A 144,179-nucleotide genomic window follows, 5' to 3' on the forward strand; every position below is an offset into this window, starting at 1 on the left:
AAATCAACCACAACACATTTTTTCTTACATGAAGGTACACATCCATAAAGTATTTATTTTGCTATTTTGTCCTACTACTACAGAAGCCCAAAATCTGGCATTTAGGACAAAGTTGCAAATAATCTTTGTTATTTTAATTTGTGGAGGAAATTTAAAGGCCAAATATATTTGCATGTGAGATCTGAAAATGAAGGTTTCTAAAATCTTGAGAAGAGTTTTCTGCTGACCTTAATGAAAGTGGTTTGCACTGATTTTACGACAAATAAATACACTGAAAAGCTTCACAGGAGCATCTTCTTTAATTCTTACGAAAGTTCACTACAGAAGACAGATAGTTAATATTGCTTCAAAAGATGACAAATATCTGAACCTGGAAAAAAAAATGCAGCCCAAGGAAGCAGAGTCATTTATGGTAGATCGCACACTAAGTTAATGCCAGAACCAATAAGACATTTCAGTCCAGCTGACTTTTCTCAGTTATAAGAACATTCTGGGCCTAGTAGAGATTTCCACTCTTCTTTGGAATCTCAAGGAGAGTTGCTCAATTTGTTCTTGATAATCATAGTGGATGATGAATTATTATTCTGACACAGCAGATATTCATGCATATGTGTTAAATGAAAGGACAAAAGAGACCACATAAACTACTCAGTAAAATTCACTTTTGAGACTAAAACTATGCAATCAAACGTTCCTAAACTTATCTGAGTTCATGCCTGGTTTTCAAATTTTAGATGAATAATGACTTTCCAATTGATAATTTTCTTTCTTTTTGTTGCTCTTGTTTTAGACTATTTGCTTTATCAGGGTAAGGCAGGGCAAGAGCAAGGACAATTTGGTTTGGGTTTAATGCCAGACTAATCTCATTGAACTTAGGATACTTTTACTCAGATTTATTTGGGATCAAAAGGAGTTGCTCTCTAAAGAGATATATGGATAGTGGCTATACAGCAAAACTGATTAGTATTCTGACATTCTCCATCATACTCATGACTCAAATGTTATGCATCTGATGTATACTGATATGTATACTGATACAAAGTCAGTATTTTAAAGCTTGAAGTCGAAAGCACATCTCTGTTACATGTGTAATTAAAGTTTCTGTTTAGCATTCACAAGCCCCAAATCCATCCTCTTCTCCTTTTGGAAAGCAATTTCAAATAGATTTCATATGGAGGAATAAACAAATCCAAAGTATACAAACCACATACATCTGATCAGAATCAGTGAAACAAACATTTGAGTATTGCAGAAAAGATCTATCAAATGGATTGTTTTCTGCCTATCAAATCCAAAACTGCTAATGTGAAGGCAATGACATATATCAATTATCATAATTTTGTGAGGAAGGCTTAAATGGCCTACTGCCATTTAAGCAGTAAGTGAAGACTTCTAAGATCTAAAGTCACAAATGTAAGTGTTGATTTTGATTATCTCTGTAGCGTGATTTTGATGATTTTTTTTAAGGTGGGAGCAAAATTTAATCATTGAGTTCACAACTAAAAAGGCAGCAAAAATTCCTGTCAAATCTTTTAATATTAAGTTGAACTTCTATTCATCCATAAAGTCCTAACAAAATTAACCTTCTCATCACTAAGGACATAAGAAATAACAAATTCTGCTTAATGTTAAGCTTATGAAAAATATGTGACTTATTTTACATAATGTTAACTTAAAAGCAGCAATTGTTTCCTTGAATTATGCAATACATTGAGAAGCCCAGTGGAATCAAGAGTTTTTCTAAGGAAAATTATGAATTGATACTTAAACTATTTGGGATTTTTAGCATAATTAAAAGTGACAGACCATGCACAGTATTTGACTTATTGGATAGATACTAAATTAGCGATTTTACACAAATTCTGGATAGCCAAAGCATTAGTAATATTCTAGAGTTCTTCTATTTTTCTATCAATTCTCCCTAGAAACATTTGACTAGGTTTTAAAATAATGCCTCTCTTAGTCGAAAAATGCAAATACCAGACACCAGAGTGCTCTTTGCATTAGTTTCACTCTTTATCTTAGAGAGTAGCAACATGTGGTGGAGACTATCATAAATGCTATGCTACACTGAGATTGCTTTTCTTCAGCTGCTTAAGAAAATAACTTTTATTCTGCTAGGGTCTTCCTTGACTGTGCATGAAGTGAATAAAGTTACAAAAACATGTTTATGCTGTAGTCTGAATATGAGTTGATACATGATCCTGCTAGGATTCGGAGAAGTCAAGTCAGGTTTAAAACAGGAAATAGACACCAAAATCCCAAACCGTTAGCACTCTGACTGGTTCTGCCTGTACTATTTGGCATGCGTATGATTTTGAGGGAAGGGATGGTCTTATTTACTGCTGCTATCCCAGTTCTCATCACAGAGCTCTGAACAAGGTAAATGCTCAGTGAAATTTGATCATTGAATATATACATAGACACACAGACTGAACTGGGGTCAAACTGTTGATATACTTTTTTCATGCAACAATAAATAGAAGAATTTTCTAAGTATTCTAAAACATGATCTTTGAAGTTTGCATTATACTCTTTTTTTTTTTTTTTTTAAGGTGATTGGTAATTTATCTAATCAGCATTCTGGGGACATTATAGTTGTTTCCATTTTTTTTTTAAACATTTTTTGGGCATTACAGTCATTCTCAATTTTTTGCAGATCATAAAAGAGGAAAAACTGGCATATAGAGGACAATTTTTTAAAAGTTTTAACTATGTGCCACTAAATAACCTTACAGAAAAAGTTCAACTCCTAACACCATTAGAAGCTATTTTTTTTCTTTTTTAATATATCTTCAGAAAAAATTTCTAACACAAAGATGGGAACACATGAGCACAATAGTTTTTATCATCTTCATTGGAGGAAGGACCTTTTGAAGGTTTCCTCATAATCCCCTAAACTAGAAGAGGTAGACTCTAAATAAACAGTGTAATATCATATTCATCTCTTTATCCACTTAACTCAAACCACATTCCACATACCTAGAATTGTATTTGCAAATTCTTTCTACAAACGAAGAAAATCAAATTAATCATTGCTCCAAGGTTGGGGGAGGTACACAGGAGAATCTGGAGCAGATCAATACCACCAATCTGGACTCTGTGTAAGCGCACTGTAAATTGTAAGGGTCATTCGAATGTACACTATTATTTCTTTAAGTCTGTAATTTTCCATTTAAAATATCACCTACTTCCTAAATGAACTGCCAGGGAACTTAAACAATATTAATGATTACATTTTGGTTTGCCAGAACACTAGTGTTTGACCCACCCACTACAGATTAAAATCAAGAGTAAAAACAAAACAAAAACAATAGAAACAACTCCATTCAGATGAAGGAGGAGCTAAGTAATTGATTTGCCTCTTCCTTAAAATACTGAAATGACTGTGGATGACTTAAAGTTTTCCAAGAAAGATCTTTCAGATGCCAAAGAGAAATTCTCACTTTGGAAGAGGAAAGAAATTATTTTAAGCATCATCTGGTTGACTGGTTTACAGTCTGAATTTGTGAACTATTGGAGGGCATTAGAAAAGTAATAGGTAGAACGTAAGGGTCTTAAACTATTTTCAACATTACAAAAAGCTTTAAAAATTATACAATCACCCATGAGAAATCTGTGCTGATTTCTTACTTTTGCTTAGGATTAGATGAATTCAGTGATTAGCACTAGTTGTATTAAATCAGACCCAGAGGTACATATCAGGTTCTGAATGTCTGCAGAGTTGGCTTCCTTTATAATTAAAGGGAGGAAACTGGATAATGCCATGTGGTTTGACCTCCTCTGCCATGATCTTGCGGGTGTAGTCTTGTCTGAAAGAATTGTCTTACTACCTTAGGATAACCAAATGTTGTATCATCAAGCCTAAGGAATACATGCAAGCCAGGTTTCAGTAAATTTTAAGTACCTAACATGTGTCCTCTTTATAAGAACCAAATCTTATTTTCTGAGGCAGATAAATTATGGTATGCGTCACATGCCCTTTTTGTGATCTTAGAGTAGAAAGCAATTTTGCACATTCAATACTGGAAATTGAGTGCTTTCAAATAGGTGTCAGTTATGGTCTGTGGAACCATAAAATAAGCATTAAAGTAGCTCACCAAATATCCTGGCATAAAAAATGCATTTTGATTTGCATTTAGATTTAACTAAAACCATAGGGACTCAACACTTGTAGTGTACTACATCATTATTCTTTGTTTAACTTTCTGTTACAAGAAGAGACAGGTACATGGAGTCATAGAAGCCCATTCCAAAATTAGATCTTACCAAATATTAACTAAAAACTTTCCTGATGACTTTCCGAAAAACAACTAATACCTAGTCAATGGCACTAAATATAACCACTTCTGAGTGACAAAAACACTGGGAAATCCATAGCTTTACTTGTATTTTAGTTTTAACTGACTCAAAGAAACCGAAGAGACTTTTATAAACAGACTATACTGACCAATAATTTCCGCGTGAAATTTCCCCATGACATTTTCTTCCATCTCTACCATTGTTTCAGAGCTGTGTTTTTTCAACGGAACAAGAATATTTTCATTCTTTTTTAGCGCTTGCACACTGTGCTATTTTCAGATTCCTCCCCTTGTTACTCAGTCAAGCTAGCCCCTATTTTAAAATAAGTATCAGCCCTACTGGTACATAATGATGGATATTTCTCTTGAATTTATTTTATTTCTCTTATTTCTCCCAATAAGAATGAGATATTTGAGAAAATGGGATTTGAAAAAATAAAACTATCCAAAATGACCATCTCAGGAGAGGATTCTTTGGTCAGTTGGTCCACTGCCATTCACTCCATTCCGTTCCCATATAGGTAGCAGCTTCACTAGATTGGGCCTGAAATAACCCGAGGATGTAGCTGTTTCCCTTTGTCACCACTGCAGCTGGGTTTGCTTGGAAGTTAAGGAATCAGCAAAGTAGAATAGAATAAATCTCAAATCTTCTTTGTAAGAGAATAGCAATAAAGATGATCAGTTTTTGTCACCAAAACTTAGTAATACTATCTAATGCTTTATGAGGGTTTCCTACGTGCCAGATTCTAAGTGTTTTACATATATAATTTGATATCATTTACCGGGGGCCCCTCCATGATCTTCTGAAGGGAGCACTATTACTACTCACAGTTTCCAAGAGAAGGTAACCAACTTGCCTAAGGTCAAAAAGCCAGTGAGAAGTGCAGCCAGAGATTGAATCCATGCAGTCTTAAACAACAGCTGAGGGGGACATCCCAGGATCTGATGCTTTGAGAGCTCTTTCCCCAGATGATTATAATATGAAGCCAAGGTCAAGAAGCACTGACTGGTCCAGATTCCATATCAAGGTACTTCAGCTCAAAGGCTTTCAGCATCAGGCAGGTAATACAATGTCTGAAGCAAGCAGATATAGATCCCATACTCTAATTTCTATAATAAAGGTACTAAATCTTATACCTGCAAAGGAATCACCTGTGGAGACTGTTAAAAATGCAAATTATTAAGCCTCAGCCTCATAAAATCTTCATTTGATCTATATCAAAATTATCTTGGTTTTATTTTTAAGCACAAATTTCTGAGTGCCTGGTAACCACTGCTCTAAACTCACCTTACGTGCTAATACATTCTAGTAGTCTCAGATTTTGAGTTGGGCTCTCAAATATGAGATGATCACTTTATTCGTTCTAGAAATATTTCTTGAGCATCTGTTATAAAAAAGGAACTTCTAGGCACTGGGTAAACATCAGGGAACAAATCTAACACCTTCCCCAAGGAGCTCATATGCTGCTAGGGAAGGGAAACAGAGTACAAGTGAACAAATGTATGTTATGCAAGTACAATGGAGAAAAGTCAGTTGGAGGGGGGCATGATGGAATCGAATGGTCTTTTACATGGTCAGGGGTAGACTTTCTGAATTAGGTCACATTGGTACAAAGGATGTGAGAGAGTGAATCATGGAACCTGGAATAGCTCAACAATGTCCAGACTAAAGTGACAACAGAAAGTACAAAGCCTGTGAAGGGGAAGTTTACTGGTACGTTGAAAAAACAAGGAGACCAGTGTTTGGACAGAGTGAGAGGAGAAAGGTCATAATGTCAGGGAGGTAGAAAGGAAATGGATCACATGGTGGTGAAGGCCACGGTAATCTCAACTCTGTGTGACATTAGAAAACACTGGAAAATGACATTATCTGCCTTACATTTTAATGGGTCAGCCTAGCTACATATAGAGGATAGATATAGTTTGTGGGGAAGCTGTAGGAGCAGGAAGACCAACTGGGAAACTAAGGCTGTAGTCCAGGCAAGGGAAGATGGAAGCATGGCCAGCATGGTAGTAGAGGAAGTGGTAAGTAGTCAAAATCTGGACATATTTTAAAGAGTGCATCCTGATGATTTTTCAAATGGACTGGATGTGGGCCATGAATGAAAGAGAGGGATCAAGGATGACTAGATCTAACGTTTGGGAATTTAGAGCTTAGGAAATTTGGCATAGGTAAAATACCCTCCCAGCAAATTCCCAGTTAGTTGGACACCGGTGTGAAGCTTGTTTTACTTAGGACTTAAGCAACACTTCCCATGAAGCACTGAGGGTGAAATATGGGAGTACACATCTTCCAAACGACTGTGATTCATTAAAACCCGTATTCTTCCGGACATTAAACACTAAAAACAAGACAATTCTTTCATTACCTGTAACAACAATAGGAAAAGGTAAGAAAAGCTAATTTTCTCAATGATATTTATATCAGAAGAGAACTGATTTAATACCAGAAAAATATAAGTCTGTCCTGTAGTAATTAATGCTTCTAATAATTCTTGAGCATGTGGAGATACTGGAAACATTTTACATTCATCATTAGTAATAAAAACAAAACAAGAAAGTGCCTCAAAGAAGAGCCAAAAAGTGGACAGCCAGTGGAAAATTCCCTTGCTCTATTTCTTCCACCTGCAGAGTTTACATCCTACCATTTTGGAACAAATTTCTGCATTTTAAAATAACCATCACTACAAAAAGACATTGTTGTTTAGTGTGCCTAGTATAAAAATCCACCTTGTTACTCTTAATATTCAGATAAATAAAAGGCTTGTATCTCCTAATAACTTTGTGAATAAGAGCCATGAAATCGGTCACATTTTCATGTATGAGTTTTGTTCAAAACCCATAGCTTAGGTTTTATAACTATCCCATATGTTAGGGATAATGAATTAATAGCTACTCCTCTCTTTAGCTCTTGTCCTCTTGCCCTATTTCTAAAGATTGTGTCTCATGTCTGTCTTTTATTGTAAACCACATGAAATCCTTTATGGAGACAGACACCATATGAATAATAAATGAATATAAATGTATCAGCTGACTTTTAAATACATACCTATTTTGTACTCTATATTCTGCTTAACCTCCATTCAAGCTTTGATCATTGTGCAGAAATACTTGCCAATGATTCCAAAATTTAAGTAATAAGTTTATTGCTCCTGAACTTCATCTAATGGGAATGAACACATAGGATTCTTAACCAACCAAATAAAAGCCACCACCATGCCTATCCACTGCAAGCTATGTTTTCACGTGACTCACAAATGAATACTTTTGATTTTCAAATGTGTTGTCTTTTCTATTTACTGTTATGGAAGCCTGCAACAGAAAGTCATTTAAAGAGGTAGCTAAACTTGATACAAGTTTTACATTCTAAAAGGACTTTGCCCTCTAATGGAGGACAAAAAATCTGCTGAGGAAGAGAGTCATATGTAAAAACAAATTGGCTTTTATCTGGGAGTTCCTATGTCTTTTTTTTTTTTTAAGTAGGCCTCCTTCCCAGCCCAGAGCCCAATGTGGGACCCGAACCCATGACCCTGAAATCAAGACCTGAGCTGAGATCAAGAGTTGGAAGCCTTACTGAGTGAGCACCCTCAGGCGCCCCTGGGAGTTCATATTTCAAAGAAGGGAACAATCATTCTGAAGGTATAGGAAAAAAAAAAAAAAAAAAAAAGGATATACCATAGATTTAAGGTTGTATATAAAAGGGTACTTGTTTAGAAACTGTTAACAATATTTGATGGAATATATTAACAGATAATAAGGTATTTAACAAATACACGCTCCAAATCTTCAGAATGTTGTGAACAGATGAAATAAAAGAAACTTTTCACTCAAGCTTAAAATGTCTTTCTTTGGTAGTTGTGGACTAGGTTGTTAGGAAAATTCTAACGTAGTACCCTGCAAAGTGAATTCAAAGTAGAGAATAAAAGCAGCACGTGTGCTCACACACACATACGCACACACTGTACCAATGTGCCTTTATGGCCTAGATTTCAAGGGGAAAAAATAGACATTAAGATGTTGCTACAATCCAAAAATAGCAGAGGAGTCTCTGAACTATCCACGTTTCATCGGTTGGAGCATCTGAAGGAGAGCTCCCATATACATTAATGCATTATCCTTATCACTGTAATTGATACCTAACACTTCTCAACCCATCAAAAGCAGTCCTAAATGGAAGGACATTTATCTCCATGTAAGATGACCATCACTTCGAAACCTTACATGATCTCAAATTTCGTAACAGCTTAAATCACTTTCTGCAGAGAAAAATAATACATGGTGCTACTAATTCACTTCCTGGCTGCCAAGGCAAGATACGATCTCACATACCTGAACACACTGGTGACTTCCTGTTTAGTGAGTTCTGATACTATTTCCAAGTATCAGAGGGAAGAGAAGGAATATCACTAGGCCCAGATTTTACTAGCTGACTAGTTCTTTTTCCTGGAGTGGGTAGAAGGCTTTTTGACACCATCCAGAGATCCTGAAGGGCAAGCACAGGAAGAGAGATCTTTATTTCCTCTAAAATGATGCTTTACAACTTTAGGGTGACTCATCATAGCCATCATAGCACCTTTCTCATAATGAAAAGCATTACAGGAGGCATTCTCCTTTCTTACATTAACATAGATGTGTATATATACACATACATAAACAAACATATATATTATGTATACATAAACATATATGTATGTGTGTTTGTGTGTGTGTATATATATATATACATATATATATATATATATGTATGTATATATATTACAATGAGTCTTTTAAAGCATATTTCAAGACAATTCTGTCATGGCAGAGTCCTAATCTGTACTAGAAGTTGGGTAGGACTTCAAAATTCTGATCACCTAAGAACCGCCAGTGGATACAGTGAAACCAGGTCCCAGGGGCTTCAGATTTATTTAAAAGGAAAATAACACCAAAAAAACCCAAAAAACAAAAACACAGACTAAAATAATAACAAAATATTATTATGAATAAGTATAAGGCAACAAAGTCAACAAAATAGGTAACAATAAAAATATAAAATTCCAAAACTGTCACAATAATAGAAACACATAAACAGACCCAAAACCACGACAAAAATAGGTCAAATAATCAGAGAATTCCCACTAAAAAGTTACTTATCCTGAATAATTAAAAACAAGTTTCTCCTATGTGTACTGACATAAAAAAACTCTATAAAAGTGACAAAAACAAGTTGCAGAAATATATTTGTAACATGATGTTATTTTTAAAACGTATATATACACATATTTACACATTCTTAGGGAAAACAGTCTTGAAAAGCATATACCACATAGTTAAAAGTAGTTTGCTTTGGGGTACTAGTTAAGAGTCAGCATTAGTCCAACTTCATATACTTTGTTGCTTCAATATTTACAAATGCACACTGTTTTCATTTTACAAAATTCTGGATAAAAACAAAACTTGATGAAACACATGGCCAAAATTTAAAATAGTGAAAACAATAAGAATCTAGCTATTTCACCAGATCCCAAGGAAAGCTTCCAGAAAGTGTAGAAGAGAATTGGCTGGAAGGAGAGTCACAAGTCGTGACAAACTCATGCTTTAACTTTGGAAACCAAACAGCACAGGGATGGTCCATCCCTGTGACCTACAAAAAGTGGCAGCACGGGACACAGATGGACTCAAAACCTGGGCAGCCGGTGCCCTAGTGCGTGGAGACGGCTTTCTCAGGGAGACAGAGGGGTCTTCAGCTCCTATTTCAACACCAGTCTTTCTATATTCATTCAGAAACAACTCCCGAAGTGCAACATGACCAGGGGTTTAAAAAAAAAAAAAAAAAAAAAAAGAGGGGGAATGATGCATTGCATCTCGGCCTGTCGAGTTCCCCCAAAGAAAGCAGTAAAACGGAGGGTAGGGACAGAGCAAAGGGCGTGTGAACAGTGCACTTCTCATTACTGTATAATCGACTGCCTCAGACTGTCTAGGCTACGCCTTCTCTTCCTCCCACGAAACAGTGCAGGGGTTATAAGAGACAGTCTGGTAGTATCTAATGGATGCTGCAGGGACTGGAAATTGAGCAAAGAGGCTGTACACAAACTATTTTCTTAAATTTATGTAATTTTGAGTCTGACCAGAAAGGTACCAGGATTCACATGGACAATAAAGACGACATGGCTCAAATCAGGGCACAATGAACTACTGTCTACTTGTTGCTCCAGAAATAGAATTCTCCTAGCATTCTGGATTCCTGATTCAGGTATGGCGCATACATCACAGCTGGACAAACACTAGATGTTGACAGAACTCTTCTTGTTTGTTCAAAGCTAAAAAGTTAAAAAAGAAAACAAATGATGACAACGTGGGGGGCTATTTAAAAAAAGAAAAGAGAGAAGTGACCTATCACTGTAAAGACTCATATGAGGCATCTGACTTTGATAACTTGGAGCCAGCACTGTGACCTGCCCTACCTTCTGACCTCTCCTCTTCTGGGCACTTCCTGTAGAGAAAATGGCTCTCTCACCTTTGTATCCTCAGTATACCATTGGTACTGAAATCTATTCATCTATACGGTTCTCAAAACTTTTCCCTGAAGATGTTTTTGAACCAAGTGATTACATCCCCCCAAAAAGCAGCATCAGCTTCTTTCACCATCTCCAAAAAGCTGATAATTCAGTGATGAGAGATGGGTAGTTAGGTTGGGGGATGGGCTAATTTACTCAGGAACTAGAACTTGGAGTTATTGGGGCACTTGGGTGGCTCAGTCGATTAAGCATCCAACTCTTGATTTCAGCTCAGGTCATGACCTCACAGCCTGTAAGTTCAAGCTCCACGTTGGGCTCTGGGCTGGGCATGAGGCACTGTCAGTGTGGAGCCTGTTTGGGATTCTCTGACTCCCTCTCTCTCTGCCCCTCCCCTGCTTGCTCTCTGCCCCTCCCCTGCTCTCTCTCTCTCTCTCTCATAATAAATAAACATTAAAAAAAATAATTTAGAGTTATTATAAACACAGGAAATCAGGTATTTGACCCTTTTTGCCAATAAAATGTTAAAAGCTTTTTGATAGGGTAAGAAAATGTAACACTGACTCCCCTCATAATCTGCTTCCAATGTCATTTCAAATATTTAAGAGAGGACGCAGTTGTAGAAAACCCATGCTAGCTTTTGCCCCAGCATCCTACAGTGGTTAGCAGAGCAGCCTCTGAACACAGATTACCTGAAGGTGAGTACTGACTAGCATATTGCGTGAACTTAGTGAAGTCAGCTTATCAATCAAGTTTTATCAGGAAATCAGTTTTATTAGGAAAATGGGTTTTTATGAAACTCAAATATATGTTGAATGCTTTGTACAGTACCTAGTGTATAGACGGTCCTAAATATCTATTATAGTGACATTCCTGCTTTCTTTGCCTCCAATCATGTCTCAACTCAACACAGGGCAAACAAAGAAAACAGCTGAAATATGTGCGTTAATTTATTCTTCACTGATACTGAACTAGGCAGATCTGTATGTCTTAGTCTTTACCAAATAATATACATAAATCTATACATACATACAAATATATGGAAGTATTTGTATAAAACTGAATATTCATGATTTTAAACTTCACAAACACTGTCAGGTAAAAAGTGGACTATGATACTGAGTTAATATCTCATTTTGTGTTCAACCTGAAATATAAGTACACATTACATAAGACTATTAAAAAATGGTAATATAAGTCACTAACATTATAAATCTGACTGCTTTATTAGATCGAGGTGGAATGCAATAACTTCATGTAGAGAAACGAGCAATCAAAAGAACATAATTCAGGTCTTAAGAAATGGATTTATCCTAAATTGGTCAATAGTACCGAGAAAGCAATTCTGCCACGTACACTTAAAGTAAATCATTCCTTTAAGTATGCTGTAGCTCACTCCGAAGAGCACTTCTCAACAAGAGTGCTTGTTTAAGCAGATCCCTTTGTACAAAACAAAACAAAACAAAACAAACAAAACAAAACAAAACAAAACAAAACGACTCAGCTGCTACACCCCTCACACTCAGTAAAAGCTGAGTAATTTAATATAAGGACATTTTCTAACCCCATACCTGTGCTAAAATCATTAACACTGCTGATACAAAAATCAGGGCAGGAAAGAAGGCAGGCCTAGGATGATGGCTGGCAGAGAAATCAGTGGCTGACATATGGAAAAACAAACTTAGAGCAGGATAACAAAACAGCTTCTCTGAAAGGGCTGCAAGGGGTAAATGAAAACACAGTCCTTACTTCTTCCACTTCTTCCTTTATATCCCTAGCAGCCATCATACTGGAAATTTTGAGCAACGGGACCATTTTTAACTTACCCACAAGTAGGCATTTGGTAACACAATGTCTATTTGCCAAAAGAATTTTAAATTGTGGTTAAAGTGGAAAACAAACTATACAGCTAAATCTTTATAATAATCTCACAGAAAATGATGTTTTCTAAAATTATAGTATTTTACATGTGCTAAGCTAAATGACAATATTAGATTAGATCTTCCGCAACTGTGGTGTCAAAAATCTGATAGCAAATCTGCTGCTCTGTTCCGCTTGTGACATTATACGACTTGATGAGGCACTCCAACCATGGGTATGCATCTACAGATGAGAAAAAATGTTATTTATGCATTAAAACTAAACAAATATCTCTAAAATAGGTAGCTGAGCATAATGATTAGCCAGAAAAATTAACATATTTAATTTAGCTGGAGAAGTAAATAAAATACACTTACCAAATATATTATTATCTACCCTTCCAAATACACACTGGGTTCATGTTATTATTGTGTAACAATCCTAACTAATCTTTTCCCCCACAGGACACAATAATCAAATGTGGAGTTTCCCAAACGTCTGATCGCAAAGGTAGCAGCCATCTCATTCCCATTCTTTATTTCTTTTTTTTTTTTTTAATTTTTTTTTTTCAACGTTTATTTATTTTTGGGACAGAGAGAGACAGAGCATGAACGGGGGAGGGGCAGACAGAGAGGGAGACACAGAATCGGAAGCAGGCTCCAGGCTCTGAGCCATCAGCCCAGAGCCTGATGCGGAGCTCGAACTCACGGACCGCGAGATCGTGACCTGGCTGAAGTCGGACGCTTAACCGACTGCGCCACCCAGGCGCCCCTATTTCTTTATTCTTTATTTCTGCTGATTGCTTACTGACCTCCCCAGGTGTTTTTTTTTTTTGTTTTCTTGGTTGACTGCAAAGAAAGTGAACCCCAAGTTCACATCAGCTCAGGCCCTTAACACCTGTCTAGCTGAAACTCCCCATCAAGTTCCAAGCACTTAGTCCAGACAATGCAGATGCTATTCCCAAGCTCTGATTATGACCACCATAAATCTATTTAAAACTTCTAGAAAAGTTTCTTAGCGCTTCTTCAAGTTCAACTTTGAAAGATACTTAATATAGTCAATCTTGGCAAGAGTCGAGCAAGATAGGCACTCTCCTCTACTGCTGGAAGAACTATAAATAGGTAAAAATATTCTTGAAAAGCAATCTGGCAGCATGTATCAAAAGCCTACCAAACCCATCCTTTTTGATATGGCAGTTTTATTTCCAGAAATCTGTCCAAAAGAATTGAAACTAAACATTAAAACTGACACCAAATAAAAAGTGTGTAAATTAAACCTTGTTAGGATGTATAAAAGCTATCTTTCTGGAACTGTTATAAAATGCAAAGACTGACCAGGGGAAAATAGAGTCTGATTAAAAATAACCTGTAAGGGGCACCTGGGTGGCTCACTGGGTTAAGTGTTCGACTTTTCGTTTTTGGCTCAGGTCATGATCTTGCGGTTTGTGAGTTGGAGCCCCGCATCGGGCTCTGTGCCAACAGTGCAGACCCTGCTTGGGATTCTCTATCCCTCTCTCTCTGCCTCTTCCCTGCTTATGCTCTTTCTTTCTCTCAAAATAAACTTAAAAAAAATAATAATAATAACCTCTAAAAGGTAAACTGACAGCAGCTAAATCTGCAGCTGGTAAAATTTGTTACTGATGAAAAATTAATAGTGTCAAACTAACTAACTATGAGAGGGATTTGCAAACTTCAATGTAAACAGAAATAATGACCACAAAAGGAAAACTCAGTGGCAGTAGATGGAATCAATACAATTTGATCTGAAGATCTGGTTGATTAATCAAATGTTATCCAGAGAACAACTAAAGTTGATAAAAATAATTAGTAAAATAAAAACGCATAAAATCTGAAACTAGTTAATATTAATAGAACATTTCTGAATGAGGGGCACCTGGGTGACTCAGTAAGTTGAGGTCTGACTCTTGATTTCGGCTCAGGTCATGATCTCATGGTTCATGGGATCGAGCCCCATGTCAGCCTCTGCACTGACAGCTTGGAGCCCGCTTGGGATTCTTTCTCTCCTCTCTCTGCCTCTCCTCCACTCATGTTCTCTCTCTCCCTCAGTAAATAAACATTTGAAAAAGAGAGAGAGAGAAAGAAAATTCATGAATGAATTACACTGGCTGTATGTAGTCTGTTACAGAAAAATGTTTCTTCTCAAAATTTCATCTTTGTTGGTATAATTTCAATGAAAATGCTTGTATACATAAACATCGTATCAAATGTGCTTGTGATCAAGCAAAACTGCCTCCTTTTGTTATATTTCAAAAATATTTTCTAAATCTTTTCATTTCAGGAATTATGATTCTTACCTATCTTCTCCCTGCCAATGTCTTCATGAAAAGACAAATCAGACAATAATTTACTTAGTACTTTGTAACAGTATTCAGATTTTAAAGTTTTTCAAACCTCTATGTCTACAGATTGAATATGTGCTAGGTAGGTATTATTTCAAGAAAAAGAATGAATGAGATTGTTAAAATATTCGTGCCTACCAATTTTTGTTCCTGAAGGACAAAACATGCCCATGATCATTTCCATACTTTGCTGCAGGTCATCATTGATGAGGATTTCTGATGCTGGGATCTGGAAGAATTTGTCCTTAAAAAAAAAATTATAGGAGAAAATAGGAAACTATATTAATCTTTTTTAAAAGCCATAATTAATATAAAAGCATTTCAATATCATCTAATTAAAATAATCTAGACTATTTCACTCTGTGAAGATTGTAGACTTCATAAACTAGAGTTCTAGTCTAAACTCTAAAATCTGGTTTACTACTTTAATCTAAAAACAGTATTGATAATATATATATATATATATATATATATATATATATATACATGTACATACATATATACACACACATATATACATACACATATATAAATATATATGTGTATGTATATATGTATATGTGTATATATATAAATGAAAGTAAGAATAGTAATTAGAAAAGAGTGAGGCTTATCATTCTTTGTGTACAGGAAAAAAATCTAGTGTTAAATTTAAAAGAGTATAACGTATAGTGTATATTTAATTTTCCTCTCCTCGATCAGATTATAAGTTATACTTTCTTAAAAGAAGAAAGGGATCTTGTTTGCTTTTGTTCGCTGCTAAATCCCCATCACATACAACAGTATCTGGCACATAGCAGGTGCTCATTAAATATTTATTCAATAAATGGACCAATGAACTGTTTTGGCAAGAGAAAACATTCTCTCAAACCTACCCCAGATTGTTTCCCAACGTGTGTAGTAAACCAATTTGACCTTACTGCGAAAAGAAATCTGGTCTTTGCCCTTGGCTCCTGGAAATCACCTCTAAGCCCTTGGAATATCAGGCCTGTTAGGAATGTCTTTGTCCTACTAGCTAAGTCTATCAGCGTGATTTAGGGCACACAGTTTGGGGCATGTGGTATTAGCTCGATCTCTGGAAGGACTGAAACCAGATGAGCCTATGGGCTGTCTACATGTCTCTACATGATGGAGCCCCAATAAAAACTCTAGCCACCAAGACTTGGTGAGGCTTCCCTGGCTGGCAGTACCGCTTGTGTCCTGTTTCACATCACTGCTAGGCTGGTAACGCTGGCTGCTACTCCACAGCAAAGGGCAACTGGAAGCCCCATGTCTGGAACTTCTTGGACTCTGCCCTACGTACCTCTTCTCTTGGATGATTTTAATTTGTATTCTTTAGGTGTAACAAACAATAATAGCAGAATAACTTTCAGTAAGTTCCATGAGTCTTTCTAGGGGATTATCAAAACTAAGGTGGTCCTGAGAACTCCCAAACTTAGAACTGTTGTTAGAAATGAGAGAGGTTTGTGGATAGCTCTCTAGCTTCGTATGCTATAACCATCTCTCCTCCAAAGTAATTTCATTCCCTCTACTACGGAAATGTGGAGACTCCAAAAACCTGGTAAAATGCTGCTTAGACAATGTCCAGAAGGTGCAGCCATACCTCTGCCTTTGGCTCCTGGAGTAAAACTTCTGAAGACTCTCTCCTCAAATTCCTATTCTTTGATTTTTCATTATTTGGATATTAAATTTACAGAGTCAGATTGGAACAGGATAAATATACAGACAATTCAAGATTTGTGTGCTTGCATTTTCTTTGTTCTTCTAAGTTGCCTTAAATCCTCTCAGTAATAAAGTTGGTATGAATAAACATGTTAAAATCAAAAACATATTGTTAGTTAGAAATATCTACGCTCCCTCTGTTACTTACAGAATCCATGAGATAAGCTTCCAGTACCCCAGTTCCATCATCAAGAATAAATGTCATTACAAACACATGTTGAAGGGGTACAATACCCAGCACTAGTGAAGGAAGAAAAGATCAAACCATATGAATCTTCTATTCTTTATGATCAAAGTAAGATAAAAATTGTTTTATGATGTTAATTTTGTTTACTAAAATAATTTGAGATAAAAAAATATACGCCTTTTGTTCTCTAGTAACAATATATTAAGCTCATTTAGCAGGTTCACTTTGGAATATTAAACCATACCTATGTAGTGACAAAGACTCATGAGCAATTCTACCTTTCTGATTAAATATTAATATAAGGTATCTTTATAATGAGTTGATAACTTGATAGAAAACACAAAAACGAATTCATGAACTACAGTTCATCACGTTAGCCACATGAAAGACAAAATTAAAATACCAGAATGTTCTAAAAAGAATAGCATGTGGCTCAATATTTATGATTTTGTAAAATGTTTCTCCCCTTTATATTATAAACACAAGGATCACGTATGTTAAGAGATCTCATCTGGTTGAATGGCCAAAAATGTCAGAATACGGGATTTAATAATTTGGTAAGATGAGGAAAAAGAAATTGAAGAGATACTAAATTATACAAAAATCCATGGGTTAAAATGTTACTTTGTGTTTGGAAATGGGAGACATTTATATGTTTAAAAAATGAAATACGGTCTTTCGTTTGTGGAATCCATATTTAAAAGGATTAACTAAGGGGCAAATAGAAGAGTAAATCAGCATACAGAGAAATGAATTAGAGCACACAGACATGACAAAAAGTGGTTAATACAGATGAACTGATTTTTAGGATTCTAAAGGTCTCAATAGGTTAAAACTGAGCTAAAACCAAGAAGGGCGAATGTAGAACCTACTCTGAGGGACCACACAAACGAAGAATTGCATTTTAGAATGGGATGAGGAGACCAAACGGGATAGCAAGGGGCTCACATGGCTGGTCCACAAACACAACAGGAAACAGAAGTACCACAGAGCTGGATTACAAAAGAAAGAAAACAAAACCAAGTATACAAATAACTATATATACAATAAAATTTTCAGGCTAGTAGAAGCAAAGTGTCCAATTTTAGAGAAATAAAGGTTTTCTTTATATTCTGAACTGGCCAATATTTGTAGCCCTATTTGCAGCTTTTAAGGGCAAACTTTGAGAAGAGCATTGGTAAAGTGAAATGTTTACTAAGGAAGAGAAACAGAATAGTAAGGAATGTGGTGAATACCAAATGAAGTGAGGGTGCCTACTTGGAGAAATAAAGACTCAATGAAGGCATGACAGATATCTTCAAATGCATGAAGCTGTTGATCTTCTACAAGACCTATACTCTAACTCTAGTAGATAGAACGTGGGCCATGTTAAAATTTAAGTAGGTAGATTTTGCTTCACTGCTAAGAACTACTTAAAAATTAAGGGGATATGTTGCTTTGCAATGTAATGAGTCCCCTATCACTGAAAGAGTTTTAAGCCAAGGCTGGATGATCACAGTTAAGAACAGGTTATAAAAAGCTTCTTGTCGTTCCAACTAAAGATGTGTATTGGGTGGAGAGTGTAACAGCTGTGTCTAAAATTGTTTTGAATCCTAAGATACTATGAACTGGAGGAATTTTTCAGAATCTGTATTTGTGATTAATGATTAACACTAAAACAAATTACTGAACATTAAAATGTGAGCAATGATTAAAGATACTGGCAGATGCCTGAAAGCAAGTTTTCAAATACGTTTAAACTATGTTATGCTCTTATTATAATCACCGTGAACAGTTTTGCTTAAGTAAAGTTAAACGTTAGCTCAGTCTTTGTCTGGTTTTACTATATCCACAAACACTGAAATATAATCAGTGAGATCACCTTACACAAAGACAGTTGCAGTTGTAGAACACAGAAATTTAGCTAACCTTCCGCCACAGAAGAAGGAATCCAAGGTGTTTTATCAACGAGAGAATTTAGATTTTGTATTGGTCTCAAAGTAGAACACTGTTTACATCTGAAATTAATGACAGAAAAAAAACCATACAGATTTAAAACTAATTTATTATTATAACTCATTTAATTATAACTTACCTTTGCTGTTCAAAATGCACAGTTTAAAAAGTTAATTATTAAATAGTGTTGCACCTTCCACATTATAACACACATATTACAAACAGAATTATAAAAAAACAAGATTTTTACATTTGAAACAATCACAAAGATAGTATGGTTCAGAATAAACAACGCTAAGTTGAGAATAAGAGAAAGGGTCCAGATCTAGATTGTTAATTAATTTGGCTGATTTCTTAATTTGGTAAAATGAAAAAAATTAAAGAGATTATCTCTAAGGACTCTTTCATTTTATGGCTCTTTGATAACAGCTAAGGTATTAAATAAATATAACCAATACCAGAAAATTATTCTCATTCAAGAAGTCAGTAGTAGCCAGACTTTGGATAATATATTCAGTAAGCATGTATTTAGAGGTTCATAGTTTATAATGCCAATACTATACTTATCCTTCATAATATAAGTCAATCTGAAACTACACAATATACTAAGAATGCACATGATTTAGTATAGGTATTCTGCTTTGTTTATATACAAACATACTTTAAATATAAGTAATTATTTTTTATTATATATTATCATAAGATTAGGAGATGCTACTAAGAAAATATACTTGAGTAAAAATATAAAAAGAAATCAATGTTCAAAAGATTTACGTAGACTCCTTTTCATTTGTAATCTGCGGAAAAGTAGAGGGTACCTATATTAAATATTTTCCCCTTCTAGCCTTCAAATACATAGAAATTTATTCTTTAAGAGAAAAAAGCATGGAGAAAAGACAGTCTCTTTAAAAACAGTGTTGGGAAAACTGGATAGCAACATGCAGAAGAATGAAACTGGACCACTTTGTTACACTATACCCAAAAATAAATTAAAAAATGGATGAAAGACCTAAATGTGAGACAGGAAACCATCAAAATCCTAGAGAAGAACACAGGCAGCAACCTCTTTGGCCTTGGCTGTAGCAACTTCTTACTAGACACATCATCAGAGGCAAGGAAAACAAAAGCAAAAATGAACTACTGGGACTTCATCAAGATAAAAAGCTTCTACACAGTACAGGAAACAATCAACAAAACTAAAAGGTAGCCTATGGAATAGGAGAAGATATTTGAGTCTTCTGATATTGAATATCAGAAGACATATCTGATAAAGGGTTAGTGTCCAAAATCTATAAAGAACTTAACAAATTCAACACCCTAAAAAACAAATAATCCACTGAAGAAATGGGCAGAAGACATGAATAGACACTTTTCCAAAGAAGGCATCCAGTTGGCTAACAGGATCCATGGAAAGATGCTCAAAATCACTCATCATCAGGGAAATACAAATCAAAACCATGATGAGATACCATTTCACACCTGTCAGAATGGCTAAAATTAACAACACAGGAAACATCAGGTGTTGGCGAGGATGCAGAGAAGGGAAACCCTCTTGTACTGTTGGAGGGAATGGAAACTGGTGGAGCCACTCTGGAAAATAGTATGGAGGTTCCTCAAAAAGTTAAAAATACAAGTACCCAAGACCAGCAATGAAACTAGTAGGTATTTACCCAAAGGATACAAAAATACCAATTTGAAGGGGCACATGTACCCCAATGTTTATAGCAGCATTATCAACAGTGAAACCACGAAAAGAGCCCAAACATCCATTAACTGATGAATGGATAAAGAAGATGTGGTATATATTACACAGTGAAATATTACACTCAGCCATAAAAAAGAATGAAATCTTTCCATCTGCAATGACATGGATGGAGCTACAGAAGTAATGCTAAGTGAATAAGTCAGAGAAAAGACAAATACCATATGATCTCACTGACGTGTGGAATTTAGGAAACAAAACAGATGAACATATGGGATGGGAAAAAAAAAGAGAGGGAAGCAAACCATAAAAGACTCTTAATGACAGAGAACAATCTGAGGGTTGATGAGGGGACGTGGATGGGCAATGGGCTAAATGGGTGAAGGGTATTAAGCAAGGTACTTACTATGATGAGCGCTGGATGCTATATGCAAATGATGAACCACTAAATTCTACTCCTGAAACCCATATTATACTACATGTTAATTAACTATAATTTAAATAAAATTATGGGGAAAAAAAGGCAATAGAATAAAGAAATATTACTTCCTTAAAGACTAAGATATTAACTTTAGACATCGATAAAACAAGTATGTAAACTAAAAATTAAGTATATAAATTAAAATTTAAGGGTAACAAGTAAAAATTAAGTAGAGATTTATTATTTCCAAAGCAATAAAAGACAAAAGAGGGGAAAATTAAGAACATTTTTATAAATGAATCCAATAGAAGATTAGAGGAAAAAAATAAGCTAAATAATAACCAAAAAAGGGGAGGGAGATGAAAGAAGTAATAATGGAAGTGGAAAACAAAATAAGATGTAGAAATAAAACCTAAATATATCAGTAATGAACATATTTTAAACTTATCTACTAAAAAACAACTAAAATCTAGTCCTATTTATTTATGAGACTTCCTAAAATAGAACACAAAGAAACATGAAAGCAAACCAGCAAAAGAACCTCAAAATGTAGAAAGCAAACACTGACCGAATTAAAGATCACAAACCTACAACCACAAAGGACATTAAGCACAGTCTCTAAGAAGTGATTAAACAAAGTTACAAAGGAAAAAGAAGTTTTGAATATGATTAACAAGCTTGTCTAATGGACACAAGTAACCACTTTTAAAGACTAAACACAACTATTAAAGAATACACGTTCTTTTTAAAATATAGGCAATATATACAAAATCTGAACAAACATATTCTAGGATACAGCAAAGGTAAATGAATCTCAAAGATCATTATGAAGTGTATCAAGCGATTTGGTTAAAAAGTAATCTAACTAAAATACAAACAAATGTAGCACCTAAATTGTGTGCGTGAAATTTTTAAAACACACAGCTAAGTAATTCATGGGCCTAAGAAGATGTCACAATGAGAAATTAGAAAACATTTAGAAGTGACAAAAGAAAACCAAAAAACAAAAAACTACTACATATCAAATCCTGGGTTAAAGCTATGGCTATTTTCTCAGGGGAAAAATTATGGACTTAAATATAAATATTAAAAAATATACTAAAATTAATGAATTAAGTGAGGTATGCATTCAATTAAAAACATTTGAAAAAGAAAAACCAAGGGAACCTAGGGGCACCTGGGTGGCTCAGTCCACTGAGCGTCCGACTCTTGATTTTAGCTCAGGTAAAGATCTCATGGTTTGTGGGTTTGAGCCCTCTGTCAGGCTCTGCGCTGACAATGGGGAGACTGCTTGAGATTCCTTCTCTCCCTCTAACTCTGCCCCTCCCCTGCTCATGCATACTTGCTCTCTCTCTCTCTCAAAATAAATAAATAAACTTAAAACAAAAAAACAAAAAAAATGAAGAAATCTAGAAAAAGTAAATGCAGAAACTAAAGATAAGAACAATAAAACAACAGAGAGTATCAACAAAGCAAAAGCTAGTTATTTTGGCAAAAAAAAGTTAAGGAAAAAAGGTGCAAATAATATTAAGTGGATTCAGGAATAAAGTAGAAATTTAAAAATCATCAAAAGTACTATGAACAATTTTATGTCAATAAATGTAAATTTACATAAGAAATGAAACTCTAAAAAATTCATTAATAAAATAGATTCAAGAAATAAAAAAAAAACATAAAAGATGTATAACTGTTAAATAAACTAAAGCATTAGTTTAAAATTCTGTTTACAAAGAATCAGGTCCAGAAATCTGAGCAAAATAACTAAAACCTAAAGTAAAACCTTTAAGGTTTTATAAGCATTTTAATAATTTGACTGTATTAATATTTTACAAATTCGTAAAACAAAAGAAACCATAAAGTTAAAAAGGTACAAGAGAGAGACTGTAAATTTCTTGAAATGCATGTCTACTTCTAGCTCCCAATATATCCCGATATCTTCCAGTTCCTCAGTGGCAACTAATCTGTAACTTCGTGGCACAGAAATTTTGGAATTCAATCACTTAACTTTTACTAGGATACAGCTCTAAACCTTTCTCTGTATTAGTATCTAAATCTTTGTGAAAGAAAGCAAATGAATATTAACCTCTGGGCCAGCCTTATACTTAGCACATTGTTGGTATTTGATATATATGCTATCAGAAGAATAAAATATATACCAGAAAAATCTAGAATCTTGTACATATAAATTGGTATTCTAAGTATCCACTGAATATATAGCAACTAGTAGGATAAAATAATAATTACTCCTAAGCAGTTATTAATTCTCAAAATTCCCAGATCTGAAAGCATACCCATAGTGATGTACTTTTCCTTGTATAAGGAATGGTACTGAAAGATCAAGGACTTCCAGGTCTTCATAGCCAGATCTCACAGGAATTACACTATGAAACTTATTTGCGAGTTTGTAGATTTCACCGAGTGTTCCTCCTATGAACACAGAATAAATAAATCCTTCAAGTAGTACAAATATAATGAAGGCAAAATTGAGTGAGTATTTAAAGGAACACATGAGGTATAGTAAAAGACTAAAAGGACTGAAAGAAAAATACAATGAAGAATTTAGAGGATTAATACATTTATTATAAAAAATAATAATTTGTAAACTTAGTATCCTGCACTGATTAAAGAAACCACTACACAGAAATGCTGAGACTTGAGCAAAATAGAAGACTTGTGAAACTTTAACCATCTTCCTAAATTTATACAAACTGCTCTTTTATGCTATAACACTTTGGTTTAAGTATTCAAAAGAAAATAAAATTGAGAGCCAAAATATAAGAGGATTCTCATTATTAAATTTGCTATATACTAATAATGTCTAGGTAAATTAAGTCTTGAGTTTGAAATAAGTCTTTTAGACTTCCAGGTCAACATTAAATTTATATATAGCTGCGAAAAGTTTGTGTAATTACAATTCATGTATAGTGTTTGTTCACTTTTCCTAAAAAATCATTACATTTCTAATTGTATGACACAGTGGCCATGAAAGCCATCACTAGCTGAGAAGAAAGAGTAAGCCCAGGGGTGCAATACTACTAGAAGGCAGGATTATCTAGAATAACTCAAACCTACTGGTTCCTTTCCTGGTGTATTTTTCACCTACACTGAGCATTCCTCCTTCCTAGGGAAAGAGAATATGATTTATAAGAATACTTTTGTGTATTTCCTAATACTTGTAACATTAAATTCAATTGTGGAGGGAAAGCACTCCCAGCACAGCAGAATAAGGACGTCCAAAAATACACTGCTCCATACAAGGAAAAAGAACACTGGCAAAAACTGTCAAATTTGACTTTTTTTTGGAACTCTAGAAATTAACCAAAGCCTTGCAACAATCCAAGGAGTGTTTATTCAGAAAAAGCAGATAAATCTTGGTAAGAACAAGTTTTGTGGTGTTCTAAGCTGCCCAGCTCCCCATTCCTCTTTCCACAGCTTTGCGAAGCTGGAAGCCACAGTTCTGCCGTGTCGCACTGCAGTTAGGTCCTTGCCCCTGGATAGGGTTATAATACTCAGAAATATGATAAAATAAAAATAGCTTGCATTTTGATGAAACCCTTTTATATTTTAAAGTGCTTTCAGATATATTTTCACATTTGGGTTTCGTCAAAAAGCTCTGTAAGTCAGTGTTATTACTCTGGATATATTTATTTGTTCAATAAATATTTACTGAGAGCCAGCTGCATGCCTAGTGTCCTACCCTAGGAGCTAAAGATACAAAGATTAAAATGAACATGGATCCTAGTTACAGTCTAGTAAGCAAACAAGTCTATAAACAGATATAATACAAATACAATACAGGAAGAAAAGTGATCTACTGAAAGTTCATACACTATGCAATAAAAACCACTCAAATCTGCCTTGAGAATCAAGAGTGCTTGGTAGGTGTAGGTGTTCATTAAATATTTCACATGAATTGTTGAGTAAAGGGAATTATTAAGTTACTTATGAACATTAGAGCAGAAATTCTCAGGAGAATAGCAACGGAATGGCAAAGAGGTACAGAGAAATACCCTGGGTTTAGGAATTGCCTCCGGTTCAATATGGCTGGAGGGTGTAATGGAAATTGAGGAATGGCAGGAGGTGAGACTGAAAGTTTGTGGGATGAGTGACAGGATCAGGAGCTAAAGGTACTTCTTCATTCAAGCTTCTTTTGGACCCTCAAGGTCAACTTGGCTTTAACACAGAATTCTCTGGGAGGCAGTTCACAGGAGAACACTAAGGTGTACTGGATATCCTCCTAGTTGGCCCTACAAGGACAATACTTATAGAAACTGATAGTTTCAAAGCTTTGTTTTATTTTTAGGGCATACGAATAGTCTTACTCCATTTTTGTGTGTGTGCATGTGTCTGTGTGCTTTGTTTTTATATCTACTTACTGGTAGAGATTCCAGTATTGCTAATGGACTAAGATGATACCACATTTCACTCATCAAAGTGGACACATTTTTTAAAGTGCTAGTATATGATGATGAAGATGGGGGAACAGATAATCTCATATGCTACTAAAGCATATGAATACTACGACAGCTTTACTGGAAAGTAACTGGGCAACATTTACTTAATTCTTTGTGCCCCCTCCCACCCCCCAATTACATTTCATTCAGGGAGAAGAAACTTCATCACAGAGTTAATATGTCAAAAAACCAGAAACAATTCAGTTCCACTTACTACCTGTAGTGGGGAAGATCCACAACTTCTCTATGATTCAGTTTTCTCATGTATAAAAAAGAGCTTACAATAGGACCAAATGAATAGGAATATTATCATGGTTAATTAATACATAGAAATTAAAATCATTTCTGGTATGCTGTAAGTGTATTAAGAGATGTTCATGAAAGGATACCAATGGTCATATTCATATGTATTTACATATATGTATTTTCTAAAACAGGTACATATTACTTTTATAAATAGAAAAATGTCACTAACAAAAATGATCATAATCCACTATAATAAAGATTAATTCATTTATAAAATTAAAGATTTCTCTGCAAATTAAAGATGATGTTTTCCTTCTATTATAGAATATTACTGAGGAAGAAAAGTCTCAAGGAAAATTATGAGACTTTAAATTTGGCATGGGGAAAAATAAGTTTATATGTGTGTGTGTGTGTGTGTGTGTGTGTGTGTGTGTGTGTATTAGATAAATATTAAAATTAGTGAAAAGTGGAAAGGAAATGCAAAAATATGTATGACTCAGTTTCTTCCTTTTAAAACCTGTCAAGTTATCTTTACTTGTTTCCAGGGTCCCTTCCTTGACCTAAATATCAATAGCTGACTCTCATTTTTTTTTTATTTTTTTTATTTTTTATGGAACAACAGTGACATCCAGAGGCCAAGGTAACAACAACTGTACATAACAAGCAGCCTCCTGATGAAACACTGCTCGACAATGAGATTGCATCTGATTAAGATTCTATCCGAATTCAACAAGATAGACAAATGCAAACACTTGAATTCAATATATAATTTCCAAATGTAATTCAGATTAGTTTATATGTGTGTATATATATAGATTTAAATCTATTTGTTATATATAATATATTCTATTTTATGTAATTTAAGTTAATAATATTTTGACTTTGTATGTCCTAGGTTGCCCCTAAAATATATTTAACAATCATTAATCAGAGAAAAACACAAGCAAAAGCTATATTCTAATAAAACAGTAACTTAAATACCTTACCTTCTATCAAAATCAGGCAGTCACTTGAAAGTGGGAGAATACCATTATTTTTCACAAAATGAACAGCTACTTTTCGTTCTCCTTGATCTTTAGTGGTCCACATTTTAGAATCATATAATGATGTATTTTGTAGTTTAGTATCTGGGATTTTAGTTGCACCCTCTTGTAAAATTATATCCAAATCACCCTCATGTGGAACTTCTTGCCTAAAATCATTGACAATGAAATAATACAAAACAATTGGTATAAGCTTGGAAATTCAAATTTAACAATTATCCAATTAAGACAAATTTGTTTACATGCTGATGCACCAGCTACTTATTTTAAAATGTGGAAATAATTCACTTTGCAGATTAAATGACTCTTATTCACAGAAAAATATTTGATGATGCTTCACAACTAAGTAGATCCATATCATAACTATATTAACTGCTAGCAATTTCCTTATCTGGTTTTGTGATACCAAGGATCCTATAACTATTTCTAACACCAATTCATTCTCCTCTGTAAGGAATGTTAAACTTCTCCAGGGGAGAAAAAGATACAGCTTCCTGTTAAATATCCACTTACCACCTAAGTAATCTCTTTCATAGGGCACCCACTTTACAAACCAATACTCCTTTCAATTCCTTTTAACCTAGACTAATAATTTTAAAAAGTCACGTGGTAAAGTATGTATACAATGGAAATGGCATGATCTGGAACCAAAATGTCTATGTCCTTGCCTTGGTTCTGTCTCCAACCAGCTGTGTAACTTCAGGTAACACCACTTCACCTTTTTGACGCGATTCTCTTATTTGTCTAAAAAAATGCTCATAGACGGAAGTTTTGTTTGGCAAAGCTATATGACTTTACAGAATTTAACAAACTGTAATTTAATAATTCTTCAACAATTATATAAAATCTGTATTTATATTTTAATTCCGACCATCATTTTAAGCTCAATGGGTAGAAGATGGTCCCCATTTTATTTAAAGTTTGATGATCAAAACTGTCTACAAATAGTATTATACTTAGATTGTGGAGGGCAAAATATACATATATTAATGTACATACACAAATTATATTTATATACACAAATATAATGGACTATGTAATTATATAATTTTATAATATATATACACACATGCACACACACAAATATAAAGGAAATGTACTATATTTACACATTATATATTTAAAGGGAAGACAGTCAAATTGCATAAAAAAGAAAAAAGAGATTAAAAATAAATTCAGAATGTCTTGAGTTAGTAAGTACATAATCATTCTAATATAAATTTTATATAAATATATAAATGTATGGATTCATGCATGTATTGAAGCTACTAAACTGAATTTAGATCTGAAAACAGCACCCACTTTTATTACTACTAAGAAACATCAGAAGGATTTACTAAGAATTTAGTATTTTCTCTTAAAAATGTTACCACTGTTTCAAAATATAATATACAAAGTCACAATTTACACATTGCCAGGACTTAAACTGATTGGTATATATGAAAATGTATATTCACAAAATTATGAAATAAAAACTTCCGTTTTATTACAGAAAATACTTACAGTGCATGACATTTAGGACAATGAAGTTTAACAGACTGAAGGAGACTTCTGGGCTTATATGACCTTAATTTTGCTCGAATACGATACTGTTGAGGAGCTTTTTGTTTCAAAATAGCACATAGTGGGGTTTTCTCCAAATAGTGATGATCTGTAAGTACTAAAAATAATTTTTAGATTAAGTCAGAATAACCTACAAGAATAATAAGAGTATTTATAATACGAATTCCCCTGAACCAGATACAATAAAACTGAATTATTTAAGTTCTATTGCCAACCTTGTTAATATTTTGCCACATTTGTCATCATCTCCATCTGGTAGCTCCCTCTCCATATATATCTCCTTACATATTCATATGTATACATGAATCACTTATGAATAATTTCCAGATATCATGCTCTTTTATCCCTAAATACTTCAGTGTGTATTTCAGAAGATTCTGAAGATTGGCATATTACAGTGCAATTTTCAACTTCAGAATATGTAACACTATCACTGAATCAACAGACATTATTCAAATTTTTCCAACTGTCCCTATAATGTTCTTCCTTAGATCTTTATTTTTGGGTCCAGAATCCAGTCCTGAACCATGCATTGCATTTATTTTTCCTGTCTCTTTGGACTCCTTTAATGTAGAACGGTCCCTCAGCTTTTCTTGGTCTTTTATGACACTGATATATTTGAGCAGAGGCCACTGACTTGGGTGTGTCTGGTTCTGCTCATGGTCAGATACAGATTATGCCCTTTTGGCAGTCTAGTATACTGCAAGTGATACAGGCGTCCCTCTCTGCATCGGAACAAGAGGCATACAAGTCACCAGCGTTTTCATTCCTGGGGATGTTAACGTGGCTCACTTGGTTATAGTGGTGTTCAACAGGTTTCTTCTCCACTATAAATTTATTATTTCCCCCTTTATAACTAATAAGAAAGTACTTGGGGAAATAGAAGTATCTCACTCCTCAGTAAACATTTAGGATCCTGCTAGTTTAGGACCCACTGGTGATTTACAACTAAGTCAGTTATTACTATGATGGTTGCAAAATGATTTTTTTTCCTAACTTCATCATTCCTTTTACATTTGTTAGCTGTCATTCTATCATAACTAGGAGCTCTCCACTCAATCACACATACTTATTCATTCATTCATTTGTTCTTTTATTTACTATCCACACGGACTAATGGATCCCTACTACTGTTCGGTTTTACTCCATCACTAGTATTTTTTATTTTGATGCTCAAATTGTATCAGATTTGACATGCTCCATAATTAACTGAGAACTTCTTTACCTTCTGGCACAACAAGATGTTCTGGATTCATCTTGTAATTCTCCTGTCCCAATCCTGGAGCCTGCTATCTCTCCAAGCAGCCCTGATTCTTTTTAAGGGGGAATACTATTTATAAACCAAGATCTGTGCATGAGGTGCATCCATTGCTATTGGGTTGCCATTATTTTGAAGCCCTTTAACTGAACAGAGATAGGATATACATGCAAATGTGTTCATACTTATACTTCCACACATGCACCTGCACATGTATAAATGTATACATATATACATATATGTATATATTTGCGCACACACACACACACACACACACACACACACAGGGAGACATCTACATCTATTTCTACATTTATTTATAAAATCATGAGTCCATACTGACCCTTCTTATTCCAGTACAACAAGTTTCTTTCTTCTGGCTTTCCCTCATTTCACAGTTACATGTTCTTTCTCCAATGAGAAACTCATATTATTATAATAGTATATTATAGAGCTTCATTTAATAGACTCGTGCTTAAAAATTTTTTTTCTTAATTTTTTTCATCTTAGCTGAACTAACAAAAAGAGGGCATCTGACAGATTTACTATCATTGCTAACATTAAAGTTTTGGGGTATACTGCCTTTATGGGCACATCGCTAAATTCATAGTGTGAATAGATAAAAATTATGTCATATATTTTATCACATTCTCAAAATGAAATAAGCCCCACTGCACTGTTAAATAGTAGAATATGTTTTACAAACCTCATACCTGTAGGACTTAAAATATATGTTCAATGTAAAAACATGTATCTTTCTGAGTTCCATTTTATGCCAGTTAGGATGAGGCACGGAAATGAAAGATAAATATGTGTATATTTTTGCCCTCATGGATATCTGCTCTCAATAATATATAGGAACAAATTAGTTGATAAATGTAAGGACAGACTTTATTATGCACACTATTACACCCTTATTTCAAAAATGAAACATAGTCTTACTTGTAGCTGATAGTTGCTGACATCTTTCTACCTCATATAGTGATACTGATCCAGAGCCTACAGGAAAGAAAAAGGAAGAATTATACAGTTTTAAGATCCATGAAAAATTCCATATGGAACTGAAAACTATATTAACATTGTTGATAAGAACTGAAGAAAATCTAAACAATAGTAAAACATGCCATGTTCATGGACTAGAAGGCTCAAAACTGTTTGTTAAGGCATCAATTCTCCCCAAACTGATCTGCAGAGTCAATATAATCCCAATCAAAATCGCAGAGGCTTTATTACAGTAAAAGATAAGAGACTCTATCACTTAAGTGGAAATGCAAAGAATCCAGAATATAAAATATAATTCTGAAAAAGAATAAAACTGGCAGACTTATGCTACCTGACTTAAAGACTTATTATAAAGCTACAGTAATCAAGGCAATATGATATTGGCATAAAAACTGACAAGCATATCAAGAGAATTACATAGAAAGCCTAGAAATAAACCTGCACTTACATGGTCACTTTGATTTCTGATAAAGCAGGAAACAACCCAAAGGGAAAGCACAACCCTGGTGCTACAAAAACTGGAAATTAGTTTTAGGAGAAAAAAGTTTACTTCATACCATACTATGAAGTATTTCTGACTGGAAAACCCAGAAATAAATCCACATTTACACTCACTTGATTTTTGACAAAGACACCCAAGCCATCTCATAGAAAAAAACAAAAAACAAAACAAAACAAAAAAACAAAAAACTAATGGTGCAAAGACTGGAAATTCACATTAAAAACAATGTCTACCTCATAGGGTACTACTGGGTATTACAAGGGAATTAGCGATACAGGCAATACAGATGAATTTCAAAAACAGTACATAAGAGAGAATATATTATTCCATTTATTTGAAGTTATAGACAATCTATGGTGGAAAAAAAAAATCAGAACTTCTGGGGTTGGACTGAATGGGAAGGAACATGAGGGAACTTCCTGCAACAAGGGTGATATTTTACATTTTTAAAGGGATTTAAGTTACACAGGTTTATGTATTAGCCAGAACTTGTGGAATGGTACACTTCAGTTGTCCACTGCGTTTAACTTTACATCAAAAATCAAAAAGGTTCATCAACAAATACTGAATTCTAGTTAATGATGTTATTCTGAAGTTTTGAGGAGGTGTATTTATTTCTGCAACTTACTTTGACATGGATCAAATTATAAGATGGGTTGATTAGGAGAGAGTGAGAGAGAAATATATGACAGAACAAAGAGAATCCAGAGAGCAGGTATATGAGTGTTCACTGTACAACTGTTTCAATTTTTCTGCATGTTTGAAAATTTTTATTATTTTGGAAAAACATTGTGAAAGAAATAAATGGAGAAGTGGATAAGACAATAAAGTTATTAAATTTAATAAGATGATGGCTTGATGAACACCATAAAATAGGATTTTACTTTAACAAGAAAGCAAAGGAGGGGCGCCTGGGTGGCTCAATCAGTTAAGTGTCTGACTTTGGCTCAGGTCATGATCTCACGGTTCAAGGGTTCAAGCCCCACATCAGGCTCTGTGCTGACAGCTCAGAGCCTGGAGCCTGCTTTCAATTCTGTGTCTCCATCTCTCTCTGTCCCTCCCCTGCTTGACTCTGTCTCTCTCTTAAAAATAAATAAACATAAAAAAAGAATTAAAAAAACAAGAAAGCAAAGGAAGTGAACATAGCAGCAAGTTTTAATAGTGCTTTCTAAAATGAATTTGAGACTAAAAAAGTATCCATATTTTGGAATTACTTTGGCTTACATTCTATTGCATATCATAGTATGTTTGGGCGGCACCTGGGTGGCTCAGTGGTTAAGCATCTGACTCTTGGTCATGATCTCACAGTTCATGAGATCGAGCCTGATATTGAGTTCTGTACTGACAGTGTGGAGCCTCCTTAGGATACTCTCTCTCTCCCTCTCCCTCTGTCCCTCCCCCCACACTCTCTCTCAAAATAAATAAACTTAAAAACAATTTTATAGTATGTTTTTATAATTTTTTTTATGTGGCATCATATACAAACATGCATTAATAGTCCTTCTTCCTCAACATCACTAATAAATGGCATAAGAATTCATGACAAGAGAACCTGACTGGACATCATAAGCTGGCTAAGTAGAATTTCAATGAATCTGATCACCTAGTTTTAGCCATTCTGCATGAAGTGAAAACAATTGTAAAAACCTTAAAAGCAGTCGAATAAGAAGAAAATCAGAGAAACTATGTGTAAAATATATATATGGTCTCCCTCAAACTGATTAAAATAATTTTAAAAACCCAATGGAAAATCAGGTAAAAGGTAAGAGCAGACAATTCAAAGAAGAGGAAGTAAAAAGGGCTGATAAAATATATAATATTTTCTATTTCCCAAGTACTCAAGGAAACTAAGTAAGATATCACCTTATATTTGCTACACTGCTATTTGCATATGAATTCTATGGCATTTTGTCATATAATCTGACAGCATCTATTAAAATAAAAGATGTGCTTATCCTTTGATCTGTCAACTCCTCTTTTAGGAGTTTATTTTAGAGAAAGAAAGCAGGAATTTATAATTGTTCAAGGATAGCTATTAAAGCATTATTTGTAAGAGCAAAAAACTGGAAACCTGAAGGTGTATCAAATGGAAAATAGCTACATTTATAATGTTAGACTCACATTACAAAACATTATGCAACTATTAAAACGAGTTTAAGATTTGGGGTGCCTGGGTGGCTCAGTTGGTTGAGCGGCTGACTTTGGCTCAAGTCGCGATCTCGCGGTCCGTGAGTTCGAGCCCCACGTCGGGCTCTGTGCTGACAGCTCGGAGCCTGGAGCCTGTTTCGGACTCTGTGTCTCCCTCTCTCTGACCCTCCCCCGTTCATGCTCTGTCTCTCTCTGTCTCAAAAATAAGTAAATGTTAAAAAAAAAAATTTAAAAAAATAAAATAAAATAAAATAAAATAAAATAAAATAAAATAAAATAAAATAAAATAAAATAAAATAAAATAAAGAGTTTAAGATGGATTAGCCCAGGAAGAGATCTATGATACACTGACAAAGCAACTATGTAGTATGTCCCATTTTTTAAAATATTTTAAACAGAGGGGAAAGTCATATCTGTTAATGTACAGGCATATATATTTCTATAAACATGAAAGTGTTGAAGAAACAACACTAACTGTTAACATTACGTCAGTAGTGGGCATAAAGGCATGAGGAAGCTGTGTCACTTGGTATCATGACATGTATTATTAACTTTATAGTTTAAAAATAATTTAAAAATCTCTGAAAAAGGAGAAAAGAAATTTCAAAAAGTGTAATTACAAATTATGCTGTCTCCAAATGACTGTCAGTTGAAGTAAATTGCCCTCCTAATTGTAGTTTAATCACAGATCTGGCTAGGTGCTAGGAAATGTGGAGAGTTTTAAGGCAGAGAGAATAAAGAAATAAATTTAAAATATGTCCAAAAAATCAGGGGCACGTGGGTGGCTCAGTCAGTTGAATGTCAATTCTTGATTTCGGGTCAGGTCATGATCCCAGAGTTGTGGTATCGAGCCCTGCATCAACCTCTGTGCTGAGCATGAAGCCTGATGAAGATTCATTCTCATTCTTTCTCTCTCTCTCTCTCTCTCTCTCTCTCTCTCTCTCTCTCCCTACCTTCCCCTGCTCGCACTCTCTCTCTCTCTCAACTTAAAAAAAAAGTTACAAAAAAATCAAATAATCTGCAGTTGAATCTGACTTTGCCTTTAGTTAATAGCTAAGTAACCCTGGGTGACTTACACGACCCCTGTCACTCAAAGCCTGTTTCCTTTCTGTAAAAGGGACAAAACAATTTCAACCTCAAAGGAATACTGTTAGGATTAATGCATGTAGGCACTTAGTAAGTTCCTACACCAAGCAATACATGTTAATTTTAATGCTTGTTATTACTAGTATAGAAAAAAAAATACTCATAAAATAGATTGTAAATATATGTGTGTGTGTGTGTATATATACACATATATATCATGTAATTATATTTATATATAACTTACGTGTGTGTATATATATATATATATGTGTGTGTGTGTGTGTGTGTATATGTATATATAAATGGCATAGATTCTAGGTCCCAGAATGTACCCTTGTACATTAAGACAGTAAGGCAAAATAGTAAAGGACAAAAATCTTGCAGATTTTTAAAATTTAGGTTTGAACAGTATACAATAATATAATATATAATACAGAACTATGTGTGTGTTTAAGATCTTGTATCTAGGTACTTGATTAACTTGATAAAGACTGGGATCTATATGCATCTCTGAAATATGTATGATCAAAAAATAATTGAGCTCTTTGAAATAAAGCAGCAAAAACAATCACTGTTCATATTAGAAACTGACAAGCAAAATGGTTGCCTAGGAAATACAAAATTTTAATGAATATATATACATACACATATAAATATATACATATAAATACTACATATATCACAAATCAAGTAATCCTTACCATCCCAATTTGAAAATGCAATTACACAATAAGGGAAGAATAATGTTTACTTTGCATAGGACACAGGTAAAGATTTAGCCTATTCCTTTACAATGAATATGGATTTAACAAAAAAGAGAAAGAGGCAGAGATGGGAAGATATTAAAAAAAAGAGAATATTGATTGATAAAGCCATTTTACTTAAGCACAGACTAAACTGTTAACATTAAAAACTGTCCTTACTTGAAAGAGACCGAAAGCTGTCCTCATGTTCTGACTGACATATACCATCAAAACACTGACCGGCTGTCAAATCTGCAGATTCCAAAACCCTATAATGGAAAGAATATAATTTCAAATCAAATTGCATAAAACAAAGTCAATATGATCAGTTCCATTCTATCCTTAGAATATAAGAAATCACTGAAATTGTATAAAAATTACGTATGTGTGTAGTACAGCTTCTTCAGTAGAAAGTCTACAGCTTTCTTCAGAGCATCTGGGAGTTCTAAGATCCCCCAATTTAAAAAAACTGATTCTACAAAGATGAGTGAAACAGTAGGATGATGAAATACAGCAAACAAAAGTAAACCAGGGATTTATTGGATGGCATTCTGTCAGAACAATCTTACTCCGGATTCAAAAAGTAAAATACTATGCTCTATATATGGAAATATGAGAAATAAAGAAGTACAACTGATAGAAGATTATTAAAATAGCTAATTTAATTGGCTTTAAAAGTCATACTATTTCAATATATTAAAACATAAAAATATTATTTCATTTGAACTTACTGAACAGGTCATTTTCTAGAGCTCTTTGAAGACATGCAGAAGATTTATTTTTTATTCCTCTAGAATCCTGGTCAAAAAGTTTCTGTACACAGTGAGCACCAGAAACACTTGACAAAGAAGGGAACTGCATATGTAGCAGGACCTAAGGCATTATTCACTTTCTGGGCACATTTCAAAGTTTTTAAAATATACTCTAAAACATTTCTGTTACCTATTTGATCAGTCCTAGGCACTTTAGAAAGATAATTATTTTTTCATGGCAGGACTAAGTACGTTTGGAATTCTAGATATGTATCAAGTTTTCCAAACTTGAGCTCAGCTCCAGTTTCAACTGTTTGTTGGTGTTACGTGGGGAATGTGACCCATGGTGGAAGAAGAGAATAAGCACACAGAGTAGACATAAGTGCACAAAAACTGTTCGAAACCTGACATTACACCCCTAGCTCTGCTACTGTTTAGCTATTTGAACCTGCAATCACTTGAGTTTGGTTTCATTTGGTTCACCTATTTAGACAAATGGATAATGGCACAGTAGCCTATGAGGATTGATTACAAAGAACTTATCAAATCCACCCACCCCAGCACAGAACAATAGTATCTTGGAAATCAGCTTAATTAATACCTTATTTACAACTTCTAAATAGGTGTATAATTTGCTTACTTTTTCAGTTGATCCACATCAGAGTTACTTTCTGGCAAGACTCTGATTCCCCGGCCATAACTGGTACCCCCATGGAGATGAAACTCTAGAGCTAACAATGTTGCTTGGTTCTCCAAATTCACGGATTGAAGTTTGGTATGGAGGCTATAAATTCTAAGAAAGCTTCCAACCTAAAAATAGATTATTTAGGATTTAAAAAATGAGAAAAATCAAACAATTTCCGATACATAAAATACTTAACAACAAATATGGGGCACAGACCAACAGTCAAAAGGATACTGGTATGCGATACTGATGTGTACTGAATATCAGTCTCAAGGACACTGTATCAAAACCAAAATGTGTTTTTATGTGTGCACGCACATGTGTATATACATATACGTGTTCGTGTATCTTTAGGCACGTTTATATGTATACACATACATATATGTAGACCCATGTATTTATGTAGATGTGTATATGTAGTATGTAAGTATATGTACATATGCATATTATGTATCTATCTATCTGTATGTTTTTTCCAATGAAAGACATTTCAGAGATACTGAAGTGTGAAATAAAACTGAATCTTAGCAGTGATAAAATACACTAGTTAAGAAACCTATAACCTAAATCAAACCCAAGCCCTCTATTTGATTTGGAAGACTGTTTAAGGTTTCTTAACTTGCTTTAGCTACTTGAAGGTAAGATTTCATTAAATACGGTTGCTAAAATACTCTCATTATGAGAATACTAGAAAATATTTTTTAATGCACTATAATAGCAAAAATATTCCCCTATTCCACAAGTTCTATGGAAATAGCAAAAATATCCCCCTATTCCACAAGTTTTATGGAAAGAAAACTTTTGTAATAAGAACTCTTGTCACCATAATGTGAAATACATTCTGTGAGTTCAAATACAAAACTAAACCAATTATAATTTTTAACTAAATATTCTACAATTTTAGATGTTTTATTTAGTCTTAAAAATGTCTTTGACTATAGAGTATTTCTTTAAGGGAGAAGACTTAAAATGACAGATGCAGAATGTTTATAAAAGAAATTGACAACTACTCAAAGGAAGAAGCTATATAACCTTTTTCCAACCCAGTCATGTTTTTGTGAGAAGGAGATAGGACATTTAGGTCTTTTTTTCTCTGACTTCTTCCACTGACATACATCTACAACATGGCAGAGGAGCAGGGTAAAAAGAGTCAGAGAAAGAAAACTCCAAACGAAAAGAAGACAAAACTAGTTTTCCTCATGGTCTCTAAAGTGAGATACTAGAAGAAAAAAAAAAAAAAAAGTCCATTTCTGTTTACTTTTATCTCACTTTTTCTGTATGTTTATTATTCTGTGATTCCTTTTCAAAGTAGGTAATACACTAGTACACATATAAAAAAAGCACTTAGGGAAGGCCTAAAACATGAAGGGACCTGGCTGGCCCAGTCAGTAGAGCACGTAACTCTTAATCTTGGAGTCCTGAGTTCTAGCCCCATGCTGGGGGAAGAGGTCACGTAAGGAAAAAACAAAACAAACAAACAAACAAACAAAAAAACAAATTAAAAACCACCTCCCTCTAAATAAAATGCTCCATGTAAATTTAAAAAAAATGCTTTTAAAGGCCTAAACATGGAGAAAGATATCATATTCATAAATAACAAGCTTTAACACTATAAAGATAGTAATTTCCCCCCCAAATTAATTTTTAAAATCAGTATAATTTCAATCAAAATCTCCAGTGTCTTACATGAAATTTGAAAAGCTGATCTGAAAATGCATACAGACGTGAACAGCAAATCAAGTTTGAAGACTAAACTGTGGGAGTGGGGGGTGGGGGCGGGGAAGGTTTGCTTGATCTGTAGAATCATTTAAAAATAAAGCTGTAATAATTAAGACTCTCTGGTATTAACGCAGATACTTGTATGAACACGGATATATCTTAAAAATATAAAAGAAAAAAGTAAATTACAGAATAATATATATACCTTATGCATTTTTCAGAAAAAAGTACATTATTAAAATAAAAGCATAATAAACCTGGGTGTATATGCCTACATGTTAGGATAAATAGAAAGATACTAAGGAGCAAAACATGAGAATGAGCAGAGGTACAAAGAAGACTCAACATGTAGAGATTTATGTCCTAAAAATTAAAAGCACCTGAAATTAGTGTGGCAAAACATTTAAAAATATTAAGTTTGAATGGTAGGCACATGGGTATTTATTACACTATCTTTTCCACTACTATATTTCATAATAAAACAATATTTAAAGACCACGAAAGAATTTATTTATATAAATAGGCTATCAAGATGACAAATTGTTATTTCCACAAATTCCTTCTGGAGGCAGCATTGTATTTTTTTTAAGCTGGCTAAATATACCATGAAATGTGCCAGATGCTCTACTATAATAGACACACATTGCTTAGTCTTGTCAGTAATGTGATAAGATTCTAAAATTACAAGTGAGGGAGTCATAACCAAAAATTATAAAAATATACTTTCACAAATTGTGATAAATATCCCTTTCAATGAATATCAAAAAGGAAGTAAAGCAGGGGTGCCTGGGTGGCTCAGTCAGTTAAGCCTACAACTCCTGCTTTCAGCTCAGGTCATGATCTCATTCATGGTTGGTCGTGAGATCAAACCCTGTGTTGGGCTCCATGCTGAGCAAGGGGTTTGCTGAAGACTTTCTCCTATCCCTCTGTCCCTCCCGCTAGCAAAATAAAAAAGCAAAGCAAATGTAGCTATTAAGAAATCACTATCCCTTTAGAAATAATTTAAATCTTCCCTATAAACTATGGAGAAGTTCCCTTTAATAGTTTTAATTACCTGTATATGTCTGAAAATAACCAAACTATATAGCTCTTGGGTCACTGAAGGCCAAAACATAATTATGACTATATATTTTTTATAATTATGTTTAAATTGTGTCAGGATAAGACTGGGGATTAGAAATACACTGCTTTAATTTCTAGACAAAAAGTTTGTGATGTGTGTGTGCTTGTGCACATGTGTGTGTGCCCACATATAGGTGGGTTTGTGAATGTGTGAATGTGTAACACTCAAAAAGCAAAATTTAGGAAGAATGTTAAGGGCGATTTCAACTGTAAAATTTACTGCATATAAAAGCCAATTATATTATACTTAGGTTGCCTTCACTGTCTTCTCTTTATTAAAAATATATTTTTTTCCTGTTCCTATGCAACAAAAATACATGTGTTCCATGTATTTCAGTATAAAAATGCAATTTCAAGCAGCTGTCTTCAAGCATTGATAAGAATTCATTTGTATTAATGTCATCTGACTGGGAATTTCTTAAGTTAATATGAAATGGTATAGAGGTTTCCTTAGTATAAATAAAATGTGATGTCAATATACATTAACTAAAAGCTTACAGTTGCCTCACTTATACAGAGAAAATCCCTTCCATTTTTCTATTACAGTGCAGATAAATAATGTAATATTATATCTTTAGAAAAAGATTAAGTGCCCTATATTTTCTTAGCAATGTGCGCTCAGAGCACCCTCTAGTGGGTAAGATAAGGTAAACAAAAAGGGACCTGAAAAAAATTCACAGCTCTCATTGATTTGTTCATTCACTAGCAGATACTATTTACTTCATCTTTACTGTAAGAAAAGCACTGTGCTAGGTGTTATTCAAGTCTTGGACAGGTGAGAGGGAATAGGAAAACTTATAAATGTGGCATAGGGAAAGAGAGGAAATTAAATTGTGAAAGCGGAATCTAAAAAAAAATGCAAATCTTTTTCATTCAAAAAAGAACTCTATCTGTATTTTAAAAAGACTTTGAGGGGCGCCTGGGTGGCTCAGTCGGTTGGGCGTCCGACTTCGGCTCAGGTCATGATCTCAAGGTTCGTGGGTTTGAGCCCCACATCGGGCTCTGTGCTAACAGCTCAGAGCCTGGAGTCTGTTTCAGATTCTGTGTCTCCCTCTCTCTCTCTGACCCTCCCCTGTTCATGCTCTGTCTCTCTCTGTCTCAAAAATCAATAAATGCTAAAAAAATAAATAAATAAATAAATAAAAATAAGACTTTGAATTGACTCTATCATTATGTGTACTTTTGAAATAATCAGTGTAGACAAAATCAGGGAGAAGCATCAAAAATGTATTTTCAACAGTCAATTTTCTCTGATCTGTTAGGTATGAAAACGTGTACACACACACACACACACACACACACACACACACACACACACACATATATAAAGGACAAGCAAGTTCAGTTATCACCCCTCCTGGACCCAGACTTTAGCCTCATTTATCGATGAGCTGGGGGGGCTTATTTGTAACGCAGTGTTAGAGGAACTATTTCCTTCTCCAAGAACATTTATTTACAAAGGGAGACTGGGCATAAAATTCAGACTGAAAACAGCTGCAATTCACTTTTACTGTTTTCTTCCTCTAAGTAGGCCATATAACTTTCTATAAGCAGGCTGTATAACTCCCTAAAGGTAGGATCGAAGCTATTTGCAATAAAGAAAATCATTTCTTTATACTGCTTAAAAGGACTGGCTCTGGAAACCAAACACTATAGATTCACATACAAGTAGCCGTGAAATCTTGGGCTTAATAGCTGACTCCTCAGTTTTCTCATATGTAAAATGGGAATGGTGACAATACTGACTACACAGGATAGTGCTAAATACATCTGAAGTGTTTAACAAATGTTGCTATTATCACTGTTGTTATAATGATGCCATATGTTGCTAGAAAAGATACTTCCAAATAAAAGACACAATATAATGAAGAAAAATATTCCCTAAAATATTAATAATCAAGAAGTGCCACATATCAACAGTGAGCTTTTACCTAAAAAAACCAGTAACTCAAAAGCAGTGAGCAAATTCTAATAAACTGTACAGTATAAACACACACAATTTATGACATATATTAAAGGTGGATCAACAATTTCTTAAACTAATGAGTAGAAAGTTGTAGGCTAAATTTTCTAAACCCAATTTATAAAGCTTAAATGTTTAAGTTTACAAACATTTTATACAACCATATACCAGAACATTTTTCCTTACTACTTTTATGAAAGTTGTGTACAGTCTTAAAATATCCAGGAAATGTTCTTTAATTTTTAAAAGTTATTCAAGCCATTATAATTTAATGAAATCTTCTAATATTTTCCTTTTTCTAATAATTTATTTTAAATACATTTTACAAATAAAAATTAAAGAAAAATAAATTTGGAGTTAATTTCTAGACCTCAAATATCATCTATAAATGTGATTTACCCCCACATTTATAAAAACACAAAATAGAAAACAATTGCTACTCAACATCACCTTCAGAAATTTTGCCACTTGAACATGATTATCATAGACTAAAATGTCTATTGTTAGATTCTGTAGCTGATGGATGTGACTTAAATCTCCTTCAAGTGCAAGGTCTTGTATCAAGACTCTCCAAGATGGGAATGGGGTCCTGGTGCCATCCCATACCTGCCATAACAGGGTAAAGCAAACTTTAATGATCTTTCTGAGCAACAGTGGAGACTTTAAAAAGAACATTATTTTCCGGTAATATAACTTACAAGTATTAAATGTATTCCCCCAAATATCTGCTAAACTTTAATAATGGTGTATATTCTGGTTGTAAAAGGACTACATAGATATAGGTCATGTAGAAACTATAAAGAAAAAAATTCACACCACCTGGAAAAAAAGTGCTAACACATTGTTGAATTTCTTTATCTTTTTTTCTTCTGTGTATTTATGTGTCTTTTTCTGTTTTTAACTGGCATTATATTCTGCTTTGCATTTCTTAGCTTACTGTTGAGCAATTTATCAGCTAATATAAATATTTTTCTAAAATATGATCATCAATTGCTTCTTTCATTTTATGCTGTGGATATACAAACATTTATTAAACTGATCCCTGTACTGGTGATTTGCTATTTTAAATAATTTAAAATACACCTTTATGACTACATCTGCTCATTTTCTTAAGTATAAATCCCTAACTTTTAGGAATGTATTCTAACCTTTGCTTATTTTTTCACTTTGTTTTCATTTGGAAGAGGCTTTTAAAAGTACAGATAGGAACGTTCTGTTCAAGTTAGAGGTTATGAACACAAATGAATGAAAATCGCGGGTGCTGAAAAGGAAAGGACATCTTGGATTGCTACGTATGCTACATTAAGATGAGGATGGGAACATGGGCACAGGAGGAGCATGTGCTACCCTATCCTTAGGGTGTGAGCTAGGCTGTGTTGTGCTAGGCTTTGAAGAGATGGCTGTGCTTTGTTATAAAAGGGTATGACAAAAGACATCTGGCACAAGATAAGAATGCCTCTGCATGTGAGAAATTTGGCTGGACAAGAGAAACAGGCTCTCTGAACAGAATACACTCATTTCAGCTGTCTGCCAGTGTGAGCTTACAGAGGAAGTACTGAATAACGTTGGTGACTATTCCAAGTTTCAAATAAACAATCACTGAGTTTGGGTCACTCATCGTTCCCTAAATTATTCAAAGAGCCAAGATACACACTCTGGGAGCAGGTACAGTGTATGTCACGAACTTTTTTCTCCACTTGGAATGTGTTCTTTCATACTGTTTTTGTGCATACTGTTTTTGTGACTTTAAAATAACTTTACAGATGAATCTCCCAGCCTTTTGGGGGAGGGGCTGAGAGAGTAGAGTGTAGCTACATTGTTTTTATGCTTCAGTTCTAATCACCTAGAAGTCTTTTTTTTTTTTTTAATGTTTTCTGGAACTTTTGTAATTTTGTATCAAAACTTAATCTGTTAGGAATCTGCATCTTATGTACAGATCTGATTCTTTTCTAAATAGATAAGAATCACCATTTAGCAATCTGTCTTCATCAATTTGAAATGTTATGTTATTACCATGTATGTCTTGTATGTACAGTGTAAGAGGTTCCTAATCTTTTGATTAATCACACTATAATTTCAATTACTATAATTTCATAATATGCTTTAATATCAGGTATCTGAGTTTTTTTAATCAAGCTTTTCTTGTTTTATTCTTGACCATTTAATGTTTCTAATGAATTTTAGAATTACAGTCAATTTAGAAAATTTGGTTTTAATTAAAATGGCATTTTATTCTTTAAGAAAGAATAAAAAAATATTTGAATATGCTCAATGAAGTTTTGTAGTTTTCTTCACAGAATATCAGGGATTTCTTTCATGAATTGGCTTGTTTCACAGTTGATGTGACTTTGAAAGAACTTTTGTTCACGTATATGTTCTATTTATTACTGATAGGTACCAAAGCTACATTTTACTAATATTTAAACCAGTTATCTCACTGAATAATTTTATTAATCCAAATAGCCTTTCAGTTCATTGTTTGGGTTTTACATCTTGTGACTAATGACCTTCTCTTTTTCTTTCTTTTAAAAGAGTTCTAGCTCTGGGGCGCCTGGGTGGCTCAGTTGGTTGTGCGTCCGACTTCAGCTCAGGTCATGATCTCGCGGTCTGTGAGTTCGAGCCCCACGTCAGGCTCTGTGCTGACAGCTCAGAGCCTGGAGCCTGTTTCAGATTCTGTGTCTCCCTCTCTCTCTGCCCCTCCCCCACTCATGCTCTGTCTCTCTCTGTCAAAAATAAACATAAAAAAATTTTTTAAAGAGTTATAGCTCTTTTTTTCTTAGTGAATTTCTTAAGATTTCCTGAAAAACATTAGGTAACAGAAAATAGTGGGTATTTTTGTCTTGTTCCTGACATTACTGACTCCAAAATTTGAACACTAAATATTTTGTTTGATTACAAGAGAAATTTTTTATCAAGTTAAGGAGGCATACTTCTAATTCTAAACATTTGACATAATTTGCTAAACATTTTCACAAATGTATTGAACATTCACCAAGAGGAATGTAATTTTCCTAAAGTTATCCTAAAATTAATTCCTTAAATTTCTGATTTCTAAAATAAACCATGGATTGCAGTGTATTACTGTTTTAATACATTATTGGTGTAACATGTCTACTGGTATGATTAAAATGAACTAGTATCATAGTTACTAATAAAGGAATCAATATTGGTATCATATCCATGTTCAGACTGGATATGAGACCAGATGCCCAAACACTGGAAATAATTATGTTGTTGCATTCCATGCTTTCCACAACTCAGTTGGAATAATGTCTGGCTCCTTTTGTGCTTAAAACATAATTTAAAAAGTTATTTCTGCTGTGTGATAGGAAAATCAATCTCAGAAAAACAAATCACTCAAAATTCAATTTTCCAGAGGTAATGAGTAAAATATCGCTATATATTCTTCCTAATATATTTTTACTATGCATATAATACATTTTAGTATATAAAACTGCATTAATCTCTAAACAGAATATTATAAATATCTATCTTAGTAACTATACATCTACAATGTCATTTTATTGTAACAGAGTATTCCATAATACGGAAACACTTCACACAATTAATTCTCTATTGTTAGTATGACTTTTCTAATTTTTGTTACTGCAATATAAGAATATTCTCTTAAATTCATTTTTCCACAGTTATGAAGTAAATTTAGAAAATTTACAAAAATAAATTTACAAAAATAAAATTGTTGAGTCAAAGAATATACACAGACTTCTGAGACTTAAAGTGTCTTCAAGAAAGCCTTACATTCACTTCCGAATGCTGTGTTTTAAAATAACATCTACATAAAAGCTGTTTTCACTTATCTGAAAAGGCTATCTATAAAAATGGAATGCAGGCATATGTTTTGTTGCTTTAGAATGAACGTACATTCTGCCATGTCAGCTAAAAGGTGGCAGATTTTATCTCAGAATTTAAGAATTTTCTACACAGCAGTGAAAAGATGGAGTATATTCTGCACAGCATATTATATGCCACTGGAAGTATTCGGTGCCTGTCAAATGTTCAACTGTTAAGGATGTCACTTTGGGCATCCAAAGTGTGATCAGTATGACTGGCTGACCTATGATTTCTTCTAACTTTAGATGATTTTACTTTGCTTTAACTTCAGATGTCATACTTGACTTACCTACCTTTTTTACAGCATGTAATTACTTTTCTCAAAGTATTTCACATGTATATATGTATGCTATTTTCAACTTTAAAAACTTCATATTTCATTCAATAACTTTTATCTTCACCAACTCCTTAATAAGGGCAAGGTATAAATGATAATAATGCTAAACCCAATACTTGTCCAAGTGCCACGGTACAGTTTCTTGTCCTGTTGTTTCAAAGAGTCAGAAGCTAAAGAAATAACCATAGGTGTGGAGCTGAAGCAGTGTTTATTTAAATGCATTCTAACTAGGGTGGGTAGGTGAGGTTAATATTGGACAACTGTCTTTTTCAGAAGCTATTCATGAGTAAATTGGGGTAGGTGTAAAGAAAGATTAGATAGGTCTTACTTTACTTTTTAAAATCCTTCTGATTTAAAAACAAAACATAACAAGAACAAAAATAAACACTTCAAAACCATCTGTGATCTACCCATGAGGCAGGCAGTGAAATGACATGGGAAGAGAAGCCAACATCAATGAGCCAAGAAAATAAATGAGAAGCAAGGCTATCTTGACAGGGAAGCAGAAATATACATACGTAAAACTGTAACTGAAATATAACAGTAGAAAACAACTCCATATTTTATTAATATTAAAATAAGAAATATATAAATAAACCATAAACTATATTTAAACTATTGACAATACTATTTTTCTCTGGATGCATAAAAAAAGAGAAGTTCAAGAGTAGAGCTGCATGAATATCTATGCTCATCAAAAATGGTAAGTTAGATTTAAAGTTCTTAATATAATACAATAGTGGGCATACTTATTCCTTCAGAATGCTGAGCTGTAAGCTCTTTAAAGATATGTAGGTGGTGCTAACTTATAATTTCAAGTATTAAAATACCTACCTTTAGAAGAAATGATGCTCCATCCACTTCGGCTTTGCCCAAGAGCTGACAAGTCAGGTCAAAATACTGCAGGGGCTGAACATCACACAATTTTACTAATGTTGAAGAAGGTGAAATATGAGTAGATGCCCAAACACGTAAAGCTTCTACCATTCTGTGGTCCTCCGCGGTGAAGTTAAAATACTTGCTTGAAGTACGAGGTATGATAGGAGCTCCCAAAGTTCCCTCAAATGTCAAAGAGGCAAAGCCAGAGCTGGTGATACCTTGAGTCTCCTTTTTATATACTTGGATCTAAGAAAGTCAGGCAAAGTAGAAAACAGAATAGCTTACTGATGCAGAGCCCGAAAAGTAAGATACTTGAGGGATTATAAAATCTTGCCAGCACAGTTAATAAAGAATATAAGCAATTAATATATTTCATTTAATTAGCATATGAAATTATAAAATCAACCAGGCTATATCAAGATCCACTGTGTAACATTTATTTCTATTTTTATTTTATTTTTATTTTATTTTATTATTATTTTTTTTAATTTTTTTTTTCAACGTTTATTTATTTTTGGGACAGAGAGAGACAGAGCATGAATGGGGGAGGGGCAGAGAGAGAGGGAGACACAGAATCGGAAACAGGCTCCAGGCTCTGAGCCATCAGCCCAGAGCCCGACGCGGGGCTCGAACTCACGGACCGCGAGATCGTGACCTGGTTGAAGTCGGACGCTTAACCGACTGCGCCACCCAGGCGCCCCTAAAGGTGGTCAACTCCTTGATCCTATCAAGCTTGCACTTTCACAATTGTTACTTTTCTTATTAAGGTATAATTTACAAAAGGAAAAGGATAGTGACAATTACTTATGAATGTTACGAGGAAAACTAGAACACTTAAAATACAGGACTTCAAAGTGAACAAAACGCAAGAGGCTAAGGTTTCATCAGTCTGACTGAGAGGCAAGACAGTGACAAAGACTTTGGCTTTCAGGTTCTTAGGCTCTGCTATTACATGCATATATGCATTTATGATGCTTACATCTTCTTCATAAAGCAATCGTTTTGTCTTTATGAAATGCCCCCCCCCCTTTTAATCTGTAATATTCTGTCTGATATTAATATAGTGATTTCATTTCCCTTATGCTTATTGTTTGCTTGGTATATCTTTTCTACAGTTTTGCAACTTGCCTGTGTCTTCATTTTGCGTAGGGAGTGGTGTTTGTTCTTGCTTTTTTATTTGGTCTATTTTTTTTTTCCTTGCAAAAGGAATGTTTAGTCCATTTACATAAAATTACTGATACGGTTATATTTAAGTCTACTGTCTTGTTTTCCTTTTGTATCCCCCCCCCCTTTTTGCTCTTTAAAAATTTTGTTCTTCTACTGTTCTTTTCCCATCTTATTTTGACCTTATTAGTGTTCTGTTTACTTCCTCTGAGTTATGAATGAATCTTTACCGCAAAGTCTATTTGGAATCAGTATTGTTCTACTACATAATGACTAGTTTCCAGGTCACATTTCCACTTGCCCATATCCTGTTTTACACTTTCTACTGAAAGTATTATTGAAAGTATTATCTGAAGATAATAACTTTTCAGTGGTATAATTCCTTTCAACTATCCTTTGTGCTATCATTCGTATTTTTCTACTATTTTATAAACTCCATCTTCCAATATTATTATTTTTTTCATAGCCATTTATCTTTTAGTGAAATTTTGGGAAGAAATACAAAACATTATCTTTCTCCATTTTCTTTTTTTAGTTTTGGTCATTTCCTAACCATCAAAAGTTTCTGGCTGGTAGCATGCTTTTCTGTCCTGAATACCATCCTTTAGCGTTTACTTGCGCTGAAGATACACTGGCTGGGGATTCTCACATTTTTGAAAAATATTTTCTTTGGATACAAACTTCCAGGTGAATACATTTTCTATCACCACTTTTATCATTGCTTTGTTCTTCAGGCGCCATCATTTCAGATAAGAAATCAAAGATGGCTGGTATTGTTTCTTATGTGGAATGTGTTATTTCTCTGCCAGCTCATTTCAAGATTTTTTAAATCTTTTTCAATGATTTCACAGTGACTTGTTTAGATATGCTTTTTCTCTGAGGTGCCAGCATGGAGTGCACCAAGTTTCTAACATCTGTAAATCAATGTTTTCCATCAAATTTGGAAAAATTCTAGTCCTTTCTATTTATTTCTATAAATATATTTTTTCCCTTTCACACTGTTTTCTTGTGCATCTCAAATGACAGGTTTCACCATTTGATATTGTTCCACAATCTTTAAGTAAACATGATATATCTAATCTATTTAGCTTATCTAGTAAATTTTCATTAATAAAAATATTAATATATATACTCACTAAAAGATATTAGACTGTTTATGGCAGCATAATATCCTCAAACTGAAAACTACTTAAACGTTCCACAAAATATATACATTCTGATGCATTCACACGACGGAATACCACTTACCGATGAAAGTGAACAAAGTAAAATTATATGCAGTAACATGGTTGAATCACACGGGCATAAGCCAGACATTAAAAACAAAACAAAACCTAAAGTCTATTCTCTTTATATAAAGAGCAAACAGAGATGAAACTAATGTATGTTGTTTGAGGTTATGAGAGTATTTATTCCTGGATGGGGTATGAAGGAAGTTTCCGAGTGCTAGTTACAGACTATACTTATATTGTGAACTGAGAGATGTACAGTCTACTTCAGTTAAACAACAGCAAGAATAACAACTAAAAACATTAGGAGGGAAGAGTGCACTCTCAGAATACAAATACTATAGGAAACAACAGTATGTGAGAAATGGTAACACTACGATGATAATATTTCTATTTCTCTTTTAACATTACAAAAATATTCTCTACTACTCTTCTATTCTCAGGAAAGGGCCTTAAGAGATCAAGATAGCTAATTCTTACCGAAACTAAGAATAGAACACACCCAGAATATTGTGCTCGCTTCATCTCACTGACCATGAGGGACACAGAATAACTGAAGCATGAGAAGAAAAAAGACAACCAAGATAATGAAAGAGTTGCATGGAAATCTTCATGTAACAAGAGGAAAAGATGAAAGGACAAAACTACTTAAAACCTACGGACTGAAAATATTACAGTACTGAATTTTTTAAAAAATCAGATAGTATTTAATAGCTGTACTTTCATAATAAAGGTGGGCTTTTTTTTACCTTTACTTGTTTAACTGCTTAGCATAATTTTGTTAAGAACTGAAATATGTTCATGTTTTAATACATTTTTCATAAAGATCAACTTACTTTGATTTTATACTCACATCTCAATGCTTTCACTGTACTTGAATTAACACAATCTCCCAATCTTTGTGTAAGTTTTTAATAAAAAAGTAAAACAAAACAAAACCCCAGCGGCCTAGGGCTTTTTTTTTTTTTTAAACCCAACTCTACCTGGAAAACCTTTAAACCATCAATCTATCTTTAGAAGTGAGAAGAGGAAATGCAACTAGTCTTAATCATGGCAACTAACACATTTCTGTGGAAGGAAGGCACACAGTTTGTCCAAATGAGATTTCTTAATATTCATTATTTGAAGTCTAGTATTATTTACATTTCTTCTTACCTCTTGAAATGGCTGATGCCATGTTCCACCACAGCAACCACATAATTAGTGCTAACTAGAACTAATGAAAAATACAGAGCCCTCTTCAAATACATATGAGTTTGGACAGTATGAATTTTACCTTCAGCCTGTGAAAGCGAACAATATCTCCATTTTTATAAATTATTGGTAGGGCTTCGTAACTTCCACTGAAGAGCAGGCAAGTTAACTTTACATTTGTCTGATCCACAATTGTTACAACTGAGCAATAATCTGGAAAACATAAAAATATGTTACCTTTTGGTATTTCAAAGAATTTGACAAAATAAGAATATGGGTGAATTCAAAACACCAAACAAATTTTTATCCCTCCTTTTAATTAAGCCTTCTGAGAACAGGATCAAAACATAGGGACATTTTCTTGGCTCTCAAAATGCACTGCCAAATTATTTGGCAACAGTATTCCACAAAAATTTTAGAAAATTTAGTAAAACAAAAATAAAAATCCTAATTAATATAAATTATCTGGAGGGGTATGACTTTTATATTATTTCAAATTTAGAAATCATGAAACATTCAAATAACATAATTTATAAAATAATAAAAGTTAGGGTGAAAACAAAAGACTAGAAGGTATTTGAAGTAAATGTGATGGAAAGTCAATATTCTGCATGAAAATCCTATGAAAGCTGATTATAAAATCCAGAATTTCACAGTGACTATGTAATTCAAGCGAACAAACAATTCCTAGAAAATTATAGTAACAAAAACAAACTCAAAAGAAAAAAATGAGGATTTGCCAGTTCCTTACAGAAGATTACACGTTAGAACAAGAAACTGGCAAAAAAAAAACCAAAAAAAACAAAAAAAAAAAACAAAAAAAACCCACTAATAATACTTGGGTTGCTATGAAAATGAAAACTTCAAATACTGGTGATAGTAAAAACTGTAATAGATGCTACTCTGAGATATGCATGTTTCAGAAAGTTGCACACTGAGGAAATGTGTTGACTTTAGCCCTTCCCAGTACCCTAGTAATTACAGTACTGGGATAGAAAAGAATAAACCCAGAACGTGAAGGAAGAGAAGAGAGGAGTGACAGAGCAGGGGAGAAGGCAGCAACATGTTACAGGAAGATGGGAAAACAAATGGTTAGGGATAAAATAAACAGGGAGGCTGAAATCCAAAAGATAGTATAAAGTGGCTGGAATAAAGATAGAAGTCACTGGGATTAAGGGTGGAAGTGAAAAGTAGAGCCAAATCAAGGTTAATTAAAAGTTTACATACAGAACTGTTTCAGTAACCACTTGTCCTGACCTCTATTGCCCAGGAAAATGATTTCAGGTAGGGCGGCACTGTATTTAAACCTAGCACTTCCAGGAACACAGGCTGCTTTCCAAGGACATTTTTCACTGATTAACCAGAGGGTGCTAAGTCTTCCAACCTGGGTGTTATCACCCAGAATAAATCCTTCCATGTTATCACTTTAGGGGGCCTACAGCCTGATGGGCAGCCCTCTTTTCACCCACCCTAGAATGACACTGTCATTCAACATGCCCTATGCAAGTACTATTTGTCTCTATCAGATTTCCCATTCAAGGAGGAGATCAATTGGAAAAGCAATCTTGAAAAAGAACAATCTAAGACTGCATCACAATCTCAGATTTCAAGATAGACTACAAAGCTGTAGTAATCAAAACTGTATGGAAAAAACAAAGTACTTATACACAAAGCAAACAAGATGAATGTTTATAACCTAAAACAAGCCATACCTACATTTTAAAATGTAAAGCCAGGAAACAATTATGGTAAAATAAGTATCTGGCAAAAATAAAAAGGAAGGAAGGAAGGAAGGAAGGAAGGAAGGAAGGAAGGAAGGAAAAAAGGAAGGTAGGAAGGTAGGCAGGAAGGAGGGAAGGACAGACTAATGGGCCAAGGGAGGCAGAGGGAGAGAAAGAAGGGAGGGGCAGGGAATAGAAATGGGAGGGGAAAGGGAGGAGAGGGGGAAGAGAGAGTTAAGGAAGGAGGGAGAAAAAGAAACCTGATTCTGTGAAGAGGAGGAAATAATTCAGAGAACATTAAAAAAAAAAAAAAAAAAAAAACTTAAAAATAAAATCAGGAGTGCTGGCTGGTTGTTAAGCATCCCACTCTCGATTTTGGCTCAGATTACGGACTCACAGTTCCTGAGATGCAGCCTGGCCTTGGGCTCTGCACTGACAGCTCAGAGCCTGCTTGGGACTCTCCCCCTGGCCTCTCTCTCTCTCTCTCTCTCTCTGCCCCTCCACTGTTCATACTCTCTCTCTCTCTCTCAAAATAAACATTTTAAAAATAAATAAAATCAAAACCTTGATAAGCATCTTCAAAGAGCAAAAATTATTACATCTTCATTTCTTGACACACCAGCAGGATTCACTGGACCCAAATTTATATTCAGAATTTCCTTTTTTAGTACCTCTACTCATGAGGAGTGTTGTTTCACAGTTTGTTTTTTCTTAGCAGTCTTACAAAAAAATCAAAGACCAATTTTACTTATTTTTAATAGAATATAAACATTCTTGTTTGCAATTATCATATGGCCCTATTGTACCCTTTTTTTTTTTTTAATTTTTTTTTCAACGTTTATTTTATTTTTGGGAGAGAGAGAGACAGAGCATGAATGGGGGAGGGGCAGAGAGAGAGGGAGACACAGAATCGGAAACAGGCTCCAGGCTCTGAGCCATCAGCCCAGAGCCCGACGCGGGGCTCGAACTCACGGACCGCGAGATCGTGACCTGGCTGAAGTCGGATGCTTAACCGACTGCGCCACCCAGGCGCCCCTATTGTACCCTTTTATAAATCTAAGATGTATTAAGAGACCTTAGCTATATTTCTATATGTTGAAATATTTTGCTATTTCATTACTCTAGTAATTAGTTCATTATTCCTACCTATGCTAAATTGATTTTTTAAATGGAAAAATGAGGGCCCTGCTTAGAAGACAGACACAAGAGTGAAATGAAGCATCCCCAATGCATTGCACTGCTCAAGTATTGTAACACCTTTCAAGGAGACAAAGTTCAGAGACACTATCTGAAGTTTCTTCTTCTTTATATAAATGCTGTTAAGAATTAAGAACTGAACAGTTAAGTGTCCAACCTCTTTTCAGGTCTGATCTCATGAGTCTGAGCCCCACATGGGGCTCTGTGCTGACAGCTCAGAGCCTGGAGCCTATTTCAGACTCAGTGTCTCCCTCTCTCTCTGACCCTCCCCCACTTACTGAGAAATTTTTGCCAAGAGTCACCGGGAAGGAAATTGACAGAGCCAGTCCCTTCACCATAATTAGATGAATCAAAGGCTAAACGCAAAGACAGGAGCACTTTAGATCTCACTGCTAACAATGAATGTACTTAGAATAAAACACAAATGCTCCAAAGGTTTTAAATTTCATAAAATTCCATGACAGACAAAACATAGGGCAAAGAAATTACAAGTCCATCAAAATCCGATTCAGGTATGCACCATCAAACTTGACTTTTTTTTTTTTTTTTTTTACATTTTTTCTTGACAGCTTCTGCAAAATCACACATTGCAGATTCATATGTAATAAATGAGCAATCTCACACATCATATTTGTATTGGAGAACTATTTACTACTTATATTCATGATGTGATTTTAAGTTGTAGTAATCCTACAACATTCTTCTTGCTTTAAATGCTTCAAAACGAGCCACGTGTAAACTGGGGCTACAAAGCAAAAACAAAACTGCACATTTAGCAGGCGTAAGTAATAACAGCTGAATCTAAACGTTAGCTAAGATGAACTGACATAGTACCGGCCTTGCAGCACATACACAATATTGAGGAATAAATGAAAAAACCAAAATATTAATTTAAAAAAGGCTTAATCTAAACCTCAAAATATTGGAACCTGTCTCATTGTTTTACTTTTCCTAAGAAAATGTCAGCTTTCTAAAAAATGACTTGGTGGGCTACAAAGGACTCCACTCTGAGCCCTGAAAAACACTGCATAGGCCCATCGTCTATAGGGTCTAGCTTTTGCAGTGCCTTCCTGCAAATTAGAAAAAAGCCTCCCCTTTTCTCAAAAAGAAATACTACACAACCTGAAGAGCTTTCCAGAGGAATTTTACTGAGCCCAAGAGAGAAGCAGTCTTCACTGCACCTACACGTGCATCTGCATTCCAGTCTTTTCACATAAACCCGAAGAGGAACAGATATGCCACTCGCAATGTACACATTCCTTCTCCAGGCCTTTCCTCCCAGGCTCCCTAGAAATCAGGTTCAGAGTGAGGGTGGTTAGGGTGTCAGGTTTAGAGCTGGGGTGGGAACGGAGGCCGAGAGAGAAAACCTCAGGGGATGCCCAAAGAGCATCGCAACAGGTGTGTGTCTGCCAGGTGTGTAGGTGTTGCTTAGAGTTCTGAGTCCATAAATGAAATGGGGCCACATGCTGGTACAGATTTATGCAGAAGAGTGCTCCCCAGCTGCATCAGGACTTGACTGGGGGGGCCTGAAATCTCCACACCTGCATGTTTTCACGTTAAGTGGTTCCATGTGGATGAAAGTGGCATCTCCTTAAACGGAGCACACTGTGCACCACATATCTGAGCTATCATATGCTAAGTGCCTGTTCCTTACTCTTCTCTTTTTCAAGTTTGTTTATTTTGAGAGAGAGAGAGAGAGAGAGAGAGAGAGAGAGAGAGAGCGCACGTGCGCAAACAGGGGAGAGACAGAGAGAGAGAGACAGAAAAAGAGAGACATGGAGAGAATCCCAAGCAGGCTCCGTGTTGCCAGTGCTGAGCCGGATGCGGGGCTCGATCTCAAAGAAGCTCACGAATGGTGAGATCAAAAGTCGGACACTTAACCTACTGAGCCACCCAGGTGTCCCCCTTACTCTTTCCCTTGGCTTATATATTTTCCTTTTAAAGTATCATCTGTGACTTTTAGCAAGTTAAAGCCAAACAGACCCACCATGTGTTCATATTTTATTTTTCTTATTTTTTGAGAGAGAGCATACACACCCATGCACGTGCAGGGGAGGGGCAATGGGAGAGGGAGAGAGAATCTTAAACAGGCTCCACACCCAGCACGGAGCCCAATGCGGGGCTCAATCTCAGGACCTTGAGACAATGACCTGAGCTGAAATCCAGAGCTGGACACTTAACCAACCGAGCCACCCAAGCACACCCCTTTAATAAAATGTTATTAACAAAGAAAGAAAACAAAAATTGACATTCAAGAAAACAAAAGACATTAAAAAAAAATCTGTCCAATAATTTTCTCTCAATTGCAATAAAAACAACAATCTAAATGAAATATTAAGTAGCTTTCAAAAGGTTCTTTCAAATAGCACTTGATTTATGACATGACTAGAAACCAAGCTACCCATTTTAACAAATACTAACGAGGCAAACTGCTAAATGTTTTATTTTCCTGCTTCAAAGTGTCTTACCAAATAATCCATCAAAAATGATTGTATAATAAAAGTACTTATTTTCCCCATGCCTCATTTTTGGCTCATTCTCAAATGAAGGAAAAATAACTTGTGAAATTACAACTTACAACTTCATATTTTAATAATAAAGCTACAAAGCCAAAAGATAAGTGTTTTCTTGATAGCTAACACCAGCAGGAAAGATAGGAAGAGTAGAAAGAATTTTAATAAATCAGTATTCTTACCTTACCTACATAGTACATTTAGGTGCTAATATAAAAATAAATATAAATTCCTTAAAATGTTTTAACATAATAAAATATATATTTAAACCTTTGAGAAAGTCTTGACTTTAATGCTTTAGCAAGACTTCATATGTAAACCGTTGACTAAGTATTTACTTTAACTTCACGTAACCTGATACAAATCTGGAGAAGATAACAAATGATAAACTAGGTCCTATATTCTGCAATCTTGAGTAACTCACCTAATTTCATCAATATGATTAAGTGTAAACTGCCTTGAAGTTTTATAATAAGAGGAAGCTGGTAGTTTATCTAATCAAAGAAGCATACATGCATAAATTATACAATCCACAAAAAAAATTCCTCCATGAAAGTTATTTCATCTCCTTTACCAATTACAGTACTATTTATAAACCAATCAGTATTTCAGTAAGTTTCTATTTCTATAAAAGTTTATTACTGAAAACCCAACTAAAAATTATAAAAGGCAAATCGCTAAATCAACACAATATTATATGCTACAATCTTACTTGTTTTACAAGTTTATCTGTTTTACTATACAAAATATAATAGCACTCCCTTAATTATGCTGGTGTGAAGTTACATTAATTTTCCCTCATGTTTTAATCATATTGGTAAAGATAAGGAAAGACAGGAAAGAAAGCATAAACATGTTAGAGATACACATGCTTGTATGAGTACACATACAGATTAAATACGAATTAGGTAGGTACGTATGTAAGCTGATAGTCTGTGAGTTCCTAAGTGTCATTCTGGAATTACATCTGGAGGAGTTTTACATTTTACCCCACATATTGAGAAACCACAGTAGATGGTATACCTAGGTGTAAGGATTTATACTAAGACTAGCAATGGCCTCTATCTTCACAGCATTTGTATTTAAAATAAGAAAGGCACAACAATAATAATTTCTAAAATAACTATCAAAGTGTATTAATATTCAGCAATAAAAATACATGCTACGACTGACTACACATTTTGATACATGCTACGGCATGAATGAACCTCAAAATCATTATGTTAAGTGAAAGAAGCCAGAAGCAAAGACCACATGTTATATGAGTCTATCTATATGAAGTGTCCAGAAAGATAGTACAAAGAAAGCATATTAGTATGAATATTGTAGAGGTAAGCAACATACTCCTACAAGTCTTAAAAAATACTAAAATGATAAATGAAGAAACCAAAAACTAAGATTAACAAGAAGACTGTATTATTATATGAAAACTTAGAATGGAGATAAAGAATCTTACCAATCCAAACATCTCCAAAAAGTTCACGTGGAGATTGTAGCAAATACTCTGCCTAATGATTAAAAATTGGACAGCTGAACAGGCCTCCTCTTAATTAAGGAGAACCATCACACAGTCACATATTGGGAGAAGAAAATTTACCTGGAGTTCTGTTAGGCGTTGCTCCTCAGACCTCTATATACAAGTACACATATTATATGTGACTCACACATCACATTATTTAATACATGATTTTGAAACAACATGAAAGTTACCAGGAAAAAGTCAGACCATTACACACCACATACAAAACAAAATTCCGGGTAATATATGCAATATATCTGTTTTTAAAAATATTAAAGAATTTTAAGAGGCTGGGTGGCTCAGTCGGTTGAGCATCCACGAATCTTGATTTTACCTCAGGTCACTGTTCAGGGAATCAAGCCCCATGTTGGGCTCCATGCTCTCAGCGCAGAGCCTGCTTGGGATTCTCTCTCTCTCTCTCTCTCTCTCTCTCTCTCTCTCTCTCTCTCTCTCTCTCTCTCTCTCTCTCTCCCTCTCTCTCCCTCTCTCTCCCTCTCTCTCCCTCTCTCTCCCTCTCTCTCCCTCTCCCTCTCCTGCTTGTGCACATGCTCTCTCTCTCTCTCTCTCAAAATAAACTTTAATAAAAAAAACTAAAGAATTTTAAGAAAATACAGACTAATATTTTTCGAATCTTACAATGAATAAGCCTTTCCAAACAAAATCATGACTCCAAAAGTATGTTAAACATTTGTGTTTTGAAAACTATCAGCACCAGAACTAAAAAGCTGGAAAAAGCATCTAACACTTAGGACAAAAAAGAGATCAATACCACTAATATATGAGAAGCTTCCAGAAATTGCTGACAAAAGACAACCAAACTGAAAAAGAAAATATATTTTGATTATGTTAATCAATGAGGGTAAAGTGGAAGAAAAGTAGTACACTGAAAAAGATCTTAAAAATGCAGATAGAAATCAAAGCAATTTATAACTTGAAAGTAATATTTGTGACTTAAATATTACTAGAATCCACTTGACCTGATAAGTAATGTAGCAAAGCATTCCACTGATGGCCACTTAAAACATTTTATTTGTAATAATTCTGAATACATAATCTTTCAAAAACCTACCGCCAACTGTATTATAGTTTTATCATAAAAATAAAGTTGCTCATTACATACATAAAACAATCAGTTTTACCACATAAAGTTAAATACAAAAAAATACTTTCTAAATTTTGATCTAGAATATAAACAAAATGTATAAAACAGAAGTATTATAAGTCTTTAATAATGATCCCTGAAAAAGACTGCTACAGAGCATAAAATTATGCATCAACATACTGCAGATGTTCCATCTCTTAAAATTATTATTTAACTTCTTGAGCAGTTAGATTTTGAAATTGAAAGTTCACATTTTCATTATAAAAGTCTGACAACTTTTATTGCTATTCCAACACCTGCAATGCTGGCCTCTTCTTCCTCATCCATCAAAATCCAACTTATCCTCAAAAGTTCAGCTTAAATGCCGTATCTCTTAGTAGCCTTTCCCCTGTTGGCATCAATCTCTCCATTCTTGCTCCCAAAGCATTTTGTTTGTTTCCTTAGTTACAGCATACAACTGTGCCTTAGCGAATTGATTCAATTCAGGTCTTCCTCATCTCCCTCAGGAAAAACTCTCTGAGACTCTATCATTTTACCACTATGGACAACAACCAAGTCCAGTACAAGGCTACACAGGGCTGGCAAAGAACTTTTTAATTGAATGAATAAAAGAATGTAACTTAAGTTTTAAGAAAGAATGAAGAAACAGTACTGATTTTTATGATTAAAGCAATTCAAATCATAAACTAATGAAACATAAGGATAATTCTCTAAATAAGCAGGCTAATAATTTGAGGAAAAGGTCATAAAAGACAGAGTCAGTTCTAGGATATATATAGAAAGCCAGATAGAGGCCTCAAGCTTCATCATAGTCATTCCTGAATATAAGCAAGCAGGCAATACAAAGGTTCAGTGACATCTTTCTCCACCTTCATTGTCCGAGTGGAAACCTACTTCTTACTGGCATGGACAAAACAGCTGGAAATAGTTTTGAAGAGAGGAGTAGCTCACCTTTCCAAATCGTTAAAGAGGTTAAGTGATGACTAACCATGCCCTAGATGCCTTCCTGATCCCGAAAGTCGGATAGCCAAACACTTGAGAAGAGTCTTACCTCACTCAACTTGATGTTATTTTTTAGTTCTTAGGAAATGTAAAACCCCACGCCTGCCCAATCCACAACCTCCATCCTTTATAATAGGTAAATCCATTATTCAACTTTAACATATAAATTCAAAAGCATGGTGTGTTTTACAATGAAGATTCTATCTTACACCTCCAACAATAAAGTAGATGAATAAAAGTGGAATTTCATAAATTAAGGAAAGACTAAAAACAAAGTGAAATCATAAATAATTATAATCATTGTACTGTAATTATTATCTGTCTTAAACATTCCTCAAGGGTAGAAACAATGACTTATGTATGTTTGAATTTTCCATGTCTGATATGATACACAGCATATAGAAAGTACTTAAAGTTTACTGAATAAGGGAACAGATGAGTGAACCAAAAAGCTATTTATTTTAAAAGCCATACATTAAACCAAAAGCGTACGCTGTGGTCTTGATATCAGCTGAATATTCAAATAACATATGAACGTAACACAGATAAGGAGCTTGCAATCTGGGGTTCAATGAATGGGGGCGTGAACTTCCACATGGCATGTTTAAGTCTTGAGGCATGCATGTGCATCTTTGTAGGACAAGCTCTATAGCTGTCTTCGTTTGCACAAGGGTGCAGGACAGCAAAAGGGTTAAAACTCCCAAAGATGCATTATAAATTTAAAAACAAAAGGGGAGGGGTGCCTGGGTGGCTCAATCAGTTGAGCATCCAACTCTTGATTTCGGCTCAGATCATGAACTCACAGTTCATGAGTTTGAGCCCCACACAGAGCCTGCTTGACATTCTTTCTCCCTCTCTCTCTCCCCCTCCCCTGCTTGCACGTGCCCTCTCTCTCTCTCTCTATCTCTCTCAAAATAAACAAACATTTAAAAAAGTAAAAAAATAAAATAAAAAATATAATTCAACATACATGTAATTTTAAATTGTACTACATGCTTTAATCTCTCTTTGATGAATCAGCAGTGTTCTGGATATTATGTAACACCAATGAGTTATTGATTATTCAATAATTATTTTTTAACCATTTTCATGTAAAATATGAAGGAGTTTAACACTTTAAAAAAATTAAAAGACACTAACTACGTAATCATTTAACCTGCAACAATTATCACTCCCACCAAACAAAAACATTCAAATGATAATGCTACTTGATATAAGTGTATACATGGCGAGTCATTCATTCCTATAAGTGAAAATATTTTTACCCAGCCACGACTAGCATTCTAGCATTAGCTGGGATGTTTTACAGGAAAAGAGAAACTCCCAGGGCCCTATGTCGTAGCACTCTATCGCAAGAACTAAAAGAAGCAAAATAGATTAGGGGCTCTCAGAAGTGCAATGTTTTGGATACTCCTCTAAGAAATCGGATTCTATACTCAGTTATTGGCTAAAACAGGTATCCTTTCGTAAGATAATGAACAGCAAACGAAAGGTCTGCTTCTGGAAACACTGTAACATCTAAAGCTGTTTGAGGTTAATCAAACTGCTTTCCAAAAATGGAGGATTTTAATGGGAGGCAGGGTATGAAAAACAAGTAAGTTAGGGACATAAAGCATTCTTGAAGTAATAGGCTAGGGAGCTACAGGCAATGTGCCACATTATGTGGCACAAAAAGGCGGAGAGCTGCAGGGTCCCAAAATTTGAAAAAGAAAAAGACAAAAAAGGAGAGGTGGACAGCAAAAACATGATATAAGTATTTTGGTTATCCTCTCCCTTCCTCTGGACTCAAATACTAGAAAAGTAAGCACAAACAGGGTTCCCTTTACTTCTCCCATTTGCTCACAGAGCAAGCAGACATTATGTTATCAATAACAAGCAAGCAGGAGTCCCATACTATTAAGCCTGGAAGTGTTTTATGACCTGCATACATTTATAATATTTAGTAAGAACAGACAATGAGAACAGAGTAAATGTGTCTCACGTTTCAAAATAGCTGTATGCTATTTCTTAAAATCTGAGACAAAGCTAAAATTAAACTTCTTCATCGGTGTTACCTAAAAAAATATAATCAATGTTATCTGTTTAAGGCAAAAAAACGTACATACCTGTCTAGTCAGCTCTCTAAAGCAAAAGGAAATGTGAGGCTTTCAAAGACAACTGCTATAAAATTTCAAATTCCTAAGAAGGCAGCAATGACCTTGTCTGCCTACACAAATGAGGACATATTACATACCTCTGATGAGTCATTATTAAAATCAATTCCAATGATACAAAGATCTTTTAATATATATTGTTTCCATAATCTTTCAGAAATTCTCAGTTTTCATGATGAATGTGATCATAATTGAAGAAGAATGTAAGTATCTATTGTCCTTTTAGTAACAGGACTGACAGACTTCAGCAAGAATAAAAAGCTACAACTTGTTCAAGACTGAATATAAAGCTTGGGAAATGAAGTGTTTGCTACCAAAAAGAAGACAGCTGCATGCTACAGGTCGTATGTAATCATTATTACTACGGAGAGGAAGTTTTAAGTCAAGAAGTACAAACGCTAGAGTGCATCAAATGGCCTTTATGGCACTAAATTTAACATTTTTTAAAAGAAATTTTAATGAAAACTCTAGCAAACGATATATAACAGAATAAACTTCTTTCCATTTACCTAAATTTGAGTTACATAAGGTAATTTTCCTCCACAGAACTAGTTATGTACATCTGGATGTAGCATTTAAGATTGCAGCCCCATATTTGCAAAATAAAGTTGCTCTACATAATATAAAAAATGCGCAGCTGTGGATTGTTCAGGGCCATCTCAGTGGTAACACTAATGAAGTTGATCTTTTCCTCAACACAAAAAGTGCTATTTCGTCTGACTCCCTTTCTTGCAGTATGTTGAAGGATGAGTTCTATCAACAGAAATAAAAAGTGTAACTAAAGTTATATAAGATAGATCATTTAAAACTTTACCATCTTGCTAGTAGTAAAGACATTATCAATATACTTTAAAATATATTTTAGTTTCAATATGTTGTATTAAATTGATGAGATTCATTTTAATTTAGTATCTCAGAAGAAACAGAGAAACATATTATCATTGTAATAACAGATGGTTTATTACTACTCATGACTTTTTTATTTAGGGACTGGATCCAACTAAACATATCTGAGAGAGATATAAAATACATATGAATATATAATAAATATTATAGCTCCCCAAGGCTTTCATTATATACATATGATTTAACAACACTGTCGGAAGAAAACATGATTATGCTGTCTAATAACAGCTTAAAATTAATAGTCATCAATGTTATAAAAACAGCTATCATTTTGTTCTACATTATCATTTGCTATTTTAGAATATATTTGCTGATTAGCAAAAACTTTCAATGACAAGAATTAGCAACATAAAAAAAAAAAAGAATTAGCAACATATCAAGTGCAAAAAGTTTTAAAATTATACCTTCTACCAAGTCAGGTGGACCTTTATTTGCAGTAATATAGCTTATTCCTGAATTCAGCAGGCTAATTAGAGGCCACCAGAAAACACCCGCAATTGGAAGAGGATCATAGTCATCGCACCTTTATAAGCGAATTCCCAGAATGGGCATATATTAAGATTCAGGGGGGAACAAAACCTGAAGATGAGAAAAAATCACCAAGGTGGAAGTATGCAAGTCTATGTTGAACAGTATGATGGCGCGGGGAACACAGACTTTGGGAGAAAGTAAAGTCAAATGAAAATATTTAAGAAATAAATACTTAATAACTTCTCGCTCCAACCTTAATGTTTAATATTTCCCTTTCTGCTAAAACAGAAATCATCAGTTTTCTTTTTTTTTTTAATGTTTATTTATTTTTGAGAGAGAGAGAGAGAGAGAGAGAGAACGAACGCGAGCAGGGGAGGGGCAGAGAGACACAGAATCCAAAGCAGGCTCCAGGCCCTGAGCTGTCAGCACAGAGCCTGATGCGGGGCTCGAACCCATGAACCATGAGATCACGGCCTGAGGTGAAGTCGGACGCTTAACCGACTGAACCACCCAGGTGCCCCATCATCAGTTTCCAATAAAACATCCCTCTTCAGACTTATGTACCACTGATTTCAAACTTCTCTAGATTTAACAGTCTTCACACAGTCGTTTCCACACAAAGTCTTCACAGTCTACATTAACAAAATACTCTGACCACATGAAAATAAGAGGTTTCTCCCATCTCCCCACGAAAGAGTACACTTCAAGTTCACTCCACAATAATAAAATGTACATATGTGTAATTTAATAAAGTAGTTTGTAAATATGAACTCAACGAGAACATCTTTGTGTCTCCAAGCATGAGCCACAGGGGCGGGCATGCAGCAGATAAAGACAGGATTTCATCAACAACACCATTTTGCGTTTTTAACATCTCTAAAATACGGCTACATCTTACAATGGACAGTGAAGCATAACTCAACTGGCAGAGCTTTCTGAATGATACATAAATAATGATGCCTTTTACAAATGTTGTTTCAGATTAAATGGATTAATGACTGTTAAATTTAGTCAAATTGAATTAAACCAAGGTAAAGGTGTAATGGTGTGTTCACCATATTAACTCTCAGAAAACTGAAATCCATGTTTTTTTATTCTTTTCTATGTAATTCTGTTTAAAAGCTTGTATTACTATACAGAATTAATTAGCTTATTCCTCAATTATCTTTTTTTTTTTTTTAACCTTAATTATCTTCAAAAACCACCAAAGTACTATGTCTTTGGGGTGTTTAATTTTTTTTTTTACATTTAAAGTAATTATGGATAGGAAAGGTCTCATTACTGCCATTTTGGTAACTGTTCTCTGTCTTGTAGCACTTTTGTCCTCCTTTGTATTTCATTGATTTTTTTGTGTGTAGTGACATACTCTGATTTCTTTCTCATTTCCTTTTGCAGGTATTTTCTTTGTGGTGACCATGGAGTTTACATAAAACATCTTACAGTTACAACAACCTATCTTAAGCTGATAATACCACATACAAAAACTATACTTCTACTCCTCCTCACATACACTTTATGCTATAATTTGTATCTTTTTATATTGTGTATTCATTAAAATGCTTACAGGCAGTTTTTTTTTATACTTTTGTCTTTTTTAAATTCTATAACCAGAATTAGAAGTGATTTATATACCAGGGGTACAGTATTAAAATATTCTATATTTGTTTATATAGTTACCTTTCCTAGCCTATTTTATACTTTCATATGCTGTCATGTTGCAGGTTAGCATCTTTTTTTTTTTTAAGTTTTATTTATTTAAGTAATCTCCATACCCCACATGGGGCTCAAACTCACAACCCCAAGATCAAGAGCCACATGCTCTTCTAACTGAGCCAGTCAGACGCCCCTTAGCATCCTTTTCTTAACTTAGTCTTCGGAATCTTAAGACCATACTTATTTTACAAAGCAGCCAAGCCAAAACATATGCACCCATGTTGTGTGGCAATTATAAATCAGAACTGAGCTTCTAAGACTTAGGGTACTGAAGGAGCTATGTTTCTGAAACCAATAAAGTAGTTCCAGTCCATTAAAATCTTCGCTAATTTTAATACCTACCAGTTCCTTTGCTTAGATATGGAGGCTTAAAGAACTTGACAACACCATAGACATTGACGATTGTACCACCCTTAAGTTGATTCAGGGGTGTATATATATAATGTGTTGTTGGAACCTAAGAAAGAGAAGACAGTAAATATATATAGTGTTTAGAATGATGTTTTGATTAAAATTTTAAATTAACAAATCCATCTAATTGCATTTTTTTTCCTTTTAAGTGTCTAAAAAGAGGCTATAGCCTGAAAAAAAGGATATACACAGTTTATAAAGGTTACTATATAAACCACCCAGTTTTTCTTAGAAAGAACTTTGATTATAAATAATGCAATTTGTATACAATTCTAAGAAATGCAGTTTAAGAGATTTGGGTTCTGGATTTTAATCTTAAGTAATAACAAAACTTGTGATATGTATTTCATTTTTCTTTTCCTATACACTATAAAGGTTTTACTTAGGCCTAAATAAAGCCAGGTTTTCATTATAAATGGTATAAAGACATTAAAAATGGTAACAACAGAGGGGCACCTGGGTGGCTCAGTCAGTTAAGCATACGACTCTTGGTTTGGGCTCAGGTCATGATCTCACGGTTTTGTGAGTTCAAGCCCATCCGGCTCTGTGCTGGCAGCATGGAGCCTGCCAGGGATTCTTTCTCTCCCTATCTCTCTGCCCCTCCTCCACTCACACTGTCTCTGTCTCTCTCAAAATAAATAAACTTAAAAAAAATTTTTTAATGATAATAATAGAAACAAAAGTTTTCTTTAATAATTGCACAGAAGTTTAGAAAGAAAAGGGAAACTGATTTATAAGGACATGTCTGCGTATTAGTAAAATAATCCTTAAAAGCAGTCAGACATCTAGTCCCATCACCCATCCATCCTATCCACAACTGGAAATAAGGTTATCTACCACACTACTGAGTTAAACTTTTAAAAATCAAATCAAAACAAGTTAATTGACTTTTTCAAGGAAACTGATATCTCAGTTCAAACACAAGAAAAGGCAGCGCTTAGAAATCTCATCAAACCTTGATAGAGAAAAAGGTGTAGCCCATCAATGATGAAAGAAAAATAATGATCAGCATACGGGACAGAAAAGAGAAGGTATGTGCTCAGCTGACAAAATAACTAGACCCAAGATATTATCTTCAAAAGTTATTTCCCTAACGTATAGATGAATGGGGTATGCCAGCACAGCTCAATGACATCAACCATTCTGGCCATCCCTGTAATGTGCTTGTTAATTCATGGACAACAAACAACTTCTTGATTATATAATTTGACTTTCCATGTAAAGCAGCCAGTATATTGTGTACAGCATCTAAGTTATATTTGAAGAGTTCAGAATACCTGGGCTCTCTGAAAAAGCATTTTGCCAATTTCAGAGGCTCTTTTACTTCTTCCTTATATACAGGCTCATGAATGCATCAAATATTTGAAGCTAAGCAATTTAAAACAATTTTCACAAATACTAATACTTGGGGCTAATTCATGCTTTTAAAAAAGCATATCGACCCTTTAATTGGTTACCGTTTCCCTAAATAACAAATTTAAATTATTCTACCATATAGTATTATTCAGAATATAAAATCTATACCCCATAATCATTGGTAACTAAAACAAAGTCCCTGCACTCTGTCCATTAGAAACAAAAGGTTTAAGAACACAGGTAGAAGGTAAACTTTACATTAAACTTCATCAATATATTACCTTTTATCCAGTCTCACTCAGCTACATGTACCTCACATATAAAAATGGGAACTTTCCTACAGCTGTAACATTTTATAAAATACTAAAAAAAATAAAAATAAAAAATGTATCACAAGTATAATAAAATCCTTAAAATTAGGGGCCCCTGGGTGGCTCAGTCAGTTAAGTGTCTGACTTCGGCTTAGGTCAGGATCTCATGGTTTGTGGGTCTGAGCCCCGTGTCAGGCTCTGTGCTGAAACCTCAGAGCCGGAGCCTGCTTCGGATTCTGTGTCTCCTCCTCTCTCTGCCCCTCCCCTGCTTGTGCTCTACCTCTCTCTCTCAAAAATAAATAAACGTTAAAGAAAAAAATTTTTAAATAAAAAAAATTTAAATTAAATTATTTGTCAAATCGCAACTTGGCACCTGATAATCTGCTTATAAATATAGCTGATGATGAAACAAAAGAATTTGCCTGAGGTTTGAAAATAGTACTAATCTAATAAAAAATATACAATAAATAAATAAATAAATAAATGGATGGATGGATGGATGGATGGATGGATGGATGGGGGCACCTGGGTGGCCCAATCAGTTGAGCGTCCAACTCGGTTTCTGCTCAGGTCATGGGATCAAGCCCCACATTGGGCTCTGTGCTAAGATAAATTCTCTCTCTCTCTCTTAATCTCTCTCGGGGTGCAGGGGTGGTGGGGAGTATTTATCCCATTATCTTCACACAATAAAACTTCTTTTCCATTTTAATTTTCTTGTATATGTAGCTTATGCAAAATATCAGTAGATAGTCCAGACAATAGAACAACCAGGTATTAATTACCAGGTAAATACATAACTCAAATTTAACATTATTAGATATCAAAAATGTAGAGATTATGTTTTCCCACTGTATTGATAGTATTTTAAAATCAGACTGTAAAGTGGATCAAAAAAATACATATATGTATGCATATACATGTGTGCATTTTTATGTGTGTGTGAATGGGAGGTGTGTGCATACTCTATATTAAACTGCATGTCATCTTACCAAAGACATTGATTCTGTAGAAAAATCTCTTACGGATTTAACATAAACCTGAAAACAGAAAGAGGATTTACTTGTATACAAATAACCTCCAATGTGATTGTAGACCTTTAATTGCAATAAAGCTACACACTTAACTGTATAATATTCAAATTCACTAGAATAGCATAAAATTATGTCTTACAAATTAAGACTGACACATGTAAAGTTGTCTAAGCTTAGCTTAAGTCTAATTTATCAATTTGAAATATCACAGGACCCCCCCCCCCCCAGCCTATACAAGGCCCTTCCAGACACCAGAGAAAACAGGCAGACAGTGGCCTGCAGGCACATGGCTTGGCCCAACTGTACTTCTCTGACAGCCTTGACCAAACAGGTAGTCTCTGTGTGTGTGCACACACAAGAGAGGCTGTGGAGGGAGGGGTGAAGCAGGAGGTAGAGAATGGGCATCTTCATAAAGAGTACGATAAATGGAAATCAGTTTTACCTAAAAAGGAGCACTTGATAAATTTAAAGCAAAATCAAGTACACCATCAAGAGTCTGATGGTATAACTGCAAAGAATAATATCAGGTCTAGAGTACCTATGAAGTTTTAAAAATTCCATTAATAAATAATTAACTTTAAAGGATCTTTCTTTTCTACCTGGAGTGATTCTAAACATAAAGCCAATAAAAGAATTTCTATTTTTTAAACTTAAAATATTTAATTAACAAAATTCAGACTAAATTGTTTATCTACAGATTTATAGAAATACTACTCCTATTCCATCACCTCAACTCATGATATGATTAGACTAAAAATTACACACTTACATAAACAGTTGATCTGAAGTCCTCAAATGCTTTCAAAAATAAGCAATGTTTACCATCTCTGCCTGTAGATGAAGACGCTGACAAGACAGAAAATCCAGCCACTGCAATGGTGTCCTACATAGAAAAAAAATGGTTTTAAATCATCAAAGTATCTGTAATTCTGAATGTCATATAAATTTTTATTTTTATTATTATTTAAAAACAGGAATGATTTCTATAAAATGGAAAACTTTTTATAGGTTAGCCTACATATGTTTAATGTTTTCTGAATATAAGATTGAGACTATCATTTCCTCTGAAAGGGCATCAACAATGTAGCCATAGACTAGTGCAATGTCCTAATTCATGGACCAGGAAAACACCAACTAAATCACTTGAAAATTGCTATTTAGTGAGAGTTCACAAATCAATGCTTACCTCAATTTGTATAAGTTTGCACAAATAATGAAGAGACAAGAGATGATCCAAGAGTAATAAGAATGAAATTTAAATGAAACTAAATATCAGAGTTGAGAGACTACATTGAGAAAGACATTTCATTAGTGCAAAAACTCCACACTGTCAAAAAGCTAATGTATGTACGTATAAATCCAGAATATGAAAATAAATAAGAAATTTTCATTTATATACTAATATGAAAAAAATATTTTCTTTCTACTTAGGTTTATAATAGTAATAAGAAGCCAATTCCCATTCATTCCTGCCTCTCTCATTCTTTAGTTAAACCGCCTCATTTTCTAAATACTGGAACATATACACTCAACATGTTTTATATTTATGCATTATGTATATTATTCTACTCTTCTAATTTTAACACGAAAATCTGAAGATACATAAAAACTCCTGGGCTTCAGGCAGCTTCCTTCAATAATCTTAATTTCCACCAAATGGAAGCCTGCATTACTGACTTTTGCTTTGTACATACAAGAAAGGGTCCCGTGTCAATCCCAGGATTCTCTACTTAGACCTATTAAACAAGGCTGTGAACACCTTGAAGACAGGGGTCATGTGTTATTCTGCTCTGTATTTATAGAGCTTGGCCCAAAGTAGGCCCTCCATGAACAAACTGAATCAAAGTATGGACCTTATATTGCCTTTCTAAGATCTCTAGCTCTATTCAGATATTTTAAGTCTGAAAATTTCTGCATTTTTTCCATTCTTTACATGAGACTGCAAACATAATTGTCTGTGTTGATAATGCTAAATAAACACAACTCTTCATAGTTAAATGGGAGAAAATTATCCTCACTGAATATTCTTTATGTTTTTACCATGTTTTTAGGCAGTTTTAATGGGAAATAAAATAAGCAGTAAGATCGCTTCTGGAATAAATTACTTTTATAAACTGAAAAATATGCAATGCTTTCAACTTACTTCAGACCAATATATTCTGATTTAAATGAAAACTTACGACTTTAGTCTAAGATTTAAAGTTGTTTAATCAAACTAATACAGGAAGATACACAGAAGTAGGGAATCATTGATTTATCAGTTCTAAATTCTCTTAAAAGCACAAAAACTAACCTATCTCATGTCCTTTGCTATTTTACTTGAAAATATCTTAAATATTATATGAAAAGAAATCTACTAAATACAAGTGTTAGTGCTACCGATGAATATTTTTCTATTTTTATGTATAAACTTGTTAAGAATAATGAATATTTAATAACAAAAACATTTTACATAGAATATATCATTAAAAGCAGGACATTAGCATTCATAAGAAAAAATTTTTCAAAAGTAATTCTACTTTAACATTAGCAATACAATTCAGTAAAAGGTTACAAGAAAACTTTTCTTCTAGTACAAAATCAACATAGAATAACAACCAAAATTCTTTAAGGAAAGAAAAACAATGTGTTTATTTACTATATTTATAAAGATGAACTTATACTTGAATATATGTATATACACACACACAGACTGCTAAAGGCCCTCAGAGATCTCATCCCCACCAACGTGGCCTGTTTTATTTCCAGATACGTCTATACAATACTACACAAATCAGATTCTCTTATATGCCTACAGCTTTTTCACATACATTCTTTGCTTATCCTGAGCCGCCACTAATAATAAATAGCATTGTTCTCTTTTGCATATGGCTGATCCTATCTATCTTTTAAAGCCTGGACTGTAAATGCTTCTTTTCTTATGTGGTCTATCCTAGATTGTCTGAGAAAAAAAAATTCTCCCTTCTTCTGAACTCAACTTAGGCAGTATTTTAATTTTTTTTTCACTTGTGTGTTATTTACAAAGATTTCTTAATGTTTGTAATGCTCTTAGAAGTCTGTAAGATCCCTGGGACTAAGAATGTCTTATCTACCTACATATCCCATACAAGCGACTGAAGGGGCTTCTGTTCATAGCGAGTGCTCAAAAGAGTATATGTTAAATAAATTAATTAATACTGGTAAAATTAAAGTACAAATCTAAACAAAAGAGGGGAAAAAATGAACAGTTCTTAGAATCCAGTTCCCATGAATTACAAATCATAATAGCTTTTAAATGAATTCAAATGCACAGAGGATAAGAAAGATAAACATGTAATAGGCAGTATTAGTTTGTATAAACATTCATTAGATTGAGCTGAAAATGAGATTTAATATGCATTGTTCTAATTTCTAAGCTTCTGAAAAGAGCATACGGAAGCCATTCAAACAAGAATAGGAATTACACAGTTCAGTGCTAAGAGTGTATACTGATATACAAAGCAGGTATTTATCTCCATCTGCTGAAAAAAGTATTAGGAGGCAGCCAGCCTGAGAATACCATATGACTTAAAGTGGTAAGGCTTTATCAGTATCTGTGCATGAACACGCTAAAAATAAAAACACATTTGGTATACCTGAAATCTTTTAACCTACTCAGGATACTCAGATATCAACAAGTGGGTCATTTCCCTTTTGTGTGTGACCTACTCTCTCACAGTGCCTTAAAAGGAGTGAGCCTTTGTTATTAAACAATTTCCTTTTGCGTTTAGCCAATAAGAATACATCTACTGCAAACCAGTTTCACAGAAAAATCAATGAAATCAGCACAGGTGTTTTTTAACATCAAGAAGTGTTTTTTAATAATCAACAGTAAACCTAAAAAGAAAAAAAAAAATCAGACAACTTATTTGCATATTAACAAATGTGATTTTTATATGCCAATATCTTATAATCAGTGGTGGAATGAGAAATTAATATGTGACTAACAAAAATGTAAACTACAAGACTAGTGAATTAATTTGCTAAGTTTTAATAGATGGTATATCCAAAATTCTCAAGCTTTTACACTTACTGAGTAGAAAATGGACAGAGAAAATATGAAAAAATTGATAGTCCAAAAAGAAAAACACTTATTTAACAGGAAGTAAGTAATTTTTACTATAGTGACCTTGCAAATCTTGTTACCATACCTCAAAACACCATTAAAGAAGGAAAGAGTACAGGGAGAAGCCAGGAATCTGACGTCATTGGTAGGGTAGTGACTGACAGAAAATGTTTTTCTAATATAAAACACATATTTCATGAGCATTAACATCCATTTGGTCACATAATGCCAAGAACTTAATTGGAAGTAATATACGTCAGATTGGCATAAAACCCAAAATCTTTAAATGGTTTACAAACCACTATATGATCGGATGCCCACCATCTCACCAGCCATATATTGTTGTGACCCACTCTGGAATTCTGCCTTCTCATGATACTTGAATATTCCAAGATCCTCACTCAGGGCCTTTGTATACGCTGTTCTTTCTGACTAACCCACTCTCTTGGTACCCACCTTCCTTCTTTCTGTTACTTTTCCCATTCTACTACTCAATCTTCTTAGTTATGTATCGTATCTGGATAAAATAATCACATAACAGTTGTTTAAATCCCTCTACTCCACTGAGCACCTTCCCACGATGCAAGGTCCATAACCCTCTTATTCAGTTAAGATGTTTCTGACATCTGGTACAGAAGACCAAAAACACTCAAGTGTTTGGACAACTAAATGAATAATCAAATACGTGGTGGGGGAGGGAGATATATATATAAAACCCTCATTAAATAAACTGTGCAAGTACTACAAAACTTACTGCATAGAATCTTAGCATCTCACGACTGAAAACAGGACTTTAGAGATCATATACTCAAACATGTTCATTTTTCAGATAAGAAAATAAGGACCAGAGAGGATAAGTCTAAGGTCACATCCAGCTAACAAGTTGTAGATTAAGACAAGAATCCCGATCTCCTCACTATTCTACATCTTTCAGAACTAAATCTCACAGGGATGGATAAACAATGTACTGATAAACATCTATAATTCTGATGGTTTTGTGACAAAATTTTTTTTAACTTTCAAAATACTTTGAAAGTCTTTCCTCATATTTTATATGCATATATTAAATGTTAAATCTCACTTTAAAGGAAAGCTTAAACTCAAAAAAAATGCCTCAAATGGAGAGAGGTTCAGTTACTGTATGTGTATTCCTACAAAATGTATCATTAGTTTAGCAAAGCAAGGATTATAGTTTTGTTAAAATTCATTTTAATGTTTTAGGATTTTTGTTGTAATCAAATATGGAGCTAACCTTAAGGGAATAAGCAAGTGACAAATGAGAAAGGCTTAAGAATTGAATTAGAAAATCCATTCTTTTATGCAAAAAGTTTTACTTTTGATTTTCAACAATTTTTAACCTTAATACTACAAACTCTAAAATAAATAGCCTAATTAGACCTCCCAAATGATCAGCATTCATGAATTTAAACCCAGAAAGATTTTAAAGTAAACTGTGACCTCAGACTTCTCACCATTGTACTTTAAAAAGGAGAAACTCTGACTTATCATTAACATCCTCTGTTATCTGACAAGTACTAATTAGCTAGTGTAGTTCTATTCTATTTTAATGAATACCTGTTTAAAATATATTTCAACTGCAGAAAACACCTTTCATATGCCAGTTAGGTAAAATACTAATATCTCATACACTGTGCATGTTTTGTAGATGCATTGCCCATGTTCTGCTAATCCATTATATTAGAACTCTTTTGTTTCCAAATAGGAATTTAATTAAAAAAACTTAAAGAAGAAAGATGAAAATGTCTTTAAAATATAAACAGATCCAGGCATCTGGGTGGCTCAGTCGGTTGAGCGACCAGCTCTTGATTTCAGCTTAGGTCATGCATGATCTTACAGTTGGTGGGATTGGGCACTGTGTCGGGCTCCGTGATGACAGCATAGAGCCTGCTTGGGATTCTCTTCTCCCTCTCTCTCTCTCTCTCTCTGCTGCTCTCCTGCTCGTGCTCTCACTCTCTCTCAAAGTTAAATGAAAATAAAATAAAATAATAGAATAGAATAGAATAAAATAAAATATAAAATCTAGACCTCTAATATTTAATACCATGTATTTATTTTTAAAACCCTTCTTCTCTAAAGATGTCTAAGATATGTTGTAAAATAAAGGAACTCACAAAACATGAATAATATTGTCACTTGATGAAAAATGTGCATATACGAGCTCATCTGTGTGCACACACAGATACACACATACAGAAGTATACACATAACTGTACACATACAGGACAGCTGGAAAGATGAAAGGAGAAGCAGCACAGTGGTGGTTTTATCTAACAAAGGGACTAGGCACTGGGAAAGGGGCAGCTTTGGCTTTCCCGGTTATACCCTTCCATAGCACTTGAATGTTTTTTAAACCCATGACCATGGGGCGCCTGGGTGGCAGTTGGTTAAGCGTCCGACTTCGGCTCAGGTCATGATCTCACGGTCCGTGAGTTCGAGCCCCGCGTCGGGCTCTGTGCTGACAGCTCAGAGCCTGGAGCCCGTTTCAGATTCTGTGTCTCCCTCTCTCTGACCCTCCCCTGTTCATGCTCTGTCTCTCTCTGTCTCAAAAATAAATAAACATTAAAAAAAATAAAAATAAATAAAACCATGACCAGACAAGAAAAACACAATCTTCTAAACCAAATATTTACAAGATTTAACCCAAGTCCACATGATCTTCCTGAGGCAAGAAAAGAATACAGTCGTGGAGATAGAGTCATGTCTCCACTTACTACTACAAGTCCTGTAACAAATCTTAGCTTCACAGTGGTTATCTTCTTAAAACTATGATGACCCTTACCACAGAGGGTTATTAAGAGTTCAAATGATAAACATATATAGAAGCACTTTGTAATCCATAAAATTCCATACAAATTTAATATCCTAAATAAAAGGATTAGGAAAAAAAAAACACTAAACAATAGAAGCTGGCTATCACAAATGTCTGAAAAAGAAAAAATGTTTTCTATTACGTACTTCTTAAGCAAAATCTAGCTAAGAGTCTCCTAAGTATAGCCATTATCATTGGCTATTGAACTATGTAAAATAAAAAACAGATGACACCGAAGTTCATTTTCCTTAAATCACTAGAAATCAATATTTACAATTTCTTTATATCATTGTACTTCAAGGCAACCAACTATGCTAGCCAGAAAACCTCTTTAAAAGTTCTAAACCACCCCTTTACAAAAACATAAACACACATGCATGTGCACACAGTCACAGAAACACCCTTGGAGTAAAGAGGAAGTATAAGACAGAGATCCATACACTTAAGTAAAATAATTTTTTAAATGTATACATAAAAAATATAACACACACTTTTCTCATACAAACTCTACCCAGAACATTTCCCTCAAAGATACACTTTTGTATTGTTTTTTAAAAATGTTTCTAGGAATTTTTTTTAAATGTTTATTTTTGAGACAGAGAGAGACAGAGTATGAATGGGGGAGGGTCAGAGAGAGGGAGACACAGAATCTGAAGCAGGCTCCAGGCTCTGAGCTGTCAGCACAGAGCCGGACACGGGGCTCGAACTCACGGACCACGAGATCATGACCTGAGCTGAAGTCGGACGCCCAACCGACTGAGCCACCCAGGCGCCCCAAGAATTTAAGAATGTAAAACACTGTATTCATGTTAGCACTTAACTTTCACAAATTCTTCTAAAAATAATACAGGATTTTTACAAGATACTCATTTCTAATATCAAATCATTATCATTTCTGTATAATGTGGTCACATAACTGACTACTATTAGAATTCAATATTAACACAACTATATACCATAATAGAATCATATGAAATTCTGCCCTTAAAAAGCAGTTCTTAATGGCTGTGGGTTCATGGATCTCTCAGAATGAGTTATAAATGGCCTTCTGGGGGGGGGGGGGGGCACATGTACATTTACATACATATTTAGTTGATTCAAAAGCATCTTCTGATGATCTATACACTGCTGGGGGCTCACTGGAAATCTCTGCATCCTAGAATACTCATCTTCATCTACAAACTAATGGTCCTTTCACAAAAATTAAGTAGGCTTTAATTTAATAGCTAGTTGACTCTTTAAAAAAGATAATAGAGCCTCCCTCCTGATCATGCATTAAAATTGTCTTTTCTCTGCAGCAGGAATTTAAAGCAGATAATTTAATGTCTTACTTATTAAAAAATATCAGGAGAGAAGAAAGCAAAGGCAACTTTAATGATCTGAGCAAGTTGAAAGGAAGCTGACTATAATTTCCTGGCCCTGGTGTGTGAAATCTCCAAAATCTCTCTGTTAGAAGTATACCTCTTTGCAGATGGAAAGAGTTCATCTGAATTAAGAGCATAAAACTACATTTCATATGTATTTCATATCCCCTGTAATCCACGAACACTAAATATTACTAATTCAATGTATTAGAGCAAAACTTGCCTATGCATACCTAGTAGCATAAAAAATGAGGAAGCATTAACAGCATTTGTTTTTGTTTTGTTTTTGCAAGGATGAAGAGCCAGAGAAATTATCTGTTAAAGCTAGTTTCACATGCAAATTAGTCACCAAACTAGTATTGTTTCATTTTTCCCTATCTAACAAAGTACTGTAACATACCATTTTCTAGTTCAGAGGAAAAAGGATATGTAAGGTTTTTTTTTCCCCCAAATAAGTGAAACTTCCCTTGTTACACACCTACTTAATATTCTCGCTTTCATCCATATTCTCCTTTCTCCTTCACCTCATCATTTCTGAAGAATATCTCCCTTAAAAAATGGCATGATTTCAGATCTTAAGCACTGAATTTTTTAGAACTGCCATCCTGAATATTAATTATTTTACCTAAGCCAAAATAAAGTCATGTCTTCAAGGGCAAGAAGAAGAAGAACATGCCTTTACTGGAGGCACCCACAAAAGTGCTCTATCGAAACAGCCATATAGAGCAACTGCTTACTACCCTACCTAAGCGGCCTAAAGCAGACGGTCAGGTAACACTTCACTTTTAAGTACATTTGCTTCTGGAACTCTGCTGTACCACATCAACTAGATTAGAACTATACATCTCAAATTTTTAAAACTGTACCCCAAATTACTCTAGCTATCATTCTGAGAGAAAGTCTGATGAAATGTACTAGGAGTTTCAGTACATAAATTACACAGCAAATACCTTATTTCCTTAAATTCTAAAAGTAAGATTTTAAAATATACCAGTGATGTAATAACAACTTTTCACAGGAGGGAAAAACCACTATGCTGATTCTCCTTCCCTTCTTTCACATTATAAATTAGGAAGAAATTAACTGATTTACCACCTCTTCACAGAAGCTTTAGCAAAAAAAGACAAAACTTGAGTTTGGCAATCTATTCCCAAAATGCTTGTAGAAAAAAACAAAAAAAAAGGCAGATTTTCTTACAGTTTCCTTGACATAGATCTTTATTCTAGACTCCAAAGACAGATTTTACAAAATAGCACCATTTCTCATGTCCACAGAACTATTTATACATCACCAGTTTCTGAAACTACTGTATGTCGGACTGATTCAGAATTCACAGCTAATCCAACATTCTCATTTCATATTTGATTAAATGTCTATCTGGAGATTATCAATGGTTACTCAAAATCCAGTAATTAACTGGAAGCCACACTCTGGGGCTCAGACTCAGTTGCCCTTTCTCCACCCTGCTCTTCCTCATTGGGGCTGCACCTAATTTCAGTAAGAGAAGATAAAAAGAGTCGTAACAACAGCTGCCAGTACTGAGTTCCCACCTATTCCCAGCAGTAGGCACATTTATCTCTAATCCGAACAACAATCCAGAAAGGTAGGTATTATTACCCCTATCTTACGATTTGTTTAAAGATTTTTTTAAATTAATTTTTATTGTTTAACTTGAGATTTTTTTAATAAAAAAATTTTGGGGGCGCCTGGGTGGCACACGGTTAAGCGTCCGACTTCAGCCAGGTCACGATCTCGCGGTCCGTGAGTTCGAGCCCCGCGTCAGGCTCTGGGCTGATGGCTCAGAGCCTGGAGCCTGTTTCCGATTCTGTGTCTCCCTCTCTCTCTGCCCCTCCACCGTTCATGCTCTGTCTCTCTCTGTCCCAAAAATAAAATAAAAAAACGTTGAAAAAAAAATTAAAAAAAAAAAAAATTTAAGAATTTTTTTAATCTTTAAAGATTAAAATAAAAAAGGCTGAATGGAATTAAGTGTTTTGCCCCAGTCACACCTGCTAGGATTTAGACAGTCTGACCCCCTACTGCATCTGGAACATGCACTCATACTTCAGAGTGTTTGTACTTGCAATTTCCTGGTCTAAAACACTCTTTTTTAAAAAAATATTTGTTCAGTTTTGACAGAGAGACAGAGAGCGGGAGAGGGGCAGAGAGAGGGAGACACAGAATCCAAAGGAGGCTCCAGGCTCTGAGCTGTCAGCACAGAGCCCGACGCGGGGCTTGAACCTACAAGCCATGAAATCATGACATAAGTCAAAGTCGGACGCTTAACCGACTGAGCCACTCAGGCGCTCTGCCATTTTAACTATTTTTAAGTGTGTAATTCAGTGGCATTAATTACAATCACGATGCATGCAATCATCATCACTATTTCCAAAACCTTTTCATCATCCCAAACAGAAATTCTTTAACCATTAAGCAATAACTCCCCATCCCCTCCTCCCATCCCCAGACCCTGATAACCGCTAATCTACTTTCTGACTCTGAATTTGCCTATTCCACATATTCATATGAATGGAAACACACAATAGTTGTCCTTTTGTTTTGGGGCTAGAACTTTCAGTAGAACATGGAAGAGCAGTGGTAAAATGAGCAACCTTGTTTTGTTCCTAATCTTAGGGGGAAGCTTTGATTCCTTTACCACGGAGTTTGGTGTTAGCTGTGGGTTTGTCACAATTGCCCTGTATTGTGTTGAGGATTTCCCTTCTATCCCGTGGTGTTTCCTGAGTGTTTTGATTATAAAAGGGTTTAGGATTTTACCAAATGCCTTTTGTGTATCAATTAAGACAACTATTTGTTTTTTCCCTTTGTTCTATTAATGTGATGTATTATAAGGATTGATTGCTGTATGATGAATCAAATTGCACTCTTAGGATAAATCCCACTTGGTCATATTGTCAATTCCTTTTAATATGCCGTTGGGTTCAGTTTGGTAGTATCTTGTTGGATTTAGGAGGCATGTATTTTGAAACAATTATTAGAAAATAACTCAAAAATACAGAGTGTTATAGCTTATATTATTTTTTAGTTATTAAGAATTATTTTTAATTATGTACATATATATTGAATACTGACTATATTCAATATTGAATATTAAACATTAAAATGAAGTGAGAGGAAAATTTGTCACTTTTTATGTCAATGATAAATTTTACAATCTCTTAAGAATGTTGCAATTTTAAAGATGTTGCTTAATATCATTTTTTTACATAACTACAAATATATAATGAATCTATTAAAAAAAGATCTATAGGATGAATATAGTATCAATAATTTTCAATCTACTTCTAGAACAATAAAGTAATATGAAAATGGTTTACCCCTTCATAGAAAACTTTTGCACAGTCCTTTGCTAATTTTCCAAAAAATAATACATTGATGGTGTTGATGTCTGAATCTGAATTTTCTTGTTCTACAAAGAGAAACACACATACAAAAAAAAAACAAAACATTTAATTAGATACAGCAGTTTTACACACACAAGAAAATTGATGACAGCTGTATTCTAAAAACAATAGTTAATTCAAAATGCAATTATGAAGAATTAAAAATTTTATCATTCACTTTTAGGTTAACCTTAAGTATTGCAAAAATAATGCACAGAATGCTATTAGGTACCAAAATCAAAATTATAACAAGTTTCAACTAGAATATATTTTATAAATTTCTATAAATATCACATTAACAGCACACAATAACTACTTTCTATTTATTTTCCATGTCTGTAATAAAAGGAAATGAAATACAACAATTAATCAATTTTTATACTGTATAACATATCATCCCCAAAGCAGTTCACTTTTACTGAACTTCTAGTAATCCACAGTGTCAGTACATTAAGTTTTATTCTAGAAAAGTGATTTTCTCCTCCCACACTCACAAATGGAAGAGTAAAAGAATAGAGTGTGTGTAAAGACCAAAGTACCTGTGACTCTGAAAATGAAATTTACTTGGGAAATAAGGAATGAATATTCTACAAGTAACCTCATTTGGATCTTCTAGGCTTTGGAAAAGAATCTGCACAATCTGCATTCTCCAGAGGTCACCTCCTGTAACCAGTGCGGTAGGGCCAAATGCTAAGACTCAGTTATACCATCTGAGGAAAGTCTCATTCATATCAGCTTTCAAGTACTCAACTACTCCAAGAAACTGCCATCATTTCAGATTTTTTTGAATCTATGCAGTGCATGAAAGACCTTTGCCAAACTGACAGCCCTCTGTGTGAGTCAGAACTGTTGAGTGTGCTACTCTGTCAGATCTGGTGGCACCGAGCAGTCAAATAACTAACACATGGCTGCACATTACCTCCCTTCACTTACCTCTTCAACTCCTCAAAGCAAGTATATACATAAATTGAAACACTAATGTTTCTCAAACACATAGTGGCTTCTAATCAAAATATAACACACTTTGTTAATATTTGAAACGACCTATCAGAGGTCTGTTTCTGGCCATCATGGACTAATAAGGACTGGATTTATTCTCATCTTAAAACAACTAGGAAACTAAGAAAAAAAAATATGAAACAACAGTTTTCAGGTATCAGACAACAGTAAGTGTAGGAAAGCGATCTTTCTTTTTTTAATATTTCTAAAAGAGAGAGACAGACAGACAGACAGACAGAGCATGAGCGGGGGAGGGGTAAAGAGAGAGGGAGACACAGAATCTGAAGCAGCTGTCAGCGCAGAGCCTGACTTGGGGTTTGAACCCATGAACTGTGAGATCATGACCTGAGCCCAAGTGGGACTGAACATGTGTCCCAAGTGCCCCAAGTACCCCAGAGAGCAATCTCTTCGAAGAGGAAAATAAGGCAATACCCCTAGCTTAATTTCTGGAATTCCTAGAATAGAGTTGTCGGAAGGGTATTTTCTTAGTGATAAGGCCAAATTAGCTTGAAGATAAAGGCTGTTCTATACACACCCCAACAAAGCTAATCAAACTGATTCTAAGAAAATTAAATATATCCTAAAATCAAGACAAATAGTATTTAAAGGATAGCAAATAAACCCAACATTAAACAATATAAAATTCTAAGCATCCATCCAATAAAAAAAATTATCAGCCATGAACATGAAGAGAAAATGGAAGATGCAAAAAAAATCTCAAAATGAACTTTCAAAGTAGAAAAATATGACATTAGGGCGCCTGGGTGGCGCAGTCGGTTAAGCGTCTGACTTCAGCCAGGTCACGATCTCGCGGTGCGGGAGTTCGAGCCCCGCGTCAGGCTCTGGGCTGATGGCTCTGAGCCTGGAGCCTGTTTCCGATTCTGTGTCTCCCTCTCTCTCTGCCCCTCCCTCGTTCATGCTCTGTCTCTCTCTGTCCCAAAAATAAAATAAAAACGTTGAAAAAAAAAAAAAGAAAAGAAAAATATAACATTAGAAGTTAATTATGGGGCACCTGTGTGGCTCAGTCGGTTAATGACCAACTTTGGCTCAGGTCATGATCTTGCAGATCATGGGTTTGAGTCCCACGTTGGGGTCTGTGCTGACAGCTCAGAGCCTGGAGCTTGCTTCGGATTCTGTGTCTCCCTCTTTCTCTGCCCCTCCTCCACTCACACTCTTTCTCTCTCTCTCAAAAATAAACAAACACTAAAAAAAAAAAAAAAAGAATTCGGGCGCCTGAGTGGCTCAGTTGGTTGGGCATCAGACTTCAGCTCAGGTCATGATCTCACAGTTTGTGAGTTCGAGCCCTGCATCGGGCTCTGTGCTGACAGCTCGAAGCCTGGAGTCCTCTTCAGATTCTGTGTCTCCCTCTCTCTGCCCCTCCCTGGTTTGCACTCTATCTCTCGCTCTGCCTCAAAAATAAACAAACATAAAAAAATGATTTTTAAAATTAAAAAATTTTAAAACATTAAAAAAAAAAAAGAGGTTAATAGTATACCGAGTGGAGTTAACAGATTAAAATGAATAAACTGTTACAGAAAACTGAAAAACAGAGAATAATCAATGAAAAGTTGATTTTAAAGATCAACAAAACAAATCTCTAGCCAGAATGATCAGGGGAAAAAAATGATAGAAAGAGAGAATCAATGAAACAGGACATAACTACATTAAAAGTCTATCATACCAACATTAAAAGTATATCAAAAATATATTAGGAATAACTTTATGCCAATATACTTGACAACTAAGATGAAACAGAAAAATTCCTTTAGAAACAAACTATCAACATTACTTAAGGAAAAAAGATAACCCAAAAAGCCCCATAAAAAATGAAGACATTGAACATAGGGTTTAAAAGTTTCCCATTGGGGCGCCTGGGTGGCTCAGTCGGTTGAGCGGCTGCCTACGGCTCAGGTCATGATCTCGCGGTCTGTGAGTTCAAGCCCCGCGTCGGGCTCTGGGCTGATGGCTCAGAGCCTGGAGCCTGCTTCCGATTCTGTGTCTCCCTCTCTCTCTGCCCCTCCCCTGCTTGCTCTCTGTCTCTGTCTCTCTCTCAAAAATAATAAACATTAAAAAAAATTTAAAAAAAAATAAATAAAAAAAAAAAATAAAAGTTTCCCATAGAGATTTCCAGGCACAGCTGGCTTCACTGATGAATTCTACAAATACTTAAGGAAGAAATAAAAGCAGATAAACTCATCCAGAAAATAAGAGGAGGCACTTAACACTCCTTTCAGGAGGACAGCATTACTCTGATACCACAGTCAAAATCACCACAGAAAAGACAGAGTTGGAAAAACATCCTTCATAAACTGTTTAACCAAATATTAGTAAATCAAACTAACAATATATCAAAAGGATGATACATCAGGCCTACCACTTGATCATGCTTTATTTTTCTTCAGACATTTCTACTTAATACTAACTACTTTTGTAATTATTTATTCCCCTACAATGTAAACATCATGAAAGCAGGGGCTTTGTTTTGGTCACTCACTGCTGTATCTCCCATATCTAAAACAGTATCTCATATGTAACTGGTTTTCAGTAGTTACAGAATGTTGTAGTTCAAAGTCTGTTTCCCATTCACTGCTGCAGACCCTTCTTCAAACCAATTTCAGGCTTTAGATGAGATCTATTTTGGTCCTCAAATACTCCATGGTAGTTCTTCCTAGCTTACTAGGATTATTTGAAGGTTACTAGGAAGAAGGAATAATCTCCTAACTATATCTAGGTAACAAATAACATGCTGAAAGTAGTATTTTAAGAAAGTTAAGTTTGCTAGGCTGTTTAGGTCACACTAGTGAAACTAGAAGGTAGAGGCATCAGTTAGCTATTTAACAGTCTAGATATGAGATTAAAGAAATCTGAAATGAAACAGAAGCAATGGGAGAGGGGAGAGAGGATAGATAGTGGGGGAAAATTTAATGGAAAAAAATTATTTCATCCTATAGTTTCTTACACTACTGTGCCTATGTGAGTATGTACATATATGAAGTTATCCATTTGCAGATTACAAGCAAAAGGTTAAGCAGAAATGGTCGTATTATATTGTATACCTTGTAATGCAATCTTCAAAACAGCTGTTCTATTTCCACCAGAAGTTAAAGAAGAGATAATTGAGAGTTTTCCCTAAAATGAGAAAAAATAGTTATACAGAAGAGCCAAAAGAGCTTATTATAACAGCAAGAAATAAGGAAAAAAGGGGGAAAAAAACCCAAAAAAACAAGGTACTGTGTTCATGTCACCATATTTAAGACATGAAAGTGATTTTACTAGAGCAATGTCCAAGGACCTAATTATTTAGGTTCACAATTTAACTGTTAAACAATCTTGTTAGTCAAATATTATCCAATACCTCATTTTACAGATAAAGTGAAGAGGCTCACCTTCAGTTCCATTTTAACCTAAAAAGTTATACTCTACTAAAGAAAAACAAAAATTTTGCTCCTGGAAAGAAAGAAACACTAATTTGAAGAAGGGGCACCTGGGTGGCTCAGTTAAGTGTCCAACTTTTGATCTCGGCTCAGGTCATCATCTCACAGTTCAGGAGACCAACAGTCTCTCTCTCTGTCTCTGCCCCTCCCCTGTTGGTGCTCTTTCTCTCTCTCTCTCAAAATAAATAAACAAACATTAAAAAAAAATTTTTAAATAAATAAAGAAGGGTTAAAAAGTGCAGAATGGTCATCTCGTAAGGTCTGTGTGGACGACGCAAAGGACGAAGGCACACATCAAGTTTAGTCCTCGGTTTTCTGTAATGAACCAGCTATCTGCTTAAAAAAGTTACTTAATCAGAGTTCCTCAGACAAAATGAAGTATTTAACCTGGTAGTTTCTGTAATTTCTTCTGGCTCTAAAATTTAATGACTCTATCAATAAATACATTATAAGTTTCTTTGAAAACTTCCATATGGAAATAAAAGTTTAAAAGACTTTTAAAATGGATCACGTAAAACATATCTCCCATGCTAATATTCTAGACTTTGATGTAACCACCAACAACAAAAAACTATGCGTGTAGACCAATTTTACTTATAAGATATGAATTTGAAAAAAATTAAAATAAGGCTATCAGTTGTGCGGGATTTGGTCAAAAGTAAAAGTAAATAGTTCACTTAGGAGGCAGAAAGCTGGAAAAAACAACAAAAAGGTGGACAATGTACAAATTTCAACATCTTTCTTGACCCACCAGAGAACTGAAGTCAAAAGACAACCAACTAATCAGAAATCTAGGAAAAGAGAACAACTTCCAATAAGACAGGGGCAACAGGGAGTTGAGGTCACAAGGCAACCAACTTATCAGAAATGTAAAGGGAAAATCTTCAGGGAGAGATGGGCGGTAACCACTTGCTCATCTGAGGTAAAGCTGCCTGACATGTGTCAGAAAATTCATCTAATATATTTTTTTTAACGTTTATTAATTTTTGAACTAGGGAGAGCGTGAAGGAGGAAGGGACAGACAGAGAGGGAAAGAGACAGAGAGAGAGAGAGAGAGAGAGAGAGAGAGAGAGAGAGAGAGAGAGAGAGAGAATCCAAAGTGGGCTCTGCGCTGACAGCAGAGAGCCCAATATGGGGGCTCAAACTCACAAACGACGAGATTATGATTGGACCCAAGTCAGACACGTAACTCACTGAGCCACCCAGGTGCCCCCGTCTAACATTTTTAATACGTTGCTAAAGGCCAAGTGTGGGTAGTGACAGGACATGAAGCTTCTGGGAGCTGCAAACACAAGGGGAACTCACCCGCTTATAAGCTGTTCTCCACAAACCTGACAAAGTTGAGGCCAAGAGGGGGTGGGGATACAAGGATGGTAGGAGTTACAGTAGGAAACCCTGCCTGGATGTTCCCCATCTTTCTCAGAACAAAGTCCTTGAACTGCTGGGAGAAGAGCAACAAACTTACGTATCTTACTAGAGCTTCAGTGAAAACCTGCTGTAGGAAAAAAAAACCACTCTCTACCCCTTCAAGCGACAAGCAGGAAAAGGTATACAGGTGTTGAGGGCCAGACCTACAACTAAGGACAGGCCAGAATCACTAAGAAGACCTCACCCACAAGACTGAGGTGGCACTGCCCGACAAGACTGAGGCTAAACCGGAACAGAGAACATCCACTCATCGCAAGACTAACAAGTGTCTAGTAAAAATCAACATGACCCACTATTGAGACAGAAGCAAACAACTGGGAGAGAAAGTTTAGCTGAGGCTAAGCCCAAAGAAAAGACCTAAAACTAGACAATGAGAAAACCCCTCTGGCCAACCAGACCCCATCCTACATACAAAGTAACTCTAAAGGAATTAAAAGCTTGTAGTGCACCGAAGTAACCAGAACAACCACAAATCCCAAACCTCACTCAACTTCCAACTGGATTAACTCAACACCACCCAAAGGCTGAGCAGAAAGGCCTGCACTTTTCCAGGAATAAACACTACTGAATATGGTTTCCACTGCTCTTCACAAGAGCCAGAGTTTACAACAACAAATTACAGAGGCATACATTAAAAAAAAAACAAAAAACAAAAAAACAAAAACAGGAAAGAACACTGTCAAGACACAAAGCAATCAAGAGAACCTCAATCAGGTTAAATTAATCAAACCGAACTCAAAACAGATGCTTTTGTTACTCTTGCACCTGATCCCACCGGATGCACGCTCTAAGTGAGAGTCCAGGATGACTGAAAAAAATGTGATGTTATGCTTTCTGGAATGGGATACACAGGTCTATAATAATGGAGAGCAAAAAATTCAAGCAACTAGGGAGACATGTCCAGCACCTGGGGAGAAGCCCCCCCAAACCTGGAAAAGGAACTCCTTAAACATCAGGAGGTAAAGGGGAAAGAAGGAATTTTAATTTTTGTCTTTCATGACTATTCCAGAAGCCGTCCCCTCACCACAAAGGAAAGGTCCTGGAGCTGCTCTCACAAACTATAGGAAACTCTGAAAACTAACTGCATCCCCACCTGAGAGGCATGGTCCAGCTCCTGTACCTTCAATAGAAGATACTTTCAAATGATTCCACAACTTACAGGGCAAATGAACTGGACAAGTAGGCCAGATTTAAGTGACTGCCCTAGAGCAGTCTCTCTGAACACAAGGACTAAACTGAAGTACTAGGAATAAACTGGGGGCCTTAGGGCTTCCCAGCTGGCAGACCACACAGGGGACCTGTTAACTTATGTTGCCTGATTGATCCACATCCTTTCTTGAGGACCCCTAACAACTGTAAACTCTTTGTTTCCAAGGGTAGCATGTATGCCCTTAGTATTGTGCTTCCTGTGTGAAAAGCAGAAATTAACTAAAAACAAACAGTATGATTTGCTCCTAGGGATAGTCATAAAAAAAATTCAAAAGTTTAAGAAAACACCCTCAGTTGATTATGTGGCCCTCAGTTATATATAAAGTAGGCAGTTTTATTCACAGTAAGAGTTACTCCATTAGAACGATAATACAAAATTTGTTCCTGTCTTCAGCTGAAGTGAGCAGAGAAAAATGGAGGCTGAACTAAAGATTAAGCTTTGAACTTTAAGGAGGACTGTATAATGAGAGACTTGCAGGGGGGATTTATGTCCCCAGTTGTTTACATTTCATTTCAATAAGGGGTGGTTGAAACCTAGAGACATTTCTCTACGTTGCAAACGATGAATGTACATTAGGGAGATTAGGTTTCTCTCTGTCTCTCAGGAGGGGAAGGTAAAGCTGGGTAGCTATCCTATATAAACTCCCAGATTCATAATTTCAAGGTTCCTTTTCTACAGCACAAGAAATCCCCTTTATACACACAGGAAGACTTTTGATCCTCACTGTACTGTCTTGAATGAGGAAGGTGGAGATAGAAAACTGATGCAGTCACTGCTGAGAGTAAAAATAATAGCTGGCTTATACTCCAGAAATCTGCTAGCTTCCAGCATAAAAGTCAATTAGTATTAGATATTGAAAATGTATCATCCCATCATTATTAAGAGTGGGGTTTTCCTAAGGTCAGTGTCTCTCAAAAGGGATACAAATGTTTTTGTGCACAGTAGGAACCTGATCTATTTGGCTCCCTGTCTCCTGACCAACCAAATCTGCATACCAACTCAAAAGGTGGATTATACACTGTTGCTGAAGAACTATTTGACCACTTGACATTTACCCCAAATGAAATGAATACCTACGTTTATGTAAAAATTTGTATGAGCATTTATAGCTGCTTCATTCATCATTATAAAAAACTGGAAAGAATCCAAATACTGCTACACTGAGGAACGAAGAAATGGACTGTGATGGAATTCTAGTCACCAATAGAAAGGAAAAGTACTAATAAACAGCAACCTGGAAGAATCTTGAATGCATCATCCTAAGTGAAAGAAGCCAGTCTCAAAAGGCTACTTAGTGCAGGATTCCATCTACATGGCATTCTTGAAAGGTAAAAGTATACTGTCTGAAAATTGGTAAAAAGTGGTTGCCAGAGGTTGGAATTGGGAGTAGCACCTGACGATAAAATTTTGGGGGGTGATGGACTGTTATGCAACTTAATTATGTTTGTGGTTATATGTTTTTATACATCTGTCAAAACTTGCAGAACTGTATACTGAAAAGTGAATTTAGCGGTAAAATGCATTTAATAAAATTCAAGAAACATAAGTAAGAGATATTTGCAGGCTAAAAAAGGTTATGTGGTTATGTGGGTGGCTCAGTCGGTTTAACATCAGACTCTTGATTTTGGCTCAGCTCATAATCTCAGTCATGGGATGGAGTCCCGTGTCGGGCTCTGTGCTGACATAGAGCCTACTTGGTAGTCTCTCTTTCCCTCTCTCTCTGTCCCTCCCCCATGCTCGCAGGAGTGCTCTCTCTCTCTCAAGAATAAACTTTTTTATAAAGTATTTTTAAATTTAAAAAAGGGTTAAGGATTCAAACTGAGATATGAAAAATAAGAGATTCATTCTGATAGATGAAAGAAGAGATTATATACTTTGACTTAACTTTTAAAAATGAGCATTGTTCATGAAAATGTGATAATCTTGAGAAATGAGTAAAAGGTGTTTCCTTGGTTTAACCCTACTGAATACTAACATGTTCACTTATGTCTAAAAGGAATTATTGTAATAAAGGGCTAACATTGAAAAATAGGGGGCCTCTGGGTGGCTCAGTCAGTTGAGCATCTGACTTTTGATTTCAGTTCAGGTCATGATCTCACAGTTCGTGGGATTAAGCCCTGTATGGTTTCTACATAAAATATAAAGAAATTCCGTTTTTCCTATAGCACAGTTGATTAAAATTTTATTTTTGTTATTGACAGTTTACAACAATTGTATTTAATTTCACCACTCATTATTAGTAACCTCGTGTAAAGTTTTAGGACTGTTGTCAAGTTTGAAAAAAATTTCTATTGAGTTTCTTTCCTACATAAGCTTTAAGATTTGTAACAATTGTCCTCAAAGTAGCTTCAGATTCCATAGTTTCAGTACTTATTTTTGTCCACCAACTACACACACCCGATGCTACGTGTGACAGTATATATTCATACCCTGGTACAACTTCGGTCCCCATACTTTTCTCCTACACTACCCAGTGAGTTGGAATGTTCCTGGAAAACATTCCTACACCAGAAGAGCTGGCATGTGCTACCTATAAGCAGAAGTGACTGCAAACCACACAAATAAATCTCACTAAAATTATTCCATAAGTCAACTTCCCCTTAACTACCTTCCAAAAATGTTCTCAGCCACTCCAAAGGCCACTTGATAAGACAGAAAATGTGATGGAGGGGAAGTCAAAATGGAAAGAAGACACCAATCTTAACCACTCTAGGTTAAAACATCCCATTTGTGTAAATTTTACAAATATGTGAAAATGTAAATTCATTTCTAAGACACCTAACATGGGCTTAGAAGGGCTTGTTCAAGTAGAGTCTTTGAAGCTTCAACTTTACTAACTGCAAAATAATTTTGTCACTGGTCAATGGGATTATGGTACATTATTTTCACTGAAAACCGATACCAGGTAAATTCCTTGCCCAAAGGCATGTTGTTGATGATATCATTATCTTTACCAGCATTTACCAAATGCTTTGAATTTACTAAGTAAGCAAGTTACATTTAATCTTCATTACATTTCTATGAAGTAGGCTCTATTATAATTCCTAGTTTACAAATGAAAAAAATAAGGTATCAACAGGTAAAATCACTTCCAATTACATAGCTAGTAAATGGTGGATCTGTGCTTAAATCCAGTCAGCATATCTTCAGGACCTCCACTCCTTTTTAGAATACTAAACTATTATAGGAGTAAGTTTGTGACCAGGGCCTGTGAGTTTGAGTTTGGAAGTGTGTTGGTGGAAGAGGGATGGGACGAGGGGAGAACAGAAGAGAAAAGGAAATGCGAATAAATTTTTAAAAATTGAATTTATTTCACTTTAGTGCAGTAGTTAGTTATGAAGTTGATTTTAGGTGGCGCAAAAGCCAGTCACTGTTAACCAACTGCAAAATTGACTTGGCTAAAATTAAAGTCTTCCACTCCCATTTCAGGACTATGATTTACCATAATTAAAATACCAAAATACCAGTACATATTCCTCAAAAGACATTTCCTGCTGTCACTTTCTCACCCCACATTCAATTCTCAAACCACTAAAAAGCCAACCCAGCAACACTAGTCTTTCCAAATGATCTATACTTTCTTGGTTGTTAAATCAAACATTCTTTTCAGACTAGACTGAGTATCTAGCAGCAACATAATATTTTGGTTATTAGCAAAGACAATGAAAATTCAAATCACACTCAGCCACTTACTAGCTAACCTTGGATCTAACCTTGAATGAATTACTTAAACTGTATCCATTTTCCCAACTATAAAATGGGAATAATAATATCTATTTATAGGATTCTTTCAAGGATTAAAAGTGGGAATACATGTAAAGCACTTAGAAAAGTGCTTACAATATGGCAATTTATGTGAAAGTTACTATTACTCATTCCTTGAAACTTACTAAATATCCAAGACACCATTCTTTCCTAGTTTTTCTCCTACACCTCTGGATCAACTCAGACTCTTATTCATGCTACCTTCTTTCACTGAAATCCTTCAACACTCCTCATTCTATTCTTTGGACCAAATCTCCCAGAGAAGGAAATCCTTTAAGCTCCAGAATCCCAAATCCATTTGCCTATAGGACATCACCACTTGGATACCTCCAAAAACCTATGAAGAGATCCAAAACTGAACTAACTCCTCTTTCTTCCTAAACGTGTGACTCCTATTATCTTCCCAAGGCTGACAGGACTTAAATACATGGAAATTTCCTAAACTCTTGACCTCTCTCATCTAATTGCTCTCCAAGATGTGTTGATTCTACCTCTTTATCCTGTCAGTTCCAAAGCAGAAGGTCTAGATTGTAACTCCAACTCTACTACTTACGAGGTGTATCTCAGGCCAATCATTAACCTTAACCTTTTGGAAATGCAGTATCCTCACTTACAGATGAAGAATAATAGGACCTAACTCACAGGGTTTTGTGATGATTAAATGAATTGATATATGCAAAACACTTAAAATACCACCTAACTCCTAGAAAGAGCTCAATGTTAATTTTTGTTATTATAATTTTATTATGATGTTGTCTGTCTCCTTCCTATCATCTCCTCTGTTCCTGCTTCAGACCAGCATCAACTCTAAACTAGATTATGGCAACTACCTCTTAACTAATTATCCTTCCTCTAATCTTGCCCTCTCTGATATATTCTTCACCCAGAAGGCAGAGTAATTTAAACTCAACATGAATCATGTCCCTGTCCTGCTTAAAATCTATTAAGGGTCTCCCATAGTTTTTAGGGTAACATCTAAATTCTTCAAAATGCACATTAGGACTATTAGACCCAAAATAAAAGGTATAGACTCAGTCACCCTTTAAGTTCCAGCTCTAGTTTCCAGACCTAACTTGTCAGAACCAAAAGTTCCCTCCTAAATGTTCACATACCATAGTTCTAATACCAACTTATTATAATTAGAGATTAGGTTATCTGTCCAAACCCACAAAAATTCAGCCCCCTTTAGTTCAAGGACCATATTCACTCATCTCTGTACCCTCAAAATTTATTCCAGTGTATCACAAAACAATTCAATAAATGTTTGCTAAGTAAGAATAACAGCATCAAAATAGTCACGTTATGACACACACAAAACCATTTCTAAAACAACTATTATAAGCTCAACATAAAAATTAGCATTCCCTTTTTGAAGACAAAAAGCATTCTGAGTTATGAAAATTCTTACCTGGATGTATTTCTTGCTATAATCACAACCTGGCTGTAGAGATCTGAAATCTACTTTGTTTAATTCACTTAGCAGCTCAACTTCGGGCACTCCATTCACTTCTTTTATTAATTCAAGGGGCATATCAGATCTGCTTCAAAATGCTGTCCAGAGCAAATTCAACTAGGGAATTTGACAGCTTGCGGCTGAAAACAAAGACCAACGTTTTACCCAAAAAGCAGTCAAAAATTGCTTTAAGCTTCTTTGACTTAGTTTTGCTTTTCCTTTCCTCTAAGTTAGTAATCACTGCTGGCGGTGGGGTGGATTAGTCTATAATTTTATTACAAAGATCAATACACCCATTCCCCTAGGACACTGAGACTCCAGCCTTTTCTATTTAGTTTTCTATTTAAAGACTTACCTCTAAAAGCCAGTTTTAGGATCTGCGAAAACCACACTAACAATGTCTCTTACCAAAATTGTGCTTTAAAATGTACAAACTATTGGGAAAGGGAGGGGAATTGAATTTTTGTTTTTTAATCCCCTTGGCCATGGTAATATTGTGTAGGCAAACTGGGCACCAAAAGCTTATTACTCCAAAACATACCGGTTGCCTCCTCTCTCCAGCCCCTATACATAATCGAAAGAACTACTTAACTGATATTAAATCGTGCTTCCTAGGTTCAATCTTATTTGTCATACCTCTTGACTGGGACATCCACCAGTGTCAATATTAATTTTAATGTGTGCGCACCAACCTTCCCCAAGCCAGTTGAGTTCCGTGAGGGCGGGGACTTGGATGAACTCAAGTCAGCTGCTCACAAAATGCCAAGCAAGCTACTAACCACAGCAGGCTCACGCTATAGATAAGTATGAAGGGTCTTTCTGCAATAACTACACCACCTTTTGATCTAAACTAAACCTGCCTCTTTGGGATACCCGTTCACAACCCGAACCACCCTGCACTCAGACAACGAGCTGCAAACCGACTTAGAATTTCACTCACCCACTCTAGAGAAAAACAAGGAAGTTTAGAAGGGCGCGCGCGTGACGCCACACGCACGCCGACGACCCAGGTCTCACGCATGCGTACACGGTCTGCAGGGCTACGCTTACTGCTCCTACGCCCGCGGAGGACAAACTGCATGATGGTTCCCAGGCATAAAGTGTCCTGGAAGTTTCACGGGATAAGTAGACGGCGCCGCGCCCGGGGTGGCGTGGGGGGCTGGCACAGTATCTTTTCGGAATTGTCCGGTTCCCTTTTAGCTCCGCCTGGGGTGCGGCTGTAGGCGCCGGCCAGGGAAGCGGGGGCGGTCCGCAGCGCGATTCATAAATCCCGCAACCAATAAAAAGTCTTCCCCAAACCCGGGCGGGATTTGAAATTAGAAGCTCCTGTGGGCAGGGCACTTCCTTTAACTGCAGGTTTTCTACCTCAGAAGCAATTAACCAAAGGCAGGTTTTGCAAAGAAATAATTCCATCAGTGAGTAATGCTATTTTTAGATAGATCGGATTAACTTCTTCATTGATCTATAGGGCTATGGTTTGGGAGTATAATTAATAAGACGTATTATTAAATGTGGTTTCTTTGCTAATTTCTGATTTGTATTTCCCGATCATTTGATGAAAGTGAAACCACCTCAGTGCAAAGACCTGATTTAATAATTACATAAATATTTCCAAGGCTAATTTGGACTAAAATATCTGCTGCAGATACTTATTTGCAGGAGGAAATAGCTGCTTAAAGTAACTATTTTCTTAGGAGGAAGCGTTCCGTTAGCGCACCTTCCCCTCACCCCCCTGTATTCACATATCATGCATAATCCCGCGGTGACAGGAGTCTGAACTCGCAAGCTGAGCTGTCCATTTGTAGAAAACTAGACTAAGTGAGGCTTAGATCCTCTCCTTGTTCGTACCCTAGCCTCACCCAGCTTAGAAATACTGTTTTTTCTCCCTAAGTGAAGGCCTCCACCTTGGCTCTGGATTCTGGCCGCTTTTGTTTCACCTCCTACCATCAGTTATGTATCTTCTCTCAACATATTTTCAACGTCTTATTCTTTCCCATTGGCATTTAAACATATTCTTCCATGGCCTAAGCTTTTTACCGGCAGGGAGAATTGTTTACTATTATATGCTTAGAGCCTATTCAGTATTTCGCACACTGTAGGGGCTGAATATTTGTTGAATGAACAAATGCTCAGAAAAAAGTGTTCTCTTTCCTCACCTCTGGCTTCCTCCTCTCCATCTTGGCCCTACCTCCACACCCATTACACTGAATCTGCCTTTGCCAAGTTCACTGAAGACCTCCTTGTTGCTAAGCCAAAGGGCACTCTTTACATGCTTTAGTCTTTCTTATCTTTCTAAACATTTTCATTTTGTTGACATGTTTAGTTTACCTCATCCTATATCAACTGAATCTTTTAAAGTTTTTCTCTCTTCCTCCAGTTAGCCTATAAATGTTCATATTCTGCCCTGATGACGATATCTATAACTGGTTTTTTTGGTTGTGATTGCTCTCTCTTTCTCTAGGACCTAAACACTTCGTACACATCCAAGTAACTTCCAGTCTTGTTTCTTCTTTACTGTCTCCCAGTTAGTGGTAGAGCCGGGGTACGTATGACTCCAGAGCCTATACGGCTTTCCCTCACATTAGCAATTAGTTTGTTCTACAAGTGAAGAAAATTGAACATTAAATATGGATATACAATACAACTTAAGATAATGAGAGAAACACAAGAGTGGACCAACTAGATAAGGCACTGAGATCAAATGTTAAAGCAATCCGTTATGCTAAGCAAAATAAGTCAAAGAGACAAATATGTGATTTTACTCATACGTGGAATTTTATTCCGAGTAATATTCCCTTGTGTGTATATATATATATATATACATGTATATATATGTATATACATGTATGTATGTATATATATATATATATATATATATATATATATAAAAATATACCACATCTTCTTTATCCATTCATCAGTTGATGGACATTTGGGTTCTTTCCATACTTTGGCTATCGTCAATAGTGCTGCTATAAACATTGGGGTGCATGTGCCCCTTCGAATCAGCACTCCTGTATTCTTTGGATAAATACCTAGAAGTGTAATTGCTGAGTCATAGGGTAGTTCTATTTTTAATTTTTTGAAAACCTCCATACTGTTTTCCAGAGTGGCTGCACCAGTTTGTATCCCCACCAACAGTGCAGAATGGTTCCCCTCTCTCCGTATCCTCACCAACATCTGTTGTTGCCTGAGTTGTTCATGTTAGCCATTCTGCCAGGTGTGAGGTGGTACCTCATTGTGGTTTTGATTTGTATTTCCCTGATGATGAGTGATGTTGAGCAGCTTTTCATGTGCCTATTAATCATCTGGATGTCTTCTTTGGCAAAATATCTGTTCTTGTCTTTTGCCTATTTCCTCACTGTATTATTTGTTTTTTGGGTGTTGAGTTTGATAAGTTCTTTATAGATTTTTTATACTAACCCTTTATCCCATATGTCATTTGCAAATATCTTCTCCCATTCTGTCAGTTGACTTTTAGTTTTGTGGATTATAAGAGTTTTTATGAGGGAAAGAAAGGGAGCCAATTACATGAGTTGAAGAGGGAAAAAAAGTTATCAGTGGGTGTTAACAAGTAATTCTAGGTTTTACATTGGCTACTAATTGTGTCTTCAGAAAGTTCAAACAATCAGTTGGTAATCAGGATGTCCGTTCTCAAGCAATTGCTTAGAACAATTTCTGTTTTGTTCAGTGCAAAAGTTATGGCCCAGTTCAAACAAAGACAGCATAAGCACTTTCTCTGCTGTGGCCACTCGAGCTCTATTTCAAAATGGCTGCGGTCATGTCAAGTTTTCAAACTACAATGTGAAATGTTTAATTTTTAAAAAGTTAAAATGAGATTCTCACAAATAAATAATAAGCATTAAAAGTGGGTGGGTATTTTTATTAATAAAAGCATAAATATAAAGATATGGTGCGGTTTATAAGTAATTGAGCAGAGATTAAAGGAATTAATCTGCAAATATCTGGTGCTTCTGTAACTGAGTCCAAGCTCCTTCTTTCACCACACAATCAGCCAATAAGTCAAGAGGCAAGATGTTGGGGTAAGGAAAGCAACTTTATTTGGAAAGCCAGCAAACTGAGGAGATGGTGGAGTATTGTCCCAAACTATAATCTCCCCTGGCATGAAATTCCAGCATCTTTGATGTTAGCAAAAGAGGAAAGTAGGAGGAAGTTCGAGTCAAAAGGTGACTGACATCTGTAGACATCCAAGTAAAGGTTGTGTAACTTCTTTGTCCTTGGTCAGTTGATCTTTGCATACAGAAATCTGGTCATGCCATTTCTGTAAATCTTAAACATAGCATAATCACTTCTGTATGTATTTCCTTATCTCCTTGGATGAGGTAGATTTGGGGGTAAAAAGAAGTTTTTACAGATCTTAGCTGTAACATGCCTATGTGCAGAGTTAAGCAGAAGTTTCTAAGCCATAGGTCACAGCAGCAAAAGAAATAGAAGCGATTTGGAGTCAGACATGCTAAGTGTCTCCTTGATATACTTCTTCCCTCTTTAGCATTTTCAAAATGCTCTTTACTATTTACTTTGTAACCTGAGGCTTGGAATTACATGTTCTAATCACCCAACACTTTATTTTCTTTGCAATAATTGCTGCATCATTAACCTATTCCCATTGTGATTTACTATCTCTCTGCAAGCCATTGTTGTCATGTTGCATCCCTACAACATGACAATATCATTTGCTACTGTTTTCTGAGATTTCCTAGAAGATTTCCTAGCTAGTCTACATCAGTTGGAGTTCATTTCCTGGTGACCTAATGGTGTTTTTGTCCAATCCTATTGAACATTTAGATCAATGTATAAAATCCTATTTGAAGTATCAGCTTTTTATATTGTTCTATGTTTGAAACAAGATAATTCAAACAAATTTATAGCAAATTTAGGTGTAAGTTATAAGTTTAATTTATAATTAAATGAAGTCTGTAATCAGGGTGTATTAAGAAGATAAAGATTTTTTAAAATCATATTGAGTACCATAAACTGAGAAAAACATCAGTGTCTGTTGAAGAGATCACCCCAAAACTTATGTATTTTAGCGCCAAAGTTTTGAAATTTTACATGCATAACTTCCATTTTCCTTCAAATCAAATTTGGCAAAAAGCCCTGAGAGGGGCTGAGAGGAATGCTAAGGGACATTCTGAGAGGAATGCTAAGGGACAAGCCATATCCTAAGGGAAAAGTGAATCAGTGAAAACAGAAAATAAATGACTAACCACCAAGGTAGCATAATATGGAATCCAAGTGTGTAAATCAAGGCCCGGTCCGAGCAAGAAGGGCCAAAATTTTCACATGAAGAGGAAGGGGTCATTCTTCTGTTTTGGACCATGCCATGTGGCACTTAGTGGCTCACAGTGTATAAGAAGTTTGAGGTAGGCTGATTCAACAAAGATAGCCTTCTGTTGAGTTACACCAATGATACATGTTGAGATGAAAAAAAACCTGCATTCACAAACATTAACATGAGTATTAATTCAGAAAAAGATTCTCTGACAAGTTGGCTTATAGAAAAAAATGAGACTCACAGGTGTCTATGTGTGAGAAGAACCATGTTGCCTAAGAATATGGTCGATTCTTCAGGTTTCTCTGTGGAGGTGGGGAAGAGAGAAATTGAGGAGGAACCATAAGAAAACTAGAAGGTGCATACCCTCTGATGCTTGTCTTGTCCTCCATTCACCCATTCTGAAAAGAAAAAATAATCTTTACTGAAGTTATTCAGCTCATAGTAAGGAAGTGAAGAACTTGGTTTATGTTCCGATTGATCCAGTTATAATTGAGGCAGCATACACAAAAGGCAGATGAAGAAAAATAAGAGGAAAAGACCTGCTGGAAATTAACAGACGTGTAGGATAGATTAGAGGATCTTTCAACTTCTTAACACTGTAAAAGTAAAGGTTTATGTCTAGCGTTTGGAGTACCTCTTTTCTACATGCCCTATATTTTATACCATGAGGGTGTGTCCCGAAAAATCATACAATAACACTCACATTTAGAACCTTATTTCTAGGCAATCTTAGGATAAATAATTGCATTGATGTTTGTTTTGGAAAGTCAATGGTCTAGAAGTTGAAGAGCACCATAGCAGGTAGCTATTTGTTAGCCTGATATTTTTCTCTTTTTTCCCTTCTTTTTTGGGTGACCCAAAATAGGCACTTTTAAAACCCTTTATAACGAAAGGTTGTAAGTAATGGAAAATTGATTAGGAAGTTGCATATTTTTTAAACTCATCACAGTTATTTGGAATAATTGAGAACCATTTGCTTTAGGTTCAAAATGCATTTTTAACACAGAAAGACATTTTGTAACTCTGTCAGATCTTCTATTAGTTTAAATAGAATCTGCATTTATTCATTATATTCACACCTTTTTTAGGAAATGGAAAAGTTAACATCACAGAGTTCCCTTGATGAGCATTGAGGGTATTTTATTCATTTTTCACTTGTGTACAATAACAGTGAGACTTTTTTATGGCTAAGTGACAGGGTGTCTTTTCTTCCCACAACTTGCCCATCAAAGATTATATGTTGTTAGGATGATAAAGTTGTAGCTACGGTATTAATTAGAGGATAAAATATCATTTGTGTTGGCCCTACTTTTATCTAGTTCTCAATAGTAAAAAATTAGTCCAAGACATCTTTCCTATAATTAGAGCAGAATAGAAATGATTACTATATAATCACATTTGAAAAACTTCTGTTTAATTAGGGTACATTCAACCCAGAGTGCAGTGTCAGAGTCTGGCACAGCCAAAGAAATAGAACAGATGGATAAAAACAAATACTCTGCCATTCCTACTTATTTTCATATTAAGATGGTGTAAACAGGTCCAAGGTCTAGAGGCATGTTTGTTTAACAGTCTCGTAAGTGTATTAGAGTTTTTTAAAAAAGATAAAAACGAAATATATTCTTTTTTGTTTGTCATTTATATCTGACCATTAAGAGTTTTTTATGTACTCCAAGTAATCTGCTAATTCTATTCATTTTATACTTCCAAGTGCTAATGATACTAAGCTTGATCAACCTCCTCCCTAATTTTCCCTTATATTAGAAGTGCCTCTTCCCCACCTCCCATTTCTGCATGATTTTCTTTATATTAAATTACCTATTCCTCCATTAAAAAAATCCTATCTTCTTTGCTACAGTTACAGATTCAGGAAGGAGCATGTGACCCAATGCAATCCAAGAAGAGATATTTGCTGGAGACTACTGGCTGAGGCTTTTTTTTGGGGGGGGGGGGGGTCTCTCTGTAGAGATAACATGACATATCAGCCTCCCTTCTTCCTGGTACTAAGTGAGGAAACCCATAGACCAGTGACCCTGACACCCATTCCATGACTAAAAAGGAACCAAATTTAAGATGAAGCCAGTTATGGTGACTCTGCAGAATGTCGGATTTTGTTTTTTAATTATGCGAACTTGATGATAGTATTAAGCCCTTGAATCAACTAACTCTGAAACCTGACATTTCTCTGAATTCCTAGGTCTGTGAGCTAGGAAATTTCCTTACTGTTTAAATCATTTTGAGTTTTCAGGTTTTTGTTTGTTGGCTGTCAAATCAGGTGAGCACCTGAATTCATAGATACAAGACATCTAACATCACTAGAAATCTTCCCTTAGCAAAATCCAATACTAAATGAGAGAATAAAAAAAATAGCCTCTAAGAATTCTGATTTTAACTTCTTGTCCATCCACCATCCTACAACACCTTGACATTCTATTTTTGAATCCCTCCCTTCCCACTCTCAAAGCAGTTACATGCTCATGACTTCCCAATATATGTCCTCTATGCTAGACATATTTCCAAAATTCATATTTGCTATGAATTCCAGATTTATATATTCAACTGCATACTAGAGATCTCCACTCAGATGTCTAGAAGATATTTCCAACTTTCAAACCATACCAAGCCTAAAAAAGAACACTCGATTTTATTTTATAAATAAATAAATTGCTCCTCTTTAATACTGTGCTTCCCTAACTCAACAAACTACACCACCTTCATGCAACTAATGACTTTAGTCCAAGCTGCCTTGAAGATACACTTAATTCTTATAAAAGCCCATAAGCAATCTGTAAGCAAGTCCAGTTGTCTCTATCTTCAGAACATATCCATCCTGGATCCAGGATGCTTTCCAAACTTCTATTCTTATTCTCTTACATTTGATGCTCTACATAAGACCCAGAGTGAGTCTTTTAAAAAGTAATTAGGGGTACCTGGGTGGCTCAGTCAGTTTAGCATCAGACTCTTGATTTTGGCTCAGGTCATGATCTCATAGTTGGTGGGATCCAGCCCTTATTGCACTCTGTGCTGACAGTGAAGGGCCTCTCTCTCCCTGCCCCTACCCCACTTGTGCGTGCACGCGCTCTCTCTCTCTGTCTCTCAAGATAAATAAACATTAAATAAATAAATTATAATATAATTAGAAAATGACACTCCTCTATGCAATATTTTTTTAAAAAATTTATCAACCCAGAAAGAAAGAATCTAGCCTCCCACCACCTCTTCACCTTTGTATTCAAATAACCCCCTCAATCTCTCTGCTAAATGGAGGCTGCCTAGAGCACAGATAGGACTTCAATGTAGTAAGGCGGCTGACTTCGGGCCACCCCACAGATCCATAATCCCTAAGATCTACCACCATGGCTACCATTGGCTGAATCCATCCAGAAGCCAGAGGATATGGGATAGCCGTAATGTGGTCTGTACCTGTCAGCCTTCTCAGGAACCGGGCAGCAGGTCAAAACAGAATGGCAAGAAGGTGTGGAAAGACACAGGGAGAATATATGGCATGTCTTTCGAGGAATCTTTCTTCCACTTTTTGAAGACTACTTTAAAACTATTTCAGGATATGAATTAGGAGGTAAAGTATTTACCCTTTAGGGATTACTGAATAAAAAAGAACAAGTCCAGACAGTGAGTACCTCAAGGCAAAGCAAACCTAATTCAAACTGGTTGTTTTTGAGGGTAAATAAGCAATCTGGGAGAAAACGGGAACAAAGACACTTTTCAGGACATAACTGGGATTTGTGATGAGTTGTTAATCTAATTCCAGTTTCATAGGACCCTTTAGTAAATACAATTATTTATCATAGTATTTTAGTACAATTATAAATCCTGGAAAGCCTGTTTAAAAATTAATGTAAGGATGAAATATTAAAATTCTGAGACTTCCCAGAAATTTTACATGGGATAATTTCTATAAGCATATATAAACTTTACGATTTTCTAGCTTTCTTCAGAACCAAATAGTAAAATACACAGTACAGCTAGAGTCACATTTGTAGATTGATGGCTTAAGTATATTCTAATTATTGGGGCGCCTGGGTGGCGCAGTCGGTTAAGCGTCCGACTTCAGCCAGGTCACGATCTCGCGGTCCGTGAGTTCGAGCCCCGCGTCAGGCTCTGGGCTGATGGCTCGGAGCCTGGAGCCTGTTTCCGATTCTGTGTCTCCCTCTCTCTCTGCCCCTCCCCCGTTCATGCTCTGTCTCTCTCTGTCCCAAAAATAAATAAACGTTGAAAAAAAATTAAAAAAAAAGTATATTCTAATTATAATTGCATAGTTTGATTATATTCAGATAGCTCCAAGATTTAATATGATTTTCCAAGTTATCTTTGGCATATCCGCCATTTTTTAATGCAAGAAAATGTGTGGGAGCAAAATTTGCCACCCCAAATATGTCTCTTTGGCGTGTGGATTATTTTAGGCTGATTATTTTTAAGAAACAGAGGCTCAGGATGAACTTTTCACCTTCTCCCCAACTGCCTAAAAGAATTCAGATAGAGGACATATTCCAGAAAGTGAGCTATTACCATAAATAACTACAGTATAATATGAGCTGAGTATGACAGAAAGGCATTCAGCAAAATCTATTAAAATTTCTCTGTATGTCATTTGTTTCAGAAGGCCCAGCAACAATTTGATTACCAAATCCGCAAACATTTGATCATTCTTGTTTATTTTCCTGTGAATTGCTTTCCTTCCCTTTGAAGTCCCGGACTCCTTACCCCCTTGTCCTTAGTTTAGAAAAAAAATATATATATATATACTTCACTTTGCCTTGCTGTCTTTAGAGTCTCTCATGTTTATGTGGATTCCCTGTATATGTACAATTAAATTTTATTTTCTCCTGTTAATCTGTCTCTTGTCAATTTGATTCTTAGATTACACAAAAGAATCTTCAATGGTAGAAGAAAGTTTTTACTTCTCAACACAAACAAAAACAACAGCCATTTAAGTTGGAGTGCAAACAGCCACATTTTTCATAGCATCTTCTGTACTATGCACCCTAATATTTGCATTCTGTGGTGATGACTACCACAGAGATGAAAAACATGGGCACCACTAAATATGTAAAAGCCCCCAAGTAACCTAAATCAAAAGTTTAAAAAGGTTCCTTTCAGGGTCCCTGGGTGGCTCAGTCGGTTAAGCATATGACTTCAGCTCAGGTCATGATCTTGCTGTTTGTGGGTTCAAGCCCCGTGTCGGGTTCTGTGCTGATAGCTCAGAGCCTGGAGCCTACTTTTGATGCTGTGTCTCCCTCTCACTCTCTGTCTCTCCCCTGCTTGAGCTCCCCCCCTCACCTCAAAAATAAACAAATAAACTTAAAAAATTAAAAAAATTAAGTTTTAAAAAATAAATAATTTTAAAAAAATTTACAAAAGGCCCTTTCAATTAGGACTGTTAGATAATAAAATATCTAACAACATTTTTCAGATCTTTGCACCATGAATTATACATAAGGTAAAATCAGGTCAGTCTTCTACCATTATGGCCTTTATAAGCTGCCTTGTCTTTAAACAGACATGGAAAAACATTCTGCCAGTGACAAATTCCCTTACAAAAAAATGCCACTAAAACAAACCTCCAGATTCCTAGAAAAGATAAATCTATACAGACACTACATTACCTTCTTAGAAACGTTTAATCCAGGCCACAGAAAAATAAAAGGTTCAAATCAGTAGTCACAGAAGTGCTGAACAAGGACATTGGATGAAGATGGCTGACAAAACCTAAGAACTCTCTCCAAACCAAATCACCTTAATTTTTTTAAGTTTATTTATTTATTTATTTTGAGAGAAACAGAGATAGTAGGAGTGGGGTAGAGGCAGAGAGAGGAGAGACAGACAATCCCAAGCAGCCTCTGTGATGCCAGTGCAGAGCTCGATGTGGGCCTTGAACTCACAAAACTGTGAGATCATGACCTGAATCAAAACCAAGAGTAGGATACTTAACCTACTGAGCCACCCAGATGCCCCCAAATCACCTTTAAGTGCCCAAAGATATTACTAAATAATAAATCTAAAATGGTGATGGAAAACTAGAATATCTTTTATCAATTAGTCTTGTCATTTGAGGAATCCATTAAATAGAGAAAACAGAGAAAAGAGGCTCATGTAAACCACAGCCTAAAAGGCTTACAGAAGGGGATTGAGCAGCAGATGTGAAATGGTACCAAAGGTTGCTTCAAGCCCAGAGCAACACATTCAAACAGTTGGGGAGGCCCCCAGAGAAGGGATTATTTGGGTGAGTGAATGTGGAATAGCTGGACAGAGTCTTCTCCTTCCCTGGGCATCAGCTACATTTGCCCTTGGAGCAAAGTGTCAAGGGTGAGCGCCTGCATCATTGAAGCCAGACATAATCAGACAGAAATTTCTGGCATAGTCTACCAGCACTTTGCTCCCACAATCTCCTGAGGCCAGCTCTTATGTCAGAATGTACATCCACAGCCAGACAAAAACAAATCATCAAACAAAAATATGAGGAGCCAGTGTAAAAAAAAAAACACCAACATTTTGAGGAAAACATGTTTTAACATAAGTCACCAAACCCAATTTGACAAGAAATTAATCTCAAGATTTTAGAGAACAAACAGTAGACTTTAAAAGGAATGTAATTAATATCTTCAAAGTAAGTCTAGATGTTATAAAAATATCAGAAAAAAAGGGACCTATTATAGATGTAGAATATTAAATGAGTATAAAACACTTGGTGTAAAAATTACTTATAAATATGAAGTATCTAATATGTAAATATTAACACGTTGCTACACAAGCAATGGACCAAATAAGAAATCAAATGGCAAATCAAAATATGGCTTAAAAAAAAAAAGGTACGTCTCAAAACAAAAGAAAAAGTCACAATATTCCAAAACCTATGGAATGCACCAAAGCAGGTGTTAGAGTGAAATTTATGCTATAATGCGTGTATTGAGAAAAAAGTTCAGGGGCACCTGAGTGGATGAGTCGGTTAAGTGTCCAGCTTTGGCTCAGGTAATGATCTTGCGGTTTGTGAGTTTGAGCCCTGCATGGGGCTCTGTGCTGACAGCTCGGAGCCCGGACTCCCCCACTCGTGCTCTCTCTGTCTCTCTCGAAAATAAATAAACGTTTAAAAAAAATAATTAAAAATTAAAGAAAAGCTCAAAGAAACAACATTAATTGGTGTTAATATTTACACCAATAAAATTTAAAGGCTAACTTAAATGGATAATTTGGGGGGGAAATATAAATTGCTCAAATGGGCTCTAGAGTGAAAGAAACTGAATTAATGAGCCATTATAAATAAAATGGAAAAGAGAATAAAAGAACTACTCTTAAAAAATACACAATGAAGACATTTCACTTTTAAGCTGGAGGAGAAACAAAATCTCTGCCAACTTCTAACAAAGAAAATGACAAATAGGAAATAGAGATTTTATGTTAGATGACATTTAGCACAGATAATCCCAAACTTTAAAAAATTTTAATAAAGGATACGATGTGCATTGAACAAGGGACCATTTTGAGATAGAAGGCTGAGAGATCACAGACCACTTCAGATCTCGAGCAAACCTGTTAGAGCAGCAGGTTTCCAAAGTGGTTGGTGCCCGCCAGTGGGAAATTAACTCTCGTGTTAGAAATCAGGCTCAAATGTGTGGGCTGAAGAAACTTTCCCAATCCTTTGTTCTCATGGAGCTGCAAGGGAGTTAGAGCCGAAGGGAAAAAAACCTACGTATGTTCCATTTTTGCAACAAAGCTGTTTACCACGCTCTTCTTCATGTTAGCCCAAAGTACTCATATGGTCTCTTCCCACTTCAAATTCTGTAAATAACTGGGGCCAGAAAGAATGTCTCACGTTCACAGGTGTGCAGCATTATAAAAGGAACATACAAGGCAAAAAGTCATTAAGAAAAAAACCATGAAAAGCCGTAAACAAAGATGGCCAACAAAATATTTTAACACAGAGTAAATAAAAACCTTGGTGAAGTATTTTCCTATGGAATCAAAAAGCTTTGTTAAAAAAAAAAAAAGAATTCCCCATGCATGAAGATGTCAAGACAGAAAATACAGGAACTCAGAGAAGAAATAATAATACAACAAAAAAAGTGGGAACAAAGATAAAATGATATAAGTGATGCAACAGTTGAAGCATCCACACCATTGAAAATAAATATCTATCTAAATGAAGGACAAATTTTAGTGCCTTAAATTATGTAATAGAAAAAAAAAGCATTTATTTTTTATTTTTTCTAACGTTTATTTATTTCTGAGACAGAGAGAGACAGAGCATGAATGGGGAAGGATCAGAGAGAGGGAGACACAGAATCTGAAACAGGCTCCAGGCTCTGAGCTGTCAGCACAGAGCCCGACGCGGGGCTCGAACTCACGGACCACGAGATCATGACCTGAGCCGAAGTCGGCCACTTAACCGACTGAGCCACCCAGGCGCCCCCCCCAAAAAAGCATTTAAATAATTAGGAAGAAAAAGATGTGAAAACTTGCCCAAAATAGATCCATTATACACACACCCAGGGTCCACATAAAAAAGAAAACAACAGGGGCGCCTGGGTGGCGCAGTCGGTTAAGTGGCCGACTTGGGCTCAGGTCACGATCTCGTGCTCTGTGAGTTCGAGCACCGCGTCGGGCTCTGGGCTGATGGCTCAGAGCCTGGAGCCTGTTTCCGATTCTGTGTCTCCCTCTCTCTCTGCCCCTCCCCCGTTCATGCTCTGTCTCTCTCTGTCCCCCCAAAAAAAATAAATAAACGTTGAAAAAAAATTTAAAAAAAAAAAAAAAAAGAAAACAACAATTAGGACAGAAAGTAGACTTCAAAATATAAATCAAGAAAAAATTCCTGAAATTAAAAAGACACTTGACTCAATAAATTGAAGGTGGACTAATTAAAATTGACTCAGACTTATTAACACTGTGACATTTTCACATAAATTTCCTGGACTTAAAACTAAAGAAAGATTTCTATGGCACACAAGGAACCAAAACTAAGTAAAATAAAAGATCAACTCACCTTGAGGCACTCATAAGATTGGTTTCAACCTTCTCTACAGCATTTTTCAGCGTGAGAGCAAAGTAAAACAATTCTCGAAAATCCTCAAGTAGAGGAAGTGTGACTAAATATTTTGTTATTATTCTAGATTCTTGTTTATCTGTAAAGGCAGCAGACAAATGATAGTGGCTGACTCCCTTAGTATAGCTAGCTCTGAAAAAAATAAGCCTATCTTATTTCTACAAAATTTAAAAGGACTTCTTAAAAGCTTCATAGAAGCTTTTAATATGGAAATATGCCTTGTGAACCTTCAACACAGGAAGGTAAAAGAAGTGTTTCTCCTACTTACTCTCTTCTATTTCTATGCATTCTTCTTTTCCCAGAGCACATTTCCGAAAATGTGTTTCAGATGTGGGTTTGTGGTAATACGTACAAATCTTCCCAATGTAATTCTTTTTAGCATGTCAGTTACCTTCCTGGGAAAATAAATAATGGAGCCTGGACACAAATAAAGAACGTTTTCTCCCCTTCCCCCCGCCCCCACCACATTTGTAAGCATAATTTTATTGGGCTGAACTTACCTTAGATATAAATGGTATATATTTCAAATAACGTTAAATTACATTATGGTACACATTTCCTTTCTTAATGAAAGCCATCTGCCTTAATATCACTCATTTATAAGCAGTTAAAAATAAATATTTTGATTTCTCTCTTTAGCCAATTGTATTTTCGGCATCTTAAGTCTGATGATATATGGCAGGGACTCTGTCTTTGCTTTTCCTTTTCATTTCCAATTTCTCTCTTCTGCAAGGGCAAATATAAATTAAAAATAACAGATTTAATTCTCCATGTTGAAAATAAGAGACTGCCTCACCATTTTCTTAGAGAATTTACTGAGAAAACTTGTAAGTCCTTTCTCTGTCTCTTTGAAATGTATATACATCTTTTAGATGAAAAATAGACCCCCTATCAGCTTTATGGCACAACTTGTCTCTCTCAAGGACCTGAGAGCCATGTCTGAAATATAATTATCAAGGGATATAGCACCCTTATTTCTCCCCATTTCTGTAGCTTCACTTAGGTGGCTGCCTCCTTCCAAGTTGCAAGACTACCTCCTATCATAAATATATAAGAAAGTTTGTTTTTCCTTTGGATACAGCCAGTTAACTAACACAGATGGTCACATCAATTACCAGGTAAATTTAGAATGAACTACGTATGGTGACAAATAGTGCTGTCAAGTTCTATTTCTTGGTAAACAAAATTCCTCCATTCTAGACTTGGCATTTTGTTTTAAAAACCTGAACATAGAACCACATTTTTTTTTTTGATTCAATTTTAGCTGGTTATAATCAGCTCGTTTTTTTCCTAGCAGTTCTTTCTGAATGTCAGTGTGTTCTCCAAAGTGTGAGCTGTGATTTCAGTTCTGGGTTAGTAACAGATTTGATAAGTTTATCTTTTATTTGTTTCCTAAATGAGAGATTGACTAGGATTAGTTATTCTCTAGAATAATCCAATATCCAGAAAGGTGATAGAAAACACAGACTTGGAAATGTATGTTATTCAACACATGATATAATAATAAATTATTAGATCAAGTACATCTTGAACTCATATATAGTATTTAAATATGCCAGGCACTGTTCCAAATAGAAATATGAGCCCAGTTAACCTTTATCACAGCTCAGTGAGGTAGTACTATTACCATTCCATTTACAGATGACTAAATTGAGGTACAAAGTGGTAATATAATTTACCCAAAAAAAGTCTTAGATAGTAAATATTAGAGCCAAGATCTCAAACCAGAAAATCTCACTCCAGACTCATCACTTTAAAATCAAGCTAAATTCCTGTTCTATGCCAATGTATTATTCTATAGTAACATTGCAGTTTTATTACATGATAGATGAATCATTATTCATTTTTATTACTCATAAAACCTTTGGCAGTATTGCAAAATTCTTTTTTGTGTGTTTATGCTCAGAAATCTATTTTACCAATTACTTTAATTTTAAGAACCCTTTCAAAAATAGTAGTAGTTAATTTTTTTTTTAAGTTTATTTACTCTTGAGAGAGAGAAAGAGACAGAGCATGAGCAAGGGAGGGGCAGAGAGAGAGGAGACACAGAATCTGAAGCAGGCTCCAGGCTCTGTCAGCACAGAGCCTGACCCGGGGCTCAAACTCACGAACCACAAGACCATGACCTCAGCCGAAGCCAGATGCTTAACCGACTGAGCCACCCAGGCGCCCCCAAAATAGTAGTAGTTAAATAGCAGAACCTAAGGAAGAACTAAGAAATGAGAAGTTATTTCATTAAGTTTCCACAACTGAATCTGAGCATTTTTATTTTGGAATATAACTGCAAGCACTTAACTATTCTGAAGTTAACACTTTATTAAGATAAGTAGAAGAAATTCACACCTCTCTCTCAGTATTAAATTGTTCCGGGCTGTCTGGCTTCATAGCAGTTTACAAGAAGCGAGTGCATTGATTGATACACAAAGCCCATCTCTGCGGCCAGAGAGGCTCTCCATTTTACTATTTGGTAACTGGAATGTTAGACTGTGAAAATACAGCAAAATCTATAGAGAAGAGCATGCCTGCACAATCTGTTGTTCATACTCAGAGCTCATGTGAAACTTAAAGTAAATCATCTGAAAAATGAAGCTATTTTAAGATGAAAATAGAGTCATACTCTCACTTCTAATGGTTAGCCATTATCTCTTCCTAACCTTCAAAATCTTTCTGTCAACACACGTATCAGGAAAACTGCTAGGTAAGCTACAACACCAATGAGAATCGCTATAAAAAATGTAAATATAACAAGTGACAAAAACTCATATGTTGTATTTGTACTTGACATTATTCTTGCAGTTCTGCTAATTCAACATATTTAAGAATTATTTTAGGACTAATTTTTAATGTCTAGAAAATGAAGTCATCATTTTCAAAATCTTTATTGGGATGGGCCAGATATTTAACTTTTCACTGTGAATTTTCACCTATTAAATATGGGTAATGCAGGCAGTCATATCTTTTCCTTTTATCTTAACAGAAAAAAGTTCCAGGATATATATAGTGAGGGTTTTCTTCCTGGCATTTTGGGGAGAATGTAGTTTTTATTTATCAATAACTGATAGACTATTAGATCTTATATGTATTTAACAAAAAGCCCTTTATATTTATTTTATGGCACCATTGTTATTTGACATCAAACAACTCAAAGGAAACTTTCAAATGATGAATGATAAAAAAGCAAATATGCTACAAAAACAGATATCCTAAAAATAAAAATCTTACACTTTCACCTAAATGTGAAAATGAGCAGATTATATTTCCACGGCGGGGGGGGGGGGGGCAGTTGGGAATGTTCTTTAGAAATTAATTAACATAATAAAAATGGCACTTCTAAAGATTTTAAAAGATTAAATTATGAGAAAATGAGAATGACATCTATTGGGAAATGCAACAGAGCAAAACAATTCTTTATGAAATAAGTTCACACAGCTAAGGCAGACTATATCAGCTGTTAATCATGTTGAGAAAGCGTGTTTAAAGCTTCATTCTACATCAAACATATAGAATTCTGGAAAGCCAAATACCTATTTTAATAAACTGGAAGTGTGCTTAAATGAGATCAATTTTCGTCCAAACCACAAGTTCAAAAATGCATGAAATAATTTCAGCATTTTATATAAAATAAGACAGGTTTACATTTCATAGACATAGCCATCTGCTCCTGTAAAATCTTTGTGTTGAACCTAAGAAAAATTCTGGTTATGCAATATAGTACATACACTTATGAGATGTATAGCTTAGCCATTGTTCTAATTGATGGAGTAAGCCATATTGATAAATTGATACATAGTAAGTGCATTTTGTTTCTTTGGTTTTGCTTGTCTTTCCTGAATAAACCCATAGAAATCTAGTACAGACAGCAAACTTGCTAGCTCTCTAACCAAGTAAGATGGTAGTAGTCAAAGTTGTTGCATGGCTAGAAAATATTCTTGGGCTATGTGAGATCGCTTGTGCTTTGGAAGAAAACCTCTGATTTGTAATTAATGTGTTATTAGAATATTTATTAGGAAAAAATAAATGTGGGTGTTAAAATGCTGACTTATTTATTTTCAAAATGCATTTGACAGCATACAACAAAGGAATGGCTTTCCAGAAATGAAGACATTTTGACAAGAAAAAAATTAAATGTTTAAAATTTTATTTTAAAAATGTATTTAGTATGGGGCACCTGGGTGGCTCAGTCGGTTGAGCGTCCAGCTTTGGCTTAGGTCATGATCTCGCAGTTCGTGGGTTCCAGCCCCGCGTATCAGGCTCTGTGCTGACAGTTGGGAGCCTGAAGCCTGCTTCAGATTCTGTGTCTCCCTGTCTCTCTGCCCCTCCCCCCACCCATGCTCTGTCTTTCTGTCTCTCAAAAATAAATAAATGTTAAAGAATTTTTTTAACGTTTAAAAATATATTTCATAGATGAACCTTTAGAATAATGTCATCAATATAAGTAAAATTAGGGCTTTAAAAATATTAGAAATATTAGAAATAAGTATTTATTTTTTGTCCCTTCATTAGAAATGAAAGATGGATAGTCCATCTCAAAAATTAAAGATAAATGTTCTCAAGATTAGTGTGGTTTGTTGCATCACTTCAGTGCACTAATAATTGAAGTTGGAAAGTTTTCCATAACTAATTATTTTTTTCAGTAAAATAGTTAAAATTCTCTCTGGAACCTTTGTTCTGAGACCTTAAAAATCAATTATTCAAATCATGCATCTCTATGAATGTTTCATTGCAATGACGGAGAAACAACATTTAGAAATTGTATGCTTCACTACACTATAACCTGCCTTTGTATTTCACTAAATGGCTTCAACTTCAAGTAAATAGAGCCTTACATATACTATAGAATGACAGATAGCAATTTTTTTATTTCAAAATCCATTTGTAAATTATTTTATTCAGAATGCATTTTTTCCTATCAAGAAAGAATTATAATATTAAGTAACTCCTAAAGTAAATCAGACACACATGTAATTCAATGTATAACTAAATACTAATAACAAAATTAATATAATAATTCCATTTACTGAGTGGCAACTAACTTATGCTAATTACTAATACACCGGCTCAGACTATCTCATTTAATCCCGATAATAGCTTTGCATATTCAATATATAAATAATTCAGAGTATTCATGTTAATAGAATTTAGAGTACTTATTTTTTGTCTTCATAGGAGGACATAATCCATATTTGAACATTTTCATCTGTGTTTCATCTGAATTTTCAATGTGGACCTCTGAAGTTGTCAAAGAAAAGTAATCAGTATATTTGAATTCTGCTTCCAGCAAAGATTTTGACCAAAATGTCTCTACTCCCATAAATACTTAGAAGACATAATAAATTGCAACTCAAAGTGATAGATACAGATATAAATATAAAAACATATATCTATAAGTGTGTTTGCAATGAATAAATACAGATCTTGAAGTGTTAAAAATAAAGATCAATTAAGAACACAAGTTGCTGTACATCTAGGAGGTGATTATCAAATTCAGAGATGAGTTACAATGCCCAAAGTCTTGAGTTTAATAGCCATGCAGAGACAGAGGTGAGACTTTGGGAGCAATTAAGACATGAAATTGGAATGAAGGCACCTGCACATATCTGGGGTCCCTTGATTTTTTACCTTTGGTGATAAAGGGATTACAAAATGTTTCCAGTGACCTAATGAATTGAGTTATCATGTGTATGTTTAGTTCTCTGAATAGAAAACAGAAATATCTCACAAGAATTCAAAGTCAAGTGTGTGCCATGCATGAGTTTGAAGCCTGATCCTAAATTAATGTTTATATGCATGAATCCTATGTGTGTGCATCGTGAAATAGAAGCATAAATATTAAAATTGGTAGTTTGGGTTATAAGAACAGGCATATAGATATATGGAATAGAAGGAAGATAATTGAAATTCCAGAAATAAACCATTACAATTAAGGCCCGTTAATTTTTGACAATGGTACTCTATTAGTCAGGGTTGTCAGGGTTCTCCAGAGAAAGAGGACCAGTAATATAGATGTGTGTGTGTGTGTGTGTGTGTGTGTGTACGGATGGATAGATAGATAGATACATAGATACATAGATACACAGATACATAGACAGATTTTAAAGAATTCAGTTACACAATTGTAGAGGCTTGACAAGTCCAAAATCTTTCAGGTAGGCCTGCAGACTGGAGACCCAGGGAAAAGTTGCAGCTTGAGTCCAAAGGCAATCTGCTAGAGTAATTCCTTCTTGCTGAGGGGGTGGATGGGGTGGGTGGGCGGGAATTAGTCTTTGTTCTATCAAGGCCTTCAACTGATTGGCTGTAGTTAATGGGCATTGTGAAGAGTAATTTGCTTTACTCAAAAACTACCTGTTTAAATAATAATCTCATATAAAAACTCCTCCAAAGAAAAATCCAAAACAATGTTTGACCAAATATCTGGTTACCATTGTCTAGCCAAGTGGACACATAAAATTCATCATAGATACCAAGTTAAGTCAAAAGCAAAGATTGCCTTTTCACCAAATGGTGCTGAAAAAAACAAATATCCACAGGCAAAAAAGTGAAATTGAGCCCCTTCCTTAAACCATATACAAAAATAAACTCAAAGTGGATCATAGACTTAAAAGTAAGAGTTAGAACTGTAAAATTCCTAGAAGAAAACATAAGAGTAAAGACATAAAGAGTAAAGAGTAAAGAAGAAAACATAAGAGTAAAGAACTTGGATAAGACAATGGTTTATTAGATTTGACACCAAAAGCAACATAGACGAAAGGAAAAAATAGGTAAATTGGACTACATCAAAATTAAATTGCTTTTTCTGAAAGTAATACCATCAAGAAAGTGAAAGGACAACCCAATGAATGGGAGAAAACATTTGTAAATCATTTATTTGATAAGGGACTAGTATCCAGAATATATAAACACTTATAACTCAATAATAAAAAGACAACACAATCAAAAAATGGGATGATCATCTGAATAGACATTTCTCCAGAAAAGATATACAAAATTCCAGTAGGCCAATAAAAAGATGCTCAACATCATTAGCCACTAGGGAAATGCAAATCAAAATTATAATGAGATACCACTTCACACTCACTAGATGGCTCATAATAAAAACAATATATCATAACAAATGATGAGGAGGTGGAGAAATCAGAACCCTCAAACACTGCTGATGGGCACATAAAATGCTGTGAACATTGTAGAAAACAGTTTGGTAATTCCTTAACATGCTAAACTTAGAGTTACCATATGGTATAGTAATTCCACTCCTGGGTATATACTCAAAGAGAAATGAAAACATACATCTGTGCTAAAACTTACACATGAATAATCATAAGTGCATTATTCATAATAGTCAAAAGGTAAAAACCACCCAAATGTCCATCACCTAAAAAAGAATAACAACATGCAGTATATCTATGCTGCAGGATATTGTTTGGTGATAAAAAGGAATAAAGTGTTGTTACATGGATGGATTTTGAAAACATGATCAACCGAAGAAGTCAAAAGACCACATACTGCATGATTCCATTTATATATAAAAAAAATCCAGAATAGGCAAATCCTTAGAGACAGAGAGTGTATTCGTGGTTGCTTGGGGAAGGGGAAAGGATGAGGAGTAACTTCTAATGTGTACAGTCTTTCTTTTTGTGATGATACGCTTTAAACTCATGAATTTTATAGTATGTGAACTGTATCTCAGTAAAGATGCTTAAAAAATTATTTGTGGTCAGCGTTTCTCCTGACACACTTGGAAAAAATAAATGTAAAACTACTTCCAAGAGATATTTCTATAATCTACGCTGCACAAAATGCCTATGGAGTAGTAGGTTTGCAACTTAAGATCACAATCAAATATTTTAAAAAAATCACAAGGAAATGATCTACCTGAGACCCAGCAGATATATTTGAAATGTATAAAAGAATAATAAAACAGCTTGAGACAGAAAATAAAATGAGTTTATTTAATATAGTTAAACTCATCTACGAACAGAAACCATAAGAAAAGAATTAGACACGAGGGAAAAAAATGCAGACTGATTTGAAAAATCACCACTTAAAACTTCTAAAAATTAAAAAATTTTACGGATCCTTGAAATGAAAATGAGCAATGAGCAGGCCAAATAGTAGATGAAATAAAGCCAAAGAGAAAATGTTGAATTGGATGGCTGGTGAAATTTCTCAGGTTGTAGCCCATAGAGATGCAAAGATTAAACAAATGGAAGAGAGATTAAGACACATAGAGGACAGAAGAGAAGATCCAACATATATATTCATATAAGTTAAAGAAGTAGGAGAGGGGCAATATTTGAAATGATAATGGCTAAAAGTTTTTCCCAGTTGGAGAAAAATAAGAATTCTTACAGTCAGAAGCAAAATGATTTCTCACCAGGCTAAATAAAAATAAAGTTTTACCAATAATGTCTAGTAGAAATGGCTGGACCCTAGAGGCAATGAGAAAATAAAGACAATCAGGAGAAAGAAGGTTACCAGGAAAGAAAAGGTGAGAGAGGAAGAGATTAACTACACAGTAATAACATTTGGACCACAGCAGGTATGTCAAAAATAATAAAAAAGCTCAAAAAATAAAGCATAAATTATAGTCTCACAGTGCTTCAAGAAAATAACTACCAGTTTAGAGTTCTATACCTCACTAAATAATTCTTCAAGAGTTGTGGGTGGAGATATTTCCAGATAGAGAGAACTTTTTGTTTGCTGGATTTTTTTTTTTTTTATTCACCAGAGACCTTCCATCACTTAAATTACCACTCAGCAATTTACTGTAGGAAGAAGAAAATTATACCCAGAAGGTAGTAGCAGGATTTAAAATGGATGGTAAGAATGGATATTGAAAAATATGAGGCAATCTAAATTAAAATTACTATAAAAATAACTAATTGCATGTGGTTTAAAAATAAGACAACTAAAACATTAGACATGAGTTACAGGGGAGGGATTAGAAGTTACTTATATTATGGGTGAGGAGTACAAGAATATTAATATCAGACTTTGTCAGCATAGGTTACAAATATTAGAAACTTAAGGGGAATTGCTAAATAACAGAAAAATAATGTGTAACTTCCAATAGTTTAGAGGAAAAAAATGGAATAAAGACAGTTCGTTGGTCAGTGCAACTGGGACAGTAAAGGAACAAAGAACATAAAAATACGAAGTAAGTTGGCAGAAATAAAATACTAAGAAACACAGTAAAGGAAACTGCAATAAACTTGACAATTAAAAGGTGAAATTTTGATGACTGGATTCCAAATTTCTAGCTGCACGCTATTTTAAAAGGCACATCTAAAACATAGTAACATGGTAAATTTGAAAGTAAGAGGAATAAAAATTAGATATCTGAAAAATATTAACCATAAGAAGCTGGTGTAGCTATACAACTCCCAGGGAAAATAGTTTAAGGCAGAAAACATTAGTAAGGTTAAAGACAGTCATTGTAAAATTATAAATTAAAAAAACTACTTCACTAAGACAATATAATAAGAAAAAAAGATCTAGAAATCCATTTTCTTATTACTTATGCATGTATAATTCTCAAAAGGTTTAAAACTAGATTAGTCCTACTTGAATAAACTTCCTTTTATTCCTTGACATCTCTCCTTGAAAGCTTAGAACACATTTCTTTCACTAAGCTTTCCAGTATTGATTTTTCTCCAACCTTTTTCTGTCTCCCCTTTTGCTCTTACATGGCATATTGTATATCGAGTTAGATGGGAAATCTCACAGGAGCTTTGTCTTTTATGTGTTTGTAAGTGCCATGTACCCTTACAACTATTATAAATAAATAATCATCATCATCTTGGGATAAAAATGAAACATAAAAGTGTCAACCTTTCAAACAAAAATGAGTTACCTTTCTCTTTTTAACTATACCTTAGAGATGTATTCTTGTAAAATTCTAAAAACTCTTTCAAGTATATTATTCAAGTTAAAAAAGAAAAAAATTGTTCTATCAGTCTGGGGTGAACAACCATCTTGGTTTGCCTGATTTTAGCACTCAAAGTCCTGTATCCCAAGAAACTCTTCAGGCACCGGGGATTCGTGGTTGCTCAATAATATCACGTTTCTTATAAGAAAGCCAAAGCATATACATTTTACACTTTTGATTGAAAATTCACTTAAGTAAATGTTTAGGCAAAAAGACAAGAAGTTAATATCCATAACGGAGAAAAATATAAAGTTTTCCTTACTCTGAGCTCTCTATTTCTATTGTTTAAAAAATGTTCGGGGCGCCTGGGTGGCGCAGTCGGTTAAGCGTCCGACTTCAGCCAGGTCACGATCTTTGCGGTCCAGGAGTTCGAGCCCCGCGTCAGGCTCTGGGCTGATGGCTCAGAGCCTGGAGCCTGTTTCCGATTCTGTGTCTCCCTCTCTCTGCCCCTCCCCCGTTCATGCTCTGTCTCTCTCTGTCCCAAAAATAAATAAACGTTGAAAAAAAAAATTTAAAAAAAATGTTCATATTTTGTAGCCTCTTTCTAATTTGTTTAAATGTAGGGTATCTATTCTATTAAGTGAAAATTTTGCAAAGCAGTGGAAAATGACTTTTGCTTTAAACTAACATCTGTTGTCAGGAAGCCTCTGGTATTCCTGGAATTTTTATTAAGTATGTTAGAGAAACAATTATTTTCAAACATCACAGCATCTGATAAGTTGAAGAAGGTAAAGAAATTCTAAGACTAGTACCCAATTCTTAGAAAGAATACATCAGAAATGTTTCTTAACCTTGCATTTGCCTATATTGAACAGCTAGTTTTTTTTGGTCAAAGAAGTGGATAAAATTGACTATAGAATTTAGGTAAGGAGAAAACGTGTAGTTAAATTATGATACATTTCCATAAGCAAATAATATAAACCTCTCTGCTATCTGAATTGTAAAAAATTGTATTTTCCACATCTGATAACTTACAAAATTTAAGTTTTTTCATGTGGTCAATATGGCTCTGGAAACCTAATAATATTTTCTCAAAAGTATTCATTCACTCACGAAACTATATACTAAATGGTTGGGAGTTCTAACGAGAATAATACAGGACCTAATCTTTAAGGGACTCATTTTATTAGAGATAAGAAGTAAACAAATGAGTTTATTAAAGCAGAATACCATTGTATATAGAAGGTGCCATCATTGTAACAAGAAAGAAATTACTAAGCTATATAGCAAAACATTCACAAAGGATATAATACTTGAACTAGATATTGAATTCATTCATTCATCCATTTGGGCATGCATGCATGCATTTATCAAAATTATTAAACATCAGTTTTGTGCCAGGCACTGTTCATTACTGCTGGCTATAGCTGTAAACAAGAAAGAGGCTCCTAACATCACGTAGCATACACTCTGTTAGGAAAGAGAGATAATAAACACATATCACAAATAAATAAAATACATTAATTTCAAATGGTGGCAAAGCCTATCAAAGAAATAAGAAGATAATTGAAAGAGACCGACCACTGGAGGAAGCTGAGGAAGGTATAGTTGTTCAGGCAGATGAGGTGGGGGTAAACAAATACATTCCAAGGGACACGCTGTCTGGCTCCTTTCTGCGACATGCAGTTGGCATTTCACATAAGTGGTCAGCAGCATCCCTGCATTTTTCTTGGTAACTTTCATAAAGACTAAATCCTAATATTACATCCACCACATTCTAATTTGTCTCTGATCTTTCACTATTTTGACCTCACATCTTTTTTCGGTCTTTATTGCCTTGCCCGACTGTTATTTAACACCATTTTCTTGCGTGCAAACTTTCCTTGATTCTGATTCTCATTCTTTCGCTGGCACGGCCAGAGGTAAAGGGAGTCGGAGAACAAGGGGTGAATATCAAAGCCATTGTCTTCTGTAACTTCCAGGGCAACACTCATAGGAGCAGGAAGAGCCAAATAAAATCAAGAATAGATCTCAAGGGGAAAAAAGAAAAGAGAAAAGAGCAAGAAAAGAAGGTCCAGACATTTTGCCATTAACAGGGATGAAAGAACTAAAATTCTACCTCATTAGATACAAATATAGGAGTGAGTCAGCCTCAGATGAAGGTCCAGGGCTTTAAGAAACTGCCAAACTTTTGGCACCAACCAATACCATTACGAACTTGGGGACCAATTCCCGGTTCTATAATGAATTGTGGGAACAATGAGCCAAAGCAACATTTATCACTAGAAATGCTCTATCAACATAAGTCTGTCCTTCCTTGCCAACCAGTCCTCTATGAGGTCCCTCAAGACATTTATAACCTGTTCCAACAACTAAAAATGGGGAATTAGAGTGCTTGTATATGAGGGCTTATATTCCTCCTACCATAAATATCTCCTTGAGAACCAGGATCTGAAGAGAATGATCATCTTTCACCTGTATACTGCTCGGGTCTACCATGGCCATATATTGAATAAATTCCATTGATAATAGTTGCTTTGATGGAAAACTTTAGCAGGTTATAACAATAATTACACAATTATTATGTTTCAAGGTATTACTGTCTTACCGGTTATTAAAAAGTGGCTTTACAATGAGAAAAAAAAAACATAGCAACTTAAATAGAAGTGCTAAGTGGTCCACAATCTCACCGATGCTTGTGATCCTTTTTTTTTTTTTCCATTTTCACCGTTAGTATCTTAACTTATAAGGTAGGTGAGAGATTCATTTGGAGATTGTCATTTCCTTTACATACTTTAAAAGAATGCAGAAGCACTTGTTTAAAATGAGATATCTTTTTTTGGCACCCGATTATGCCTTCTTTTCATTTAGTGTTACACTAATTAGTTCAAAACTATCATCCTACTGTCAGATCGTATTTACTTCAATTAGTTTCATTTCCACCCAACGCTTTTCCATAAAAGTAAGCAATAGCTTATTGTTTGTTTTCATCAATAATCTGTCATAGTGACTGCTCTATATTCAGGTGTAATATTCCTTACTTTGGAATGTAAAAAATTCTGTACACAGACACAGACATGTAAATTCTAGCAAAAAATAATTGCACTTACTTTGCTAATGAATTATCTCATACACAAGAATATTTTTATAGAACTTTTTATGTGTCTTCAGAAATATTTCACTTTAATTTTCTAAGTGAAGGACAGTATAGGCACATGAAATTTTTAAAATACAAACTTAAAACTATTTTTAATACATGTTCACTAAGCATTTGACATTATAAATATTTGCCCTGAATATTTCTTTATAGTATTCTTAAAAATTACATGTGGCCATATAATCTGTGACATGACAGTTTAGTAGCCAATTAAATTTTGAAAGTTAGTGTTCTTTTAAAAGTGAAAGAAACAGGCACAAAATAAACATTCTGTACTGAGCAATTATGAGTAGGATGTTTTTAAGGATGTAAAAAGTTATTTTTATGAATGCAATTTTACTTCCAAATGCTGGCAGAATTATTTCTGTAACTGTCTATGTAGAAGGAGATTCGTATTTGAAAACATTATCAAATTTTTCCCTGTTTGGTACAAATTTGTTCCCAAATGTGTTCTAATTTTCTCAGTGCATCTGGATAAAGACATTAGCCAGGAAGATAAGCAGACATAATTCCTAAAATGACTAACTTTTGGTCCAGAGAGAGATGAGGTTTGTTAATCTCCCAACCACTTTTTTCTCGGTGTTTGGAGAATTCTTGCTCTCCTCGGTTAATATAAACATGCACTCAGGATAGGCTTAATATAAAGAGAATGTATAAATATCCCTAGTCTGCATGATTTTAAGGTATTATCTCAGGTCTAGGCTTAAATTTCAAGGACTGGGAGAACAGTGTTTTGTGTGTCCCTGGGATTAAGACAAACTCCATGACAATGGGATTGACAAGACAGAGTCAATGGGAAGTGAGAGCACCTGGAATACCTAAAATAGAGAGGCAGGTTGACTATAAATAAGGAATGTCAGATTTGCTACAGATTTTTATTTTTAGAATTAATGTTTAGATTTTACAAATTTTGACAAGATTTCCTGTCTTAGTATTCTTTAGGGTAAAAGTATATCCATAAGGAACACTCCAAATCTTAATGCCACAAAAAATACAACATCCTGTCCTAAAATACAACTTTTGAAAGATAAATTGCCGAGGTTAGGCTTTGAATGATTTACCATGTCTCATTCCAATGTCTCATTGTTATGAGAGATGGAAAAAAGGTGTGATTAGTATTTTAGGCAGGTAGGAAAGAGCAAGTATAAGGTGAATATTATTAAATATTTCTAATGTTCATAGTTCATGGCAGAATTATTCATAAGAGTGAAAAAAAGAAAATAACACAAATGTTCAACTATGAGATACCTGTTATAGATACCATGAGTATTAGACATTAAGAATTATGCAGTCCTTTGGGAAATGTTTAAAATATATTAAATGAAAAAAAAAGTAATTTATGAAAGAGTAATCCATAGATAATGTCTTGAACACATTATGTAGATGACATGGGGACATGCCATGCAGTTCCCTTCTTCAAGGATAGATTTCTTGCTCAGTCACAGGAAATGTGGTTGGTAGACAGCCTCCAGCTGTCCATTCCTTTGGGGTCAAGCTCAGCTTTGGAGAGCCTCACCTCACTCCCTTCCTGGGGCAGCCCACACCCAGTGATTGATGCAGGTTGGGGTATAGGGACTCGACAATTTGGACCTCACATAAACCACCCTGAAAGGTAAGATTTGCTCTAGAAGTCCTCCTTGGGTTGGCTGAGGTTTTTCAGACCTGACAAAGCTTAATTTCTTCCTCCACCCAAGGCTGTTTTTCCCTTCACTTTCACAGGTGAAATTCTGAAAAACATCTTCCATCCAAAACTCCATCTCAGCATCTGCTTCTGGAGAACTCATCTGTGGTACAACTCCCCCCCCCCCCCCCCGAGATATCCATGTTGTAATCCCAGCATCTTATGAATATGTTTACTTACATGGCAAAGGGGACTTTGTAGGTATGAGAAAGTTTAAGATTTTACAATGGGTAGAGATTATTTGGTGGGCCCAGTTGAAACACAAGAGTCTTTACCAATGGGAAGAAGGAATATCAGATTCAGAAGAGGAGATATGATTTAAAAAAATGGGTCAGACTCAGAAAGAGGTTCTAAGATGCTAGTTTGCTGGCTTTGAAAATAAAGAAAGGAGCCATGAGCCAAGGAAACCAGGCAACCTCTAGAAGCTGAAAAAGGTGAGGAAGTGGATTCTTCTTAAGGATCCTTAGAAGGAACATGGCTCTGCAGACAACTTGATTTCAGCTCAGCAAAACCCATTTAAGATTTCTGGCTTCCAGGAATGTGATATCGCCCATTTGTCTTGTTTCAAGCCTCTAAATTTGTGACAATTTGTTACAACAGCAATAGGAAACTAATTTATCACCCAACATCTCATTTTGTATGATCTTATATTAGTGAAAAAATATTTTTCAGAGGAAAAAAATTCCTGGGACAATATACACTGAAAGGGTTATAATATTTATCAATAAGTAAAGTTTTTCCTAATTTTGCTTATATCATTTTCTATTTTCTATAATAATACATGTTTCTTCTATAAAGGGTATTGAAAGCAGAAAAAGAATTGTCTTCATGATTTTAATAAAGATAAGAACACTATTAATAATAGTAATAGAGTAATCCTTTCCAAACAGAATGGTGAAATCAGATCAACTTGAATAGATCAAATAACAGCCTAATACCTGCAAAATTAAGTCATTAATAAATTTTGTTCCATTCAATCATTCCTCTGTTAATGGTTATTTTTTCACATTGTTTTTTTTAAAATCTTTTCTTCACTATTAACAATGCTACCATGTATCCTTCTATTAGATTTTTATCTACTAGTTGTTTAATGCTAAAGAGATAGAGGAATTTGTATATTTTCATTTCTAACAGATGTTGTAAGATTGCTCTGCAAACATCTAACAGTTTAACTTTTCACTAGTAATACATAGGGACTATGCGTTCCCCAGAGTGCTCTTTTAGGTTTTTGCAAACTGAGACACCAATGACATGACTGGGCTTAGGAAGCAGGCAGAACTTGCAGCAAAGGTGATTTGAGACCTAAGATTTTTAGCTGGGAAATGTTTGTAACTCTCTTATTTCTGATCGAGATTGGTCCTGAAAGCAGAAGTTTCAGCTGTTGCCGTTAGCAACTAGCTTGGGTCATGCACAGCCCACCTTTCCAGTCTCATCTCCAATTAGTTCCCTTAGCTCTAATCCAACCACACTGAAATGTACTCTCCTTGCCGTCCTTCAGTGATTCACAATTTGATTTTCTTCTGCCTGGAATGTTGCCCGTTATCAATCTATGTTCATATTTGTAAGATGGTGGAATCAAAGAAGTTCAGAATTTTGGGGCAAGACATACACACTTGCACTTACTCCAGTAATCACTGCTCTTCTCCTAATGTATTCTTTAACACCTAAACTTAAAACTGTAGTCATGGGAAGCTTTTTTCATTTCTTCAACTGATGTCATTTTCACCTCTATTGGAATCTATAATGCTTTGTACAATTTTTAGAAGTTTAGTAAATACCTTTGAATTTAGATAGTCTTCTGAATTAAAATTTAGGTGGTCTTCTAAATTAAAACATCCCTGAAGGAATGAGTTGCCCTTATATATTTTTGTAAACCCCTGTTCTCCTAAAATAGTATTTTATGATAAATAGAGATGTAAATATTTGTTGAATAAAGTATATGCCTGCTTATAGTACAAATGTGAAAGTATTTGCAGTTACAGCCAACAAAATAAACAACAACAAAACACCCTGAATCCAGCTAATATACCTAAGACAAAGACTTTGAGAAGTTCTCTTCTCAAAAAGAAAAAAACAAAAAACAAAAAACAGAACTGTATTTGAGGCAGAGAAACCATACCTATAGAAGCAGGGGTATATTTATCTGAGGTCAGAAATTCTAATACTTTTGAACAGTCCCAAATTTCTGCTAACAAATGTGACCAGTCAGCCTATAACCATTTGTTTGAATTTGTTGAATTTAATTGTGCTTTCCAAAAAGATATGTTGAAATTTTAATCTCAACTATTTCAGAATGCAACTTTATTTGAATGTAGAGTTGTTGCAGATGTAATTAATTAAGATGTAGTCATACTAGAGTCAGGTGGGCTCTTAATCCAATATACATAGTGTCCTTATAAGAAGAAAAGAGGAGACATAGAGACAAAGACACACAGAGAGAACACCATGAAATGTTAAAAGCAGATAATGGAGTGAGTGCATCTACAAACCAGGCTCACTGAGGATTGCCAGGGACCACCAGAACCTGAGAGAGAAGCACGGAACAGATTATCTCCATCAGAGTTTGTCGATACCTTGGTTTTGGACTTCTGGCGTCCAAAACTGGGGGAGAAAAAATTGGTTTTTTGAGGTCCTTCAGTTTGGGGTAATTTTTTTATGCCATCCTGGAAAACTAATATGTCATTCTTCTCCCTTATCCTCTCCTTACAGTGAACATTTTTATCAATGCTTTTAATAAGCTGATGGCCAATTGATATTTGAGAAAAGATGAGAAAGTGAAAACTATTATTTGTGATTGCCTCTTCAAGCAGTGGATAGAGAAGCTCCTTGAAGAAGTGTAATGAGGGAAGCCAAACACAGACAAACATGCTATGTCCAGGCAAGGGAAGTATCCAGTGCCCAGGTAAGTAGAATAAGAGACAAAGCAGAGCAGGAGGTGTAAGTTTCATGTATTAATCAGGATCAGGGAGATCTGAAGAAACTGAAGCAGCAGTAGGAGATGGGTTGGTTACGACTCTGATGGATCAGACATCTTCATCAATTGAAGGAACAAGAGTGATGTAACTCACGAACGGAGACACAGCCAGAGAAATGAGAAAGAAAAGGAATAATTCTGAAGCCGAGGTTGTTTGTTTCCCCAAATCTCAACTTTCTTTATTCTTGTCTCATGAAAGATGTTTCAGGCCTAAGTAACTCTTGTCTGGATGCCTATAGAGGCATTAGAATCTAAAAACAAATAACTGAGTACTGCGAGATTGCCAGAGCAATCCACCAATTTTCTGGTGGACGTAATTCTTATATTGATCATTTAAGCCAGTCTCTTCATAAAATATTAACATTACAAGGCTTAGTTAGAAGATGTTAACTGCTGAGAGCTCTGGTGAGGTCTGAGTTTATGTTAGACTGTAACTCCAACATAGTCTTTTTTTTTTTTTAAATCAGTAAACCCAAAGATACATTTCCCTTTCACTACAGAGGAAACTTCAGAATGTTATTGCAAAACACCCTGCAGTTATGGCAGGGTAAAGAAATACTCCTCATTTTAGTCTAGTGTCTGAAACCATACATAGATATAAAAGTATATAAAAATTATTGTCAATATCTCATGCCTCCAACTTTAATTTTCAGCCTTCAAAGTATAGTCTGTGTGTTTTGCCTGGAGACCATTGTTACTCCAAATGAGAAGGAATATGTGGTGCTAACAGAAATGAATATGTGATGCTATAGTCAAGATCCAGGAGATAAATAAGGCAAGTCTGAGAATTTTTCAAAGATACATTATTTCTCTAGAATAATACTTGGGTGTTCAAATGGCAAAGAAGACATGGGGCCAAAGACCCCAGGGGATGTTTCCCCCTTTATATAAAATGGGAAATCAAGGTCTGCAAAGCCCTTTTGAGGTTTTTGTTTTTGTTTCATATAGGATATTTTAATGAAACATCATCTGTGGTTTGCTAATCTGCTAATTAATTCATTTACAGCTGACCCTTGAACAACATGGGGAATAGTGGCAGTGACCCCTCCATGCACTCAAAAATCCCATATAACTTGATTCTCCCAAAACTTTTAATAGCCTACTGTTGACTGGAAGCCTTACTAATAACATAAATGGTTGATTAACACATTTTTAAATATTATATGTATTATATACTGTATTCTTACAAGAAAAAAAGCTAGAGAAAAGAAATGTTACTGAGAAAATTATAAGGGAGAGAAAATACATTTATAGTATTGTATTGTATTTATTAAAAAGAAACCCTAGATTGCCTATATGTGGACGCATGCAGTATAAACCCATGTTGTTCAAGGGTCAGTGCTAGTCAAATTCCACAAACCTTTCAAATATAAATGAGATACAAAGTGACTAATACAGTTCCTATGCTCTAGGACTAGATATAGGAAAGGGACAGATATATAAAATTAACCATAATTTATGGCAAAATGTGATGAGTCAATTACAGAGTCAACATCTGTATGTACAATGAGAGCATAATTCTCACTAAGAAATCAGAAGTGTTGAAGATATGAGATTTGAGTATGTGAACTCAGCTTTAAAAGTTAGGTAAGGTCTCAGCAATCAGAGAGAAAGAGGAATTCAGGCAAAGAGACTAGCGGTGAAGGCTTTAGACAGTAAATGTAGACATCAGGTAAGAGGTCTAGTGTGTCTGCTGGAATGTTGGGAATGAGGACAGACACATGGCATTGAGATCACAGAGGGCCTAGAATGCCAAAGTTAAAGTAGTTGCATGATATTCCTTGAGAAATGGCAAGTCTTAAAAATATTTTAGTGAGGGTTGCCTGGGTGGCTCAGTTGGTTGAGCATCTGACTTTGGCTCAGGTCATGATCTCACAGCTCTGAGTTCGAGCCCCACATTGGTCTCTGTGCTGATGGCTTGGAGCCTGCTTCAGATTCTGTGTCTCCCTCTCTCTCTGCCCCTAACCTACTTGCATTCTGTCTCTGTCTCTCTCAAAAGTAAAATAAGACATTAAAAAAAATTTAGTGAGTGATAGAGTTGTTTTTTAATCATATTCCACTTAAGATGTCAACTATACAACTCTTTCTTGTTCTCATTACCCAGATGACAGATTGCAGGTTTTTGTCTGTTTCAGAGAATTACCCTTCATCCCTACTCCCTGACAGTTTTTCTCTTCAGATTCTAACTTTTGACATTTGATACATAAAACTCTGAACAACAGGGTTTGTACTGAATTACTTGATCAAGCCATAAGATTGTATTTGTATATTATCAATATTTGTTTTGAATCTTAGTAAAACCAAGCTTACCGTGTGATAAAATTTTGGCATGAATATTCTGATAACATTAGCTAAATGCTTCAAAATCAATCTGACTCACTTTAACCTGATTTTTAGCATGAGATCCACAGAGATTACTCATCTAGCATCAAAATATGATGTAGAAATAAGATAACTGATTTGACATGTATTCCTTAGAGCAATTCTATCCACTATTTTTTTCTCCAAAAGAGTTTTGACAGCTTGTCAAACATTTTCTTACAAAGAGTCATCATATGACTACCTTCATCAAACTACCCGTCGGTTCTCACCCATTCAGGCTTAAAACAGAATCAGTGTTTCCCCATTTGTTTCTAGCATTGTGAATAAGAATTGCTCAATTCGATACACCCTAGAGATAACATAGTCTAATGGATTGAGCAACAAAGAGAAAATTTAAAGTTTGGGCATTTATTTCTAGTCGGTTCTTACTTTTATTTATTTATTTATTTATTTATTTATTTATTTATTTATTTTTAAATAAATATTTGCCATATACTTCAGAGGATTTTACTTCACTTCTTTCTATATTCTCTTGTCCAGCTCCTAAACTTCCTCTGTGGTATTTGCCACCTGTCATTAGGAAGATGATGCTAATGTACAACATATAATCTACAGAGGAGAGCATTATTTCTAAAAGCTCTTGGGAAGATATTTATTGAGAAAACACTCTTCTGTTCTCTCCTCCAGTTGTAAGTTCTTGCATCCTGATTCATTATGCAGCTCCAAATTAAAAAGAGTTCTCAATCACTCTTGTTAACATTTTTGTCACATTTTGCCTTTCGTTTTAAGATGTTAGTTCTGTCAAAGTGAAACTTTCCATATGACACTTCTGTTCCTTTGGGACAAAAATGAAATGTAAGCAATTTCTAAAGGAAAAAAAATTAGCTCCCCTGGATGCTTGTGCACTCTGTCTCTCTCTGTCTCTTCCTCTCCTTCTCTCTCTCTTTCTTTCTCTGATTCTCTGTCTCTTTCATTCTTGAGAATGATTTTAAAAATGTATATTTTCATGAATTGCCCCTACCCAATTTGGGGGCTTATATATTTTTTAATATTAAATTTTGTGTTGATAAACTTATTTTGGAGTTCAATTTTACTTCGAATATGTGTGAAAAGTAGAAGAGGCACCAATGAATTTGAATACAACTTAACCCTTACTATCATGAAAACAACTTCATTTAAGTTCTACATGCATCTCAATCAATCTTTAAGAAACAAAATAGTGTATGATGTATCAATAAGGACTTTAAAAGGATATCTGAAAAGTAAAATGTTCAGTGTAAAATTATTTTTCAAGTACATGATGCCAGACATGCTTTTATTATTAACTATTATTTTAAATGATTCTGTTTGCAAGTTTTCCAATGAGAGAAAGAAGTTTTAAAACTAGCTGTCAGGATTTAATTAATTAATTAATTAGTTAATTTGTCAGGATTCATTTTAAAACCAGGAAGAAAAATAAATAAATAAGAAAACATGAAATGGCAACCATTGGAAGGACGGCCAAAAGTAGCCTCCTAGTCCTCTTAACTGAATGGTGGGTGACCACTGGAAATTGCTTTGCAACTTTTGATGTAATTACGCATCAATTCTATCCTGGCCTTTTAAGAAAACTAATGGCAAACACTTTATATTTATGTGATAATCAAATTCTTTCTTTCATTGCACTTAGTCATAAGCATATTGAGTCCATTTATACCTAAGGTAATACAAATGATTTTGTTTTGTTTCAAATTTTTATTTAAATTCTAGTCACTTAACAGATAGTGTAATATTGGTTTCATATAATATTGGTTTACATCTAACACCCAATGCTCATCCCAACAAGTGCCCCTCTTAATGTCCATCACTCATTTAGCCCATCCTCCCCACCCCCCCCCCCAGCAACCCTCAGTTTGTTCTCTGTAGTTAATAGTCTCTTATGGTTTGCTTACCTCTCTGTTTTTATCTTAGGTTTCCTTCCCTTCCACTATGTTCATCTGTTGTTTCTTAAATTCCACATATGAGTGAAATCATATGGTAATTGTCTTTCTCTGCCTGACTTATTTCACTTAACAATACACCCTGGCTCCATCCACCTCATTGTAAATGACAAGATTTCATCCTTTTTTAAATGTTTATTTACTTATGGGGGGGGGGGCGGAGAAGGCAAAGGGAGAAAGAGAGAATCCCAAGCAGACTCAGTGCTGTTAGCGCTGAGCCTGACCTGGGGCTCAAACTCACAAACTGTGAGATCATGACCTGAGCTAAAATCAAGAGTCAGACACTTAATCAACAGAGCCACCCAGATGCTCCAAGTTTCATTCTTTTTTATGGCTGAGTAATATTCCAGTGTGCATATATATATGTGTGTGTGTGTGTGTGTGTGTGTGTGTGTGTGTGTGTGTGTGTATTCTTTATACATTCGTCAGTTTATGGACATTTGGGCTCTTTCCATACTTTGGCTATGGTTGATAGTGCTGCTATAAACATCGGGGTACATGTGACCCTTTGAATCAGTATTTTTGTGTCCTTTGGATAAATACATAGTAATGCAATTGCTGGGTCATAGGGTAGTTAGTTATATTTTTATAACTTTTTTGAGGAACCTCCACACTATTTTTCAGAGTGGCTGCATCAGTTTGCGTTCCCACCAACAGTACAAGAGGGTTTCCCTTTCTCCTTGCCAACATCTCTTGTTTGCTGTGTTGTTGATTTCAGCTATTCTGACAGGTATGAGGTGGTATCTCATTGTGGTTTTGATTTATATTTCCCTGATTATGAGTGATGTTGAGCATCTTTTCATGTCTGTTAGCCATTTGTATGTCTTCCTTGGAAAAATGTCTGTTCGTGTCTTCTGCCCATTTCTTAACTGCATTCTTTGTTTTTTGGCTGTTGAGTTTGATAAGTTCTTTATAGATTTTGGATGCTAACCCTTTATCAGATATGTCATTTGCAAATATCTTCTCCCATTCTGTTGGTTGCCTTTTAGTTTTGTTGACTGTTTCCTTGACTTGTGCAAAGGCTTTTATCTTGATTAGTCCCAAGTCATTTTTTATTTTGTTTCCCTTGCTTCTGACAGTGTGTCTAGTAAGAAGTTGCTATGGCCGAGGTCAAAGAGGTTGCTGCCTGTGTTCTCCTCTAGGATTTTGAGGTTTCCTATCTCACATTTAGGTCTTTCATTCATTTTAAAATAATTTTTGTGAATGGTGTAAGAAAGTGGTCCAGTTTCATTCTTCTGCATGTTGCTCTCCAGTTTTCCCAATATCATTTGTTGAAAAAATTGTATTTTTTTCCATTGGATATTCTTTCCTGCTTTGTTGAAGATTAGTTGACTGTACAGTTGTGGATCCATTTTGGGTTCTCTATTCTGTTCCATTGATCTATGTCTCCGTTTTTGTTCCAGTACCATACTGTCTTGATGATTACAACTTTGTAATATAACTTGAAGTCTGGAATTGTGATGCCTCTAGCTTTGCTTTCTTTTTCAAGATTGCTTTGACTATTCAGAGTCTTTTGTGGTTTCATACAAATTTAGGATTGTTTGTTCTAGCTCTGTAAAAAATTGTAACAATTCTAGAATACAATTGACTTTTATATCACTATTGAAAAATACTATCACTTCAATTGATTTGACCTCTCTCAATGTCCATTTTATTTTATTTTTTAAGTTTATTTATTATTTATTTTGAGATAGAGAGAGCAAGCACGTGAGTAGGAGAAGGGCAGAGAGAGAGGAAGAGAGGATCCCAGGCTCCACGCAGTCAGCACAGATCCCAACGCGGGGCTTGATCTCTTAAACTGTGAGATCATGACCTGAGCTGAAATCGAGTCAGATGTTTAACTGAGCCACCCAGGTGCCCCTCAATGTCTGTTTTAAAACCTAAATTCAATTGCTATCTGGAGAGTAGATTTCTGAAAAGTTTAGACAGTGAGTTCTTCAGAAAATATTTAAGTCTCAGTAACAGGGAATCTCTTGATTTTTTTTTTTATTTGAAGCAACTATTGTAAAATAAATGGATTGTTCACAAGATTTTGAGCATTGCTTTTTCTGTATTTTATTATATTGTATTATACTTACTTGAAAACTTGATAAGTTATTCAGATTTCAGGATCTTATCATTATTTTCTTTCAGGGATGGAAATGCATTTCTCTCAGCGAGTAAAAAATTCTATGGCAATAAAGTTTGTTACCTTTGAGTATGATTCACTGTCATTTTCTCACCAAAATCTATGAAAATTCAACATGGGAGATATTATTCTTTTAGGTGAAGACATAATTCACACTCAAAATGATTCACCTCTATTTTATTTGAAACCTGCTTTTTTTTCTGCATCCTAGGATGAAAATAATTTTATTGTTGGGATTCTCTGTGATCTCTAATGCTATTCATTTCAGCTGGTCTTTACATATAAAATTTCTCCATGCTTACATTTGTCTAAAGTTCCAAATAACTGAGAGTTCTCGGGGAAAAGAAGATGCTAGTACAAGTAGAAAGATTATCACGTCATAAAGACCAAAGAACAATACAGAGAAACTGAGATTATGATGATTTTCCTCTCAAATATTCACCTATTATTATTTGAAGACTTTAATGCTTACACCAATGCTGCATACACATTACACATTTGATTAAATCTTCTTCAATAAATGAAATGAACTTCGAATAAAACTTGCATTTGATTTTTTTACTTTATTTAATGCAATAGTAACATATTTTACTACATCATTTTACTATGTCCAGATGATTTTATTACTTTGTCAAGGACATTTTTTCATAATTATTTTGATTTTATGATACACAGGTTATGAATACTAGGATATTAAATAAATAGCAATGAATAAAAAAACTTTCCACAAAATATGTTTTAAACTTGTCTAAATAATTTCCCTAAAATTTTCATATTTTTTTAATCTACTATTTCAAAACTTTTATTGGTACTCTAAAGACTAAATTAGGCAATATTTCTGCTATCTGGAAGGATCATAATGACAAAAGTTTATGATCCTAATAATACAGAAAAATATTATGTAAGAAGGAACCCTTATATTGAGCTAGTATTAAAAGAAAAAAAGTAACATACATCTAGGGGATATATCAATTGGTATCTATTCATAGATAAAATGTAGTGGCAAAATATTATTCCATATTATGTCTACTTATATATCATTTTGTTTCAATGATGTTCTGTTATACATATCATATTATGTATTTCAATATCATATTATGTATCCCCATTAATGTATAAGTCATTTAAAATTTCAGGATAAATTTACTTTTCTCAAGGGAAAAATTACCAGATTAATCACTTCATAGAAAAAAATTACCTTTACTTTAATAAAATCTTAAAGACGATATAGCTTAACCCCTATCATCGCTTTTCCCTTTCTTTTATCCTTATTTCATGCATGGATATTGAAGATGAATGATATTACATATATATATTGAAGGCCATGCTATAATTAGTGACAGTGAAAGAACCAAAATATCTGACCTCCAATTTGTGTGATTTTTGCCCACTACAACATTCTACTTCTGCCCAAATTTTGAGCTTTTAACATAGCCATGACTTATGAAGACTCTAAGCCTTTCCAAGCACAATTTTCCATTAGTTCCTTTTAATCTCTGCATGAAAAATACAACCAAGAAATCTGGTTGAGATAAGGGGCATTCACAAAGTTTAAGAGACGTGTTTAAGACTGTGCCATGTACTTAGCATAAGAGCCAGGATCATAAATCAAACCTAAGACTCTGTATTCAGTACATTTTTTCACTAGATCACACAGCTTTTGGTTTAAATGTGCATTCAAGCCAGAGCATAGTGCCATGCTGGGGGAAAAGCAAGAGGGGTTATGGCCATAATATGTAAATGAGCACCTGCTGAAGACCACCAGAGCCATCTGCTACTTGGATTCTCATACCCATTTGCCGACCTCTTTATGCTAGCTTTTTCCCTCCGTTTTTCAGGATGTCAAGGGAGGGTCACATTTTCTAAAAGATGTTAAGGCGTTAGCATTCATTGAGATCACCTCATAATGAACTTGTTAAGGAAGTGCCTACTTGATTTAGTGTACTGGTGTCCTAAACTACTTGAACGCTCTGTGGGTCATTTTTTGATTGTGGCTTACAAAAATACTTAAAGTTGACCCTATAGATTCTCAGTCATTCATTCCAGTATTCATTCCAGCATTGGCCATAACTCTTGATTTATGATTCTAGTATCCTTTAGAATCTAAATTTTCAGATCAAATCAATGTACTCATTAAATAATTTTTCCTAGTCTTATCAGTGTCTATAAAAAAGTCCTTTAGAAGATCATTCAATTGATATTAACATTAAAAATAACACATAGTTAAATGGAAAATTGGAACTACACAGAAAAAAAGAAACAGAAAAAAGAATAAAAGACACAAGAAACTACCACACAGATATAGTTGCTCATTTTAGGTACATGTTTTTCATTGTGAGTGTGTGTATAATTTGTATGTAAATTTTAAAATATGAATATCATTATTTATGCATAATGAAAACATAGTTACATCATCCCAGGTATACAAATTTTACCATTTAACAATATACCATTAAAAATGTACGCTGTTGTCCAATATTATTTTTCAACATCATTTAAAATGGTTTCATAGTGTTTCATGATTCATAATAAATCATGATTAATTTAACCATTCCCCTTTTAATACTTAGGTTGCTAAAAATATTTTTGTTCAAATTACCTTGTATAAAAATCATTGCATATATATCCAATTATTTCCTTAGGAAAAACTTCTCAAGGTGGATATTGCTGGGTCAAAGAGTATGAAACTTACTCCCAACGTACTTTTTTTTTTTTTTTGAGAGAGAGCATGTGAGTGGGGGAGAGGGGCAGAGGGAGACAATCTTTCTTAAGATCAACGTTAAGCATGGAGACTACTGAAGACTGAACAAGGCTCCCCCTGCACCACCCATGTGGGTGGGGCTTGATCCATGACCCTGGAATCGTGACCTGAAGCAACATCAAGAGTTGGATACTCAACTGGCTAAGCCACCCAGGCGTCTCTACTCCTCACATACTTAAAGACTTTTATATGCATTTCTCTCCTTTGTCACTATAATTTCCATTCTTGGACATTTACTATGGTTGAACACAGTTCACTTTACATGAATTTTCTCATTTATTTAGTTCAACAAAATCCTTGCTGCTTACTGTTATGTACAACTTACGGATTTGGTGGAATATAACTAAAATTTTAATAATTTATCATATTTTTAATATACTTTATCATGTCAGCAGTATATATCCTTCTGTTGTATGTAATCTGGTTTAGAAGCCTGTCCTGTTAATATTACCTTATCCTTCGAAGATCTTTTATTTTCTGACATAGAGAGAGGCACAAACTGAAAAATTACCCTGCTCACTCCTTCATGCACTTGTGACAAAGACCTTCCTTCAACCAAATTGTGGATACAACTACTTCCTACCACTCTGCTCATCATTTCCTTCCTCTCTGGTTCTTATCTCCAAATCCGGGTGGGTAACTCATAGGTGTGTGCTCATTAAGAACCAGTGCATGGAGTCATTCTCTTTCTGAATTAGACACTGACAAACAGAACTGACTTCTAAAAAAAAAATTGATCAGAATTAATTTTACTACCAAATAGAGATACTATAGAGGAGAATCTGGTGAATGGTCAGGAAGTGCCTGTAGTGAAACTAGTCATACTACGTATTACATTATATGTGGGTGATGTAATGTGGTACATCACATATTTAAGACTATGTGACCACAAACTTTTTTGTAATAAATTACATACTGTTCCTTAGCTGGCAATTCTTTTCTGACTAATGATACAGAATTAGGCAGAAAAGGAGTTCTTGGAATATGGTATTTCAGTATTAAATCATTTCATTCTATTTTTACTTTTTATGCCTCTAGTTTGGTATTTAATTCTACTCTGCTGGTATGTTAGGCTACATATCCATGCGTGTCAATGGATAATAATGAACATTTACTAGTGATTTCTTTACCAATAATAATACTTTAACAAGAATAACTTAATATGCTGTCCTTTCTATACATGAATCAATAAAAATGTAAAGTAGAGGCAATAAATAAGATTCTTAAATATATACCTAAATTATGAAAAATAGGTAAGTCAATTTAACTAACATTTTCAAGAGTATTATTTACTCACAGTTGCAAAAAATTATCACTTCTTTTACAATATTTGAAAGACAGCTAAGTAAAATTTTAGTCAATTCTCTTGAGATTTCATCTTTAATCATCATGCTTCTCTCTAATTAAAAAAAAAATCTTTGTAGCTCTTAGACCCATAGTTATATTTTGTGGTTAACAATGTTATTTCACTACAAAGAACACTATTCGAGTTAGTTTCAACACTTTCAATAAACTCTAAGCTTTTAATAAGAGTAGTTTTTAGTTTCATTATCTAGATTTGTTAACCACTGTCCCTGAAAGTGTAATGAAAAGCTTCCACGAGCTTGGAGAGGAAGAACATGCTGGCCGAGCAATTTATCACTTAGGCACACAGGCCAAAAAACACTTTGGCTCCCATGAAAGCACTTTTGAGAGCTGCGGTAGTTCCCTCTTGTCCACAGGGCATCCATTCCAAGCCCCCAATGGATGCCTGAAACTGCAGATAATACCAAACTGTATTTATGCTGTTTTTTTCCTATACATATATGCCCATGATAAAGTCTAAATTATAAGACAGGTACAGTAAGAGATCAACAATAGCTAATAATAAAATAGAACAATTATAAAAATATACTGTAATAAGAGTTAGCTGAATGTGGTCTCTCTCTCTTCCTCAAAATATCTTAGTGCACGGTACTGTACTCATCTTTCTCCTTCTTGTGATGTTGTGAGAGGATAAAGTGCCTACATGATGAGGAGAAGTGAGGTCGATGATACAACGTTAGGCTACTACTCACCTTCTGACCGTTTGCCACAAGGAGGATCATCTGTTTCTGTACTGCAGTTGACTGCCAGTAGCTGAAAGCATAGAAAGTGAAAATGTGGAGAAGGGGGGACGAGTATACATTGAAAACAACCAGTCTGTTAGTGTCACAGGTGTAGAAATCTCATCTTTTAATTCTAACATTTATTATTGGTTTTCTCAAGAATTAAGCAAAATTTCAGGTTTGATCATGCTACCTTTTTATTGTGGCATGATTTTATCGCTCCCTCTGTCTCTTAAATTTTTCTGCTAGGAATTGGCAAGTACCGACAAATATGATGGCTTCATTTCTTTCCTGAAACCAGTTTTCATTAGTTTTGCAGCAATCAAAATGAATTCCATTTTCACCTTTTATTATGTGTCCCATTCATACAATTTTTAGTTTAGTACCGAAAACCCAGGGGTGCCATTTTATTACTGACTTTTTAATTGTACCTAAATCATCAGAAGATTTTGGACCTTGCAGAATAGCTTACCAGAGTTGAAAGCAGCATGCATTCTACTGAAACCTACTGGGCTTGAAGTATCATTTATCCAAGATCTCTCTCATGGAGCATCAGCTGTGGGCCCTATATTTTCATATTCCCAACATTTGGTGTAGTCATGGGGATCACAGAATAACTAAGTTGGAAGAGATTTTTAACAATCATTTTGTTCCAACCATTTGTGGCATATTTCACTGTAACTCTTCCCAATCGCCATTAAGCCATGTTTCTAAACTCTCTTGTTTTGTTGATCTTTCCAGTGAAATAGCTCTTGCATGTCGCCAACCTATTGGTTAACTTCTCTATCTTTATCCCACTCCCTTTCTCAGCAGCATTAGATGCAATTAACCATGATAGCCTTCTTGGACCACTCTATTCTCTTGACTTCTCTGCCATGACACTCTTTGAGTGGTGTCTTACTCATCTTACTTTTCTGTTTCTCATCTTACTTTTCTGGTTCCTTCTTTTATGTTCAATTTCTAAACATTGGTGTGCCCCCCAGGATCAGACTTAAGTCTCTTTTCTCCACACCCTTTCTCCATAGATAAATTCATCTGGTCCCATGGCTCTAAATAATATCTGTATTACTTTAACTCTCAAATTTGTATCTTTAGCCCTGAAAGTCCAGGAACTCCAAATCATGTTATATGACCACTTCCACCTACCAATCTAGACATCTAATAGGCACCTGAAATTTTACATGTGCAAAAAAAATAATTCGTTCCCACAATCCTTTCCCTTGCATTAACAACTTACACAAGCTATACACACAGTAGCAACCTTTGAATTCTTCATTTTCCCTTAAATCCCATACGAAAGTGTATCAACACAACATGTTAACATTACTAGCAAAACTAATCCAAAATTTATTATGTGTGAGTTACCCCTAAGTATTTCTCTAGAGAATACCACATGACACTCTTTTTCTAGACCATGAGAAATAAATGGTGAGTGGAGTGCCAACATCTTTTGGAAATGAATTGTGGAGAATTGCTTTCTCTAAAGCAGGGATACTCATGGTCTTACATGGATGGAAATGAAAATATCAACCAAAAATATCAATGCTACTGTAGGTTAGCTATAGACATCAAAGTTCAGCAAAAATCAACAAAATGGATTTTTGTCTCCATGAGAGATAATGCAGATGAAAAGAGCTCTCTGATTTCTATGAGAATCTCTACAACCCAAGAGAGAACAAAGAAGGATACTTACCTATCAGAAACACAGTAAGTATTGGTGGCTCAATAGAAAGCAGCATTCGTGTGGCAATTAGGATTATCTAATTTATGAACTTTTGGTGTTAGCTAACTAATGGTGAGATTATGGCTGAATAAATGGGAAGCTCCTTGAATAAAGCAAATACTACAATAATAGTAAGTATGTCCTCTGAATATCTCTCCTACCTTTCTACACAGGGACCTGGGTCATTTCCAGGGAAACTCTATGGTGAGAAAGAAAAATACTAAAATTCTTGGTGACTTTGGATATTGAATTTCATCTTGAATGAGAGGAATGCCATAAAGGTGATCAATTAGGAGATTGCAGAGATAAGGTAATAAAGTGAGTGCTCACCTTAGTCCAAATATATGTTAAACCTAATAGAACCTGGTAGTCAGTTCTGTGCTTTTTTTCTTTTTGAGTGAATAGGAAATGAATATACTGAATGTTTCAATTTGAGTCTCAAGGGCAAACAGAACACTCAGATTAAGATAATTCTAGATGTTTTATTTATTTGCTTTTACACAAAGGGGCTAATTCCAAAGGCATATGAGGGATGTAGAGGAGCACAAAGTAAGGGAAACAGGGGCTAGCAACAGTGTAGTTTTTTACCATCCCTAGGCCCAAAGAGATAAGAGGAGGAAGGTGTTACCAGAAACTGAAGTTTAGATGAGAGTTTAGACAAGAATGCCTTGAGAACAGCAACTTCTCAACAAAGAATGTAGCTAGCATGACTTGAATTTACACAGGGAACCAGGAAAAGAAGTACTCTGACTTCACTCCTTTGCAGAGAATCCCTAGTTAAAACCAACCAGACATCAGAGGACTCAAAAGTTCATGATGTAATCCATACAGGTCAGCCTCCGGAGGCAGAGATCAGGATAGAAAAGGATGGCAAATGAATCTGGAGGGGCAACATCAGGCACATTCAGCAAATGACAAACTCTTCACATTGGTTCCCTGACTTAAGAAGAAATGGACAGTGTGGAGCAAGAGAAGATTCTAGAGGTTTTTTGTTTTTTTGTTTGTTTTTTGTTGTTTTTACAAAAACAATATATCAAAGATAATATCAATATTTTGAAGTTGTACTTTGGTGATTCTTATCACATCCTTAATTAACCATCTGGCTTGGTGGGGGCAGGAGAGGGAGGCATTTTGGAGAATGTAAATTATCATAAATGCAGTCAACTGTTGGTCAAATGATGATTTTTCCCACTGAAGATTTTATTTCTACCTCTGGTGAATGGTAGGCAGATATTAACCTTAAAACTTATGTTTTGTTTTACCCAGTGTAGCTGAAAACTCCAGGAGAAGTTTGATTGCACTGAACTGGGTTAGTAATACAAATTCAGTCTTGTCTCAAAGATTTATGGCAAATAGAGCCAGAGCCTTCAGGAATCTTATCTCATGCCATAGGTTAGTACTTTTGCCCACTGATGACATTAAGTTGACGGACCTAGAAAGCCAGAATTTGTTTGTGTCTTCAAAGTCCACATAGGACAAGTGTGTACTGAAGGGTAGGAAAGCCATGGAAAGTTCCTGCAACATCAGTGGAGCTTTCAGGGGACCAATGAGCAGGGTGGCTGTCCTGTCCAAGGAACAAGTTGCTTCATCATGTATTACTTACTTTAAGAAAGAGGCACAATACTTGTTAGACCACTTGTTATTTTGATGACAGAGTATAGCTCTGTATAATTCAAAAAGGCAAAAATTCAATAAATAAACATAAAAGTGTGCATTTATCAATATTTTGAGATAGAACAAAGGCTTTCTTTGTGCAAAAAAATAAGCTTTGTTTTTCTTTGCTTGGATCACTAACAGTATTTTTTTAATATAAGCACATTTAAGTTAAGTGTTTCTAAACTGGGTGAGAACTTAGAAGCACTTGCAAAACAATTTACATGCAGAGATCTTTACAGAATAGGTTTCCCCCATTTTTATTATTGTCTCATACCTAACTGATCATAATTTTAAAGAATTTAATTTTATTGAATATTTCCATACATTTAACTTGGTTTTTAAAGAATTAACTTTCTTTTCACATTCATATTTCACTACTTTATGTAATGGTTACTTAATTTAAGCAATTTTAGATAGAAGCACAACATACACAAATAGGTATTAGAATAAACACAATGGAATTTTGGGAAGCATATAACAACTCGATTAGTAGATATAAAAGTGTTTGTGTATATAAGAGCATTTGTCAATTATGCAGATAGGTAAAAGTGAAGTAGAGATAGGTTAAGAGGGCTTCTAGTTTACCATATTTGTGTGTGTACTTACCCAAACCATCTGACAGGTGATTTGAAAGGTACTCACTCTTAGTGGGACCAAGACCAAGAAAAAGGTACTATGCCAACAGCTTTACTTCTTAGCCCTATGATCCAACAGAGCCAATGGTGCTCAAATTGTTTATGGCAGATCAGGATACTGTATGGACTGTTAAAGAACCTCGTATGTTAGTGGTCCAACCAGCTACCTAGTGGCTGGTTAGTTACATTGGGCAGTTTCTATCATTCTCATGAGAATAGGTATTTATTTTGGATAAAAACAAAACAAAACAAATAGACTTACTAGTACCAAGGTGCATATAGGAGAAACACGAAGTGTTGACCTAGGCTATTAATAGAATATAGGGTATTGATACACAGTGGGAACAGAAGGGAATATGAACAAAACTCAGCTGGTTCCCTGGGGAGACTCATGGTACTTGAAATGACCAATGATAGAAGTTAAGAAAAGAATACTATAACCCTCTAGAGTAAAATCACTAGATCTTTTTTTTTTTTTGGCTTATTGATTTTAAATCAGCCTAATCTTTATTGAGCTATTACAGGATTCTCTTTGGTTTCACTTGCATTATATGTTTTTAATATTTTTTAATGTTTATTTATTTTTGAGAGAGAGAGAGAGAGAGAGACAGAGAGCGAAAGGGGGAGGGGCAGAGAAAGAGAGGGAGAGACAGATTCTGAAGCAAGCCCAGGACGCATGGCTTGAACTCACAAACCTGTCGAAGTCAGACGCTTAACCCACTGAGCTACCCAGGCGCCCCTAATTTGCATTATTTTATTTCAAGTACATGAAGTGGAACATTGAAAAATGTTTGTTTACATTTAATCTCTTCTTTGGCGAATTACCTTCCAAGTTATATATGGAAGATTTTGTATATGTGGCACATATTCTCCCCCATTTTAGTAGCCTCTTCAATTTATTTTTATAATTTTTGCCATATGAAAGTTTTAAATTATTATTTTAGTGAACACAGCAATCTTCTTCATATTTTTCTCCTTTATTTTTGACCCTGGGCCTTGGTTACACTGACACTACTCTTTGTCGCTTAATCAAAAGGGAGTAAGAACAACTTCCTGTGGTTGCTACATTTTACATTATCTTTTTGGTTTTTCAGCAATTCCATCATAGGAAAAATCAATATTCTGTATTAAGTTTCCTCTATTGAAAGTGTCTAAATTTGGGGTTGGGCGTTACTTTTAATTAACTAGAAAATCTCTGGAATTTGTTTCTCATACGAAAGGAATTTAATTGATCAATTTCTTAATAATTTGACCAGTTACAAAAAGAGTTGTTTCATCATCCAATGTTATGCTGAAATTTAGAAATGCCATTTAAAAAAAAAACAAAAACATTGAATAAGTCTGTTTCTGTATTTTCCACCTGTTCCATTAGTGTTTCTCTGTATGTATGCTCTTCACAGTTTGTTTATAATCTTATAATATCTGGAAGTTTAGGATTGTCATTATTTGATGTGGTTTTCAAAATTATCTTTGTTATTTTCTTCCATTTATATTACTTTATTATATGTTTGCATTGTATTATTCTCTCAGAAACATTACTCTCACTTTTATTAAGCTTGATAAAGAATCCTTTGGGATATTTTTTTTTTCTTAATTTTTTTTTTCAACTTTTATTTTTATTTTTGGGACAGAGAGAGAGATCATGAACGGGGGAGGGGCAGAGAGAGAGGGAGACACAGAATCGGAAACAGGCTCCAGGCTCTGAGCCATCAGCCCAGAGCCTGATGCGGGGCTCGAACTCACAGACCGCGAGATCGTGACCTGGCTGAAGTCGGACGCCCAACCGACTGCGCCACCCAGGCGCCCCTCCTTTGGGATATTTGTAAGAGCGGCATTATTATAGAAAAGAACAAACATCTTTATAATATTCTATTTTTGTAGCTAGGAACATGGGATGCTTTTCATTTGTTCAAGTTTTGTTTTAGATATTCAGTAAAATTTTGTAATTTTAATTACATAGGTTTGGCAGTTATTCCCAGACATTTACTGTTTTTAGCTAAAAACCAAAAATATTTTATTATATTGCTTACATTTATTGATATTTTAGAAAACTTATACTAAGAGATATTTTACTTAAAGTTTAAAATACAAAAATGTGGAACTTCCATGTAAAATCTAAAAAACAAAACAAACTAACAAAGACACAAAGAAATAAACAAACAGAAAGCCAGATTCTTAAATGCTGAGAAGAAACTGGTGGTTACCAGAGAGGAGGTAGGTGGGGGAATGGGTGAACTAGATAAAGGGGATTAAGATGGACAAACTTTCAGTTATGGAATAAATAGGTCACAGAGATGAAAGGTACAGCATAGAGAATGTAGTCGGTATTGTAGTGATGTTGTATAGTGACAAATGGTGATGACACTTACAACGAGCACTGAGTAATGAATTGTTGAATCAGTATGTTTTACACCTGAACTGAATATAACATTGTATGTAAACTGTATGTCAATTAAAAATTGTTTGCACTATACAAAAACCATATCACATATAAATTTGAAAAAATTAAGTAAATTCATTAGCAAATTAAAAATAATACAAAACTGGTTTCAAAATAGCAAACTAACTTCTCTGTATCTACCACTCAGATTAAACGATTAGCAAAATTTTATTGCATTTGCCTTATCAATCCCTTTTGTTATTGTTGCTATTACTCAAATATTTTATAAAATTTTCTTAACATTTATTTATTTATTATTGAGAGACTGAGAGAGACAGAGCTTGAGCAGGGGAGGGGCAGAGAGAGAGGAAGACACAGAACTCCAAGCAGGCTCCAGGCTCTGAGCTGTCCTCACAGAGCCGGACGCGGGACACGGGGCTCGAACTGAGAAACCGCAGATCATGACCTGAGCTGAAGTCAGACGCTTAACCGACTGAGCCACCCAGGTGCCCCTACTCAAGTATTTTAAAGCAAATCTCTGACCTATTTTGTCCCTCAGTATGTATGGTAAAAAAAATATGAGTATTTTCTATATATATATATTAATGCCATTTTCACACATAAAAATTGGGTTACATAGTATGCATATTAAATACATATTCAAATTTCCCTAACTTTTTAAAATGTCCTTTTACTGTTGCTTTGTTTCAATTAACATCAATGTGCCAAATTAGTGTTGCTTTTAAGACTTTCAAAAATCTGGATTAGTCCTACTTCCCACTGCCTTCCTCCCCCCAGCCTCCTTTTTAAAAACTTTTCTTAATGCCTTTGGCTTATAAAAACTGAATCAGTTGCTCTTAGCAAATGGATTCTGGATTTTTGTTTTCTTCTTTGTGGCTCATTTAACTTGTTCTTCTTTGTCTCATTTTCTGTAACTGACTGTTGGCTTTCAAAGCTTGATTAGATTCAGGTTCAACTACTTAGGCAAGGATGTTTCCTGGATATTGATGTGAAATGGATTTAACCCATACAGTTATGGCATGAATATAACCTGAAATATGAGAAAAATGGAAGGGTTACAACCTACTTAGTCATCCAGTAATGTGTGTTTAAAATATGGGACTATACATTTACTTGATGTGTATTTAAAATAAGGGACTCATACCTTATAATTTGGATATTGTTCTTCTCACACAATATATTTCTGGGGCAAGTCCATGCTATAATTTTGTCTAACTCATTTTTTTAACGGTTTTATATACATCACATTTTATTTACCATTTCTTTACCAGGGAAAATCTTAGTGAAGTTGCTAGTTTTTTTGTACCATGCTGCAATAAACATCTCATTATGTATATGCAAACTGTTTTGTTAATATAGATACCTAAAAGTTTCATTGATCCATCATGAGATATGCACATTTTACTTATAACAGACATCATTAAAACACAATGCTGAGTTGCTTTTTTACAACTGTGCACTCCTAGCATCAGCACTAGAGTGCCATTTCTTCACAACTTTTCTAGTGCTTGGAAATATCATTTTAATTTTCGAAAAACTATTTCACGTGGGTTTAATTTGCATTTCTGTGATTTGTAAATTACTACAGAGACCAACTATCTTTTCACATTCATTAGCCATTTGGGTTGTTTCATGTGGCGATTTTTAAGACCAAATACACGGTCAATGTTTGTAAATTTTCTGTATGCATATGTTACTTGCAGGTTTATGCATATCTATGACAATATTTCCTTATTTGTGTTATTCAAGATATCTATATCCTCATTTAATTTTGTTTACTTGGTTCATTAATGTCTGAGCATTGTGATTGTAGGGTATTCAATTTCTGCCTGTAGTGTCACCATTTTTCCCATGTATTTTTTGAAGCTAGGTTGTTAAGTGTATCCATACTTATGACTATTATATTATTTTGGAGTAACAGTCTCTATATCAACATGAAATGTATTTTATTATATCTACTTTCTTATTAAAAATGTTTCTGGCATTTAATTCTTTTTTTCCCTGATGTGAATATTGTGATAAAGCAATATAGATATTGCCTTTTATTTGTTTTTAACTTGGAATATATTTTATTTTAAAATATTATATATATTTATTGAGAGTACATTTATCTTGATGAGCACTGAGTAATATATAGAATTGTCGAATCACTACACCTGAAACTAACATAACACAGCTAACTATACTGGAATTAAAAGAATAAAGGAAATTTTTAAAAAAAGAACCTTTTGGGAGTTGAAACAGTTAGTGTATTAGTAATCACTGCTGCTCCTTATGCCCTTTCCTCACGACCTGAAGAAAAAAGAAAATCAAACAAATAATAACAAAATGCTTTGTAATTATAATAGAATCTCAAATCTCTTCACTTATCCTTCATAGAAAACTGTGTGTGATAATAGCAGGAAAAATTTGTTGAGCACTTCCAAAAAACTTTAAAATTAAATATTATATATTTACATATTTAAAGACTTTCTTTTCTTTTTTTCAAGTTTTTATTTATTTATTTTGAGAGAGAGCGGGGGCAAGCGTGCAAGCACAAGTAGGGGAGGGGCAGAGAGAGAATCTGTGCTGTGAGCACAGAGCCTGATGCAGGGCTCGATCTTACAAACAGTGAGATCATGACTTGAGCTGAAATCAAATGTCAGACGCTCAACCAACTGAGCCACCCAGGCACCCCAAGCTTTTATTTTCTTAAGAGCAGTGTTAGGTACGTGGCAAAATTGACAGGAAGGTATAAAGATTTCTCATTTACCCTTGCCCCCACACGTGCATGGCCTCCTCCCTCATTCACATCCCCTTTCAGAGTGGCACATTGTTGCAACTGATGGGCCTACACATCATCACCGAGAGTCCATGGTTTATTTACATTATGGTTCACTCTTGGTGTTGTACCTTCTGTAGGTTTGGGCAAATGTATAATGACATGTATCCACCACAATAGCATCTTAAATATTTTAAATATACAGAACACACAGTTTATTCCCATGTATGCATGAGCCAGCTCTATCAATTCTAACATTCCTCTATTCTTGACTTACAATCTGGAAGATGAAGTAATACTCTACATACTACTGAAACCTCCTACAGACCATTTGTCAATCACATTTTCCTTCCTCCTCTCCTCCCAGAAATAGAAACTCACTTGAATTTGTTGTTTATCAATCCT

General features: G+C 35.0%; 1 protein-coding gene and 1 long non-coding RNA gene across 5 annotated transcripts; both read right to left on the bottom strand.

Moving 5' to 3' along the window:
* Nucleotides 1-280: 280 nt before the first annotated feature.
* Nucleotides 281-11,141, bottom strand: LOC123384011. Its single transcript, XR_006594494.1, has 2 exons — nt 8,631-11,141; nt 281-5,375 (listed from the first exon to the last, which is right to left on the bottom strand). It is a non-coding gene; the product is annotated as an uncharacterized LOC123384011 (long non-coding RNA).
* A 407-nt stretch (nt 11,142-11,548) lies between these two features.
* Nucleotides 11,549-92,368, bottom strand: POT1 (protection of telomeres 1). Of its 4 annotated transcripts, none has more exons than XM_006929342.5 (20): nt 92,234-92,368; nt 91,249-91,433; nt 83,060-83,132; nt 78,939-79,030; nt 68,098-68,211; nt 67,287-67,334; nt 64,562-64,676; nt 50,005-50,135; nt 46,291-46,581; nt 41,718-41,873; nt 36,419-36,588; nt 35,207-35,295; nt 30,488-30,544; nt 28,228-28,384; nt 26,668-26,873; nt 23,273-23,408; nt 18,832-18,920; nt 16,885-16,976; nt 15,153-15,258; nt 11,549-12,898 (listed from the first exon to the last, which is right to left on the bottom strand). In XM_006929342.5, the coding sequence occupies exons 2-20, from the start codon at nt 91,369-91,371 to the stop codon at nt 12,786-12,788; spliced, it is 2,358 nt and encodes a 785-aa protein (XP_006929404.2). In that variant the 5' UTR covers nt 91,372-91,433; nt 92,234-92,368; the 3' UTR covers nt 11,549-12,785. The 4 variants fall into 4 exon arrangements, with proteins under 4 accessions (XP_006929404.2, XP_006929403.2, XP_006929405.2 ...); XM_006929341.5 differs by lacking the exon at nt 92,234-92,368 and adding an exon at nt 91,986-92,223; XM_006929343.5 differs by lacking the exon at nt 92,234-92,368 and adding an exon at nt 91,930-92,223.
* Between the last annotated feature and the right edge of the window lie 51,811 nt (nt 92,369-144,179).

This window comes from Felis catus, chromosome A2, assembly GCF_018350175.1.
Source record: "Felis catus isolate Fca126 chromosome A2, F.catus_Fca126_mat1.0, whole genome shotgun sequence".
Classification (NCBI taxonomy): domain Eukaryota; kingdom Metazoa; phylum Chordata; class Mammalia; order Carnivora; family Felidae; genus Felis; species Felis catus.

Bases quoted from the DNA above. Each gene is read 5' to 3' on its own strand.
- POT1 (XM_006929342.5), bottom strand. From the start codon at position 91,371: ATGCCCCTTGAATTAATAAAAGAAGTGAATGGAGTGCCCGAAGTTGAG. The intron at 83,133-91,248 runs GTAAGAATTTTC...TTCTCATTTTAG, and splicing joins ATAGCAAGAAATACATCCAG to GGAAAACTCTCAATTATCTC. The intron at 50,136-64,561 runs GTAGGTATTAAA...TATGTTTTCCAG, and splicing joins ATATCTAAGCAAAGGAACTG to ATTATTGCTCAGTTGTAACA.